At 56.1% G+C, this 130,398-nt stretch overlaps 30 protein-coding genes across 30 annotated transcripts; 13 read left to right on the top strand and 17 right to left on the bottom strand.

The window, feature by feature from the left end:
* Positions 1-110: 110 nt before the first annotated feature.
* On the top strand, positions 111-3,638 carry C8A04DRAFT_28941 (ankyrin repeat-containing domain protein; the record flags this gene model as incomplete). Its single annotated transcript, XM_062780835.1, has 3 exons — positions 111-190; positions 359-2,558; positions 3,495-3,638. The coding sequence occupies 3 exons, from the start codon at positions 111-113 to the stop codon at positions 3,636-3,638; spliced, it is 2,424 nt and encodes an 807-aa protein (XP_062636675.1).
* A 505-nt stretch (positions 3,639-4,143) lies between these two features.
* C8A04DRAFT_12467 (enoyl-CoA hydratase) lies at positions 4,144-5,341 on the bottom strand (the record flags this gene model as incomplete). The annotated part of the gene is made up of 6 exons (XM_062777351.1): positions 4,144-4,277; positions 4,340-4,517; positions 4,594-4,710; positions 4,793-4,822; positions 4,894-5,024; positions 5,137-5,341. The coding sequence occupies 6 exons, from the start codon at positions 5,339-5,341 to the stop codon at positions 4,144-4,146; spliced, it is 795 nt and encodes a 264-aa protein (XP_062636676.1).
* Positions 5,342-7,172: 1,831 nt separating this feature from the next.
* On the top strand, positions 7,173-10,682 carry C8A04DRAFT_37504 (uncharacterized protein; the record flags this gene model as incomplete). Its single annotated transcript, XM_062783895.1, has 7 exons — positions 7,173-7,824; positions 7,906-8,040; positions 8,117-8,199; positions 8,266-8,369; positions 8,422-8,706; positions 8,790-8,880; positions 8,955-10,682. The coding sequence occupies 7 exons, from the start codon at positions 7,173-7,175 to the stop codon at positions 10,680-10,682; spliced, it is 3,078 nt and encodes a 1,025-aa protein (XP_062636677.1).
* An 831-nt stretch (positions 10,683-11,513) lies between these two features.
* C8A04DRAFT_28944 (uncharacterized protein) lies at positions 11,514-12,728 on the top strand (the record flags this gene model as incomplete). The annotated part of the gene is made up of 2 exons (XM_062780836.1): positions 11,514-12,190; positions 12,266-12,728. 2 exons carry the CDS (start codon positions 11,514-11,516, stop codon positions 12,726-12,728), a joined length of 1,140 nt encoding a protein of 379 aa, XP_062636678.1.
* Positions 12,729-14,909: 2,181 nt separating this feature from the next.
* C8A04DRAFT_28945 (uncharacterized protein) lies at positions 14,910-18,580 on the top strand (the record flags this gene model as incomplete). The annotated part of the gene is made up of 6 exons (XM_062780837.1): positions 14,910-15,398; positions 15,495-16,596; positions 16,695-17,023; positions 17,336-17,502; positions 17,591-18,258; positions 18,279-18,580. 6 exons carry the CDS (start codon positions 14,910-14,912, stop codon positions 18,578-18,580), a joined length of 3,057 nt encoding a protein of 1,018 aa, XP_062636679.1.
* Positions 18,581-19,035: 455 nt separating this feature from the next.
* Positions 19,036-20,412, bottom strand: C8A04DRAFT_37505 (putative xylanase 7; the record flags this gene model as incomplete). The annotated part of the gene is made up of 1 exon (XM_062783896.1): positions 19,036-20,412. One exon carries the CDS (start codon positions 20,410-20,412, stop codon positions 19,036-19,038), a length of 1,377 nt encoding a protein of 458 aa, XP_062636680.1.
* Positions 20,413-22,872: 2,460 nt separating this feature from the next.
* On the bottom strand, positions 22,873-24,036 carry C8A04DRAFT_12463 (uncharacterized protein; the record flags this gene model as incomplete). The annotated part of the gene is made up of 2 exons (XM_062777349.1): positions 22,873-23,720; positions 23,793-24,036. The coding sequence occupies 2 exons, from the start codon at positions 24,034-24,036 to the stop codon at positions 22,873-22,875; spliced, it is 1,092 nt and encodes a 363-aa protein (XP_062636681.1).
* Positions 24,037-27,330: 3,294 nt separating this feature from the next.
* On the top strand, positions 27,331-30,008 carry C8A04DRAFT_28948 (sulfate transporter family-domain-containing protein; the record flags this gene model as incomplete). Its single annotated transcript, XM_062780838.1, has 5 exons — positions 27,331-27,580; positions 27,655-27,800; positions 27,862-28,408; positions 28,478-29,331; positions 29,394-30,008. 5 exons carry the CDS (start codon positions 27,331-27,333, stop codon positions 30,006-30,008), a joined length of 2,412 nt encoding a protein of 803 aa, XP_062636682.1.
* A 1,070-nt stretch (positions 30,009-31,078) lies between these two features.
* On the bottom strand, positions 31,079-34,438 carry C8A04DRAFT_12432 (uncharacterized protein; the record flags this gene model as incomplete). The annotated part of the gene is made up of 2 exons (XM_062777339.1): positions 31,079-31,592; positions 31,755-34,438. The coding sequence occupies 2 exons, from the start codon at positions 34,436-34,438 to the stop codon at positions 31,079-31,081; spliced, it is 3,198 nt and encodes a 1,065-aa protein (XP_062636683.1).
* A 1,047-nt stretch (positions 34,439-35,485) lies between these two features.
* On the top strand, positions 35,486-36,296 carry C8A04DRAFT_12462 (uncharacterized protein; the record flags this gene model as incomplete). The annotated part of the gene is made up of 3 exons (XM_062777348.1): positions 35,486-35,555; positions 35,626-36,011; positions 36,093-36,296. The coding sequence occupies 3 exons, from the start codon at positions 35,486-35,488 to the stop codon at positions 36,294-36,296; spliced, it is 660 nt and encodes a 219-aa protein (XP_062636684.1).
* Positions 36,297-36,751: 455 nt separating this feature from the next.
* Positions 36,752-37,598, bottom strand: C8A04DRAFT_28951 (uncharacterized protein; the record flags this gene model as incomplete). Its single annotated transcript, XM_062780839.1, has 3 exons — positions 36,752-37,043; positions 37,127-37,371; positions 37,437-37,598. The coding sequence occupies 3 exons, from the start codon at positions 37,596-37,598 to the stop codon at positions 36,752-36,754; spliced, it is 699 nt and encodes a 232-aa protein (XP_062636685.1).
* A 2,592-nt stretch (positions 37,599-40,190) lies between these two features.
* C8A04DRAFT_12447 (uncharacterized protein) lies at positions 40,191-41,676 on the bottom strand (the record flags this gene model as incomplete). The annotated part of the gene is made up of 2 exons (XM_062777344.1): positions 40,191-41,377; positions 41,436-41,676. The coding sequence occupies 2 exons, from the start codon at positions 41,674-41,676 to the stop codon at positions 40,191-40,193; spliced, it is 1,428 nt and encodes a 475-aa protein (XP_062636686.1).
* Positions 41,677-43,806: 2,130 nt separating this feature from the next.
* Positions 43,807-49,534, bottom strand: C8A04DRAFT_37510 (uncharacterized protein; the record flags this gene model as incomplete). The annotated part of the gene is made up of 3 exons (XM_062783897.1): positions 43,807-43,917; positions 43,989-48,940; positions 49,009-49,534. 3 exons carry the CDS (start codon positions 49,532-49,534, stop codon positions 43,807-43,809), a joined length of 5,589 nt encoding a protein of 1,862 aa, XP_062636687.1.
* A 2,403-nt stretch (positions 49,535-51,937) lies between these two features.
* Positions 51,938-58,362, top strand: C8A04DRAFT_37512 (acyl transferase domain-containing protein; the record flags this gene model as incomplete). The annotated part of the gene is made up of 2 exons (XM_062783898.1): positions 51,938-57,146; positions 57,266-58,362. 2 exons carry the CDS (start codon positions 51,938-51,940, stop codon positions 58,360-58,362), a joined length of 6,306 nt encoding a protein of 2,101 aa, XP_062636688.1.
* A 2,312-nt stretch (positions 58,363-60,674) lies between these two features.
* On the bottom strand, positions 60,675-62,281 carry C8A04DRAFT_37513 (uncharacterized protein; the record flags this gene model as incomplete). Its single annotated transcript, XM_062783899.1, has 2 exons — positions 60,675-60,915; positions 61,014-62,281. 2 exons carry the CDS (start codon positions 62,279-62,281, stop codon positions 60,675-60,677), a joined length of 1,509 nt encoding a protein of 502 aa, XP_062636689.1.
* A 7,741-nt stretch (positions 62,282-70,022) lies between these two features.
* On the bottom strand, positions 70,023-73,857 carry C8A04DRAFT_28956 (myosin tail region-interacting protein MTI1; the record flags this gene model as incomplete). Its single annotated transcript, XM_062780840.1, has 3 exons — positions 70,023-71,929; positions 71,989-72,063; positions 72,159-73,857. The coding sequence occupies 3 exons, from the start codon at positions 73,855-73,857 to the stop codon at positions 70,023-70,025; spliced, it is 3,681 nt and encodes a 1,226-aa protein (XP_062636690.1).
* A 1,038-nt stretch (positions 73,858-74,895) lies between these two features.
* On the top strand, positions 74,896-76,074 carry C8A04DRAFT_28957 (uncharacterized protein; the record flags this gene model as incomplete). Its single annotated transcript, XM_062780841.1, has 1 exon — positions 74,896-76,074. One exon carries the CDS (start codon positions 74,896-74,898, stop codon positions 76,072-76,074), a length of 1,179 nt encoding a protein of 392 aa, XP_062636691.1.
* Positions 76,075-76,756: 682 nt separating this feature from the next.
* Positions 76,757-77,369, bottom strand: C8A04DRAFT_37516 (uncharacterized protein; the record flags this gene model as incomplete). The annotated part of the gene is made up of 3 exons (XM_062783900.1): positions 76,757-76,855; positions 76,953-77,144; positions 77,223-77,369. 3 exons carry the CDS (start codon positions 77,367-77,369, stop codon positions 76,757-76,759), a joined length of 438 nt encoding a protein of 145 aa, XP_062636692.1.
* A 464-nt stretch (positions 77,370-77,833) lies between these two features.
* C8A04DRAFT_37517 (mitochondrial ribosomal protein MRP51) lies at positions 77,834-79,249 on the bottom strand (the record flags this gene model as incomplete). Its single annotated transcript, XM_062783901.1, has 1 exon — positions 77,834-79,249. The coding sequence occupies one exon, from the start codon at positions 79,247-79,249 to the stop codon at positions 77,834-77,836; it is 1,416 nt and encodes a 471-aa protein (XP_062636693.1).
* Positions 79,250-79,850: 601 nt separating this feature from the next.
* On the bottom strand, positions 79,851-82,982 carry C8A04DRAFT_37518 (queuine tRNA-ribosyltransferase; the record flags this gene model as incomplete). The annotated part of the gene is made up of 7 exons (XM_062783902.1): positions 79,851-80,769; positions 80,850-81,100; positions 81,177-81,288; positions 81,833-82,088; positions 82,153-82,250; positions 82,309-82,555; positions 82,634-82,982. 7 exons carry the CDS (start codon positions 82,980-82,982, stop codon positions 79,851-79,853), a joined length of 2,232 nt encoding a protein of 743 aa, XP_062636694.1.
* A 715-nt stretch (positions 82,983-83,697) lies between these two features.
* C8A04DRAFT_37519 (uncharacterized protein) lies at positions 83,698-84,587 on the bottom strand (the record flags this gene model as incomplete). The annotated part of the gene is made up of 3 exons (XM_062783903.1): positions 83,698-83,998; positions 84,121-84,436; positions 84,491-84,587. 3 exons carry the CDS (start codon positions 84,585-84,587, stop codon positions 83,698-83,700), a joined length of 714 nt encoding a protein of 237 aa, XP_062636695.1.
* Positions 84,588-85,628: 1,041 nt separating this feature from the next.
* Positions 85,629-89,237, top strand: C8A04DRAFT_12431 (uncharacterized protein; the record flags this gene model as incomplete). Its single annotated transcript, XM_062777338.1, has 1 exon — positions 85,629-89,237. The coding sequence occupies one exon, from the start codon at positions 85,629-85,631 to the stop codon at positions 89,235-89,237; it is 3,609 nt and encodes a 1,202-aa protein (XP_062636696.1).
* Positions 89,238-90,518: 1,281 nt separating this feature from the next.
* On the bottom strand, positions 90,519-92,205 carry C8A04DRAFT_28962 (Alpha/Beta hydrolase protein; the record flags this gene model as incomplete). Its single annotated transcript, XM_062780842.1, has 2 exons — positions 90,519-91,865; positions 91,939-92,205. 2 exons carry the CDS (start codon positions 92,203-92,205, stop codon positions 90,519-90,521), a joined length of 1,614 nt encoding a protein of 537 aa, XP_062636697.1.
* A 783-nt stretch (positions 92,206-92,988) lies between these two features.
* Positions 92,989-94,314, top strand: C8A04DRAFT_37522 (Spo7-like protein-domain-containing protein; the record flags this gene model as incomplete). Its single annotated transcript, XM_062783904.1, has 1 exon — positions 92,989-94,314. The coding sequence occupies one exon, from the start codon at positions 92,989-92,991 to the stop codon at positions 94,312-94,314; it is 1,326 nt and encodes a 441-aa protein (XP_062636698.1).
* An 827-nt stretch (positions 94,315-95,141) lies between these two features.
* On the top strand, positions 95,142-96,317 carry C8A04DRAFT_12436 (protein-tyrosine phosphatase-like protein; the record flags this gene model as incomplete). Its single annotated transcript, XM_062777341.1, has 2 exons — positions 95,142-96,026; positions 96,084-96,317. 2 exons carry the CDS (start codon positions 95,142-95,144, stop codon positions 96,315-96,317), a joined length of 1,119 nt encoding a protein of 372 aa, XP_062636699.1.
* Positions 96,318-97,861: 1,544 nt separating this feature from the next.
* On the top strand, positions 97,862-99,673 carry C8A04DRAFT_12449 (S-adenosyl-L-methionine-dependent methyltransferase; the record flags this gene model as incomplete). The annotated part of the gene is made up of 8 exons (XM_062777346.1): positions 97,862-97,984; positions 98,138-98,163; positions 98,347-98,441; positions 98,573-98,722; positions 98,794-98,831; positions 98,904-99,079; positions 99,138-99,557; positions 99,643-99,673. 8 exons carry the CDS (start codon positions 97,862-97,864, stop codon positions 99,671-99,673), a joined length of 1,059 nt encoding a protein of 352 aa, XP_062636700.1.
* Positions 99,674-100,183: 510 nt separating this feature from the next.
* Positions 100,184-101,936, bottom strand: C8A04DRAFT_28966 (Alpha/Beta hydrolase protein; the record flags this gene model as incomplete). Its single annotated transcript, XM_062780843.1, has 3 exons — positions 100,184-101,282; positions 101,345-101,735; positions 101,891-101,936. 3 exons carry the CDS (start codon positions 101,934-101,936, stop codon positions 100,184-100,186), a joined length of 1,536 nt encoding a protein of 511 aa, XP_062636701.1.
* Positions 101,937-102,931: 995 nt separating this feature from the next.
* C8A04DRAFT_12471 (transcription factor/nuclear export subunit protein 2-domain-containing protein) lies at positions 102,932-110,896 on the top strand (the record flags this gene model as incomplete). Its single annotated transcript, XM_062777352.1, is given in 4 exon segments — positions 102,932-109,832; positions 109,926-110,324; positions 110,344-110,357; positions 110,546-110,896. 4 exon segments carry the CDS (start codon positions 102,932-102,934, stop codon positions 110,894-110,896), a joined length of 7,665 nt encoding a protein of 2,554 aa, XP_062636702.1.
* A 4,636-nt stretch (positions 110,897-115,532) lies between these two features.
* C8A04DRAFT_37527 (uncharacterized protein) lies at positions 115,533-116,972 on the bottom strand (the record flags this gene model as incomplete). Its single annotated transcript, XM_062783905.1, has 3 exons — positions 115,533-116,060; positions 116,470-116,771; positions 116,828-116,972. The coding sequence occupies 3 exons, from the start codon at positions 116,970-116,972 to the stop codon at positions 115,533-115,535; spliced, it is 975 nt and encodes a 324-aa protein (XP_062636703.1).
* Positions 116,973-120,940: 3,968 nt separating this feature from the next.
* Positions 120,941-128,073, bottom strand: C8A04DRAFT_12483 (uncharacterized protein; the record flags this gene model as incomplete). Its single annotated transcript, XM_062777355.1, has 4 exons — positions 120,941-121,096; positions 121,409-122,043; positions 122,104-125,371; positions 126,220-128,073. The coding sequence occupies 4 exons, from the start codon at positions 128,071-128,073 to the stop codon at positions 120,941-120,943; spliced, it is 5,913 nt and encodes a 1,970-aa protein (XP_062636704.1).
* Between the last annotated feature and the right edge of the window lie 2,325 nt (positions 128,074-130,398).

Consider the following 130,398-nt stretch of genomic DNA (forward strand, 5'->3'; position numbering starts at 1 on the left):
ATCTTATTATGCGGTCGGCTCCCGGACCGGTCGGGTGGGTGACCCCCTGACTTATCAGTTTCAAAGTGTACGCCGCCCAAAACTGGATACATCACTATGACATGGCCAATATGTCAGACAAGAACCAGCTCGCCCTCGGAAAAGTCTTCGAGGATGAATCCGCAATCAAGTTCTGGCTCACCTTTGTTGCGTACCTCGCTCTCCCCCCATCGCACCGACCTAAAAATATAATAGAGGAGGAACCCTTCCAAGTTTCCAGTTCAGAGTGGCGAGACTTTCTGGAGATCAGGGACCTGGATGATCTGAGGACCCTCTTTTTACTCGCCCGTCGTCCATAGCCTCTAACTGTTGCTGGAAGGCTGCTTCTTGACGCAGCCGAAACCTCCCGACAAGAAATTCTTGGAGCGATGTCCACGGAAACATTGCCTGACGGCTCCGTTCTCAGGTCTTTGGCCGCCAGCCAGGGTGCCTTTCACGCCGAAATGAGGGAAAAGTTCGGCCTAGTAGAAGGAGAAGAATTCTTTATGATTCGTCTACCGGCCCTGGTTTTGGGCAACCCCACGGAGCGTGACAAGTTCGCTGCGGAACTCTCATCACCATCATCAGCCGTTTGGGAATTCTATCGCCAGTTCGCCGACGTCATGAGCGTTGCCCTCGAGTATGACGACAAAGCCATCATTGACAAGGCGTTAGAGCTTAGTGGCTGGGATGCCATAAGCGGCGGGGACGAGACCTTAACCACCGTGGGCCTCCACAGCTGGTCCACGCTGCATGCTGCAGCGGAACACGGTAGTCTGGAGGTTATCGAAAAAATCCTTGAGTCCATACACGAAGACGAGATCAGTAATCTTGCTCTGAGCCCTCGAAGCCCCGTGTTCATCGCTGCCTCGCACGGGTTCCACCTAGTCGTTAAGCAGCTCTTATCCGTTGGCATTCCTGTGGACGGCGTCGATGAATATTCTGGCAGGACCGCACTACATATTGCCAGTTCGCTTGGATGCCAGAGGACAGTGGATATACTATTGCGAGAAGGGGCAGACGTCACTTCCGTTCACAAATATGGCGACTTCCCGCTGCATCTTGCCATACGACATGGACACACCCACATTGCCGAACAACTCTTGGGCAGGTTCCCGGCTGTGCCGCAACGAACTCCATCTTTGAGTCATGAGGGCTCTGTTGCAAGTCCGGCGGATGATGATGATGTTGACAATTTTGACACCATTTACAACATGGACAGCATGGACAACATGAGCATGGACGACAACATGGGCATGGGTGACGACAAGATACCCAACATGGACATAGTGTACCAAGTGGTCCATAATTACGGTAACACAAAGGGCGTGTCAATCCTAATGGAGGCCGCTACCGGCAATCTGCCTGAACTCTGCTCCATGGCGCTTAGTCGGGGCGTGTACCCCAATTTCACCGACGCCAACGGCAGGATCGCCCTTCATCGTGCTGCCAAGGTCGGATCCGTTGCCATGGTCAAAGACCTGTTGTCAAAGAACTCCATAAGAAGTCCGGGGACACGGATTGACAAGTGTATCCCCATCCACTACGCGTGTTATCGCGGGTTTACAGAGGTGGTGGGCCTGCTCGCCGGCGTTTCGGATCTCTCTGCAAAGGACATAAGGGGCCACACGCCACTCGCTGCGGCTGCTGCCGCGGGCCATTTGGACGTCGTGCGACTGCTGTATGGACACTACAACGACGATTTTGACACGGTTCGAGCACTGATTGCTGCGGCTAAGCAAGGCCAGCTCCATGTCATGGAGTACCTGCTCGATTCTGGTTGTCCGGTAGACGGAGCAGGCAAGGACGGATCTCGCGGACTTCCCGGAAACCGCCTCATTCCCCTTCTCAACCTAGACCCGAGCAAGAACTCGCGGGCGATGCAGCTCCTGCTTGCGCGAGGTGCTGACCCGGATCTGGTAGAAGAAACGTGTAAGACGGCACTTCGCACGGCAGCGTCGACTGGAGCCTACGAGGCCGTCAAATTACTCCTCGATCGTGGAGCGAAGCCTGATGTCGAAACGTGCGAAACGCCTCTCTGTGAAGCCATCGACCTGGGTCGCCCGAATATCGTGCGTCTTCTATTACGTCGGAACGCCAGGATGAGACGCCCGATTTGGCGTGATCCATATCGGACCTTGCTCGACTTTGCCATGGGCGAGTCGACTCGTGATGTAGTCGCCGTCCTCCTCGACTTCTATGCAAAGGGCAAGCATGAAGACAGATTAACTCCTAGTAAGGCCTTGAAGGACGCCATGAAAATATCTCGCATGGACTTCGTCGAGCTCATCTTCAACCACTGGCTTTTCGTACCAGAGGCGACAACGGAAGCTTCCAAGGCCGAGGCCATTCAAGCATTGGTTACGTATGAAAACGTGGGACCCCTGCGGCTTCTTGTTCAACATCCAGCCATGAAGAAGGCCATCAACACAGATGCCTTGGGCGAGTCCAAACTCGGTACTCCGCTGCACGCAGCCATGCTTGCGGGCCAACAGCATGCCGTAGATATCCTCATGGAAGCCGGCGCAGACCCAAACATTGTATGCGGCAAATTCGGTACCATTTTGTGCGCGGCATGCGCGTCGGGGAGCACTGATATGATGAAGAAAGCTCTTGAACTTGCGTCACCCGAAAGTTTCGAAACCGCAGAGGAAAATGCCACACCATTCTAATGGGTCATGCGTGGATGTTTCAAAAGTTTGGCCTCCGAGGCAATCATTACCTCTTTGAAACTTTTATAGGCGGGCCGAACGCGGGCGATAGACAGGTCAGTGATGTACAGCTGTCCCTCATCCCTGCATGATGCCATGGACTCCAGAATACCTCTGGAAGCCATCGACTGGCTGCTTGAGAGGTCGCCTGACCGAGTATTGACCAGGATCCACTTTACCAGCTACACTGGTCGGGTACCCCTTAGCACCGCTGTCCTTCGATCAAGAGACTGGGAGTTCATTGAAGCAATCCAGGAAAGAACCAGGCAGGAGATGATGGGGCGGTCCGAGCCCCCCACCAGCACCTGGCCACGCGGGATCTTCACTTTACCGGACGTACAGGGCCTCAACCTGCTACACTACGCAGTATTATTGCACTCCACGGCCACATGTGTTCGCCTCCTGGATCGCCTCAGGGAGGCAGAAGTTCGGATGGACATCTCTGCATTGGGCCTGCCGTGGTAAAAACGACGGAATTGTTCAGCTGCTGGTGGATAGCGGCGCCAAGACGACGGCGAGGTCTCATAATCGATGGACGCCCCGCCATGTTGTGTTACTCTGCGGGCGTGAGCTCTAGAGTTGCTTCTCCCAGTTTCCTGATACTGGCGATGATGATCGCGTTCTTCCGGGAAAAACAACTTTTCGAGATCACACATTTTGCGAGTCGTGTTTGATGGTACGTTTCATTCATGCCAAAGTTCCTTCCCATCCTTTGCTCTAGTTAGTCGAGTGCATAGAGCAAAAATGACTAACAAAAGCATCCAGCACCTCGATTGGAAGTACTACCATTGCCAAAGCGGCCCCATCGATTTCGATCTCTGTTTCAAGTGCTATCAACATGAGCACGACATTTACTTCAGCAACTACGAGTACGAGGAGCGTCAAGCTCGTGACTTTCGGGTTTATTAAGGTCCTCGCTTGGGGGGCGATGGATCAAGGGTAACAAGGGGAACCCTGAGCAGAGGACAAGTCGAAGGCTTAGATGTGACCAACGATGCCGCTCAGGGGCAGGGCTGGTCAGCTTTATGCACGGGTGACAGCCTCTGAGGCTGAGCCCAAATGCTGCATTATCTCTGATTAGTGTTTGATGGACAGCCATCAAATAAGTCTCCCTGACGTCCCAAATCACCCTTGCCGCCCGATACATGGCGCCCCATAATGTGATTTTCTCTGATGAGAAGAAAACCACTTTAATCCCTTTACACAGTACTGCGTCGGCACCCAGGCGTCGGCAGTCAAGGCATTTTCGTGATATCAAGCGGGCACTGCAGATATTCCATTGATAGTACTTCGGCAAATTATTTTTCCGCTCCGTCTTGCTAGTTTAGCTCAGGGGTTAATTATGGCAAGCTCGCAGCGCTACCCCTGTTTGTGACCTTCCTAATTTGAGAGTTCCGAACGCTTTAACTTCCTGTCAGGCTCCGCTGCTATCCCAGTCCGGTGAACGCTTCTCGAGGAAAGCCGAAACGCCCTCCCTCTTATGAGCTGTCCCGAAGGCGGAGTAGTAAAGACTCCGCTCAAACTCGTCATCCCGGCCCAACTTGTCGCCTGAGAATGGAGCCGGGTGGTGAGTATTTGATCTGAACGCTCTCGTGAAATAGCTGACTTACTGCGACATACAGCCTCCTTGGCGAGTTGCACGGCGGAAGAGCTGAGACTGGCCAGCTGTTGGGCGGCCTTGATGGCCCTGTCGAGCACCGACCCAGGGGGGGAGAGTTCGGTGACCAAACCGTTGCTCAGCGCTTCCTGTCCGGTTATCGTTGCTCCGAAAAGTATCATTTTCATCGCCTATTGGGACGAGTCAGTGGACGATTGAGATGGAAACCCCGGTAGTATTTCTTGCTTCCTGTTTCCTCTGACTTACCTGATACTTGCCCACAGCATTCGTCAGTCTTTGGGTGCCTCCAGCTCCCGGGATAAGTCCAATCCTCACTTCCGGTAGGCCAAACTTGGTAATCTCGGACGCGAATATTAGGTCACACTGAGTTTTAGTGACCGTTAGAATCGAGGTTCACCATTGCCGCAATCGCAAGCGTTCTATTAGCGCGCTAGGTGCTTCTCACCATAAGCGCGACTTCGAATCCCCCGCCAAGCTGCACATCAATGCTACCGAGTCAGCCAAGAACGCGTGCCTCGCTTGCTCGAGTGGCCTGTTTCGCCTTACCGCCATCCCCTCAACGGCTGCGATGACCGGCTTCCGGACGGCCGCCATTCCGTTGCAGAGATCTTCCAGATACCTGCATCCTCTTGCACTTTCGAAGTCGAGGCGTGAAATCTCGTTGATATCGGCACCGGCTGGAACGTGCGTGGGCACACCGAGCCCATCATTGTCAACTACCTGCACCTTGGCGAGCTTGGCTAGGTAGGTAGGCGGATCACGCCGGGGCGTCCCCAACCTTGAACCTACCAGAAAAGAAGTGTGGCCCGCCAGTCAGAATGACGGCTTTAATGGCGTGATCTGCCGACACTGTGGCCAGTTCGCTGAGAAACTCATCGATGAGGGACTGAGAAAGCGCGTTACGCTTCTCAGGTCGGTTGAAGGCAAGGACGGCGACCCCGGGATGGGGTGTGCTTCGCTGCACAAGGGTCGACCTAGGGGGCTGCTCTGACATTGTCGTACTCTGGTCGTAGCGAGCAAGGTGGCTTTTTTCCCGCGCCGTGGTCGAGCTGGCGCTTCGCTCCTCGTGTTTGGCGCATGGATTTCTGCGAGAACTGGGTCGGGGACGGACGGAGGGGGAGCAGGAGATGCGTAAGGGATTATAAATCTTTGAAAACAAGGACGGATAGGGCTCCTTCACTTCAGGGGTCAGCAATGTGCGGAATGTTCCATCAATGGCGTGCCATTCTATTCTCCGACGCAACATCGATGAACCGTGCACCAGTCGCCAAGAACAGGACCTTAGGATTGCTGGGCGGTTGATCTGGTTTCGATGTAACGGTAGCTGCAAGCACTCGCCCCGATCTCTGCTAATCACTCGATTAGGTCCAACGGCCGAAAGCGGAAACGACTTCGCTTGCCATAGCTCCCTACCACTTGTATCTTCCTCTAGGCCCAAGAGACAGCTGGATTGGGGCCAAGTCGGGCGACTGTGATGTCAAGAGACCCGGATTCCTCCGTTGAAACAAGCGACCCGTCGGTCCGACTGGACCGACTCGGAGTGTTGACTGCTTTCGGGTCGACGGAGGCAGGTTGCCTTTTGGCCGCTTGGAGCCCCATCTCGCTACGTGCACTACGTTGTCCTCGTCCATACAGACAGATAGATTTCCAAGTACACTAGCCGCCGTTTGTGGAAGGATCGCATTCATGATGCAGCTGTTCCGCGGAGGTCGCCAGAGCTGGACCGGCCGACCGAGTCCTGGACAGGTCCTTCTTTCTTTTCCCGTCGCTGTCATGTTCTTCGGTCGAAAAGGTCAAAAACGCCGCATCTTATGTATTTGGGGAGCAGTTCGCGTTACTAGCGGTAGCGATCATTACTAGTAATAAACCAGAACTCAAGACATCCTAGGACTTTGCATGTGCAAGGTTACATATACGTGGCACTACAGGCCCTTTTGTATACAAGGCTGCGTATCCTAATGGGCGAAATGTATGAACTGCTGACAGTAATGTGGGCTGTGAGCCCTGCACCGGCCTTGTGAGCGGGGACTTAGTTCAGGTATGGATTTAATATCATACGCCCACCTTCTCCATTCCAGTCCCACTCCGATGTGGAAACACGTCGCATGCATCTGCATGGAGCATGTGGAGGAGATCGCCGGTGGAAACCCCCTTTTTAATCCACCTTCTGCCGTGTCCAGATCTGTAGCGCTATAGCTTGTGGGGGCTAAACTATTTGCAGCCCCATCCTGTCGATTTGAAGTTGGCCAGAAACAGATATGCTAAACAAGGAGGAGGCTAACCTGAGATAATTCCAAACCACTGCGGTTTTGATCTGCTACGTAGCCGTAACCGAGGGTGTCACTAGAATCCGTGCGTGTTACATGTACCGAAAAGTTGGCTTTGAGAGATGCTCCCCCTCGTAGTAGTACCAACCATTTCCGTCGTTTCCCCGATGCACACTGGGCAGCGCTGTCTGGGCGGCGGCCGGGCCGGCGCCTAGAGAGGCCGCTGGGGCTACCGGCTTCTCCTTTGGGGATTCGGGGGGGAGGACATGATCAAAGAGATTGAACGTGTCTCTTATTGGACGACGGCGGCAAAGCTGGCCTATATATTTGATTTCTCCTCCCGTCCGACAAGTAAGCACAACATCGATCAGCCCTAGCCAGAGGCTTATTTCCAAGTATTTGGAATATTCTGCCTTGAAACCGGCCTATTCGTTGACAGAGCGTTTCATCGTGGCTGTAACCTCATACACTATACTCAATATTAAGCTGTTCGCTGCAACCCCTTATTTGTCATTCAAACCAGAGGTACCTCCGGGTATGCACCCAGCCGTCCACAGCATGAGCCCGCCGCACATCCACCACCCATTCGCCTCGGCGGAGACCAGAGCCAATGAAGCCAATGAACTATCTGGGCCGGACGGCCCGTTGTGCTTCAGCTTCGGGACGAGACTCGCCGCGCCATTCGGAACGGTGACAGAAGCCTTCTACCACCACGCAAGAAAGCACCCGGAGGCTATCGCCGCGAAGGATCTCTCCGCAGGGTCCGCAGGATCTGCGAGGGAGATCGACTACGCATCGCTCGCCCGCAGGAGCCGCCGCTTGGCCGCCCAGCTGCAAGAACTGGGGGTCCAACCGGGCGACCGCATCCCGCTAGTCGTCAAGCGGAGCATCGAGATGCTGGTCGGGCTTATGGCCATCCTTTCCTGTGGCGCCCAGTACGTGCCCCTCGATGCGGGGGTTGTGCCGGACTCGGCTCTCCGCTTTGTGCTGCAGCAGAGTCAGCGGACCCAAGGCCGGGGCCGGGGGCCGGTTGCGCTTTGTCTCACCTCGACTCAATACCGGCTTCTCAAGGTCAGCGAGGACTGCAAGACGGTTGTCATTCCTGCCCTGGACGACAGGGATACAGATGGTGAAGTGCTTGAGAAGGACGATGCCGACTTTCAAGACATGGCGACCCCTGACGGGGGTTGCTATGTTATCTACACGTCCGGTTCGTTTCCACTCAATGACCCCAATCACCTCCCAAGACGGTTAAACTACTACTAGGTAGGTGGTCTAATTGGACACTTAGGTACTACCGGAACTCCAAAAGGTGTCGACGTCATTCACCGGAATGTGACCAACATCGTCTGCCTTGCTCCTGGGCAGCTGGGCATCAAGCCTAAAATGCGCGTCGGACAGGTTTTGAACATTGGCTTCGACATGGGTTAGTACCTACCACCTTACTTGTCCACCAGCGGGCCACCACCACACGGGCAGCTAGCTAATGTCGTGGTAATTAGCGGCGTGGGAAATGCTGGGTGCCCTTTGCAATGGCGGCACGTTGGTCATAAGGGGCTCTGACTGGCTCACAACACTCCGTGAAGTATGTGTTACTGAAGCAGAAGCATTTGCTGTCGCGAGAACCGAACTTGCTAACGATGCCCTGTAGATCGATGTGTTGATCTGCACGCCGAGCATTCTATCACAATACAACCCAGTGTCCCTTCCAAACCTCAAAGTCGTGGCAACGGCTGGAGAACCAAGCAGCCAAAGGTCAGCAGAGCCCCCCGCCACAATATGGGTTGGACTAACTTGATTATCCTAGGCTGGCGGATCTTTGGGCGGCCCATGGTATTTACTACAACTGTTGTGGCCCGACCGAAACGACGATTGTGAACACTATGCATGAGCATATCCAGGGGGTTCCTCTGTCGGTCGGCGCCCCGACTCCGAACAACTCTGTTTATATTCTCGATGAGAATCTTGAGCCCGTTGCGCTTGGCGAAGTCGGCGTCATGTGGGCAGGTGGTTTGGGCGTGTCCAAGGGCTATGTCGGGATGCCGGAGAAGACAAGCGAGAGGTACCTGCCGGACAAGTTTACCAACGACGGGTGAGTAATTAATTATGGATGTGCTGCTGGATTTAACTTGGACGATAATGGGGAGTACTGATTACTGATAATACCTCAAGGAGCATGATGTACAATACCGGCGACCTGGGCCGATGGAATCCTAACGGAGCTATTGACATCCTCGGAAGAGCGGATGATCAGATCAAGATCAAGGTATGGATTCATATGCTGGTTTAGCACAGTTGTAGTAGATGTACCCAAGATTCGCTTTCGCTAACTTCACAAAGGGCTTCCGAGTTGAACTGGATGGTGTATCTGCCTCGCTTGGATCTGCCCCCGGAGTAAAACGCGCGGTTGCCCTACTAATAGGGCGAGAAATCCATGGCTTCGTTACCCCGAGGACCTGCGACCTTGACGCGTTGGTACAGCATATGGCCCAACAACAGCCGTACTACGCAGCGCCCACTCAGTTCCACCTCTTGGATGAACTCCCTCACACGGCGAACGGAAAGGTGGACAGGAAAGCCCTCCGAGAGCATGCGGCCGCCAAACAGCCCAGCCCATCCTCCTCAAATAACAACCTCGCCGAAACGAGGTCCGCGACGGGGCCAGAGTCGTCGTCTGGGTCTACCCACTCAAGCGAGAAGCACTCAAACGAAAAGCCCGACTTGTCTCGGCCTCTGCCGGACAAGACGTGGCCAAAGCCCATCCGCAACCTGGTGTACCGCGTGTTCATCGTTTACCGGTTCCTTTTCTCAGTAGTAGGCATCGCCAACGCGGCCGCGCTAATCACCGTGCTCGTCACCGACGCCCCCAAAGAGTGGCTCGCAACCATCACAGCCATCAACCTCGCCGTTGCCGTGCTCATCCGCCAGGACTTAGTCATCAACGCCCTGTACACCATCTGCTGCTCCGTGCCCAAGTCCTGGCCCCTACTCATCCGAGCTAGCTGCGCCAAGATCTACCACCTCGGCGGCGTGCACTCGGGCGCTGCCTTCTGCGCCGGCGCCTGGCTGCTCGCATCCAACCTAACCAACGCGGCTTGCTCGGTAATGATCTCTTGCTCCCCGGGCTCCCCCGGGGCACCGAAACAGCAGTCCACCGCCTCGACGGTCCTCTCCTGGATCCTCACGGCACTCTTCTGCGTCATGTTCACACTCGCATGGCCCCCCCTCCGCAAGCGCCGCCACAACCTCTTCGAGCGCACCCACCGCTTCGTCGGCTGGACCATGCTGGGTCTATTCTGGGCGCAGACGGTCGTGTTGGCCAACGACACCAAACCCGCGGGCACCACCCTCGGCGATGCCTGCCTGCGCTCGGCACCGCTGTGGTTACTGACCGCCGCGACATGCAGCATCGCCCTGCCCTGGCTGTTCCTCCGCAAGGTCCCCGTCGACGCCGAGGTGCTCTCGGACCACGCCGTGCGCCTGCACTTTGACTATACTGTCCCCGTCAACGGCTCCTTCACCCGCATCTCCACGCGGCCGCTTCTCGAGTGGCACTCGTTCGCGACAGTCCCAGCCCCCGAGGCCGTCGCCGGCCGGCCCGCGGGTTACTCGCTGGTGGTGTCTAACGGGGGCGACTGGACGGGGGCGTTGATCCGCAGTCCGCCAACGGCGTTGTGGGTGCGCGGCCTACCGGCATGCGGCGTGATGCGCATCGCGACGCTGTTCCGCCGGGTCGTCGTCGTGGCCACGGGATCGGGCATAGGCCCCTGCCTCGGCCACCTGCAGGCGCCGAGCTGCCCAACCCAGCTGATCTGGTCCACACCCAATCCGGAGAAGACGTTTGGCCAGGGTATGATTGATGCGATTAGGGCCAAGATCCCTGATGCTGTTATTCATGATACCCGCCGTCTGGGCAGGCCAGACCTGGTTGCGATGGCTTATAATTTGGCCACTTCGTTTGGTGCCGAGGCGGTTATTATTATTGCGAATGAGAAGATTACTAAGAAGGTGGTGTATGGTCTTGAGACGAGAGGAATGTATGCGTATGGCGCCATTTGGGACAGCTGAGCAGCCTGAGCTTGCTTTTACGCTCGGTACTGGGTGGAAACTTTTGCCCAAGGTATAAAGGGTTCCCTGTCAGCTCAATAGGGCCCGAAACTGGTGGCTATGAGAACGAGAACCGCGCCTCTTGAACAACAACCAAGGCTAGACGCTGTCGTAAAAATGTGAAACTGGGCATACCTTAGCAATCAACTTTCTTTTCCTGGTTCCAAAGGTGCTGAGAGCAATCACCACACTCCTGCCGCCAAGAACCCCGCGGAGTTGCCCAGGGACGCTGGCTCCTGGCTCAAAGACTTGCTTCTTCGCGGCTGAATGTCGCCGTAGTTGGACGCTCTTTGGCTCCCGCTTCAGCTGAAAAGTGTCCCCCAGATATCTCCCCAATACATGGGCCGGATAGGCGATAAGCTCCTTGTAGATCCCCTCGGTGGCGGTCGTACAGATATGTAATGTCACTTTGACAGTCGTGATGGTTGGTCGGTTCAGGTACCAACCCCTCTTTGACTTGATGCAGCTAGGCGGTGACAGCTCTCGTCCATTGGAGGGGGTTGCTCTCCGGGCTCGCAAATCTTGCACAATGAACTCCTCCCTACAGCATTCAGAGCCTTGTGGTCAAGTTTTTAGGGGTCTCCAGCCCGCCCACTTCAACGGCAAGGCTCTTCGTTCCAAGCAACTCCCTCATCCTCCATCAACAACACGGACAGCTTCATTCCATCTCTACAGCCGCTACTTGATAGCGAAGAACTCTTTGGCAGTTGACATTAGTGACTCAACCACAACACAAACCCCCTTCACTCCCAACCTTGAACAATCCTTGGCTAGGGTAATTAGGTGTGCATCATGACGCAGCCCTCCAACAGTACCCTCCCAACCACGGAAGATACCATGGACCCAACAACCGACTTTTTCGCCGAATACAATCTCGGCCAAGCTCTCGTGCCCGCGGACGATGGCATGTTCCAGACCGTGTGCAACAACCTCCGCGACCCCTTCACCAACCTTCCCGAGGCCCATCGCATCTACCTCACCGGCTACGACCGCGCCACCGACATCACCGCCGTCCGTGGCCGCCTCGTCCACGTGACCCACGGCACCCTCGTGCCCACCTCCAACTCCCCCACCAACCCCAGCCGCCCGGCCACCCTCATCGTTTTCGAGTGGCTGCTCATCCCCGGCCGTCTCGGCCGCCGGTTTAAGGAAGTCAACATCGACGTGACCTTCTCCGCTGAGGGCAAGCGGCAGGGGGCGTATACACTCCGGGATATTGAACGGTTCACCCCGTCTGTGGAGAAGGTGGCGCCGAGCGTGCCGTTGAAGACGAGGGTGAGGGCGCGGGGCGTGACAGAGGAGGTTTCTATTAAGGGAAAGTTGATGGTGGGATATCCGCCGATTGTGCAAGCGGGGCCGGAGGTGTCGAAGAGGACGAGGGTGGATATGACGAAGCTGGATTTCACGTTTGCGGCCGGGTATCCGACTTTTGTGAAGAAGAGCGGGGGCGAGCCGAATTCTGTGCATTGGTGAGTGGTTCTTTTTTTCTTTTTGGCTTACATTGTATTCATTAGTGTTTTTTCTTCTGCTGACGGTGTTGACAGGACCCTGCGGGAGAATGCCTCGGAGGAGAGCGGACTACCGAGCCTTGTACGCACTGCTGTATTGGTGAAAAGGAGAGAGCGCGACAACCTGGGCCAGTTCAAGGCAGATATCACTGCCAATATCAAGGCTTCGCGAGTAGGTGATCGAGTTAAGTCCTTCCGGAAACTGGTAGGTTTGGCCCCCAAGGACGACCCGCTGTTTTTCGATCCGAGGGTCTCTGCAAAGTCGGAAAACGGCGCGGCTGTGTTGGATGGGAGCCAGGATGTGACAGGCAAGACAAGTCCAGTGAAGGACAAGCGCCATCTGGCCGCCAAGAACCTTGACGACTTCCTTGTGTTTCACGAAGACCTCCAGGAACAACCCGCCGGAGATCAAAGTGTGGCTCAGGCTGGGATTGAAGCTGCTGATTCATGGGGTCAAGCCACGGGTCTTTCTGACAGTGGGGTGCAGATTAGCATTTAAGGTCTAGTGGTGGAAAAGAGGAAGCCATCCATGAAAATCCACATGAACAGAGTCATTATAAAGGAAGGATAACGGTGAGCCAAGTCTGATTTATCGTTTCGTGGCTGTCGAAATGGGCGAAGAAGCTGGCTAGCCTTGTAATTATATTTAGAGGAAAACATCAGGTGAGAAAAGGTACGATGCGTTGCAACAAAACTTCATCGCCACTACTAAGTCCCGGAACCAAAATGTCCCTCTGGCGTTGTGCAGTCTCAACTGTTGGGATGTCCATTCCTTAAGTATTACCCGAACGGGCAGCGCTGCCGACAACGCAGGTTTTCTATTGGACCAACGGGGCAGACCCCAACTTGCCAACCCCCACTTCCCATGTTCGCTCCCCATCGTGCCCATGTAAAGCTTGCCCCGGGAATACGAAAATGTTCCATTTGAAGGTGACCCCCCCTTTTGTTCTCGTTTCTTATTCTTGCTCCCCACACTGTGTAGGTTTTCCTCTTTGTATGTTGCAGAAAAGGGGATGGCCAAGAGGGAAAGCGGGTAAGGTTGTATGTAGTGTGGGTGGGGTTGTGCTGTACTTGTCACGCTTGTAACAGTGTGGTTCATATACGCAACTCCTGGTTCGACTGGACAGTTCGAACCACCCTCCTGTTTTGGGGTGCTACGTAGTGGTCAGTTGCGCCCACTCCCGTGACAGTCCTCTCGTGTCTGTCCAGGTTAACAGACATGTTTTCTGAGGGTTAGGGTTGTTGCACCACAAGTACTTGCTGTTTTTTAATGAACATCGATAAGATAATATTATCGAGATTATTTCATTGATTCGGACCTTGATTGCACTTGGTGGTATGGGAACGGTGGGTACAGCTGCGTAATTGTTTAATTGAAGGAAAATCGAAAAAAACAAAACCCACAAAAAAGCTCACCGTCCTGACCTCTCCCCACCCGTCGATGGAGGACATAGTAGCCGGCTACGAAAAACCCCCGTCGAAGTTTTTACAGTGGGAATCAAACCTAAGCCTCGTCAGACGTAAGGAGTGGTTGTCAGCACCTCGCCAAATACACCATCCAGCGTCCTGGAAGTGGTGATTCGTTGTGGTATGACGGAAGGCACTTGCGCGAGGGGGGGTTATAAAGGGCCGGCGACTGGGAGGGCAGGTAGGCGGGCAGGAATTAATTAGTGGGGCAGGGAATAATGAGACAGGATAGATGTCGTCGAGGGCTTGAGGCATGCTGTTTGGGGGCACCGGATCAATGAAGAAGAATCTCACTAACTACTGTTGATCTATCCTCTTAATTATCGGTTGTGTTCAGTTTGATGTCGCAAGATGCGATCCTCGTCCCGCTCAACACGGCCCAACAGGGACACCAGTTCCTCGGTGCGACACTTCATCTCGTTGGAGTCGTCGTCCTTGGTGGCGCGGCTGATTACCTACTTTTGTTTCTCCTCATTCAGCTTGGCAGGTACATTGGAGCGATGCTACCCAGATAGGTGAGCTGTACTAAATATATATTTTACGTTTCGTGTCAGTGAGGTTAAATATGGACAAACTGGCTGACAGGAGAATGGATGTCTTTGTCTTTAGGGAATCGCTTAGCGCTTTCTGCTTAGCAACCTTAAGACAACTGTCCGCCGCTACAGCGCAAGAAGACTTTTCTATACCATGATAGCTTTTCTTCAGACCGACCAAACAGTTCGACAGGGCGACGTCCCAGCCTTTTCATTTGGGGCTTCCCCGACATGATGCATTTTCAAGATGGTTGTCATCCGACGGTGGCACAACATGAGTCTCAAATACCTACCTACCCTGCCAAGTCTGCCCACACTTGCATCTCCTCAAACACTGGGCCCGTTGCGGCCCGAAACGGCCTGAACGATGTGCATCAGACCAATCGGCTGAGGGTACCCAAGACATGATCCGTCCAATTGCCCTGCAGATATGCAGCTAGGAGCGTCGGGCACCTACTGTCAGCCGCGGGATAATGCTCAGGTGCGGCCGGTCTCAAGCAGCCCGTCATGTGTGACTATCCCTGGGCGGGAAAGGGCTGGACGCTGGATGAGATACCTGCCCCAGACTCTTTGCTTCTCGACTCTTTAAGGACTGAAGATTCACAAAGAACACCACGTTTTCGAGAGATCGTGTACCAGTAGTTACCGGCTAGCTCACTGTCTTGGACTCCTAAGCCACAATGTTGGACGCCGAAACAGAGCCTGGTCTCTGGCCCATGGCGTTGCTACCACGAACAAACTCTTTCGACTTCGAAACTGAGCCTCTAACCTCACCCACAAGAGCGTATAATTACGGGGATGATGCCGATGTCCATTATGATACAATCTCCGACACGCCGGCTTACACTTACGCCACTGTGGCCGAGGACGAGGATGGGCCGGAACACGTCGAATATCGCGAGCCTGTAATGATCAGTCCCCCACCAGATCAGAAAGCGGAGATCGATAGACTGCGGGCGGATTTGATCGACAGAGTCTCTGATAATGAGGAGCAGCTTCCCTGGAAAGGCCCCGAATGGCAAGAGGAACATTGCAAACGAGGAAGCAGGGCCTTTGCCGCCTACCAACAAGCGATGGCTAATCTTCTCGAGATCGAGAGGAATTTCTTCTTGGGGTCAACAACCCATGAGCCAGATAAATCGGCTCGGAGCATGAACTTCTTTCAGCACGTTCTGCATCGCTTGAGCCATTTCTGCCCTCTTAACGCACGGCTTCAAAAAGCCAAGTTTGTCCTTTGGCTCATTGCGGAGCTCGACGAGTCCTAGCTGGAGCCCCAATACGGCCCGAAGCAGCTCCTCCACGCCGCAGTCGATGGCGATTTGGAGATGAGAAAAACAGGGGTAACAGATGATGGGACCTCCTCTCTCACGGCCTACGTATGCAGCCTGATGTCGGAGCAGCTCGCAGCTAGAAAGATCGCAGAATGCAATGATGACAACGAGAACATCTTGCACCTGGCCATCCGACATGACCTAGCGGGTGTCGAAGATCTCATCCGACGAGCTGACAAACGTGCCCTCGGCCAGCAACGCAAATTAAGGACGCACGCAGGAGGAGGCGATCCGAGTATAGGTGATGGTAACATGCCTCTCCACGATGCCCTCAACTTCCAGAAACTGTTCCTCCTTCCAGGGCCGGTTTGTAAAGGGACCTTGACCGTACCTTCTCTCTCCACGAGCAGGAGTGATGGTCCGCTGGCCAACAACGTGAAAGGGCCAAATTCGACTCATGCAAGACAACCCGGGGTCATGCTCGCCTCATCAGGTTCCACCTCTACGTCCCATGTCATGAATCAAAGAAAAGCACGCGAGCACCCAGTCCCCTACACAAGTCTTGGACCCCGCAGCATGTTGTCAGGGCCGGCTACGGTGCAGCGGGGCAGGGTTTTGGCATTCACGGGCTGCCGAACCTGCCTCTCCGCGGCGCAGAAGCGCGATGCCACACTGGAAAAACGACAAATTGTCATCAAGTTTCTCCTTGACGGTGACAAAGACGTCTTATCCAAACACAATACATCTGGCCTCTCGCCCTACCTGAGCTTCTTTGCGGAGTGGAAACGGTTCAACGATGCCAATCTATTAAAGGAAGAAGAGAAGAAGGAGAGGCAGGAACCCGCATTAGAGCGTGCAGAACCTGGTCCGGAAACCCACAGAGATGACATCCCCGAGCCCACTGACTCCGGAGGTCGCCAAGTGAAGATTTCTAAAAACAGAGCCCATTTGGAAAATGAACTTGAGCCTTCAGATATCGGGGCGCACAAAGTTCTCTCGTATCTCAAGGAGCTGTCCTTCACCCTTGGTGACCAACAGCGAGCACTGGCTTGTCTTTTTCGTGACCAAAACGCCAAGGGTTCTTCTCCAATCCCTGGTATGTCAGCCTTTTTTAAGGGGTGAATCATCATACAAAGTGACGGACTTGAGACAGTTGTTTTCGCTCAGTATCAACCTGACTCGGCATATATCAAGGGGAACAGGGCCGTCGGCGAACCCTCACTCTCGACGGGGCACAACGCGTGACATGCACTACTTCCGAAGATTTCGATTTCCTTCTATTTGAGCCACTGATGGCATCTGTCGTACTAAGCCTTGACTATACTGCCGATCAGCTCGAAGCTCTTCCCACCGACGAAGAAGAAAGACGTGAGATCTGGGGAGGTAACGAAGAAGGACTCAAGATGGTGTTTTCGTGGCTCAAGCGCAAAGCAGTGAAGAGCATCGTTAGCCTCACTGTCAAGGAAAATCCACGCCACTATTGCTCTGACCATACCGTCAAGGAATGCCTTGAGGGCCTTGAGGTGAGGTATCTGGACTGGAATCGTCCCAATCTCTGTGCCAACTCAGACTACCTCCCACATGACCTCGTTGAAGTCTCTCTCCGCTGGACCGGACTAGACTCGGTTCTGTGGAGCTGGTCCGACACCCAAGGACTTCTTACGTTGAGAAAGTTACAGCCCCTTTCCTCACTCAACCCGCAGCTCACATGCTCTAACGAAGCCCCCGTGTTTTTCAGCTCCAAAAGCTCCAATTGTGCGTTGAAGTTGTAACTACGTAGGACAACCCCTGCTTTTCGTGATGCCGTGTCTGATCTGACCACAGATCAACTATAGAGCAGCGAGCCCGTGGATCAGCTGAAGGCGAAGGTTCAGGCCTTCAAAGAGAGACTAAAGACACGTAGCGAATCCCTCAAACGACAAATCGAGGTGGTTGAAAAACTCGACGATCGACGGACGAAGGGCCGCCAAGACGAGGGTGACGTAGCCTCCCAGGAGAGCCAGTAAGTTGCAACCAAATCAGTCTCGATGTTCTCCGTGATGGAGCGTGTCCAGTATTCCGTGTAGCTGACGTACAATTTGTTCTTTTAGATTGAACCCTTGGCTCCAAATTACGGAGAGGTTCTCAACCAGATTTTACACCAAGTTTAGGAACGTTCTCCCTCGCGGGATCGCAAGGGTCGCCCTTTTGGACGATGGTGTTGACCCGGCATACGACAGAAACAGAAGCCTCGGCCTAAACCTCCATCACACAGGTTGGCCAACAGAGGATCAGAGCGCTGAGAATTTTTACTCTTCGACCAACCAACATGGCAGCAAAATGGCGCTGCTCATCCGCAAGGTTTGCCCGTTCGTCACGATACACATTGCCAAGCCGGACGCCCAACTACCGGGAAGCAAGGTCCGGCACCGCACGTTCAGCCTCGAGCATGCCATCAAGGCTATCCACTGGGCTAGATCACAAAAGGTGGATATCATCTGCATGAGCTGGAACCTCCGCGAAGTTAGTGGCAAGTACGGCAACCTCCCGGGCATCCGAAATTTGGAGGCCGCCCTCACCGCAGCAGCCAACGACAACATCGTGATGTTTGGAGCGGCCTGCGATGAGAAGCGGAGCGCGTCCTCCGACAAGTGGTTTCCCTGCGACCACCCTTCCGTGTTCAGCATCGGAGCTACTGACCGCGACTTTGACCCCAAGAAATACGTCGACATGAACAAGAAAGTGGACTTCCTCTTCCCCGGCGAGGATATTCTTGAGGGTCCGAGGGGCAGGACGCAGATGTCGGCAACTCCGGTGCTACGGCCCTGGCGTCGGGACTCGCTGCTCTCACGCTGGCCTGCGTCTCGACCGGGTGTCCGGATCGCCTCGTGCCGCGGGAGAATCGGTACATGTGGATGGCCAACACCATGAAGAAGATCTTCCAGAGCTATGTCAATCAGAGGAAGGTTCGCGTGGAGGAGGTGCTTAAGTTTGAGGACAATGACCCCGCTTACCTGACCACGCTCAGGGAAAAGATTGTGGCGGACAACAGAGGTTTGCTGAACTTGGTTCCAGTTGGGGCTATAAATGCCCGGTTTTAAGTACCTACGGTAAGGGACGTTAAGGATTGAGGTAAGTCATTTTCAGTGATAGGTGTCGATCTAATTAAGTGTATTTAGTCAGTAGTTACAATTTTGGATATTGATTTCTTGGATTTTTCAACTACACAACCTTCAAAACCAGCAACCCTTACCACTAACTAATTAGTTGATGCACTTAATTACTACATATTAGCAAGCCCACACCGCAGCGCTTTAAACATCAATATGCACGAGCGTCCTGCCACTAAAGGAGTGTCGAATAATGTTACCGTACACATTTATTAATTACCATCTCACAGCGTACCGCGTCCGAGTAATCTTTTCAGCTTCATTTCTATTATCGGGTCTTCCATCCTGTATTTACATTCCAAAGCAACCGTCAGGTTAATCGTGTAATATTAACTACAGCCTGGACACCCGAACCCCAAACTCTCGTGCCTTGTCTCTCACAGTCCTCACGCAGCCGTGAACTGCCACCAGTTAACATTGAACAGCTCACTGGTGCCGCTCCCCGTGTAAACAAAGTAAAGATCATGCGTCCCCGTGGCCCCGGTAACCGAGCATTTCACATCAGTCCAAGTCTGCCACCCTCCCGTGCCAGCAACGTCGGCGGTCCCAATAAGCGTGCCCGTCTTGCTATCCAAACGCAGCTCAATATGCCCACCCTGGTTCGCCGACGCCACGCGCGCTGTGAAAGACGCCGCGCCCCCGCTACCGAAGTCCACCCCCTTCACTTTCACATAGTCGCCGTTATGGATGTAAGCCAAGTTCAGCCCGCCCTCACTACACACCTCCGTCTCAACCCCAGACTCCCACGCAATCGTCTCAGCCTCCTGCTTCGCGTAGGGATCGAGCGTGCCTACTTGCGGCGGGCCCTCGGTCGACATGTGCAATTCCGGGATCGTGCCGTCATCGCCGTACTCGAACAACTCCACGGCCACAGACCTGGCGTACCCGCCACCGCCGGGCAACGCGCCGTTGTGGTAGAAGAAATACGACGAATTTTTGTAGTCGATGATACCCGGGTGGTTGGTGAAGCTGCTTCCTTCAGTCGGCATGATCACCCCGCGGTACTTCCACGGTCCCGTCGGGCCGGAGCTCGTTGAGTAACCGATGTGCTCCGAGCAGCAGCTCGCCGCGAAGACCATGTAGTACAGCCCGTTGCGTTTGTAGAACCATGGCCCTTCCTCGAAGGTGGTCGGCCGGTTTGCGTCGCCTGAGCGGCTGCCGAAGCCGTCCGTGGTGAGTTGGACGTTGACGATGCTGCCGCTATACGAGATCATGTCCTCGTTCAGCTTTACGTAGCTCAAGCCCGGGTTGCCCCAGTACAGGTACGCCTGGCCGTCGTCGTCGATGAAGACGGTCGGGTCGATCTCGTTGTTCTCGGCCAGCGGGCCGCCGATGGCGTCCTTGAAGGGCCCCGTCGGGCTGTCGCCCACGGCCACACCGATGGCCATCCCGCCGTTGCGGCGGTGGACAGGGACGTACCAGTAGAACTTGTCGTTACGGTTGATGAGTTGGCCCGCCCAGGCTTGGTTGTCGGCCCAGCTGAAGGTCTCCAGGCTCAGGGGCGAGCCGTGGTGCTGCCAGTTGGCCATGTCGGTTGTTGAGAAGATCTGCCAGTTGCGCATGTCGAAGTAGGTTGCCCCGTCTTCGTCGTGGCCCGTGTAGAGGTAGAGGCGGTCATCGTAGACGAAAGGGGCTGGGTCTGCCGTGTAGATGGTTTGGACAATGGGGTTGTCGGCCTTCACTACGCTCCCCAACAAAAGCGGAAGCGCCAGCGATGCTGCGGTAGCGCCCCGAAGGACACCCTTCGCGTTCATGCCTCTCATGTTGTTTGCCCAGTGCTCTCCGGTCAAATGGCAGGCTAAGTTTCCTCTGCGTTGCACATAACGCTGTATCCCGAATTACCGGAGGCCAAGCTGTCGTTCTTATATCCCATGATAATGTCGTGGTTTAACCCCGGACCCTGTCAATTGTTTGGCTCTGATGTTCCTAAAAGAGTAATTAACGGAGGGAGTTATGCGAGCTCCTCCACAGCGCACACAACTCAACTTAACATCTCGGCCTAATAATGGGAACATGATTGACGGGAATTCTCTAAGTTGTTTACTTTGAGGAGACATCAATTGCCTCGGCCGCTAAGAAAAAACAATTAGAATATCCGCCACTCCCAAGGCTTGATCGCTCGCTCAGAGCAACGCCTGGTGCGTTTGAACCGGGTCGCTGGGTTGGACCGCTTGGAGCGGCCCAATCAGGTCCGTGGTGCGAAAGACGGAGGAAGCCCATTCGGCTTTTGTAACTTGGATGATCGGAATATCTGCAGCGGGGGAAGCGCGCCAATGGAAACGCCCAAATTGCTCGAACACCTTCAAGTGCTCACACAAAAACCATCCGATGCCTCTGGGGAAAATATCATGGGGTAAACACGTGCTATACCCGATCCAGGGGGGTCACGGACGCCGTTTGAAGATGCAGGGTCCGCAGGCTCAAGATTAGGATAAAAATAACATCGACAAACAAAGCGCAAGTGCGCTATGTCCGGGAAGAAGATATCATTCGTGCCTGCAATCTGGGAATTCTTGCCTGAGAGACGGTCTAATTGTCATTGATCGGTTGAGTTCCAATCGCTCAACGAGTCAACACACACAACTTCATGATTATTTAATGATTAATGATCATGCATCTTTGGATCTGAGACACAGCTTTTGGCGTTGTTGGGGGAAAAGACCCCACCTCAACGGAGTCCTCCAGCCCCCACCAGCCACGCTGTGGCTTAAACCGTGCACGTACCATCAGCGAAGAGATCCGGAGATAACGTGTGGCGCATTGCCCCAATTGGTTGCATCCGCCTGAAAAAAAGGTCCGCATTCCAAGAAATCAAAAGCCCTGCACGTCATTCCCAGGGGGGAAAAACTTTGGCTTTACCTTCGTTGGTTTGGAAACGGGTTGATGCCGATGTCCAGCCCAGGTTGCACCATGCCGACCATCTTGACGAAAAACCAGCGCGCCGAGCCGATGGGGCTCCATCTCCCGTGACCCGTGAGATGAACGCCCAGTTCCCCCATCATGCATTCCAGAAGAAAATTGGAAAAGCGGGAGCTGCCGTTGGGGTCCGGGGTGGATGGATTTTAGTGTCGGGCACGGTTCCCGGGAGGGCCAACCCCGGGAAGTGAGACGAGACTGGCTCGGGAGGGGACGGGGGACGACGGGGCTGTTAGGGCCGGTGTTAACAAACCGTTTGTTGGTTCCCATCCCTTATTAAGAATCGCCTCAGCAACCAGAGACCCCCATCCACGTTCTCGTCCGGGGCATTGCTCCTTGGGTGGTCAATGTCCAGGGCGAAATACGAAGTACACGTGTGGATTGAAGGGCACGGCCAAGGTCAGAGTTAAGCAAGATCATGGGCAAAATAGGCTCGGTCAGGAAGTAGGTAATTAATTACAGGACAAGGCTTGGTTGCGATACCCGTTTCGCTCGGGTTTCCAGTCGTGTTCTGTTCTGTCCCGACTGGGCATCCGTCCCGTTTCAATCCCTTCCGAGCTGCGGTGAGACAAAGCCCTAGGGATCTCAAGCCACCCGATTCGTCTATTTTCAGGAATTACACTACCTACTTGATGGAATACAGTCATCAAGTCCCTATACTACGCAGTATCTAATTACTTACCTACTCTGTAAGTGTAGGATCGGCATCCCCGAGAGCCGGGAGAGCATGCTTTGCGTGGGACAACACGGGACCGAAAAAGGCGGGGACTCGGGACGTGAGAAAGGGCTGAGAGGGGAACAGGAAGGAGACAGGTGCGTGGGGGGAGGGGGGCCAAAAGGGGGTCAAAAAAACGGGTGAGACGGTGAGGGGTTTTTCCTTGTTCTTGATTTAATTTACTGGGCATGTGCATGAACATGTGCGATCAAGGGGAAACAAGAGAGGGAGAGAGAGGAAGACGGTGAGGGGTTCGGGAAAACGGATGTCTCGGTGATCAAGGTGTACGAAAGGGTCTGAGTTGTTGACTGTTGAACGAGGGTAAATTTCGTATGGGTTGTGGTTGTTCGACTGTGAGGTGAGTGGTGCTCCGGTCTTGTCGTTGGCGAGGTTGATTGGCTCAATGGCCGGGGTCGGGAATGAATTGATAGTTTGGTGACATTCCCGTCGGCGTCGTTGATGTCTCGTAGTATCGGTATGTGAAAGACAAAAAGCGAAGGAAAAAAGTCTATGTATTTCAATGGTTAGATGCCTTTTACTTTGATACGGTTAGTAATAAATTAAATGTAAATGTTGTCCTTGTCGATGACCCTCAACCCGCTGTTTCATCCATGGCCGGAAGACTCAATGATGACCCGGCCGGCTGTTTCCCTGCCGCGACTTGACACCGGCACGTTTCCAGTTGCTTCTCTGCTTCGCGTAACCGCTTCGCCAGGTCCTTGTTCCTCTCCTTCAGGTCCCTGATAAACCCAACAGCCATTTCCACAATGTCGAGTTTGCTACTCGGCACACCGGGCCGAACGATATAATCGGCGTCCTTTTGCGCTTGTGAACTAGATTCGTCGTCGGGTGCGAGGCCGGATGGGAGAAGTTTCTGAATCTCTCGTATTGCTATCGTGAGGCGGTTGCGTCGAGTCTTTTCGGATAGCTTGTGCGCGATTCGTTTCGAGTCCACCTTAGCCGACGAGGAACCGTCCCGGTACGCTACTTCAATCTCCGCCCCTGTGGTGCCCGTCGCTGCTGCTGCTGCCGCTGCTGCTGTTGCGGGATCGTGAGTAGCCGTCGGGAAGAACGCGGCTGCACTGTCAGGATCAAGCCAGTCTGTGCTGTAATCAAAGTCCGGGATGTAGGGTCTCTCAACGCGCACTGCGGGATGGTGTCCGGGTATCGGTGATGGTGCCTTTAGTGGCTTCGACACGCGGTGACTACTTGTTCGTCGGGGGCGTTGGGAGCTTAACGTTGACATCGTAAGAGAAAAGTCGCTCTGTATCGAATCGGAATCATCGTCAAGGCTCATTTCCGTGTGGGAATGCGGCCAGGAGGACAATCCATCCTGGTGCTGGTTTCGAAAGGAGGACCATTCTGGCTGTAGTAAAGGTGTCGTCGCTTGCTGATAGGGTGCTGGAACAAGATTTGGGTCTGGCAACGGCCCGTGGGGCCCTTGAGAAGGTATCTTTAGGTCTTGATTAGCGGTCAGGGCTCAAGAGAGAATATCAGCGTCTGGCCCGAGACATACCTGAGTGTCAAGAGGAAGAGTTTGGTTTGGGCCAGGCCAATCCCGTGCATATACAGTCGGAAGACTCGGTTCAAAAGCTAGTCGATGATTAGGGGTCCCAGCATGAAACCGACGGGGCCCCGCTGCCGGTGATGGGCCAGGGACCACTTTGTCATCGTCGAGGTGCCTCTCCGGAAAAGATCCCTCAGCGTCCAAATCAGGGCTGTAGCCCTGGGGGGCAGCAGCTGGAGTAGATTGCATTCTTGCTCGTCAGATTCTGATATCGGGACCAATTGCACTACCAACTATTCCGTTGTTGCATCAATCAGAACGCTGGGTTACAGTGGTTGCTGATTGACGCAAGAAAAGTGCATGCTTGCGTTCTTTCGGATTCCCTGCTGATTTTGTTGTGCCGTGACGGTGACGAAGACTCGAGAAAACCCAGCCGAGCGCAACCATTACAACCGTGGGCCGAGAGGCCATCATAAACGCATCCGGATTCATGTATGGGGCCTCACAGGCCGGCCATGCAAGGCCAATGGCCCTCGGCCCGTCTTGATCCCGTGTATGGTACCCCCAATTTTTGCGGAGGCCTGACGACTGAGACATGCAAAACGAAGCACTGGGCCGCCATGAATCGCGAACAAGATGTGGAAAGAGAAAAATCGCCACGTAAACAGCATGTAACGCCAGCGAGAGGCTCTCCCGCGATAGGTTCGCCAAGCTAGGTGCCATTTCCTGTCAAAGAAGAGACAAGACGGCCGGCCTGCATTGCGTAAGAAGGCGTGATGGCGCCACTAGCTAGTACGGTGAAACCTGGTCACGAGTCTGATATCCTAGCCCGGATAACTGTTCCGGGCGGCATTCTGCATCGCCAATAAGTTTATTCATGATATGTCAGGTCTCAACGGGCTTTTCCCTTGACCAGCAGTTTGGTTCACCGCTGTCTTTGGTGATCATGAATGTCGAGGAAGATGCGGGGCGCAGGAGTTGGGGAAAACCCAGGGGAAGAGGGAACGGGTAATATTCGAGAGACTTGCCTTCCAGGTTACCCTGAATGTGGAGCTGCGACCGCTGACCTATCCAGTAGGGAACCGGCTGGATGGTTTCCTCTTTCTTCTGCAACCTCCATTTCTTAGTCGCAAACCTACCACTGTACATGTTCGACAACAGATTGCTGGACGCAACGGAGAGGCCGCGGCTGACATAGCTGGAGGGGCAATACAAAAAGACGATGAGCCTATGAGGGGAGCAAATTGGCTTGAAAATCCCTTCGTGCCCTCCGCCACAAAGGCAGGTCGGGTTCGGCCGAGGGACAACCATTTCCTTCGTGGGCAGGCCAGCCGCTGCTACTTGACGGTATGTCCCGTCGAGCCTCAAACGCCGCCCCCAGCTCGGGCGGAACTCTCATGAGTCCAGGGACGCGACAAAGGAAGCTTCACGAAACCCTCATTCCTTCTCGAAGCCTGGGCTGAAACTTCCACGGGATGTCCGAATCTTCAAATCGCCACAGCCGTCAGCTCACCCGTCGACCTCCCGCCTGCAAAAAAAAAAAAAAAAAAAAACCGCGACCCGCGCGCGTTTCGGGATCGACGATACCACAGCCCTGAAATCGCACCAGGCTCCCGGGTCTGATGCCGGATCCCGTCTTCCCCAAGAACGTGCCAGTCCGTCATCTCGATTCCATCCCGTAATGAACAGGGGATCGCTTTCTTGAGCGTCCGCGTCGGAACCACGTTGCTGGGCCTCGGGCAGACCGAGAAAAGCGTGGAGCATTGAAGCAAGCACGCAGATGCGGGCGACGGGTGTGGCCGGGGCAAGTCGCGTGCTAGCTGCAAGGTTTTTGGGGGACACTGGTGGGTGAGCCCACCGTGTCAGTGGACGACCATGGACTGTTGGGCGTCGAGAGGGACTGTGGTTGAATTGCGCAAGAGAATCCCTGGAATGTCGTCATGCGTAATGGTGGGCAGCTTCTCCCCTTTTGTCTTCTTTAGCCCGACAACAGAATGCGCGCGGCCCCCACGCTCTAACCGAAAGCTGCAGAGAGACCCAGCGCTTGAGATGATGATGGGCTCGTGGAGTGAACGCAGGAAAGCCACAGCAAGCACAAATGTTGAGGAGAGCAAAGGCCAAGTCGGAAGGAAGGAGTTGAGGAATTGGCTGAGAAGCTCTGAAAATGGTGTGATTTGAGCTGGTTGTGTTGCGCAGCCAATCAGGGCTCAAGCACAGCCGAAGAGGGGACCCGTCCACGGACGCGCTTGCCGGAACCAGCCAGCTCTCTCCCAGCACCACCGCTGCCCAACACCTGCATCTCCATTGCTCTTCCCACGCGATCGAGGCTCGAATGGAGGCATGGAAAGAGCAAACGGCGGCCGGGGACAGTAGGTGGCTGCGCACCATTGTGCGCCCCCGAAGGCTGCACGTTCTTGCTTCGAGATTCAGCTCCGAGTCTCGATGTCTCAAGTCGGTCTCACTCACGCAGCCCAGGCTCCCGGGGGCAGTCAGTTTGACTCGAACAAGCTTCCCCAAGCCGTCCAAGATTCATGGAGAAATCTTGGTCCTTCTCGGCGCCGACGACATGGCCAGCCGCAGCCGGAGCCTCGAAGCTTAGTTTGAGCTGGGCTAAGTTGTTCAACCTCGATATCAACGACACCGGTGACTTTTCAAGATCTGAGCTCCCTCGTTTGAGTGTAGTGCCCGTATGATGTTGGAGGCTCGCGCAATATCACACACCAAGTATTTCATATTATTCGATGTCTTCAACCCAGAATAGGGCACTAGCTCCGCAACCTTCCATGGATGCTACCTACAATCTGCAAGCCGCACTTTGACAACCCCAAGTCCCGGGCAAGAAGACACACAGGTCCCGCAAAGGTTCCACAAAGGCATGCTCCCCCAGGCGGCAGTTTGGCGGAGCTGGCGAACCGCATCGGCCCCACGTTTTTAAAACAGAACTGTCTTGCTATCCTTGTCCGGGGTTGAACCCCCAATGGCCATCGCCCGCGTTGCGAGGTCAGTGAGGCTCGCTCTCACGTTCTTTCTCTGTGCTCCCAGGGTCTGTGAGGGGATCTCGGCGTCCCACGCGAGGTCGAAGGGGACAAGCCCCCGGTCCCGGGTTTCGCCCCATGCTCGCCGTTTCTCAGATGCGGAGAACAAACGAAGCCATCTTTTGTCCTCCCCCATTTCCAGTGTGTCATCGTTCGCCCGTCTCGTCAAGGGAGATCAGCGACTGTGTCGCCATCCCGCGGAGGTGGTTGTCATGCACACAACGCCGCCGAACGCGTGCTCGAACTATCAGATCCAGAACCCTGTTTGCCACCCCTGATTTCTTTTCTTGCACACCCTCCAACCCGCCGCAGCGGCTCGCACGAGATGCCCAGCTGAAGCCAGGGGAACTAGTGTAAACACGCGCATTTGGGGGTCACCCGATTGAGGAGGTATTTTCTTGGCTTTCATATTCATATAAGACACGGCCCGCGTGCGTGATCGAGTCTCCTGGTGCTGCAACCCTCCCCAAGCTTGACGCGTCCCCACACCCGACACAGCGGATCGACCATGGCTGCGAGTACTGAGACCACCGACAGGGTCAAGAGATTCTTCGGGATCGAGCCTGACCAGACCGTAGACGACTCGGTCTTTGCTGGCGACGGTTCCTACGTCGAAGAAGAACCCACCGTGAAGGAAGCGCTGCTATGGCTTATCCCTACAGGGCCGGGTATCGTTCGGTACCTTCATGAGCTGTTCCCTTTTCTTGGGTGGATCTTCCACTACAACCTAACATGGCTCTTGGGTGATTTTATTGCTGGTAAGCTCATCCTGGGACAACTACGCCATTATTTTGGGCTGTTTGCTTTGAACATGGCTGACCAGTGTAATTAGGCCTCACCGTTGGCTTCGTTGTCGTGCCGCAGGGCATGGCCTACGCCCAGCTTGCCAAGCTTAGTCCGGAATTCGGCCTGTACACCTCCTTCGTTGGATTCCTTTTCTATTGGGCTTTTGCAACATCCAAGGATATCACTATTGGTGTAAGACTTTCCCCCCATTTCCTTATTCACATGTCCTCGTGCTAAGTGTCCATGAATACAGGCTGTCGCTGTCATGTCCACCATTGTTGGGAACATCATCAGCAATGTCCGATCTACCCATCCGGACCTTGCTCCCGAGACCATTGCGCGCAGTCTGGCCCTCATCTCCGGCATTGTGCTCGTTTTCCTCGGCCTGATCCGCGCTGGATTCATTGTGGAGTTTATCCCTCTGGTAGCGATCGGTTCGTTCATGACCGGCTCGGCCCTCAGCATTGCCTCCGGGCAGGTCCCCGGCCTCCTAGGTCTCTCCGGGGTCGTCACGCGCGATTCAACCTACCTGGTCATTATCAACACGCTCAAGGCCCTTCCGACCGCGAAGCTCGATGCCGCTATGGGTCTGACAGCCTTGTTTGCGCTGTACTTCATTCGCTGGTTCTGCAATTTCATGGCCAGGAAGAACCCGAGACGCCAAAAGATGTGGTTCTTCATCTCCACGCTTCGCATGGCCTTCATCGTTATCATCTACATTCTGGTCAGCTGGCTTGTCAATCGCCACGTTTCGGACTACAAGATGGCCAAGTTCAAGATTCTGGGTCCTGTCCCGAGTGGTAAGTGTTAACTCGCGCTCCCTTGACATTCAACGGCTTCTACGGCATACTCACACTGGTCACTATTAGGTTTCCAACACGTTGGTGCTCCACAGCTGGACATTGAGGTGCTGCAGGTCCTCGGCCCGGATATCCCCACTACGATCCTGGTCCTATTGATCGAGCACATCGCCATCTCCAAGTCTTTTGGTCGCGTCAACAACTATATCATCAACCCCTCGCAAGAGCTGGTTGCCATTGGCTTCAGCAACATCTTTGGGCCGTTCCTTGGCGGGTACCCGGCTACCGGCTCCTTTTCGCGAACGGCCATTAAGTCCAAGGCCGGTGTGCGGACACCCCTCGCCGGTATCTTCACTGCGATTGTTGTTCTCCTGGCTCTGTACGCCTTGACCTCGGTCTTCTTTTACATCCCCTCCGCGTCCCTTTGCGCCATCATCATCCACGCCGTCGGTGATCTCATCTCCCCGCCTCGCGAGGTGTACCAGTACTGGAGAACCTCACCCCTTGAGTTTGTCATCTTCTTCGCCGGTGTTTTCGTATCCGTGTTCACTAGCATCGAGAACGGCATCTACGTAACCATCGGTCTGTCGGGCGGTCTGCTCCTCTTCCGCGTCGCCAAGAGCCCCGGCCGCTTCCTCGGCCGCGTCAGCATCACCTCGGCCACCCGCGACAACCTTCGAGGCCACTCTTACGTGCCCCTGGACACTCTCGGTGGCAAGTCTCACGACGCCTTCCTCGATATCCGCCGCAACGACCTGTCCAACCCCGAGATTTCCCTCTTGTCTCCTTACCCAGGTGTTTTCATCTACCGCTTTGGTGAAGGCCTCAACTACATCAATTCGGCTCGTCACATCGACACCCTCACGATCTTCATTTTCAAGCACACGCGCCGCACCCAACTGAACAAGTTCAACAAGATCGGTGTAAGTTTTTCTTGGGAAGTACAATCAATCGTAGACATGTCTCTAATCCGTTGATTCAACAGGACCGCCCCTGGAACGACCCCGGCCCGCGCCGCGGCCAAACCTACGACTCCGAAGAAATCGCCTCGCGCCCGACCCTCCGCGCCGTGATCCTCGACTTCACCGCCGTCAATGCCCTCGACGTGACCGCCGCCCAGGCCCTGATCGACCTGCGCAACCAATTCAACCGTTACACCGACCCGGACATCGTCGAATGGCACTTCGCCGGCGTCAGCAACCGCTGGACGCGTCGCGCGCTCGTCGCCTCGGGTTTCGGCGCTGACCGCAAAGAAGTCATCATCTCCAGCCCCAGCAACACCGACGCGGAGAAGGGCGGGCTCTCGAGCGCCGCCGAGTCGGAGCCGCTTTTGGGCGCTGCCGAGGCGTCGGTCCCGACTGCTGCCAGCAGCACCAGTGATTCGAAGGGCAACACGGTGCAGACCAAGACGAAGGATGTGGACATCGAAACGGTTGGGGGAGAGTTCTCACCGGTGCGGTCTACCGCGACGGGCGGGAAGAGGCTGGTGCCGGTGTACGGTGTCAACCGGCCTTATTTCCATGTCGATGTCGAGACGGCGGTCACGAGCGTGGTGCGGCATTTGGAAGGGCGGGGGGCCGACTCCAGCGGGAGGGAATAAGAAGGCGCAGTCCCATTTGGTTTGCTTCCTGGATAAGTCGTGGGTGGTTACTTGCTAGTAATGAGGTTGGGTATAGATCTGTGTTTGTTTTTCTGCTGGAATTTGTTGGAGGTTTTCAATGTTTTACTCCTTGCCGGGTAGTTTGAGCAATCAACACTTGCTGGTTAGGTGGGCGGTTTAGCACGCGATGAGATACCACGTAAACGAATGGAAAATGAATTAGCAGGCATTTTGCTGTCCTTTCCAGCTTGTGATTCAGATCGTACTCTAGGTAGAACGGTCTTGGTGGTATATTACTCGTAACGCTCTCCTTACCTAGGTGACCAAACACGGCACCCAAGCAACAACCACGCCACAAGCCACTTGGCTATAAACTCAAATCCGACGTCTGTCAACCCCCCACGCAACGGCTCAATAAACCGGGTACCGCTCCCCCTTCGAATGCCAGACCGGGGTGGCGTCGTCCCTGTCAGTCCGGAACAACCGGAATTAGAATAACTCGTGTTTATAGTAACCTTAGGGAAAACCCGCAGGGTCCGGCCCGTTGTGACCCCACATATGCCGACAATCGGTCCGTGCACCCGGATTCTGCAGCCGCGTTGTTCGGTGGTCCGGCCCGGGACCGGCCCGGGACTGAGCCCCACTTTCTCGGGTTGTACATACAACCGGATGTAATTCCTGGAACTGTGCATGTTGCTACGCCAACCAGCAAACAAACACACACGCCTGTAAATCCCAACGTTTGCCACTAACCAGAGAAAGAGAAGGTCGGGGGGTAGGAAATGCTGAGAGATAACAGAAAAGAAAGAAATTTAACGGCCGAGGTAATAACCAGGAAGTTAAAATGATGGACGACATAGTTACAAATATACATCTGCCATTAGTTCATTTCATCATCCTTGATGCAAGTACCTAGGTAGCTTTCCATAGTTAAAAGCCAACATCAAATCCACCCAGCAACACACGCACGACCCAGCTCTCATGCAAAATGCAAAAAGCCAAAGCGAAAACCAGACGATGCATACATCTATTTTCTTACTCTTTATTCCCCACCCTTACTGAAAAACCCCCTAAAACCCCCTCAAAAACTCCTCCAAAGACAACGGTTTCCTCACCGCATTATTCATCCCTTCATTATACGTCACCCACACCATACCTCCAGCACCAGCTGTGTCCATCCCTCCCTTCCTCTGTTTCTTACTGCCCGGCCTCACGACCCCATTCCCATCCATCTCCCCCAACGGTCTCTCAACAATCGGGCGACCGAAGAAATCCCGTTTCACACTATCACCCCCAATACCACCCAGCGGTGTATTTTCCTTATTCTCATCCCCGCTCCGCATCCCGTGCAATAATCCCCCCTTCTGCTGCTGCTGTTGTTGTTTCGTCTGTAGTTGCTGGTGAGATACGTCAACACTGCCCCCACCAACCCGCAACCGGGCCATCCGTGCGGCATTCTCCCTTTGCGCAATAGTCTTGTGCAGTTCCTGATCGAGAACCTGCCGCACGGCGTAGCGCGTGGGCGCTTGAGAGGCGAGGAGGTAGGCAGAGGCTGTTTCGAAGGTTGCGAGGGTGTCTAGGTCGCTGTTGTGGGGACGGTGTTAGTATCAATAGTATCTTAGGTAGTATCGTGGGTAGTATCATGGTATCATGGATAGGATCACCCGGGGGGTAAACAAGAAAAGGGGGAGTTGGAGTAAAAAGGAAAAAGGGGGGAAGAGGGGTAAAAAGACGAAAAAAACGTACGGCTCCATGCGATAAACCCACTGCGTCCTCTGCGCCGGACCAGCAGCAACATCCTGCTCAATCTTCCCCTTATGCAACACAATCCCAACCTCAGCCAAAACCTCCGCCGCCCGGCGCACCATAGCCTTCTCCCGCTCCCTACGCACCGACGCCACAGCGCCTCCACCTCCCGTCTTGTCACCGATGCCGCTACCGCCCACCATGACGGGTTTCACATCCGGCGAGACGAGCCGCACGAGATACGGCAGGAAATCGGTTGCGATGTGTTCCGGGCTGCGGAAGGCACGGGTTAGCGTGGGTGGGAGCTGCGCGTGGATGCCCTGGAGCGCGGCGCGGTTGACTTTTTCGGCTTCGCGGGCGGCGTAATCGGCGCGGGGACCGGAGAAGGGTAAGGGAGCTTCCCCGGCGGCGCTGGGATCTTCCGTTTCGGCCCCCCATTTACCGCCGTAACCGGAAGCGCCTTGGGGCTGGGAATGGTGTCGCCGCGGAGAAGCAAAGAGGTGATGACAAGCGAGGATGGGTTGGCTGGCGTAGGGCGCGAGCTCCCATTCCTGGCTGGAGAATAAGCGGGTGGAGCAGGTGTCGTGGAAGTGCATCCACTCGTAGGCGGTGTCGGGTTTGGTGAGGAAGGAGTCGTCGTTGAAGTCGCGGTTGGGGTACTCGAGGAAGATCTCGGTCATGATGCGGTCGATTTCGCCCGAGGTGTCGATCATCTCGCGTAGACGGGTCATGGCGTATTTCTTTTGTTGTTCGGCGAAACCGAGCTGGGCTTGTGGCTGTTCGTGGAGGGTGTTTTTGTTGATTGTTGTTGTCGTTTGGGATGATGAGACCGAGGCTTGCTTGGGGAAGCCGGCGCCTTCTTGGAAAATACGGGAGACGATCTCTTTAGAACCGCCGCGGCCGAGCCCGCGCGCACCGCCGCCGCCATGGGCGAGGTCCCGAATGATGTGTCTGTCGAGCCATTGGCGGGTGAGCGTGGGGTTGGTAGTCCCTTCGGCGGGTGCCGCTGCTCTCAATCGACCGGCCACCCACTCCCCCACGACCATAACCCCGCGCAAGTCGCCCTCAGCGTTGCTCTCCGCCCCTCGCTTCGCGTCGATACCGCTCGACATGCCCCACGCAGCCTCACACAGCTTCCGCGCTGCGTCTTTCTCACAGGGGATCCCCTCCTTCTCAAAGATCGACTTGAGCCGGGTGACGACCGCTTCCACCGTAGGTTTCCCAACATGAATCACCTCAGCCAACCCAGACTGCCGCAGCGGCCGCAGCGAAGGGTGGTATACATCATTGCAGATGAGCACCAGCGGCCTCATCTGCCGGAAATCATCCCCCTTCTTCTTTCTCCGCCCAGCACCAGCCGACCCCCCTGCTCCCCCGCCACCACCCACACTATTCTTCTGATCCAACATCACCAAGTCAATCAACGCCTTGACAAACCCACCCTCACCCGACCCCCCAGACCCACCCACCACCCCATCCACCTCATCCACGACCACACAAACCGGCCGAGCGACCTTCTGCTGCTTCCCGGGCTCCGGTTTCTTGTGCTCCACCGTCTTAACACTCTCCGTCCCCAAACTCGTACGAATCCGCCCCTTCACCACATCCTTGCTGCGCTCGTCGCTCGCATTGATCTCCATGACCTCATAGCCGGCCTGGCGCGCGCAGACATGGGCCAGCGTGGTCTTGCCCAGCCCGGGCGGGCCGTGTAGCATGAGGATCTTGCGGTGTGGTTTCTCGTCTTCGGGTTGGTGTTGTTGCGATTGGCCCCCTTGTTGGCTTTGTTGACTCTGGGCGTGGAGTCGTCGGATGGCGGATTTGGTCTTGCTAGCCGCGTGCGGGAACACGATGGGGTCCCAGCGCTTGAGCCAGCGTAGGACTTGCCGGTTGGTTAGGTCGTCGCCGCAGAGGTCCATGAAGTTGCGTGCGCGGTATTTTTCCGTCCAGAGCATGGCGCGCTTGGATTTCTTGGTGCCTGCCGCGGGGTGTGTCTCGATGGAACGGACCGGCTGGTCGGGGTTGGCGGGGGGTGTGGTGTGCGCCGTTTCCGTAGATTGGAGTTTCTTGCGCCCGCTGGCGATCTCCTTGTTCGCCCCGTCGATCAGCTCGTGGATGGCGATTCCGTAGTAGCTCTTGTGCGCCCGGCCCTCTTTTGTCTTTGACCGTGCCGCTACCATGGTAGCGTAGGACACGGAAGCGGTCGGTTTGCGCTCCCGGACCGGAAGGATCTGACCAGCGCATGTGGTGAGCTGGTAGGAAGCCTGTCGAGGGTCTCGGCTAGTGAACGCGGCCAGAGTGGGCAGCCCTTGGTTTCCAAAGAGGCGCTCGTAACGCTCTGCTTCTTCTGCCGAGGGCTCCTGGGTCTGGCTCGCTGGTGGCGTCGAGACGAGGTCCTGAGTACCTCGCAGCGCATTGTTCAACCCCTCCTCTACGCCGATGGCTCCCGCTTCGACTTCCACTTGCGCATCTTGGGTTTGTGTGTCGTGCTGGAGCATCCGCCGTTTTGGCGAGGGGGGTGCGGCGGCTCCGTCATTATCAGAATCGCTGTCTGAGTCGTCGTCGGCAAGAAAACCGGCCAGTACGCGTGGTTTTGCCGGTTTTGGCGCGTCGGTCGGTCGTGGCCGCTTGTTGGTAGCGGGGGAGGAACTCGGAGGGAACGCGATTGGGGACGATGGAGCGAGCATTGCGGGAATATCGTGTGTTTGTATTCCCCGTCACTTGTTATGGCAGTGTCCAGGCCGAAAAATTACAAGTCGTGTTGACGTTGTGGTTGTGGTTGTGGTTGTGGGGAGCAATTCCAGGATGTTGACGTGGGAGGAAGACGCGCTCAAGTGGGCCAAGAGCGCGTCTCAATTAACACCCGTGTCGCGTTACTCATTACAGGGTTAGGGTTACACGTGCACCACCCATCAACACATCTCCCTCGCTTCAATATTCGATATGCGTGTTACATTACCTTGGCATAAACGTAGCACCATAAACTACCTTTAAAATTAATGACATGGGAGGATCAACGGAGATCAGACAATGACCATGTCCATGATGAGATTGAGAAAGACGATTGCAAAACACAAGCATCTCGGTCAGGATTCACCGGAACCCCACCTCCCTCGGCCCTTGCTTACACTCTCCTCGGGAGCGATAGTTATGTGGTTTTACGAGACGGGCAAACAAGCCGTCAAAACTTTTCCCCTTTTGGCTCCTTCAGGATCCGGACTCCCCCAACGAGATGCAGTCCAGGCGAGCTAGTATGGGTACCAGATTCTGACCCTTTTGACTATGACCGACGGTAGGGATGACGTCGAGCTTACGTCCCGAGGTCCGATACGAACGCTTTCTTTTTTGTCGGCCTCTTCGAGCCCGAATTGCCGAAATCCTTCTATGGCATCAACTTGCATCCAACGAACGACCTTGGTCAGCTCCGCCCTAACTAGTACACCGGCACAAACCCGGATCTCACCCGATCCCTCGGGCCCGACCAACACCACAGGCCCCCGAATGATACCCGGCCCCGCAGCGCGCACCCATTTGGGGATATCCCGCCAACACCGAAGCAAACGGTCTGCAGAGGGTTAAATGGTGGTTTATCTGTCCTCGAAACTGGGCATGATTGTTAGAATTATCTTAACTCGCGGGGAGTCTTGAGTAGCTGTGGTCTCTCAGTTGTCTTGGGAAGAAACTTATCAACACCATAACCCTGAAAATCCACAACCACCAACCCCAACACCACAATGACCATCTCCGAAGTCCTCACCACCATCGCCCAATGGGCCGGCATCGCCATGCCCACCATCTACGCCGGTACTTCCACCCTCCTCACTCCCTCACTCAATTTCCACCCACGCCCACTCTCCAACTAACCACCACCCAGGCATAACCTTCCAATACTCCCTCACCATGTCCCTCCTCTCCTCAACCGCCTCCTCCCCCAACTCCCCCCTCCTCGCCCGCCAATGGCTCGCCCTCTACCAACAAGGTCCCCGCTGGGTACCACCTCTTGTGCAGACAGGCCTGCTGGCGAATCTGTATTTGGCTTTTTTCGTTTCGCCTAATACTCCCCAATCATCGGCAGTAGTAGAAACGACATGGTTAGAGGTGTTAGGGGTGTCAGCAGCAACGGTGGTACGGGTGTTATACCTCGCGGCGGGTGTGCTGACGATTTCCATTTTGCCGTTTACGTTATTGCATTTGGAGCCTGGGATTAACGGGGCGTGTAAGTGGAAGGTGGCTGCTTTGTTGGGCGATGCTACTGCCGCCGTGGACGACAACGATGACAATGTTGATGGAGCCGGAAGCGGAGAAAAGGCGAACGAAGACCTCCCCAACAACAAAAAACAGAAACATCAACCCTTCACCCCCGAACTCAGCGGCGTCGGTCGTGGCGTGCGCCGACACACAGCCAGTGAGGCGTCGAAACGGTGGGCGGAAAGTCGAGATATGGTTGAGTTGGTGGAGGAATGGGCGAGGCGGAATCATCTGCGGTGGGTTGTTGGGGTGGTCGCGGGGGCGGTGAGTTTTGCGGGGTTGGTTTTACGGGGGTGATGGGTGCGATGTAGTGAGTTGGGCAGATAGAGTAGGTTGTGGATGGTTGGATAGAGGTGGGTGGTCGTTGGATATATCAGTCGGAACATGAGTGTACATACCGCAGGTTTGGATATGCACCTCGCGTAGGTAAACGAGAACTAAGATTGTTAACTTCAGTCATTTGTATTTAAGGTATCTGGGTATCCATTGCAGTCCAAATTAGGCATAACATGACGTTTAAACACGCCGAGGTATGGTATCAAAGGAAAGTGAGAAAAGGAGAAAATGCAATGCCAACCCATCCCCCTTAACCCTTCATCTCGTCATGTCAGGAAGGATTAACCACCAAGTCAAAGCGACTCGTCGTAGCCGTTCCGCCGACCCCTAGCTGCCATCCAAAAGCCACTCTCTCACTCACACACCATGCGCTGTGCACCAGCACTCCCCACAGACACAACCACTACCCTACCCATTTACTGAGGAGGATACTGCTGCACCGGCTGCTGCTGATACGGCTGCTGCTGATACTGCTGCTGCTCAACTGGGTACCCCGGCTGCGGCTGCTGGTACTGCTGGTCCGGGTACGGCTGCTGGGGTTGCTGATACTGCTGCTGGGGAGGCACCTGCTGGAACTGTTGCTGCTGTTGGGGGACGGGGCCACCCTCAGGCTTGATCTGGCCGAGCTCGGCCTGGCCGGAGCCGGAGCCGGCGTCGTCGGAGACTGAGGCGCGGATGAAGAAGAAGAGGTGGACGATGTTGAGGATCCTGGGAAGTGAGGAAGACAAAAAGTTAGTTTAACTTGCCGGCCGAAGCACAACACAGCAAGAAGGAATCCATTAGGCACTCACCAAGCAACAGCACCCAACGCCGCCGCGCCCGCAAGCGCGCCGCCAACATTGCTGTAATACGAGTAGATCGAGCCCGTGCCGTACGCCATCCAGACGGCCGCCGAGCTCGCCGACCACGCCCAGGCGGACAGCCAGAAGATGATGCTGAGAATGTAGCCGATGAGGGCGCCGATGCGGAAGAAGTACTGCGGCGCCCAGAGCTCGAGCGCGCCCGCTGTGCCGTAGATGAGCCAGCTCCAGATGGCCTTTTAACGTAAGTTAGTTTCTGACTTCAGTAGCACCACACGGCGAGAGGACGGTAATTACGCACAATGAAAATGTCGAAGCCACCAGCGCCGACGGGGAAGAGGGACAGCGAATACGCCGCCAAAGCGAGGACGATGAGTGAGAGAACGAGGATGGCAATCTTGATGTACAAAAGCCAGAGAGGTTGCGGCGGGACGCCGGTGGCGACCAGTCCTTGAGCGCCCATATTGATGTTTACTCCGCGCTTTGCGAAACGGTTCGGTCTATGTGATATTGTATTCGGGAGCCCGATCGACGGCGACAATGGACGAAGGAATTGTACGGACAGCGACGTTGGCGAGAAATTAGTTAAGGCACAAACACAACCATCACAACCCCCGGCGCACCGAACGCGGGGAGAGCAGCCAGCTTTTATTCACACCTGATCAACAACCTGGGCGTTCCATCTTGCGCCGAGAGCTTAGCTCGTGGCGTGCGTTGTCGAAACGGACCCAGCCCTGGTTCGCATGGCGGCATGGACATGGGACATGGGACATGGGCTGCGCTGCGCTGCCATGTCACGGCATTCAGTCACACCCGTGGAGCTTGAGCTCCGAGCCGGGGCATGGAAGCAAGGGTTAGAACTTTATTTTTTTCTCTTCGTTCCACAGCGGCCGCTTCGTTGCTCTGGATGTAAAAGGTCCACGAAGGTCGCGACCCTTACGTGGCGGAGCCGCGAATGAAACGGAACGTTTAATGTAAAGAGAAGGGAGCAAGCGAACGTAACCACGGAAAGGGACCGCTCCCGAACGGCTGAAAAGTAGAACAGGTTGAGAGGTGCGTTTCCCATCCCGTGAGAGCACGCCAAGTTCATGCCCCTCAGTCTCTCAGAGGAGGAGTCAATGGGGCTGAGAAGAAAAATGGATCACGGCGTGACGAAGATTGAAGAAAGGGCGTAACAAAACGTCGGCCGCCCGCGTTTAGAACCCTGAGAAGAGCCTGTAACGATCCAGCTTGTCAGTCCAGGCCCCACGCACGTCAGAACGCCATGAAACCTTTTGAAGAGATGAGCGCTTCGCTAGCCTCGCTCGGTTTGGCGAGGTTTGGCGAGCGACCGCCTGATTGGCGTTTTCCAGGCGCTGCCATTGGTTCAAGACAGGCCTCCCCCCGCCCATGACAAAAGAGAAAAAGAGGAAAAGAACGCCTACACAAGGCTTTCCGCGCTTTTCTTCAACAAGGACAAGCGCCCAAAGCACGAGCCGAAGGAAACCCGCCCCGAAAACGGACCGCGCGCTTGGCGCATGATGAACCCAGCTCCCGTCGAACTTACGGGTGAGACGACGGCGAGAACTCGACTTGTGTCGCAGAACTACTTGACCGCATGAAGAAAAACCAAGCTAAAAGTTCCCTTCTATTTCCACCATTTCTAAAGATACAACACCTTGAGACATTCATCAAGCCGAAGGAAGAGAAAAGCAGATCGCAAATTCGGGATGTCCGACCGACGGGCGTCCTTGTCGATCCCAGCTTTTTATATCCTCTTCTGCCAGCCCCGCTTGCCGACAGCATCCCTGATGTTCCACCCCACGGGTTGCAGCAGGGCAACCAAAAAAGGATTTTGTCCACAAACGGCGCAGCCGCGGAGTGCCGAAGAAAAAGAACAACAAACGGAGCGTAAAGACGGCGACGGCGGAACTTCGCATCAATTCAAGCTTTGGCACCGCCTCCAACTCTCCATGGATATTCCCATGTGACTTGGGCATTTGCCTGGGACTTTAGAAGAGTGAACCCAAACAAACCGCAGCGTTTTCCAGACAAATCACCACGCATCGCGACCAATAGTTATCCGTCAACGTTTTCCGTCGGGGCTTGCTGCGCCCCGATGCGGCTGATCCGATAGCGGGCGTTCGGGTGGCCGCCCAACGTCAACGGTCAATCCCAACCAAACCAACCTGGGAAATCTAAGCGGGTGAACCACAAAAATCGATGCGGCTTCCATTCTTGGGGAGGAAGAGAAAAGGTCACGATGCGCAGCACGCACGGCGGCCGAGGCCTCCAGGAGTGACGAGGGCTTCGATTCTTTTCTCTGAGAAGAGTTTCCAGAGATCTTCAGTCGGGGGTTGACAACTCGACGGTTCCCCGCGTTGGACACGGCCTTGGCATGTCCAACAAGCTGGAATCCCAAAGCCAGCTTACAATAGGTCCCAAAAAGGCAAATCATCGACTTGTCCGAGACCGAATTGTCTCTTTTCTCAGTTTCGTCCGGAGTCTGTTTTTCTCTAGGTGTCTCAGCCCAACAATGGGATTTACTGGATGTGCTGAGATGCATCACAAAACGGATGAGCTAACTGGCTGGAAATGATCACTAAACTTAGACAATGTCCTGATGATGAAAGTACGGATACTGTGTATGGGTTTGAAGAGAATCCGGTAGGGACGCTTAAACATATCACCGGTCTCACGGTCATGTGCAGAGCGATGGACAGAGCATATGGTAAGCACCTAAAATAGTCGACACACCCAGGCTGTACTAACGGCTGGGTGATGCCTATGAGAAACCCGAGATGAACCTGACATTGACAAGTAGACAATCACTCAGACCGACTAATAGAATACGCCGACATGGCTACTGGCCCCGTAGAGTGTTGATCATGAGTGCCACTCCCGACTAACTGCTCTTCCCATCGTCATCTACAACTTCCCCGCCGCCGCGAACGGTGTTACGTTAAGTCCAACATCTCGGTTGACAAAAAAACGACAGATCAAAACACGCTTTAAGCAAAGTTGCAGAAACGACGATGAATATACATAAATACATGGCCCACCAATCTACATCTCACTACCTCCGCTCATGCACCAACCGCCCCTTAACCCAGACCTTCTTTGTGTTCCGGTCGTCCCCGTTATACACCCACTTCGCCACTTGATTCGGCCAGCTCTCCCACCCGAAAACATCCACATCCCCGCCGTCACCGTCGCCGTTTATTACCTCGCCATCCTCTCCAACTATGTTCAGCCCAATTAACTGGACATCCCAGTCCATCCCGACCTCAAAAGCGCCCACCTTGTCCGCCAACCCGACCACCTCCGCTCCACCGCGTGTTGCGAGATACAGCACTTCATCAACAGACAAAGCGGCCCCGTCCTCCCTTTTCCCGTCAACGGTACCACTCAGTACGACCTGCCGACTGACCAGGGCGGCCTGTCGCGCTGCCTCCAACACGCTTGGGCTATACCCACCACTCATATCGGTGCCGAGGCCGCAGGCGATGCCGCGGTCGAGAAATTGACGACGGACGGGAGCGGCGCCAGATGTTAGCGCGCTGTTGCTGCAAGGACAGTGGCTGATTTTAGCCTTGCGCCGCGCGACGAGCTCGGCCTCGCTGTCTGTTAGATGCACGGCGTGCCCTAGGATGGTGCGTTCAGTGAGTAACCCGCATGCGTCATAGACCGCTGCATAGGTGTCGTCCGCGGCTCCGGTGACGGAGGGCGGGAAGAGTTCGCCGACGAAAGCTATTTCCGCCGTGTTCTCTGATATGTGCGTTTGGATTGGTAGGCCCGTCTCCTTCGCCAGCGCGCCAAGTTGGCGCATCAGGTCCACCGAGCAGGCAGGTGCAAAGCGTGGAGTAATGATGGGCCGGACGAGGGCCATTGAGGGATCGATGGATCGGATATGTTCAATATTAGCGCGGGTGTCGGCGATGGCTGATTCAACAGACGCGTCTCGGTATTTATCGGGCGAGTTCTGATTCATGCAGATACGGCCGACCAGAGCCCGCTGCCCGGCAGTATGGCACAGATCAGCGAGAAGGTTCGTTGAAGGCACGTCGATCGTGGCATAATAGGCGGCACATGTGGTCCCGTGGGAGAGGGTCTTGCGAATGACCCGGGTGTAGACCTGGCGGGCCTTGGTGGAGTCTGCGAGTGAAGCTTCGAGAGGGAAGGTGTACTTTTTGAGCCAGTCGAGGAGGGTCGACTCGCCAAAGATGCCGACATTGGGATATTGTGAAGCATGAATATGGGTGTCTGCGATATCAGTGACCAATCCCAAAAGGGAAATGCATATCCGCCAGCAAGTACTCACCAATAAACCCAGGAAAGAAGAACTGCCCGTCCGCGGCCCTCACAACCTCAACCTCATCTTCTCTCCACCCCAATCGCGGAAGTACCGTTTCTCTGGCCCGGCCCTCACTGCAGTCTTTTTCAACCGCAACAATCTTTCCGGAGCTGTCGACCGCCACCGCCGCATTATGCAAGCTTTCGATCTCCTTGAGCTTCTTGCTGTGCACGAACGAGCCAAGGAACAGCTTATTAGGGGCTGCCATGGCGAGTCGCTCTCGGGGAACAAGCATGTTGAAATGTTGAAATGTTATGCAGGTGCTCGAATATGGTAAATGGGTGATGCCAGAAACGCTGCAAAAGGAAAGTGCGCTCCGCCAATATATAAACTCAGAATCGGCAAGAACTCCCGGTTGGGTGATTGATCCAGGCTCTCAATTCGCCCCACGTGGCTCCGAAACAAAACAAAGGTGTTCTTGCCCGACTCAAGATAAGGCAGGCGGCAACCGACCACGTCTCTCTGATTTCGTTGTCAGCAAGAATCATCAACTCCCTTGAAGCTTTCCTCAATGGGTGACTTAATGTGTGGCTTGACTCACCAAAATACAATTGCTAATTGTGATTTTCTCAACAAATTTGACAAATATTCGAGTGAGGATTGGAACAGTCAGGTACAACTCGAGTTGTTTGGAAACAGACTCCGGCAAGCACGAGTCGTCAGCGAAGTCAACCAACCCTTGCCTACTTCGCTTTCCAGTCTCACCAGGATGAAACCAACAACACAAACAAAATCCAGATTCGACGGGAATAGCAACAGTGGCAGCAGCAAAAGAACTTCGCAAGCAACGAATTGAGTGACAAAGGAAGCAAAAGAAGCCCAAACCTCCGAACAAACCTTCCATCCCCAATCCCAAAACACGCCCTTCCACCCCCCTTATATTCAATGCCCCTTCCCGAACCCGAACCCACGGTGTGCCCGCCCCCCTTGCCAAGTCCCCCGAGCTGACCGACCGAGGTGGAAGGTCCGGCACGGCAGACGGCACCTTCCCCCACCAGCCTCCCAACCAATCCCCGACGGGTCAGCCCACTAAAAGCGGGTCCTTATTGGCTCCGACAAGCCCCGCAAAACAGAAAAGAATCCCGGAGGGCGGCGTTCGGCCAGCGCCGATGGCCGGCCGGCGCCGTGTGAGCGATAGGGGATGGGACCTCCAGAGGCTATCTACATTCCTTAAAACTAGGTAGTTATTGCATAGTTTTGTAATCGCAATTCTATCAGCGAACAAGTATTTGACCCCCCGACCTCCTCTTCCATCAAGTCATCATTATGTTTGTCAATCCGCATTCGCATCTAAAAGACTCGAGAAGATAACTCAAAGTTGTTGGGGATTGAAACATCACCCCAATATCGCTCCCGGACAACTCGCGTCAACGTACCTATAGGTTGCCCGGTAAATTGATAGCCGCACGAAGGGTGGTGAAATAGATTCAAAGCGTAGCCTTGCCTTGCAATAAATTCCATGCCCAAGCACACACATGCATGGGAACTCCACCTTTAACACAATCACCGCACGCCTCGTTATCACAATATCAAAGCCAAGTTTGGTGTGACTCTTGTCGCGAACTGATCTCTATCTGTGTCATTGCCACCGATGATTCCATTCCCCGTCTCATTGACGGTGTTTGTGCTGGAAAAAGCTTTCTTAAATTCTGAACTCCTAATGACGTGGGAAACCACGCAACAAGACAGACATCAGACGTCCACACACCACAAGCCAACAGCACAAGCCCGTTACCTCACGCATCACACAATGCACCAAACCAAATTCTCCGGGTGTATCAAAAGAAACAGCCCGAGTGAACCATATCTCCCCTCGTCTTGTGTTCTACGTCGCGCACAAGTGACCGGAATACCAGCTTTCCCACTGCCATTGCCCCACCATAGTTAACAGAACTCCTCATTTCGTCACACGTCCCGACGACTCGGGTCAGGGGCCTAATCTAGGGGGTCCGGTCCCGTCGACAAGATCGGATGAGATCGGAGGAGACAGTGTGTAGGACAAGACCAAGGCAGGGCGAAATCAGTCGTGGAACCAGACAAGTGAGAAACAGTAGATTGTAAAATTGAAACGGTAGTTAACGCAAACAACAAGTCTATTATTAGTTGTGGCCGCCCGACCCATGTTTGAACGCCACCCGTAACTCTCAAGTCTAGTGAGCCGTAAGGTATACCATGCAAAAAAGCCCCCCAGCATCGCGGCATCACAGCATCACAGTATTGCAAACATCCCAATAACAAAACATCATCATAACCCCTCAGTCTAGTCGAGGCGAACCCCTAAAACGCGAAAACCTCTTCCTAACGCTAAGACAAAACTCTAAACGAAAAGCTCGCGACCTCACAAACGCGCCGTGGCAATGGCAGCAGCGTGGTTCTCCGTATATGAGATCGAGACGCTAACATTCTTGACGCCGGCCTTCTCTGCGGCTTGTTGGGCAGCACCGTGCAACTATAAAAGATTAAAGTCAGTTCAGCTCAGCAGTCACATACACCACGATCTAGAACACATGTATCACGTACCTTGACGGTCGGCGCCCCGTTGGTATCCGTCAGGATTTCAATGTCCCTCAGCGCCGCACCTGCACCCTTGCTCGCCGTCCCTAGGGCCTTGAACACAGCTTCCTTCGCACTCCATCGTCCGGCGAAGGCCTTCTGCGGCGTCCGGCCCGTGGTCGAGTCCAGGCAGTACTCAACCTCGGCCGGTGTGAAGTTGCGGTCAATGAACGTGTCATTGTCTGCATTGATGGTCGAAATATCCTCGACATCGAGCCCGACCCGTGTGTTGCCGGTTTCACCCTGGCTTGCCGCGAGGCTGAGCACCGACTCGAGGGTTGCCCGTTCCTCCGATTTCTTCTGAGGTTTGTTGGACAGCTTCACAAATTCTTGAGGAAAGCTAAGTTGCCCACTCTTGTCCACCGTGACGCGGGCTTCCGGATTCAGGAGCACCGAATGGAGTTGGTCATCGCTATATGGCGCCTTGTCCTTGGCAACAAACAAGGTGTTGTTGATCATACCGTTATGGAAGAAGCGATACGCCTTCTTCTGGCGGGCCTCAACCTTGACGCGGTAGTCCCGGAAGGTCTCTTCATCAAGAGTGGCGAAGAGGTACTTGGGGTGCACGCCGATCGCCTGGGCGCCCTTCTGGCCGAAGCCAAAGGAGGTGACGGAGAAGGCCTTCACGCCATCGGTCTGGATGCTGCGGCTGGGGTACACAATGTAGTCGTAGCCTTCCATCGCCTCGTCGACATTGTCGGCATTGCGGTTGCCGGGGACGAGACCCGTGTTCAGCACCTGCAGGCACCCGTTCATCATCCACGCCCCGGCAGCACCCTTTGGATGACCAGTGAGGTACTTCTGGAAGATGCCTAGGACGGCGTTGCCCTTCTTGCGCCCCAGATGCGAGAGCTGCTTGCAGATGACCGACGACTCGTTCTTGTCGTTTGCCTTGGTCGACGTGCCGTGGAACGACGCAACACCGAGGTCGTCGATGGTGAGGCCCCAGGTGGCCAGCGCGCCACGCAGGGGAGCGATGCTTGGATCCTCCTTCCAGAAGTTGTTCCCCAAACTCCGGAGAACCTCCTTGGCCTGCCGCTCGGCCTCTTGATCGAAGTGGTTGGCGCGGTCTGCGACATACGCCGCCACCTCGGCTTCCGACCGGCCCTCAGCCTTGAGCGCGTTAGCCTCGACCGCAAGGTACTCGAGGTTCGCCTCCTTGTTTTCCTGAATTTGGCGGCTCCGGCGCTGGATCTGGCGACGGCGGTAGTCGATGTCAAGGAGCGGCGAGGGGAACTTCCCAGGATTCTCCCGCGCCGTCGTGAGGATGCCCTGGCCCGGAGCCGGGACCGAGCGGCCAATCTTGTCCGAGGCCGTCGTGGTTAGGGCAAGGATACCGTAGATCGGGACACCCATCTCCAGCGCGAGCTTGGCCGTCATGATAACCTGAACACCGCAGCCCTGCGACTCCATAAAGCCGTTCCGGGTTGTGGTGGTGGGCCGCGACATCTCCTTGGGCGTGCGCCCGTGGGCAAATTCGTCCACGGCGTTGCTGGTGGCCTTCATGTTGGCGAACTCGTACGAGCCCTCTTCGCCAAAGTCGTCAAATCCACCAACCAGGCAGATGCGGGCCTTACCCTCCATGATGGTTTCGTACCCTATGTCAACCGACTCAACAGCCGTAGCGCAGGCGCCAACGGGCGTCTTGATCGGACCCGAGGATGAAAGCAGAAGCATATTAACCCATGCAGCCATGGTGTTAATGAATGACTCCTGCAAGATGTCATTCTGCAATGGCTTGTCCAGGAAACGATCCCGGTGCATCCCGCGCAGAGCCGCGGCACCACCCATGCCGGAACCGATACAGTTGCCGACCTCCGACACGTGGACGTACTTGTAAAACTCGTACGGATCCGTGACACCGGCCGAGAGGAGCGCTTCAACAGTGGAAACCAGGACGAACAGCGCGACGGGGTCGACCTGGGAGATGATATCGTCGGGCACACCATACCGCTTGGCATCCCAACCGGTCGGGATTTGACCGGCAACGAGGCGGTCGAACCGCAGGGCTTTGGGAATCCACAACGAGGCACCCTTCTTCAAGCGCACGGTGAACTCGCCGGTCTCTGGGATCTCAAAGATGTCCACCTTGTCGCCGTGCTCACGCTTGAACTCCTCGGCGGTGTCCTTGGAAGCCTGGAAGGGGTCCAGGTCTTCTTGAATGACGACCTCGTGGAGCAGCTGCTTCTTGTTCGGGTCGTAACCATCAAAGAGCTCAGGTTCGATCAGGCGGATGCCCGAGTGCTCCAGGATGTACTTCTCGTACTTCAGCTTCACGTCTTTGTCGTCAACGGGCTCGCCCGTCTTGGCATCGACCCAGCCCGAATACGGCTGGCCCTTGATCGGCCCGTTGTGGTTCTTAATCAGGCCCATGACCCAGGCCATTTCGATACAGCCCTCGATCGAGAACTCGCCGTGGGCTTCCATCTCCCAACGAGTCCTGGAATTGCCCCAGGGGCCAACTTCGGCGAAACCAGTGACGACGACAACCTTTTCAAGATCGACCATGCCCTTAAGCTTCTCGTTGAGTGGCGCGACCTCCGCCTCCCAGTCCGGCAGCGGGGGGAAGTCGAACTTGATGTTGGCGCGTGGCTCGACAATCTTCTTCCTGTAAAGGGCCGCGGAATCTTCGCCGTTGACAATCTTGTTCTCCGCGGCGGTTTCCTTGCTGACCGCGCGGCGGACTTCACTGGTCTCGGTCAGCGTCTTGCGTTCCCGAGTCATGGTCTCATTCAAGTTCGGAATGAATTGAAGTCCGCCGTTCAGGTCTGCAAAGACGGGTTCGTGTTGACACAGATCGACGATGGTCGGAGACATGAGACCAAGCAGGTTGAACGCCATCTCCTGCTGCGAGAAGGTGCGGACCCCGAACCGCTCGACAGCCTCGGCCACGATGTTGTTGCCGGACATCAGCCCCGTGCCACGGGTCCAGCCAATGATGGCACCGCAAATTGTGAGGTAGTTGGCCCAATCTTCGGATACCCAGCGGTTGAAGAGGGTCTCGAGACCCAGCTTCGACTCCGAGTACAGACCGTCGCTGCCAAAAGTGCCGTGGTTGGGCGACAACGGGAGAATGACCTGCGCGGGGCGAGTCTCATATCCACGGGCAGCCTTCTGGGCCTTGACGTTGCCAAGGAGCCGGATAAGGTTGGTGAGCATGATGCGATGCGCAAGCTCCGATTTGGAGTCAACGCCATCGATCTGGCGGCCCTGCTCTGAAATGGCCGCGAAGGGGACAACGTAGTCCAAATCCCAGCCGAGACCGGCCTTGGTGTCATAGATGTACTCAACCAGCGCGTTGATATCTTGCACACTCCCTTGGTTGCACGGCACGACAACAAGTTGGGAGCCGCGAGATCCGAAGCGAGCATACATTGACTGGTAGTACTCGGTGACCGCGCGAGAGAAGCGGCTGGTGGTGACGATGACCTTGGCGCCACCACTGATGAGACCCTGGAGAACCTCGGCACCAATCGAGCCGGCACCCGCACCCGTCATGAGCACATACTTGCCGCTGAACGTAACACCCTCCTTGGCAGCCCCCTCAAGACACTCGAGGTACACCTTGGTGAGCTTCTTGTCGAAATCCCAGCCCTGCTGGGTCTTCTTGCGTAAGTGGAGGAACGGAATGGTCTCAACCTTCCCCTTGGGCTTGCCCTTCTTGGACAGGCCGTTCACTCTCCCGTTGTCCTTGGGGATGATCTGGCTCTCGTTCATCGCCAGGGAGCGGATGACGTCGCTGTACAGGCTCTTGATCTCATGCTGTGACCCCTTGGAGAACTTGTACTGCTGCTTGATCATTTTGTACAGTTTGGAGAGATCGTTCTGGACCTTGGTCCGATTACCGTACTCCGAGATCTTGCCGCCCTCGGTCATCTGCTGCACGTAGTGCTCTAATTTCCGGCAGCTCGCGCGAGGAACCTCCTCGTAGCTCATGCCACCTTCGGCATCGATTGACGTCTTTGGTCCTGTGGGAACGGCGACATCCTTGTAAACGGGAGCGGCATCGAGCGCGTCTTTGCAATTCTCGATGAGCTGAGCCCCGAGCTCTTTGGCCAGCTTGTAGGTCTCTCCGCGCTCCGTCGGGCAGTTGTCTATGTGATACTGCATGAACTGGAGCAGGGTCGGGTTTGACCGGTTCATGAGACGGATGCATTGACTGACCGTCTCCCGGTCCACAGCTTGTAACCGGCCAAAAATGATGTCGAAATACATACTCAGGGCATCCTGGCGCGCCCAGTTCCAGGACGAGTCGTAGACGCGAGCTTTGAGGGCGCTGAACGCGGGCTCGATGCCGGTGGCGTAGAAATCGCCGTGCTCGGCCATCCAGAGGTCAAGCTGGGACTGGAGCACTTTGGAGGACTCTTGGGAGGCCTGCAGTGCCCGATCGCCGGCGCGGATATCCACCTTGAGGTACCGGGCGATGAGTTCCAGCTGCTGTTTGTATAACGACTTTTGTTCGCTTGTCAAAGCCTCGATGGCGGCCGGGTCCATCATCATACCGCCTCCCCCGCCAGCAGCAGGGCCCGCCGACGAGGCAGTAGAGAGGCTGATTCCAGCGCTTGTGGCGTACTTCTGCGCGGTGTCGTCCAGGTACGCCTTCGCGTCCGCCTCGGAGCCCAGACGAGCAGCTGGCTCCATGGTGATCGCGAGCAGCAACACACCGTCTTGCCGACCACTGCCCAGACCCCACTTTGACTCGAGATACTTGCGGGCTGTGGTGATGTTAAAACCACCGGGCATTTTCGAGGAGATGAGGCGGGCTATGAGGCCCTGGGTGGTTTTGCCGAGGTTCCCGTCGAAAGTTGCTTGCATCGCTGCACCCAACTCGTCGAGAGGTGTGTCCTCGGGCTTCTCGGGGGTCGAGCCAAACTCCTTGCCTAGGTCTCCGAGGATTTCGTTTTGAAGGGTGGATTTTCCTGAGCACATAATATAGTCAGCACAACCATCTAATGGACTTGTCCCCAACGACGCAGCGCGCACTTACCACCAACCAAGTCCTTGATCGCTTTGCTCAGAGGGATTTCCGAAACCGGCTTTTTGAGCTTCTGGGCGACCAAAGCCCGGACGATATCTAGGGCCTGGACAGGCGCGTCCGCAATCTGAGCGGCAGGGCCTGCGCTCGGGGGCGGGGCCGCGGCCGCAATTGGAGTCGAAGCGGCCGCGGCCGCAGCCGGAACAACTCTGGCGGAACTCGTCTCGTCCGCGGCGGGCTCGGGTTCCTCTTCGATTGGGTCGACGTCGTAGTAAATCTCTTTGGCGTCTTTGTTGTAACATAAAATCTGTCGTTGCATTGACTTCGCGGCGTCAAACGCTTCATATTTGCGGGCGAGCGTCCGCCGAGCCATCACACCGAGTGTGTCTGCAGGACCAACCTCCACGATCCTCTCAGCCATTTGTTCGGCCAAGAAAACATCTTGAGTCTCGATCCACCTCACGGGCGAGGCGAACTGGTACGCAAGTAGCTCCACGAGGAGCGTGTGTGCGAGCTCCTGCTCGACTTCGGGACGCATCTTGAGGAATCGGCTTGTAAATTAAAGGGTTTTAACACGGGAGGGGGTTACGTCGAGGAGGAGAAGACGTCGACGGTGGGCAAGAATAAATGGGTATCTTCGAATAAATGGCGATTAGTCGGGTTACCGAAAAAAAGTGGGAGGAGTGGAAGGGAAAACTGGACGAAAGTTGGGATGAGATGAAGGAAGCGCACCACTGGGTTTAGAAACGAAGATCAGGGCGGCGGGGGACGCCACTGGAGGAGGGCCCGATATTATAACTTAACCAGGATTCCCGAGGTAGAGGCTTCTTTCTGCAAGGAGAGCGGAGAACGATCCTCAGGAAACTCGCAAAGAAATCCGTAATCTTTGACGTCGACAATTGCAATGGTCTCGACTCCCGTCCCAGCGCTCATGAGTAGCCTGGGCGTCACTGCGAAAATCTGGAAAGCGCCGCGTCGAAAGTATGCAACTGTTGAATGAATTTTGGGTAACACCCCCCTGTCGCGTCAGGACAATCTGCAGGTGCTTCTCAACCAAACTTCAAACTAGGCTCAAATAGGACTAGCCTCCCGTCCGCCGGGCTGTGACCCCACGGCTTGGGGGGGCTTGGGATCTCCAAACTCGCGATACACAGAACACACCACAACCAACGCCCACAGAAACTAGGGGCATTCCACCCCTTCGATTTCTTCCATTCCAACGCTTTTCGTAGTGCAAACGACCGGCTTCGATTAGTGATTCTCCGCCACCGCCGAGCAATTCCGACCATTCCGCCGCTGTTATCCACGGAAATATTCTCTGCGCCGAACATCCCAGACGAGTTTCTCGGCCCACAAGTCCCCGCAATGCCCGCTAACGTACCCAAGTTGGATCAGACCACTCCGGAGCTGGGCATCGACCTCGTTGGGTTGTCAGGTTTGCTGGACATGCATGTGTGGACGATATGACAGCTCGTTGACGTGAGGGAGGGAGGTCTTGCAAGTCATTGCTATGCAAAAACTCGGCCTTGTGCTCAAAAGTGGAACGGCGCCGAGAAAGGAGAGCGGGACCTGAAAACACGGACAGTGACAAACTTGGTCGGTCGCGATGAGGTGAGGCAGAAACAACTGTCTAACTCAAGTCGGGTAGATCGGATGTAGTATGTCTGTGCTGGTTCTTTTGTTCCTTATCGGATTACAAGTCATAGGGCCCGAACTCTGACCTGTGGTGTGCCATCTATGTACGGAATCATGACATCTGGAGATGCAGTATCAGAACACGTCGGTAGTCAGGCAGTGGAGGTTACCGCGGATCGAAGTTCAGGCCACCACCGTAGCATTTTGGCCGGGCCACACTCAACGGTCCACGTGTAGCGACCGAAAGGTACACCCAAAAAAGATCTGTGGGACCGGTAGATTCCTGATGGCCTCCATCGGCAACCTGAGAGCCTGATGGTATGTAGCCGGGCAGCCGGGCTTCTTTCAACCTTGCCGCTTCGTTGCTCCGTAAGCCCGAGATACGGAGAGATCCATTGGGGTTGAGATGGATAGATTGTGTGCGGCGATGCCCTCATTACAGGGAAAAAAAGGAAGTACATGTAACTCTCGGTCCACTGCTTTTTTTGGTGGGGTCTGTGTGAGGAGGCCGTTTTTGGAGGGGTGGGGCATTTGTTGTGGGTCCATCTGAAGGCGGGGACAACCGGTACAACACAAAAGGTGCCAGATCGGTTTTGAGCAAAGTCACTTGGAGTCTGAGGCCCACGCTGGGATGCCCCGCCTGCATGGCTCTCGAGCAGGGGTTCTGGCTGTGCGCGCCACGCCAGACGCGGGAGTCGCCCTTCCCCAACAAAGATCCAAAAAATTTGGCGAGCCCGAGGGGGAACCGTCACCGACAAGATTACGCTTGGATTCGTAGCGACCTAGCGCTTTGTGTTGAGGTGAACCACACTCGACCTTTAAAAGCGGACGCCCCTGGCCTCCCCATCCTCCCCTTCCAAACCAGGATCTTAAGTTTTTCTCGTCCAATCAACAACCCCCCAGCAGGAGCCACCGCCCCATCTCTCCTCTTGACACCCCCCTCTTCATCCTTTCTCAACCTCTGTTCCTGAAATCGCGGGATCTGCCCAAAAGACCACAAAGTTGGTCGTAAACCCCCTTCGGGCAAACTCTCCTCCCAATCCTTCCCGGTCCTTCCCAATTCTATTCGATTGCTAGACACCTTCCCGCCGGTGCTTTGCCTCGGCTGGTCATCTTTTCGCAGACACTTTTTGTAATCTTCTGCTTGCTCTCTCTCCGTTGCGTTCGGTAGGTTTTCTCTTCGCCCCAAACTTGCAATTAGTCTTCTGTCGTTTTCCGCGGTCGAGGATCAAAAACTCAACTAACATTCGAAGAAGAAGCGCAAGACTTTCAAGATACCCCTCACCACCACCCTACCATATACATAATGCACCAGACCAACGGCAACGGGACAGGCCCCCAGACCGGCGCCGTCACCCCCCGCTCCTCCGCCTCACTGCGTCAGCTGGCGGTCTCCCACGGGTCCCTTGAAACCTCCTTCTCAATACCAACGGGCCTCCATTTCCACGCGACCCGCCTGAAGGATAGCTTCATCGCCAGTCTCCCCGCCCCGACGGATGAGTTGGCCCAAGATGACGAGCCCTCGTCGGTTCCGGAGCTGGCCGCCCGGTACATGGGACATGTTGCACGAGAGGTTTCCGCTGGGGAAGACGATGCGCAAGGCTCGGCCGAGGAAGTTCTCAAGCTTCTTTTGAATGAATTCGAGAGGACGTTCCTCAGCGGGAATGATATCCACGCCCTGGTGGCGTCCCTCCCGGGCATCGATGCCAAGAAAATCGAAGTCATTCGCAGTTACTACGCCGCGAGGGCAGCGTCAAACCGTGCGATCAAGACTCACGAATCGGCTTTGTTTCGTGCAGCTGAGGATGGCGAAGCCAAGATCTACAACATCTTTGGCGGCCAAGGGAACATCGAAGAGTACTTCGAGGAGCTTCGGGAGCTCTATTCAACATATCCTGCCTTCATTGGCGATCTGGTCTCGTCTTCGGCCGAGTTATTGCGGACACTTTCTAGCCACCCGAATGCAGAGAAGATGTATTCAAAGGGACTGGACGTTCTCGGCTGGCTTCATCACCCGGAGCTAACCCCGGACGTTGACTACTTGGTCTCGGCGCCTGTGAGCTTCCCCCTCATCGGGCTTGTGCAACTGGCGCACTACCAGGTCACCTCCAAGGTGCTTGGGTTGCACCCTGGCGTGCTGCGCGAGCGGATTAGTGGGACTACCGGGCATTCGCAAGGCGTCGTCCTTGCAGCCATCACAGCGGCTGCAGACTCATGGGAGTCCTTTGAGGAGTATTCCAAGTCCGGCCTCACGATCCTGTTTTGGATCGGTGCCCGCAGCCAACAGACGTTCCCGATAACGTCCCTCAGCCCGTCCATGCTCCAGGATTCGATCAGCCACGGAGAAGGTGCCCCGACACCCATGCTAAGCATTCGTGACCTGCCCCAGGCCGATGTGCAAAAGCACATCGACCAAACGAATCAGTATCTTCCGGAGGAGCAACACATTTCTATCTCCCTCATCAACAGCCCGCGAAACTTGGTTGTTGCTGGTCCCCCACGCTCGCTGTGCGGTCTGAACGCCCAGCTTCGTCGAGTCAAGGCCGCAACCGGTCTAGACCAAAACCGCGTCCCTCATACGCAGAGGAAGGTTCGGTTCGTCAACCGCTTCCTACCGATCACCGCCCCGTTCCACAGCAAGTACCTTGCCAAAGCGACTGCGCTGATTGCGGACGACCTCAAGGATGTCGAGATCGACGTCAAGCGCCTCGGTATCCCCGTGTACAACACCAACACCGGCAAGGACATGCGGGATGAGGTCACCGGCAATATCGTACCTGCTTTGGTCCGCATGATCACCAATGATCCAGTTAACTGGGAGAGGGCCACCGTGTTCCCCGGGGCCACCCACGTTCTCGACTTTGGTCCGGGAGGCATCTCAGGTCTCGGTGTTCTAACGAGCCGGAACAAGGATGGTACGGGCGTCCGTGTCATTCTAGCTGGCACGGTGAGTGGCACGGTGACCGAGGTTGGCTACAAATCCGAACTCTTCGACCGCGACGAAGAGCATGCCATCAAGTATGCTGTCGACTGGGTCAAGGAGTACGGCCCGAAGCTCGTAAAGACGTCCAGCGGCAAGACCTACGTGGACACAAAAATGAGCAGACTCCTCGGCCTGCCCCCACTGATGGTCGCCGGCATGACCCCCTCCACGGTGCCTTGGGATTTTGTGGCTGCCACCATGAACGCCGGGTACCAGATCGAGCTAGCCGGCGGTGGCTATTACAATGCTAAGACGATGACCGCGGCCATCTCCAAAATCGAAAAGGCAATCCCCCCAGGCCGTGGTATCAGCGTCAATCTGATCTACGTCAACCCCCGCGCGATGGGCTGGCAGATCCCCTTGCTCGCCCGCCTGCGCGGGGAGGGTGTGCCCATCGAAGGACTGACCATCGGCGCCGGCGTCCCGTCCATAGAGGTTGCGCAAGAGTATATCGAGACGTTGGGCCTCAAGCACATCTCGTTCAAGCCCGGCTCGAGCGAGGCCATCCAGGCCGTCATCAACATTGCCAAGGCTAACCCGACGTTCCCTGTCATCCTGCAGTGGACGGGTGGCCGTGGAGGCGGTCATCACTCATTCGAGGATTTCCATGCGCCCATTCTAGCCATGTATGGGCGCATTCGCCGCCACGAGAACATCGTCCTTGTTGCCGGCAGTGGTTTTGGCGGTGCCGATGATACGTATCCGTACCTCACCGGCGCGTGGTCCACCAAGTACGGTTACCCCCCCATGCCGTACGACGGTTGCCTGTTTGGCAGCCGCATGATGGTTGCCAAGGAAGCCCACACCAGCAGGGATGCAAAGCAAGCCATTGTCAACGCTCCTGGTCTTGACGACGAGGACTGGGAGAAGACATACACTGGACCAGCGGGCGGTGTCATCACGGTGCGCTCCGAGATGGGCGAGCCCATTCACAAGCTTGCCACACGCGGTGTGATCTTTTGGGCTGAGATGGACGCCAAAATCTTCAGCCTGCCCAAGGAGAAGCGGGTTCCTGCGCTGAAGCAGAAACGCGAATACATCATCAAGAAGCTGAACGCCGACTTCCAAAAGGTCTGGTTTGGGCAAAACAAGGAGGGCAAGGCCGTCGATCTCGAGGACATGACCTACGGCGAGGTTGTCCGCCGCATGGTGGAACTTCTCTATGTCAAAGACGAGGCCCGCTGGATCGACCCCTCCTTCCAAAAGCTCACGGCCGATTTCATCGGCCGAGTGGAGGAGCGGTTTACCACGGGCCCCGGCCAGGTCTCGCGCCTTCAAAGCCCCGCGGGCCTCAGCGAGCCGTATTCCGCCATCGAAAGCATTCTCTCGCAATACCCCGAGGCTGAAAATCAGCTGATCAACGCCCAGGATGTACAGCACTTCCTGCTGCTCTGCATGCGCCGCGGACAAAAGCCGGTGACATTTGTGCCGGCGCTAGACGAGAACTTTGAGTTTTTCTTCAAGAAGGACTCGCTCTGGCAGTCGGAAGACCTCGGTGCCGTGATTGACAAGGATGTGGAACGAACCTGCATTCTGCAAGGCCCCATGGCTGCGAAGCACTCGACCAAGGTCGACGAGCCGGTCAAGGACATTCTGGACGGCATCCACAACGGCCACATCGAGGGCCTCACCAAGGACCTGTACGGCGGCGACGCGTCCACGATCCCCACTGTCGAATACTTTGGTGGCAAGCTCTTTGAAACGGAGATCTCGGACGACTTCGAGGCCCTCACTGTCTCGGAAGGCACCAACAAGAACACGTACCGATTGTCCTCCGCGCCGACCGCCCAGTTGCCGCCGCTTGAGGATTGGATCTCGATCCTTGCTGGTTCGAACCAGAACTGGCGCTATGCGCTGCTCCAGTCGGATGTGATCGTCCAGGGACAACTGTACCAGACCAACCCGATCAAGCGGATCTTTGCGCCCGTTCGTGGTTTGGTCGTCGACATCCTGCATCCGAATGACCCCGCCAGAATGACGATCGTGGTCAAGGAGCAGCCGAGGCATGACCAGTATGTGGATGTCATCGAGGTCAAGCTGGTGGGCAAGAACGAGATCGTCGTCAACATGATCAAGGAGACAACGGCCCTGGGTCAGCCCGTGGTCCTGCCACTCCGCTTCGTGTACCGCCCGGAGGCCGGTTATGCCCCCATCCACGAGGTCATGGAGGACCGCAATGATCGAATCAAAGAGTTCTATTGGCGTGCGTGGTTCGGTAATGACCCGTTGGACCTGGATGCCGACGTCACCAGCCAGTTTGACGGCGGCCAAGCCACCATCACTAGCTCAGCCATTAATGACTTTGTCCATTCCGTAGGAAACCAGGGCGAAGCATTTGTGGACGGGCCGGAAAAGGTCATGTACGCGCCAATGGACTTTGCCATCGTGGTGGGCTGGAAGGCCATCACAAAGCCGATCTTCCCCCGCACCATTGATGGTGACCTGCTCAAGTTGGTCCATCTTTCGAACCAGTTCCGCATGATGCCCGGTGCCGAGCCCTTGAAGAAAGATGACGTGGTTACCACCACGGCTCAAGTCAATGCTGTGATCAACCAGGAATCCGGTAAGATGGTCGAGGTGTGCGGCACCATCACGCGCGACGGCCAGCCCGTCATGGAAGTTACCTCTCAGTTCCTGTACCGAGGCGTGTACACCGATTTCGAGAACACCTTCCAACGTAAGGTGGAGACCCCGATGGAGGTGCACCTGCAAACGACCAAGGACGTCGCGGTCCTCCGGTCCAAGGGCTGGTTCATCATGGACGACATCGCGAATCCGGAGATTGAGCTGCTCGGCCAGACTTTGATCTTTCGCCTGCAGAGCCTTGTCCGCTTCAAGGACCGGTCGGTCTTCAGCCGGGTCGAGACTCGGGGCCAGGTCCTCGTGGAGCTGCCGACCAAGGAGATCATCCAGGTGGCCAGCGTCGACTACGAGACCAACGACGCGCGCGGCAACCCGGTCATCGACTATCTTGAGCGCCACGGTTCGTCCATCGAGCAGCCGGTCTACTTTGAAAACCCCATTCCGCTGGGCGGCAAGAAACCTCTCCCGCTCCGCGCTCCGGCCTCCAACGAGAACTACGCCCGCGTGTCTGGGGACTACAACCCCATACACGTCTCGCGCGTGTTTGCCGCCTACGCCAACCTACCAGGCACCATCACGCACGGCATGTTCTCAAGCGCAGCTGTCCGCAGCCTGGTCGAGACGTGGGCGGCGGAGAACAAGAACGGGCGTGTCCGCAGTTTCCACGCGTCCCTCACGGGCATGGTTCTGCCCAACGACGAAATCAATGTCAGGCTGCAGCACGTGGGCATGGTAGCCGGCCGCAAGATCATCAAGGTGGAGGTTATCAACAAGGACACGGAGGAGAAAGTGCTACTTGGCGAGGCTGAGATTGAGCAGCCCGTGACAGCCTACGTCTTCACTGGCCAGGGTTCTCAGGAGCAAGGCATGGGGATGGACCTATACGACAGCAGCCCTGTCGCCAAGGAGGTTTGGGATCGTGCCGACAAGTACCTGATGGACACATATGGTAAGTCAACCACTTTCCTTTTCTTTTCTTGCGCACTTTTCCCGACATCCTCCCCACGCACCCGTCGCACACATCCCTCCCCGCATACATGCGTCCAAACAGTAAACTGACATAAGCAGGCTTCGCCATTACGAACATTGTCCGCAACAACCCCAAGGAACTCACTATCCACTTTGGCGGGCCCCGCGGCAAAGCCATCCGCCAGAACTACATGGCCATGACCTTCGAGACCGTGGCGACCGACGGGTCTATCAAGTCGGAGCGGATCTTCAAGGAGATCACCGACAAGACGCAGTTCTACACGTACCGCTCGCCAACGGGTCTTTTGTCCGCGACGCAGTTTACGCAACCGGCGCTGACGCTGATGGAAAAGGCAAGCTTTGAGGACATGAAGGCTAAGGGTCTGGTGCCGCGTGATAGCACTTTTGCCGGCCACTCGCTCGGCGAGTACTCTGCATTGGCCGCACTGGCCGACGTCATGCCCATCGAGTCGCTAGTATCCGTTGTGTTTTACCGTGGGTTGACCATGCAGGTTGCCGTGGAGCGCGACGCGCACGGAAGGTCAAACTACAGCATGTGCGCGGTCAATCCGGGCCGCATCAGCGACACGTTCAACGAGGAGGCCCTTCGGTTCGTCGTCAGCAATATTGCCGAGACTACCGGCTGGTTGCTCGAAATTGTCAACCTGAACGTGATCAACATGCAGTACGTCTGCGCCGGCGACCTCCGCGCACTCGACACGCTTGGCTCGGTCTGCAACTACCTGAAAATCTCTCAGATCGACATTGAGCTGCTGCGCAAGAGCGTTCAGCCCGAGGAGGTCAAGGAGAAGTTGGTTGAGATCATCAAGGGCTGCGCCGAGAAGACGCTCGCCAAGCCCAAGCCCCTGGACTTAGAACGCGGCCATGCCACCATCCCCCTCAAGGGTATCGATGTGCCCTTCCATTCGACGTTCTTGCGCTCGGGTGTCAAGCCTTTCCGTAGCTTCTTGCTCAAGAAGATTAACAAGACAACGATCGACCCCAGCAAACTGGTGGGCAAGTACATTCCCAACGTGACGGCCCGGCCGTTTGCCATCACCAAGGAATACTTCGAAGATGTGTACCGTCTCACCAACTCGCCCAAGATCGGCAATATTCTCGCCAACTGGGACTCTTACCAGGACGACAGCGGTGCGCTGGCCTCAGCCCTGGCGAACGGCGCGGGCTCGGAGTAGTGGATGCTACACGGGAAACAGCTGGGAAACGGTACGCGAACGGACAAGGTCGGCGGTTTGGTTTCTTGCATGGGGCGAACGATCCGCCCGTCTTAGTTTCATGGGATGCTGTGATTTGTTTATTTTGTGGCTGTCGCTTTGGGCGTGGTTTTTCTACCGGAGTTGGGGTTTTAACGAGTTTAATGCTAGACAATAGATCCGCGCAATGATTACTACCGTGTTTCTAGCTCTCTGTCCCTTCTACAATGCATCGTGAATCGTGCGAACCACGTTAAATTGGTGGATAGATGATGCTCCTATGCAACAACTTCGACACAGCGGTAGTTCCCCATGGGTGGTTTTCGGTTCCTGTCGACGGTAGCATGAAACGTGATGCGTGCAGGCGGAATGTGATATTCTGAGGTACCTAACAGAGAAGTAAGAGGGGGGTAAGAAAGACTGACCCCGTTGGTGGGCCACCATGACGGATTTGGTTATAGCTATCGTAGGTAGTAGGGTCGGTCATGTGAGCGTGGTATTACATACTGTATGGTGTTTAGCTAGCTTGGGTCAGAGTGGGCGGTGAGAAATTTTGTTTTTTTCTCCTACTTTTCCTTCTCCTCTCTCTCGGTGAATAATTAACTACTGTAAATGAACAATAAGCATATCCCATCCCCCCCCATTCCATCTCATCCACACGAAGGTTATCAAATCCTGGTCTGGTTTACTCTAGTCCAGCCCGATCGGTTAAGATATGGTTGGTTGAGAACGGTCTCGGGATGAACCGTGTGTGGTATTGCATTTGTAGCACAGTGGCAAGACGAGACAAGGGAATCGAAAGAACTCTTGTGTCTCTTTGGAGTGGGAGTGGGGTGTGAGACGGAGGTATGTGATGGGATGTGATGTAATGGGCTCTGGTCTGATTTGATGGGAAGGAGGTGGTACGGGACCGTACGCGGGTTGTTTTGTGTATCGTGTGATCTTACCGTGGGACAGAAGGCGGGGGGCGTTGTGATTGTGTGGTGATGGTGATGGGATGGTTGTGGGTGAGGTATGGGCAGGATGGGGTGCTGTTGTTGGGCGTTGGGTGAGAGCAGATGAGAGAGGAACACATGTCTTCTCGGTTATTGGCAAATACCAGACGGCACCATGAGTGGATGGAAGAGTGAATTGTGTTGTGATAGTAGATGATTTGTTGTTGCGGGTGATGCCACGCTTCTGATATATAAAGTACATAATAGATACATCGAGGTGTCGAAGATGATGTGTTTTGTTTATCTGTCGTAGTCTGACAAAAGAGATCATATCTGTTTGGTCTGCCGTGTCATGCCATGTCATCCATTGCTCGTCCCCCCTATTGGAGAGGAGGGAAGAGGGAAATGGGTTGACGATGAGCGTAGAGTGTGATAGAGGGAGAAACAAAAAGAAAGCTAAGCGTGCCGCCATCCCTGTGGTGTGCGCCTGCGTAACTACATTATCCAATACACGTTTCGTTTTCCCACAGCGACAAATGCGCTGGCGGGGTTTGTTCCATCATTCCATAAAAGCCATTCCACATTGCTTGCCATGCCCGTAAGAGAAAGATAAGAGCAGACCCGGCCGCCGATTAATGAGATAGGAAACGATGAATAAAAAGGAGAACCACGAAGAAAAAGGGGAAGATCAACAAACTAGGAAAATGCAATCCAACTCCCGGTGTCGTACCACCATGCGCATGCCATGCAAACCCGCCCAATGCTCCGAGAGACTGACCCAAATTAACCCAAGCCAAAGTCCAAGCTGCTCATTTTTTGTGTCGAAAAAGTTGAAAAGTGAAAATCACAACGCCGTTCCCCATGTGCCGTTAGACAGGTAACAGAGAAAGGAAATAACCCAAGGAAAAATAAAAGGCACTTTTAATACAGGGGTTCGGAAGACGGCGCGGATGAGCGCTCCGATACACGGCGAAAAAGAAAGTCCAAAAAGAAAGCCAAAAAAATGCAAAACAGACCGGAGAAGGGAATTCACAACGGCAACCATCCCCAAGCGGAAGAAACACACCGACCCCGTTAACGACGGCAGCACGGCAAAAGTGGCGTGGGCCAAGGTGGTGGTGGTGCCAGCCCTTCGGAGCGCCATCGGGTCAAGGTGTGGGTCCCCGATCGGGCAGCAACACACGTGGCGCCGATCCAGGGGCTCCGCCGGGGGGGTTGCTTCCGACATCACCCTTTGCCGGGGACCGGGGGGGGGTGTCAGCCGGCAAAGCGATGAGTGGAAAGAAAAAAATGAAAAGAAAATCAAGAAGGAAACAGAAAAGAAGAGAAAGGCTAAAATCCGCCACGGAGGATGCCTAACTATTGCGCGATGGTATTCGCGAATCGGAGCGGGCTAGACGGCGTTGTGGGGCGCGTGTGACCGTGGTTGTTGGAGTTCCGGCGGCCGAAGACATGCCGGACGATGGCCTTGGGGCTGACCGCCTCGAAGTTGACCGACTTGAAGGTCGACGGCATCGGGATTCGGTGGGCCTTCTTGGTCTGCCACCGCTCCTTGATGCAATCATCGACGAGCGCCATGAGTCCCGTGGCCATGATGACGCTTGGCAGGAAAGTTAGTATCATGACTAGTGGAAATAGGGATGGAAAAATGTGAAAGATAGGGAAAATAGGAGAAATAGAGAGAAAAATAAAACTTACTCGGCAACGTCCGTAATGGCCTCCACGACCGTCTCGTCAGCGATCCACATGAAGCATGGCGGAACCCAGCCACCGGCGTTGTCGTCAGCCTGGACCTGGGTCGGCGACCTCGTTTCCGGGACGATGTGCGCGACCGGCGCGCTCACATCCCCGTCCCGCAAGAGGTGGAACGACACCAGGCCGAGCTGCTTGTCGACGGAGCGCTTCCAGCTGTACTTGTGGCCCCACCACTCAAAGTCGTACCGCTTGTTGCCCTTACCCCCACGGCGGCTGACGTCCACGCGTGCGTAGTTGCTGAACTCCAGCTTGATGGTGTTGGTGGCGGTCGGCCGCTGCGCCTTGTTCTTGGCCAGGCGGCCGTCGAGCGACAGGCGAGACATGTTAGCTCCGTCGAGGAAAAAGTCATCCTCGTCGCCCTCGCATGTCGAGTAACCCGTGTCGGGGCGGCTAGTGGTCGTCGATGCGATGGACTTCGCGCGGCGTAAACCAGGTTTCCTTCCACCAAGTGTCCGGAGCGCGGCAGAAACGGACTTCTTCAGCGTGGGCTTCTCCTCCGTCGTCGTCATCGCCAAGGCCGTAGACTTCCCAATAGTAGTGGCAGCAGCAACACCAGCGGGCTCGGTGAACTTGCGCTTCGCACTGCAGACCTCGCGCCCCGAATCCCGCGAATACCGTCGAAGAGAGAACTCCCGCTTTGCCAAGTCGTACATGCGTAGGTGGAAAAGCTGGATGGCCGTCCTCCTCCGCCCCGTCACCACGGTGTCGATACGCAGGTTCATGTTCCCGTCCGAGGTGAACTCATCGTGGCGGATCGTCAGGCGGTTCTGCGAAGGGAAGAGCTTGGCGAAGTCTTGAGGTGTCGAGGCCCGGACGTTGTGCTCTACAACCTCACGCCTGTAGACCGGTAACGGTGGGATCGCATTGCAGGAGTCGTCCACCAGCTCCTCGGTGTCCAAGACGTCGATCTCCTCACGTGAGGCTGTCGTCGAGGCATACGTATCGACCGACGAGCGGGGGTAGAGCGAGGTAGCCGGGCTGACATCGTCACGGGAGTCGTACGTGTGTTGATACCTGGCCGCGTTGGTGGTGTAGGCACTGCTATCTGTCGAGCACGGTGAGTCCTTGAGGTCTGAAGGACATGGTGACGAGTAGATCGACGTGGGTGCCGTAGAGTGTGATGTGTATGAGTCGTTACTCCTTTGGCTGCGTGAGTCGTTGCTGGAAGCAGACTGAGTCGACGGCTTTCTCCTGGGGTATGGAGTTGCCATCCTGGGCTGTGTGGTGTGTGATGTGTGGTGATGATGGTGTGCCTGTGTCGTTGCAGGAGGATAAAGAGGGACAGGTGACAGTGTCCGGTGAATACTTTGCGGAGTATGTGTTGTGTGTGTGTGAGTGTGAAGGTGTCTTCTTGCGGCTACTGTTCCTAGAGCAGCAGTATGTATGAAGGGGCTGTTGGTTATTGTGGGGGAAGGCAGATTCCCGATCCAGGTGGGACGATGGGGTTCCTGGAGGTTTATAGAGGGTGTCGGGTTTACGGTGTTAGAACAGGGGGGTAGCGAGGGGTGACGTGGGGTGTGTGTGTGAGTGGCAGGCGAAGACAGGTGCGTGAGAGCTCCTGGGGTGTCTTGGGCGATTGGCGAGTGGGGAGACAGGGCCGGCTGGCATGGCCTGCCGAGCTCTGCGCCTTCGTTCCAGGGCTGCAGTGCAAGGTTTGTGCGTTGTCCTGAGCTCGCAGAGGTCAGGTTGGGTCGGGCATTAAACGCGGGGACTGTGTTGGCGTCTGCTGTCGTGACAAGTGCGCACCACACAAAACGGCGTGAACAAGTGGGATCGGTGCAGTGGCAGGGTGAGCAGCCAAGACGCTCGCAACTACTATCTGGGCGCCGGCGACGTTGCGACGCATGGCTGGCAATTGACAAACTGCATCGTGCAAATCTGTCCGAGGGATACGCCAAGTGGTCCATCCGCGAGCGTAGTCGCAGAAAAGAAAACAGCAGCGGGGAGGGGGTGAATCACCTGGAGGATTCGTCCACGCGGGATTCCTGTCCGAAGGGTCCATCGATTCAAGACATCCACAAGTCGAGCATCGTACCAGCGTCATCGTGGGTTCGTGATACGCCCATGAACATCAACAAGCCCACATGTCCCACGCAAAAACTGCCGTGTATCTGGCCGCTTTCTTGCTTCCCCCCGCGGGCCGTGAAGGGACGCGAAGAGGCGAGGGGGCGCAAATGCTCCCCTCTGCGCCGTCGTCAAACATCGCGAGCAGTCGAAGCGGATGGAGCGATTGCTGAAGTCAGCCATTCGGGTCGGGGTTGTCAATTGCGCGCGCTTTTTCAGTGGCCAACGCCAGGGTTGCAGAGGGATGGTCGCCCCCAAGGGCCCGAGACAAACCCGTTTTCATCCATTCGCTGAAAATTCAGTCGAGGCCGGCCTTCTGTGATTGGCCGGTTTTGAACGACGTCTCCTGATTGGGAAACCACGGACGGGTTGCTTGTGGGATGGCCCAGTCACTCCGAGTGTGTCCCACGAACCACCCACAGCGCAACCTCGAGAGCTTCCCAGGTCTCGCAGGTTGCGGGGGTACGGGAGGGCCGCCAAGGAAATCTCCAGGTCTTGTGCGACACAATGGAGTCATGAGTCCGAAAAGGGCGGAGGGTGATACTGTTCAGAGAAACAGGAGTTATCGGGGGAAGGGGGGGTGCTTGGGGGATCAGTCCAAAACTGCGGGAGACGGCCCCCCAGGCGCGACCCAGGCGAGCGCTAACGAATATTACCGTACCAATACAATTGGGGCGTACCGTACGTATCCATGCAGGGTCCAGGTTGCTCTTCATTCCTTCCCTCAGCCCAACCCCAGCCCCCAACCCCCAACCCCCAACCCCCAACCATCCAAATCTTCGCACTTTCCTACGGTCGCCTGCAAAAGTTCCCTGGCGGCAAGCGCTACCTACCTCTAAATAACCTGCCTCGGGGAATCTGCGAGTGCATGTAAACCTTAGGAGGGAATGGAAGGTACGAGATGGCCGGCCCACTAGAAAACTTTTCTGTTTGTTGTGGTGATGAGTCGGGTCTTCTGCCAAATTGGGACGCCAGTCTGGCTCGCAACTGTCCACGCGATTCTGCCATGTTTTTCTCCTGCCGGCATCGCCAAAAGGGTGTTCTGTTTCTAACACAAATACCAAAGCAATCGTACCTGTACCGCGGCACTATCGCCGCTGCCGCGACAGCCCGGATTGCTGACCTTTCGTGTTCGTCGACTGTCGTGGGCAGCCTAGTGACCATCGATTCAATTCCCCAGCATCGGTACCTTTCTCAATATCGCAGGCCACGCAGGCCCCATCCAGCTGAACCCTGGGAAAACTCTACCTTAGCCTACGAGATTTCAGGGCGCTGACTATCTCTCCTTGCAAACACCGTACGTGGCAGCGGAATCAGTGGGATTTGGAAACCAATTTCTCCAACCGCTGCGTCGCTGCCCAGATGCCCAACACGACCCACCAAGCTGCCGAGCCACAGTTCACCTTCCTCAACCTGCCAATCTCAGACGCTCAGCATTCAGTCAACGGCGCAGGAACCGCTCGCCCGAGGCTGCTTCGGCGGGGCAGAGTCGACAATTGGCTGCCCGCGGATCGTGGAGAAAGGCTGACAAGGATCGAGCTGTGTTGTCCAATCTACATCGACGCTCGAGTTTCATCGAACTCACTCGAGGGTCTGTCACCAACCCTCCAAACCCCGCTCAATGGGGATCTGAGAGCCGCCCCCAAGAAAACGCATTCGCACACACAGAGAGAGAGAGAGACGGAGGGAGAGAAACATACACTCCTCGTCGACGTTTGGGAATATGCTCGCGATTCCGGGGACTTCAGGACCGCGAGGCTCCGCTCAACCCGGCTGCGTCTGGGCTTGCCCTCACGGCACCGCGATGAAGCCGAATTGACGACGTCGGGTCGCCCGTTCAATTCGGTCCCAATGGATGCGACGCGGGAAGCCCGATATCCAAGTAATCCTTTGGATATTGGCCCAGGTTGTCGGTTTTCCACATTCAGACGAAAAACTCGTCGCAACTGCAACCATTCCTGCGCGGCCATGCAATGTTGACTTGTGTCAAGCGCTCATTCGTCAACAACATGACCACGCCCTCGAACCCAGCCCTTTGGCACGTGTCTGCCCTCTGCCGCCATTCATCTCGAACAGCTGTTCGTGTCTGCCCCAGGCCGTTATTTGGCCCTTCCATTCTAACTCGAAGGCAATTCGTCATTCAGGGTCGACGTTCACCCCAAACTGGAGATGTTCCAGGGGAGCTCGTTTGTGTCTCAAAGCTCACCTCGAGGAAGCCTTTCCACCCCCAGCTCTCCTAGACCCAGGCCATTGGTTTCGACGCCACCCGGAGTCACTATCGGGGTCAACTGACTCCCGGGCCAGAATCAGCGGATCCCGTGTCATCATTCACAGTTGTTTGGGTAACCGCCAGTCTTTCATAGGGGTGGGCCCCTTCCCGGCTGGGGACGTAATTCCCTTTGGCTCGGAACCGGGGGGGGGGGGGGGGGGGGTTCTAATGATGAGTTTGGGACGGGAGCCGGTCTCTTGCCACCACCATACAACCGTTGGTGATGCTCCTCGTCTTGCCTTTATTTGGGCTGCCGACTCCCACCTTGTGCTAGCCGCCTACCGGAAGACCCGGCTGCTTGCCGGTCGCCCCTCCGATCATACCCACTTCCCGCGAGTTTCCAAGGAGACTTTCGCGACCGAAAACCCCTCGCAGCCGACGACCGGGAGATCATATCACGGATGCAAACATCAACGGGCCATGGTTCACAATCATCGGTTCCGGGCGGACTACTAGTGAGTCAACCATGTCTCCCTCGCGGACCCCGAGGCGAAGCTGCCTAAAGCCTCCGAATGGATTCGTGACAGTTGCCTAGGCTGAATGGATTGGATCTTCGTCTGCATCCGAGCCCCCCAAAAGGTGCCACTCATCCCGTGCCGCTCTGTTCTGAGTTGTCAAGTTCTCGTCCATCAACCCGTTGTTTCTCCGACGATCAAAGTGGATCGAGCCAGAGAGCCAGGACACAACATAACGTGAGAGCTGGGGCCGATATACGGACGCTTGACTACTAGCCGCACCAGCCCTTTCCCGCTCGCCCGCGCCGCTGCCGATGGTCCCCTCTCCTGGACTGGATGCAGCGGAGGGAAAACGCATGACATCAAGCCCTTACGGTCTTTCAGCGCGGCCATTGTCTCACTCGAACGGCCCGCCTGGCCTATCTCGCGGGTCGACCGTTGAGCAGAGCAGCCGCGAATGTCTGGGGAAAACTGCACTTGGCCGACTGCATGCGCTACTTCTCCTATTGGGTCCTGACGTCCCGTCGACGGGTGGCCCTTCGAGGCCATTGGTGCCGCCCTCCGTGACTCTTCCTCTCAGTGAAGCCCATTGTTGGTTCGTTGTAAGTGACCCCCATTCTCCTCCGAGGCGGCAACATGGTCCAGATTGTAGCTCGTGTGGGTCGCATACATGCAAGACGATCAGTCAGTAACCCCACGATGGGAAATCCGGGGCAACCCAGACGCTGCGAAAGATCCATTGGGTTCGGAGGAGGAAGAGGAGGGGGCGCAGTAGTAATGTGGCTTTGAGAAGAGGGGCTATGAGATGACGAATAGCTCGATATTGTGGGTTTGGGATCATCCCACGTCTGGTGTTTCAGTGGAGTCAACACGCTTGACATAGTCGAGAGGAAGTCTCGTGAGGCAAAGAGCCGGCCAGCACTCAAGTGTTCGCCCTTGTTGCTGTGGAATGTTTTCAGTCATCGCGAGCCACCTAAAGCAGTTACCAGCCACGTTCCGACTTCCCCCATCGAGAAACAAGCACCCCATGGACTGGTCCCCGCTAAACGGCCCGAGACATGAGTAGATCTTGAAGTGGAAAGAATTCTCAGCAGCCACTGGTCAGATTTTCTTCCCTCATTGGACGTGGAGAGTACAAGTAAAGTGGAGGCGGGACGAAAGATGTGGGTGTGTGTGCGTTCATCCTCCCGCGTCGTTCCCGTGTGCGGTATTGGAGATGCAGGTCTAAGTGTACATCCTCCCCCGTTACGCCCTGCTTTTCCCAAGCTTCTACCCTATCCCATTGTGAGCATGTTACACGTGCGTGGGGTTCCCATAGAAAGAGCAGCCGTGCTGCTTCAAGTCTCGGTTTAGAACTTGTCATGATCCGCCCCTGGGGCTGAGAGACAGTATCATATCCCGCCATGCAAATCTTTCTGATCAACAAAATCCCTCGCTATGTTCCTTGATCAATATGTAAAGAAGGGGTGGGAGTTGTGGGAGTTGGACGTTACTCAGCCAACACCCAATCAACCAACCGACAACCAACCCAAGACATATGTCGGGACGGCAGACGAAGAAGGTAACACAAAGGAGGGAAACAAACCGGGTGTTGTGGTCTAGACACAGCTGCTGCTGCTGCAGAAGGCAAGACGGTCCGTCCCCTCCGTTTTGCAGCTGCTTGTCCGAGACACTGGTAGACAGATAGATGGACAGACGTGTATCCACGAATAGGCAAGGCAGAAAATACTGATTTCCTGATATCTTGCGAGAGGGTGCAAATTTTTCCATTGGTGCTGTGGCTCGTCTTTTGCGTCTGTCTTTCTCTCTCTAAGGCTGGCTTGGCTGGGAACAAGGGAAGAATGGGGACGTTGGGCTGCATGTATGCGGGAAGGGCATCCATGCAGCATGCAGCATGCCTACGTGTAGTTGGCTCGGGAATTGGCTACTGTATGTGCCTCAGGGAGGAAGTGAGTTAATCGGTAGATATGCGGGTCTGCAGAGATGTGTGTATGCGTTGTGTGTTCTATCCTATCTGGTTTACACAGGGTTTTGATAAGGAGAAATGTATAAATTGCGTGACATGGCGGGTTGTGGGATGGGGTATCTTGTTTTGGAATTTTGGACAGTGATGGTGTTATTGGCTTGGCGGACGATTGTGAGGAACATAAGGACAGAGACTTCACATCTTTTGGCGGTTTCTTTTCACTGAAACATAAATCAGGAGGTCATGATGATAGGTTTAATGTCTGAGTGTGGCTCACAACCTTCGTTGGTAAGGGGAAGCGGCTACTAACATCTTGCCCTTTACCATGGCTGTGACACAATCCACCGTTTAGGCTTGGGTTTTATCACTGTGTAAGAAATATACATTCATGGCTTCCGCGGCGTCTCAAAAATTACAAGCAGAAACCCGGTTCGTGAGCTAGAATGCGTTTCTTGATTATGATCTAAAACCCCCTAAACTTGAACCCAACAAGAAGGTAATGGTGCTGAGTGTGTGGCCTTTATCGCGTCCCGTTTCTACGCTCAACTGGTAATAAAGGATGTGAAATTAGACAATAAATAACAGTACAGCCACTAACAGTGTAAAAAATAGGGGAGTTCTCAAAACAAGATGGCTCTGCAACACGAGGTCCTAGCAAATGTAAATAGTAAAAACTTGGAACCGAGACTAATAAGTAAATAGAAAAGGAGTTCGTGTCGCCTTCATAAAACTTTGTCTTGCTGAGTACCACATTGACAACTCTCACAGCATATCCCTCAGGAAATTTCATTGCAAAGATATCCACACATGAAAAGAAACAGATTTACGTCTTCTAAAACAACGCGCCACAATAACCACTATTATATCCCATGAGATCGAGAACATAAAACCCAAACAACCCATCCAACACAGTCTACCTCACCTCAAATCCTAAACTAAAGCCAAGCAACACAACCACCACAAGGCGATGAGAAAGCTCAATAATCCATCACAAACAGCAACACACGCACAGAAACCGAGTCTATAACAGCCACGGCGACAAGAATCCCATAGCAATTAGCCCTAGCATTATGATAAGTATGTATCTACAGAGTTAATTTACAACTTAACTACCACTCTACTCACCCTCCTCAGTCGAGTGAGTTGAGTTGAGTTGAACAACCCCCGAGGTACTATTATTCTTTCCTTCGTCACCCCCATCGCACCATAAATAAATCACCAAGACACAATGACCATTTTGAACAAGCCGACTGATAGTTAGTCAGTTAGAGCACATATTGTCATGGTGGCATGGCAGTATTGACTGACTACAAGGGGGGGATATGATATGAGCAAAGGGCAAGGCAAAACACGAAGCAAGAAGAAGAGATGAGGAGGGGAGGTGAGAAAAGAAGAGAGGTGAGGAGATAGGGGGACGGGAATAGAAGGAATGGGGACGAGAGAGGCGAAGAGGGTAAAAAAGGACCGGGAAAAGAAAAAGAATCCAAGAAATCCAAGACGAAGTGAGAAACACCACTACCAATTACAAACAAATAACCAGAACGCGGCAGCATGCTCACTCACCCAGCATAGCAGGCGAGTAATGATATCACAGGACGCCATCATATCTGCCGTCAAGGTTGATATTAACAGATTACGTTAGGGCAACGGACAGGCATAGCTTAGTATAAGCAAAAACGAGACAACATATCACACAGTTCACCAACCAGGTCGTATCACAACCACAGCATGATAGAGGGAGAAGGGCATAGATAGTATAAAACCTACGTACTACGATAGAACTCGCCCGCCCGCCCGCCTACCACCCAGCTCAGACCCTGTTCAATCGACTCAATCCATTTCACTACCTACAAAACCCGACAAACTCGACACAACAGCCGACGAGTAGAAACAACAACAACAACAAGAGAGAAAAAAGAAGAAAAAAGAGAAAAGAAAAGAAACAAGTCTGACAAGACTCAACAAACCAACAAGCCAACCAGACCGAAAGAGTAGAGTCTTCAGATAGCCTCCCCAGGACCTCAGTTGCACGCTGCAACGGCTTCATCATCACCACCCTCGCTCAATCACTCATCACCACCCACGCTTGATCAAACCCCCATAGCAATCCTCACCAACACACCCACCATACCATCCCCAGACAGACCAAACCCCCCACCACGTCCTACATCCCTCATCTGCAAACCCATCAGGACCTCCTAGTTCCCATCACCTGCCCCCTTCCCACCATTCCCATTACTACTATTACTTCCACCACCACCACCACCACCCCCAGCAGACCCGGACTCCCACCCGACCCAACTCCGCGGCATAACCCTCCAAATCTTGACCTCCCCCGACCGTAAATCATCCAACTTAAACGACTCCACCTTCACCTTCTTACTCTCCCTCCCCTGTTCCCACGCCCTTACCTTCTTCTTCGTCCCATCCCACTCCGCCACGACACCCACATGATCCGGTTTCCCAACCTCCATAGAGTACTTGGCATGCATGGCGCCATGTTTACCCTGGAACTTGGCGTTGCGGATCGAGACGATATCACCCGGGCGGATCTCATCGTTTTGCGTGGTGCTCGCGTTGGCGAGGTTGCTGTAGACGAGGGCGCCGTAGGCGCGGGAGCCGACGGGGACGAGGGCGTCGGGGAAGGGGCGGAGGAGTTCGTAGATGAGGGCTTGCGGGGTGCCGTCGCCGACGACGGAGTCCTTTTTGGTGGCGGCGGCGTCGCCGATGGCGCGGCCAAAGCGTTCGTAGCTTTGTTCGAGCTGGTCTTGGCGCAGGGCGCGCGGGGGTGGTTCGTGGCGCTGGTCGAGTTGGACGTCGCCGGTGTTGTGGGGGTCGAAGCGGGCAGTGATGACGGTTTGGGAGTAGTCCTGGAAGAGGACGTAGATGTCGCGGGTTACGACGGTTTTGCCGCCTTTGTGGGGGTCGGCGGAGCTAGACTCGTCGGACTCGGAGAAGATGTCTTTGCGGCCGTGTAGCTGCGGCGGGAGGCCGTTGGGCTGGAGCCACCAGGAGGATTGGCTGGCCAGGTCGATGTCGTTAGCAACGAAGCCTGACTCCATCGAGGGGCGCGTCACGTCCATCGACCGCCGGCTGATGCTGGGACGCTGGAGGTCGGCCGACTGGCGGGTAGCACCAGCAGCAGCAGTAGCAGCAGCAGCACGCCCGGAAGACGCCGGCGGTGGGGGAGGAGGAAGAGGGGGGGATCGTGGGGTTTGTCCGTAAGGTGTCGGTTCCTGCGAGAAGAACTCCTCCTGCTTGACCTGCGGTGAGGCCGACGGCGCGGGGAACGAAGGCACAGGTGGTGGAGCACCAGCGAGTGAAGATGAGGTGTAGTTGTACGGGTCGTAATCGTCGTCGTCGTAGCGAGGTGTCTCCTTGGGCGGAGGAGGAGGGGGTGGGGCCATCCGAGGCATGTCCACCGACTTCCGGCTGTCCGGGGGCGGTTGCGACGGGATGGGGGGCGGGCCAGCCCTGGGAGGTGAAGCGACCGGAACGGGGGGAGGTGGCGCTTCCGTAGTGGGAGACCGCGGCGATACCACATCCTCGAAGCTCGACTCACGCTGGTGCGCCTTGAGGGCGTCCTTGTGAGGAACAGAGGATGCGATGTCCGTGTCGTAGTCGCCCTCATACTCGGTGACCTCCTCCTCCTCCTCTTCCTCCTCAACACTGTCTTTCCGCGGGGGAGGAAGAGGCGGCGGAGCCCTGGACTCGCTGGTCGAGACACCACGTAGTGGCGGAGCAGCCGAAGGAGGCGGAGGAGGGGGTCGTGACTGAGTAGGCGGGAGCGCCGGAGGAGAACCCGGGATAGGCGGAGGTGGCCGGCTACTGCGCTTGTTCTCTCGCGGGGAAGACGGGACGGCCTCATCCACGTACGATGTGCGGCGGTCCTGCGATATCCTCGGCGATGTGGGAATCGGCGGCGGAGCAGCTGTGGCAGGCGGAGGTGGAGGAGGCGGGGCGCGGGTGGCCGGGCCTAGATCCCCTCGTGAAGAATCAAGCTCCTCCTGGGGTCGTTCTGACAGCTCGTCGTCCGATACCGATCCTTCACTAGGCGACCGGACCGCGGCAGCTGATGCTGTTGGAGGCGGCGGTGGCGGACGTGCTTCACGAGATTAACAATAATATTCCATGGTGCATAACGCTGGGCACGATGATACTCACAATCCGCAGGAACAGGAGGCGGGGCCGGGCGCCCGCCAGGAATAGGAGGAGGTGCTCCTGGTTCCGACGACGGCACTATTGTCACTCCGAAGTCAGCACGCTGCTCAAGACTCTTCTTGGGACTTCCAGAGTGGACCAGATTAGATCAGTATATTGTGCGGTCAACTCACCTGGCGGGGCAGCCTCCTGATGCGGAGTTCTGAGGTCGCGCTCGTCCTCCTCCTCTTCCTCGTCCGCCTCTGCTTCCTGTTCATCCTGCTCTGGCTGATGTCTGGCCTCTGGGACAGGAGGTCGCATCATGCCAGGCAGGGGAACGGGAGGTGCTCGCACGGCCGGCGCAGCAACTTCCTCGGGCTGTTCCTCGACCCGCTTCTCCTGCGCAGCCTTCTTCTTCTTGGGCAGCACCGGGGCCGGAGCACCAAACAAGGGCATGGCCATGCCCGGCATACCCATGCCACCCGACATCTTGGCCATTCTTGCGCGCAACTCCTCTCTGCGACGGAGTTCCGGGTCGACGTCTTCCTCTTCCTCCTCGTCCTCCTCCTCTTCTTCGTCTTCTTCTTCCTCTATCCGATCATTGTCCTCTGGCTTGGAGACACCGGCTGCCTGTCGGGGTCTGCTGTCGCTGTCCTCCTTCTCGGTGAGGTCATCCTGGCCTTCTGTGGTCTCGCCCGCACCGGACATATCAGCTTCGTTGCCATCACGGGGCTCGGGGCCCTTGGAAGACCTCCGTCTCGGGGGGTGGGCCTGGCGCGAGGGCGCGGCTTCATCGATAGATGCCCTCGGGGCCTCCTCGGTACGCTCAACAGCAGCCTCGCTTCCTTCGACCGTGTCTTGGCTGTCGAGACGCTTCTTGGGCGGCCGCTTGGGCTTCTCCTTCTTGGACGCAGCTTCAGCGTGCCGGGCAGCCGTCTCCATCTGTTGTTTCTGCAGAAGGGCCAGACGCTCCTTCAAGCTCATGGGCTTGGGCTCATCGTCGGCCGCATCGCCCTCGGCTGTAGTGGGCCGCGGGGCGAACCCTGCCTTGGTCGCGTTCTCCTGTACTTCGGCTTCCTGCTCTTTTACTTCCGGATCTTCATCTCGGCGGTACAGCTTGGCCACGGGGGCCTGCGATGGCGGCGGAACATATGCATTTCGGCTCGGCGGGGGTGCTACAAAGGGCTTCTTGATGAACCCGGAGCCGCCGGAGCTCAGGCCGCTCGGCTTGAAGGGCGCGACAGGGGGCGCGGCAGCTCGGTTGAATGCTGCGATGCGGTCTTTGAAAGCATTACCAGTCGGCTTCTCGGACACGGGAGGTGGACCACCCGGCTTCGGGCCTGGAAGTGCGCGCTTTGCGGCCGGGGCGGGCGGTGAGCTGGCAGAAGGGGCCGCGGCCGGTTGTGGGGCAGGCGGGGCAGGAGCTTGCTTCGGCGCCGGGGGCTCTGCCACGGGTGCTGGAGCTGGAGCAGGCGGGGGTGCCGAGTAGGTCTCAGTTGGCGGACTGGCAGCCACAGGGGCCGGCTCGGGCGTCGTCTCTTCGGGCTCTGGCGTAGCCTCCCTCGGCGACTCAACAGCGGGCGCGGGCGCAGGTGCTAGTGCTGGTGCGGGGGCCGGAAGCGGAGGGGCAACAGCAGCGGGAGCCGGGCCTGGCTCGGAACCCTTCTTGGACCGCGGTCGGGTCGGTCGAGGCGGGGCAGTGGGCTCGTACTTCTCGACAAAGTTGCGGGGAAAAATACCCTCGTGCTTCGTGCCGGAATCATCGACATACTCGCCACCGTACCAGTCGTCGTCCTCCTCATCAGTCACAGTGATGATCTGGCCTACGTTGAAACCCAGATCATCCTCGTGCCCAGAGACATAGTCGTACAGGGCTTTGACCTTGAACGACATGATGACGCGGCTCACGGCCAGCAGCAAACGTAGACGGCGGGTGTCGATGCAAAGTCGGGGTTAAATTGGTCGGAAGCCTGCGCTGTATTTGTAGCGGGGTGTGCAAAGAGAGAGCTTCGGAGCTTCAGAGGCCTTAAACCACTTTCCCGGCCAGGTGTCGCCACACGGTGCACACGTTGGTTGTGGCGGCCGTGCAAAACAAAAAACAAAAAAGAAACCCCCGAAGCCGGAGTGAGTAATGTAAACAAGCGGCCACGCGATGATAGAACGGGCAAGAGTGTGTGCGGAGAGGGAAATGGGGGAAGGGGGCCCGAAATCTCAAACGCAGCAAAGCGACGGAAATCGGCTGCTGCAGTGTGAGAGAAGCAATGGACGGCCTGAGCTTGACTGAAGACAACCTGGAACTCCGGAGGGGTTGGCAACAAGCGGAGCCGGTGCAGAGTTTAACTGAATGTGAGTGGCCTACTAGTCGCCTGAATCATTTTGCGGGAGATGGAAAGAACGAGGAAGGAGCAGTCCGCAAGTCCACAACAGCAGGCAGGTGGGGTAACCTGAAGTTTGGTGGAGGTCTACGAATAGAGGAGGGGAATGCCAAGAGTCGACGTCAGCGCATGAACGGTGAACCCCATCTGGCCCTTGAACCAAACAACACAAGTCTCCTGCTTTCTTCCTGCGGTGGCTGCCCACCACCACACACCTCACCGTCTACGTGGGTCGTGTCGTAGTGTTCCAGATCTCACCAGGCAGCAATTCAGCCGGAGCCTCAGGAGGTGGCTTGGGCTGTTACTGCACTTTGCGGCACCAAGGGCATCATCTTTAGTGTTGTTTGAAAGCCGAGGCGTGTGGTGGGACCGGCTTTCAGCAGCGCTAACCAATTTCAGACACTGACACGCCGCAGAAAAAACAACGACAGGGGTCATTTCGAATCATCAACCAGGTTGTCTGAGGCAATCGCGGGGTCTCCAGGTCTTTGTCTCGCGTTCCAAACCACGAGGTTTTCACACTCCGCAAAAACATCGCCGAATCAGCATCACAAACATGGCAACATCACCAGCCACATCGCCAAAGCCGAGCCCCCGGCCACGGCCCAAGCCAAAGGGTATCTTGAAGAAATCTTCCTCGTCAACCACAGCATCACCAATAGCTGCCCCCATAGACTTTCCATCATCATTTTCTCTAACAGCACCCACACCACCCGCACCACCGCAACCCGAACCCAGTCGCCTCGAGCTCCTCGCACAACAGGAGCAGGCCGCCCGAATCCGCCTACTCGAGAAGCTCAAGGCGACTGAAATCCGCCCTGCTGTCCCTCTAGCTACGTTTGAAATCCTCTCCCAGTTCCCACGCAGCCACCCTCCCACACCACCACCACCATCAACCTCAACCTCAAATACAACAGCGACCACCCCCACCGCAACAACACCAGCAAAAACACCACCACCAATAAAATACACCGCCGCCAACCCCCACCCAATCGACGTCTCCGACCTCCTCACCCACCTCTCCACCTTCCAACCCTCCGAGTACCTCGACCTAATCGAAGAGCGCAACTGTCTCGACAAGTGCGGGTACGCGCTGTGCGCCCGCCCGCGCCGGACCCACGATGCACCCTTCAAAATCACCGCCGCGGGCGGCATCGCGCGTGCCGAGGACCTCAACAAGTGGTGCTCTGACGCCTGTGCCAAGCGCGGGTTGTACCTGAAGGTGCAGTTGGATAATCCGAGTTATGTGCGCGGGCCGGATGGGGGGATGGTGGTCAAGTTGGAGTTGAGGAAGGAGGGTGGTTCTGGGGCTGGGGCTGGTTCTACGGGAGGTGAAAAGAAGGTCACTAGCGGTGCTGCGACTGCTGTCTCTCCCCGAGGCACAGAAACAGACAGGAACCAACTCGCGCAGGCCATGGCCCAGCTCGAGATTGACAAACACAAGCGCCCTCCCAACAAGAAGACGTTACAAAAGGACCGCAAGGATGCATCCGCCCTCGCGGGTGAGAGGGGCGATTCCGCCGGCGGCCGGCTGACGGATTTCAGTCGGGTCGAGGTCACCATCAAGGAGAGTGATGTTGATGGCCCCGCCGAGGCTCCTTCTGCGCCGTCTGAGGATGCACAGGGTTTGATTGAGGGGTATAAGCCCAAGTTTGGGACGGTGGGTGATGGGAGGAACGCGGAGGAGGGCGCTGAGAGCGATGATGATGATGAGTTCTTCTCCGTCCGGTTTTGATTAAGGCCCGGATTGGGGTGGGGGTTTACCGGGTACTGTACTGTACGTAGTGTGTACAACAATCGGCGTTTTAGGGGAGTGATTTTACGCAAGGGGCGAAGATATATCCGTTGCTGTTTACAGTTCGGGCAGCATATTTGGGGATTCAATGGAAGCCTTGCACGTCGCAAAATACACATCGCCGGTCGTGACTGCTAGGAATTTACTCATCTTACCTTGATACCATCCGCTTCAACGGGTAACTTCGAAACATCACAGCACAACGACCAGTGCAGTTGCACAGTCTGCATCCCACAAGCACAGCGGCCGCGAAGGGACTTTGAAATTGGCAATCAAGCGTCATCCCCGGAATTACCCTAGGGAATCGGCGACACCTTGAATGGGGCAACAGATCTCTCTATTTGCCGAGGATCTACTCCCGTGCTCTTGTTCGTTCCTCACGACCTCCCACCACCGCCAGATAAGACGCCATGTAGCCATGCCCATGTAACGCAATGTCATAACCCACACCCATATCCCATTGTAATAGTGTATAGTGGTCGTCGTTATCGCCGTGAGAAGAAGACGCAGAAGAAGGTCGCCGTCATCGTGGTCGCGTTCAGGACGCGAGCGAAGAAGAAGCCTGCCAATGCTTTTTGTCTTTTTTTTTTCCTCTATCGTATCTCGAAGAAAACGGGCACGCTTAGTCGCGACGAGGAGGGCGGTCGCCGAACCGCCGGCCGCCACGCTCGACGACAGGGTTCTGGGTGACGGGGGTGACGTTGACGGGAATCGAATCGAACTGCAGAGAGGAGAAAGGGGTCAAAGTCAGCAACCAACCGCCAAACCTAACCTTCTGGAGATACCTGGAAGAGGGAAAAAAAAAAGGGAATACGTACGCCAAGGTGCTTGAGCAGGTCCTTGGTCTCGCCGTCGACCTCGAGCTGGCCGGCCTCGGAGAAGTCGAGGGCAGACACCTCGGGCACGTACTGATCCTTGCGCTCACGCTCCTCTTCCTGGAGCTTGAAGGAGATGCCGCGGACCGGGCCACGCTGAATGCGCTTCATCAGATGGGTGGTGTAGCCGGCAATCTGTAGATTTCGAACAAGATCTTGTTAATTCCTGCCGACTTCTCCCCTCCAAACAGTGGGATTAAAGGGTCTACGCACCTTGTTGCGCAGCCTCTTGGAGGCGATGATGGCAATCTCATCGCACACCCGCTTGTTGGTCTCGAAGTCGAGGGTCAGCTTGGGGTAGTACCGCTCAATGATGACCTTGGCGGACTTCTTGACGGTCTTGGTGCGAACGCGACCCATGTTGGCGGTATTGGGATGGTGGTTTTTGGCGGGTGGGTGTTGTTGAGCTGGGCGATTTCCGAGACGAGGAGAGGTAAGAAAGTGAGGTCGCAGGCGGCACACAGAACTTTTCTTGGGTAGGCTCGCGGTTGTGGGGGGATTAGGGCACGCCAAGACCTAGGGCGCTGTGGCTGGTTGCTGCTGTGGATGTGGCTTATGTGGCGAGTGCGAAGCACTCATCAACTCGTTACACGCATAGTATAGCAAAAAATGCATTAATCGGAATCTTTCACGTCCTCGGGGCAGAAGCAGAGGATGAAAGCGGTTGATGTACCGTCAGGGATATTTTACAATTCAGTTTATTGTTACAGGACCAGGCATCACGGTCGTATCTACACATCTTCCCAGTCTAGTCGCCCAATCTCAACACCCTCAACCGTCCCATCCAGCCTTTGAATCCATCCGTCCACGCAAAGACAAACGCGTTACTCCTGCAACCCGTAATCCCGGGCGCTCGACATCGCCTGGGGACCGGGTGCCGCGCGGTATCTCTGCCGAATCTCCTTCGACGATTCAGGTTTCCTTGTAGCCTGAGCTTCGCGAGCGCTGAGGCAGTCGGCTTCGCCCAAAAGCTCACGCGCCACAGTGGCCGCCTCGGGCGACGAGTCCTTCACCGTGATAGCAATGGTGCCGGAGGCGTCCATGGTAGCCCGGGTGGGGCATACCCAAAGCTTGACACCACCGGGCAGTTCGGGATCGATTGTGTCGTACATGCCGGGCGAGGTGCCTCGCGCGTTGCCCATGTCACCAATGGAGGTGTTGGCGATGAACCCGGCCACACCAATACTGATCCTCATACCACGGCCTTGCCGGCGTGGCCGCACAACTCTGGCCGGTGCCGCGATGTGCTCCTTTTGCGGCCCATAGACGGGGTGGTTGGCCATGTACATGCTGGTGCGGAGGTACGAGAGACCGGCGGAGGGGTGGGTGATGGGCGGGCCCGTGTCAGCGTAAGGACTCTTCGCCTCGGTGTACTTTAATGTCATGATTTTGTTGCCGCTCATGCCCGTTTCGACCAAAGTTGGTGGGTTTAGCGGGGCCAGATCGAGAAACTGGCCGACCATCTCGTAAAGCGCCTGGTTGTTGTTACGGAGTTCGCGCAGGTAGTCGACAAGCTGGTCCTCCGTTATTGCGCTGGCATCAATGGGCTCTGGCGCCGGCAATGCCTTGTCTATCGCGTACTTCGCAGCAGCCGCATGTTGCTCGTGGGCCAGCTTTTTCTTCAAAAACTGCCGGAACTCTGCCCGCTTTGGCCGGACCTCCTTCGCCAGCCACTTAATAAAGGAACCCTGAGCCATGCCAGCCAACCAAGGCCCTTCAAACCGCCAACGGTTGTCCACGGTCTCGGCGCGCTTGTCGGCGGGAATATCGGTGGTGTCGTACTGGTCCTCAAAGACAGACCTTTGGGGAAGGTCGGAGGCTTTTGTGAGGATGGGGCCCGTGGTACTGGTTTCTCTGGCCTCTCTGCCACACGCACGCCGCACCGTCATGGGCAGCCCTAGCTCTTGAAATTTCCGGAGAGTGATGCCATGGTCGGCTGCTGAGACATAATCGGTGATATGTTCGCTTGAGTCAATGGCCCTGACCCGCAGCATGGGGTTCGTTGTCTTAGTCGTCGACTTGAGCGGGAGTGGCCGTTTGAGGCCCCAGTCTCCCTGCCTCCGCGGGGCGCTTAGGGTGGTGACGACCTGGTGCGTCGGGGCCGGCAGCGTCGACGTCGTCGAATGGAAAAGACTGCCCGCTGCATGCTCGTTCTTGATTGCCGGGATCGGTTTAGGCAGAGAGAACATTCGCGAGGAGCGCAGGAGCGCGCCCCCAGGAGACACGCTCCGAGACGACATGGTGGGTGTAGATCAGCCCAGCAAGCTGGTGGGCAGTCGTCGTCGGACGTCGGCTTTCGCGATAGGAAAACGGAGCAAAATTTGGGTGCTGTCTCAATTGGCTGGCGATTGGCTGCACTGCGGGGCTGGACAGAGCAGTCAGACCCTAACCCTGAATCTTCAATTTTGAGCAACCCGAGCAGACCACCATCACCACCTTTATAACCAGCGCTCATCGCTGCTCCTTCCAACCCCCTCCCCCATATAGTTCGTAGTGCATCTGGGGAGTTCCACGACCACCTACTTGCCCGTCCCAGGTCCGATTCCCCGGGCGGGCGTTCTTAACAGTAAAATCTGTTGGTCCTCCGCCAACGATTTTCGTAAGCCCTGGGGCAGGCCCCATACGCCCCAGGGGTGAGCTTTTTTTGGCTTTTTTTGTTATGACTTTTTTGATCTCTTTAATTTTCTCTACTCGGCCAACACCGTCCCGCCAATACAGCCTTCGCCAACGTGACTTCAGGACAGAAAAGATCCACAAGTGACAATAATGGTAATGGGCGGACACCACCGAAAAATAATCTCAATTATGGCTAGAAGCCCGATGGCCCAGATACTATTACACTCATGTCCCTAATAAGTCGACCCCGACCCCCTTCAAGGCATCCACGGCCCAGAGGGGATATCCACTCTGATCTGGATACAGGTTGGCAAAAAAAGCCTTGACAAAGGCCGGGAAACGGTCTGCAATGATGGCTTCCCGTGCACTCCTCATCAAGTCCAACTGATACCACACATTGTGCAGAGTGAGTAGATGCGCCGCCACCGTCTCCTTAGCCGCATTGTGATGAACAAACGCCCTGGTAATCCCCAAGGCACCCTCTTCCCCAGCCGGCCGGCAGCATGGGCATCCGCAACCTTCCTCAATAGGCCCAAAGTCAGCCGCATACAACTCCCGCTTCATGTTCAACACGCCATGCTTGGTGATGGCATTGCCGAACCGTGCCGTCCGTGTCGGCCAGACACAGTCAAACATGTCAGCGCCCAGCGCGACGCTGACAACCAGGTCCTCCGGATACCCAATACCCATCACGTAGCGCGGCTTCAACTCGGGCAGCATCTCGGTGCAGGCAGACACCACCTTGCAAAAGTCATCCTTCGCCTCGCCACCACTCAACCCGCCGATCGCGATCCCCGGCGTATCCCGCTGTAGCATCGCCGTACAACACTCGCGGCGCATGTCCAGGTCCAGCCCGCCCTGGATAATACAAAACAGGTTCTGCGTGTCCGGTTTCTTATGTGCTGCAATACACCGGTCCAGCCAGCGCACGCTGCGTTCCATGGCCTCGCGCATGCGCGCCTTGTCGGGCGAGGTGGTCACCAGCACGTCATCGAGCTGCATCATGATGTCGGAGCCGATCGAGTTCTGCAGACTCATGGAGTGCTCGGGCGTCAGCAGCATCGGGCTGCCGTCGTGTGGAGAGAGGAACCGCACACCCTCTTCGGTGATGTTGGCGAGCTTCAGGAGGGAGACCATTTGGAAACTGCGCTAGGAGTGGTGGTTAGTCAGTCAGGGACCCTGGAAAGGAGTGACGGACAACAGGGTGTTGAAAAACAGCCGTACCCCCCACTATCTGTCAGGATATTGCGATTCCATCCTTGGAGTTTGTGAGCACCCCCTACGGCGTCGAGGACGTTTTGACCGGGTTTAAGGCCAAGATGGTAGGTGTTGTTGAGACATAGCCAGCATCCTGTCGCTTCGAGTTGCTCGGGAGTCAGGCCTTTCAGCGATGCTTGGGTCGCTACCGGCATAAATATTGGCAACTTGACGTTGCCGTGGGGCAAGGTGAGGTTGGATGCGCGGGCGCGTGTTACCTGAGGGCCGCCTATAATTAGTGTCCGGTCAATTTCTCCCGCGCTGCGAGATCCAAAAAAAAGCCCAGGGACGCACCGAACACCTGGCAACAAGCTCAAAAGTGAGCGCAGGCGATGTAAATGTCCTGTTAGAAGCCATCATCAACCGTCTTGTCGCCCACATTTCATGTTGCGCACAATTTCGGTGCCTTTTTGTCCCAGCTCGATCATGTTATCAACAGCGGCAGGAGCGGCTCTCGTGCCAATGGCTGAATTTCTGCAGCCGGCCGACAAACGATCGTGGGCGTTTGGCTTTGTGCTCCACCCATCGCAAAGCGCCCCACATCGGGCTGGTCTGGACTTTCGGACCCTGCCTCGAGCCTGCAGGCCGTTGACAGTTGGGCCGCCCTCACTTGACTCCCTTGGATAACGCTCAGTCCTATCAAATGGCGCCCTACGGAGTACACGCTGCCTCAGATCCTTTTAGTAGAAGCTCTTGGTTAGAGAGAAAAATCTACTTCAAATTATGAGGGTATCCCCTGGTTTCTTTTGAAAGATCCATATCCAACTTGAGTATCGAACGAGTTATGCCGAACGAGGAACTAGACCAAAATCCCATTAAACAAACGAAATCCTCAAATACACCGCATGCGATTCATTAACCCATAAGTATTACCTCGGGGCAACTCTCAATTAACCCGTACCTAAATCAAGAAAAAGAAAGAAAGAAAAAGGGTTGCCAAGTTCGCAAACCAAGCAAAAAGGCCAGGGACCATGGCGCCCGGCGTCCCAAGGCCCCTGGACGAAGATGTGCTTCCACCTGCCGCGTCACTAGGGACCGGGACCAGACCCGGAGTACCCGTTGTCCCTGGCGAAGAGGTCTCCGAGGGAAGCCCAAACTCCGGCCCAGTACGAGTCCCGGCCGAGGTGAAGATGAGAGGCCCGCTGCTGCTGGCCGCAGAGCCGCCGGTCTGCACGGCGTCGCAGAATGTAGCGAGCCGAGTGACGACTAGACGTTGCGGTTAGTACGCACGACCAAACGACTTCCGAGGATGGAGGACGAAATCGCTTACCGGTGTAATCTCCCGGGAGGAAAGAGGATTTGGCGTAAGGGATACAAGAGCTGGCGTAATCCTCGAACGCCGTGTCAAACTTGCCAGACTTTGCCGGGCTGAAGAAGCGGATTAGTTTCCCGAGGGCAGATAATTTCGGAAGGTGAACAGTCATACCAAAAGCACGATGCAACGTCGGTAGCTTTCGCCGTGTTGAAGCCCAGGTCATCAGAGCACGACGAGTAAATAGACAGCAACTTTGAGCACGGGGCAGGCAGGTCGGTGGGAAGCGGAATGGTATCCTCGGTGCCCTGGGTGGTGCGCGTAAAGCCGCGCGTAGCAGAACCGCGCGTAGTACCAATACCACCAGTCTGGGTTGCGCAGGTCGCGCTAAGTCCACAAATGCTGTAAAGGACGGTCATGGCTGTATCATGTTAGTCGGTGTCTGCCTTCAGCTCACAATACCGGGTCTTGGTTCCCGTCTCAACAGATCTAAACATACCCGAAAAGGCACTGGTCGCGGAAACCTCATTGATCGCGTATGATGCGCAGCTCGAGTAGAGTATGCTGACGTTGGATGAGTCCTCGCAACACAGACACCTATTCCCTTCCGCCGCCGGAGCAGTACTATCGAGAGCGCCAGAGTCGTAGCAGTCCTGGACGATCTGGTCGGCGTGCACACACGCCTCGTACCCGGGGTCGTCGCCACGCCCAGCAGCCTCCAACACCCCGGCGGCGGCACCCACCGAGGCGCGGACCTCATCGACGCGGACCAGAACTTCCACAAACCCTTCCAGGAGAGCCGAGGCGCCGTGCGCGAGGGCGAGCGCAGCAATGAGTCGTCGGGCCATTTTTTTGCCTATCGTTGTCGTTTTCGCGGAGTGGGCAACCGGGATCTTGAAAAAGTGGAATGGGCGAGGGGACCGAAGGGTTCATATTAAAGCCATGGCCAAGCGGAATTGGGCAGAATAAATTACGCGAATCCTCTTCAGGCAGGGCTGAAGAAGGGCGAAAGTGAGAATCCGGTTAGTCGCGAGCAGGGGACTGGCGATCAACCTCGTGTCTGGCCCCCAACGCTCCATCCATTTAAACGTTACGTTAACTAGTTATTATTTAAACGGCCGATGTTCCCCCAAGGAGAAACGGCTGAACGTTATTTGCCTTCCAGCAGCCGGCCTCCGCATTTGCGGTTCAGCTCAATGCTGCAGATGACCTCCCTTTTATTGACCTCGCGGTGGAATCCTTCGCCGGGATTGCTTGGCAGCTTGGCAGCCTCCTGAACGACAAATTAAATCGACTCGCAACCTGAGCCACAATGAGTACAGTACTGCGTAGTTGGAGGGGAAATTATCAACGAAGAGGTACGAGTCGACCAAAGGCCGCCGAAATTTTAAAAACGGTTTACATGTGTAGAACCATACATAGCAATAGTAATAAGGACTGATAAGCGACTGATTTTCTCGCTATTCCACCAAACTTCATGTGTTTTGCTGGTATTTTGGGCCCCCTACAACTGCCCCCTTACCGACAAAACAAACCCAAACGGCGGGCTCGACTTCGAAGTGGCTAACTTGCCATCTCCCAGGCCCACATTCCAAAATCTTGCAGGTCCTCAATGTTAATTACAACATCCCTATCCTCTAGGCTTGGATCGCGAAGAAAAAGAAGCCGAAATTCTAGTACCAATGGCCCCCCAGCAACATCATAGGACACTGGATCCGTCGTCTCATCGCGGGTGATGGTGATGGTTTGCCGTTTCACCGGCTCGAGAACGTCATTCTGCTGTAAGATAGCAGCATGGCGTCTCCGTGTGATCGGTCCTTGTAGGTGCGGAATCTGCTCTTCCCATCGCTCTATCAAAGCACAACTTTGCCGGTGGTCAAATTTCGCTAAGAGGACGATTTTGACGTCGTGGTTTGATGCCGGAAACCACCACTGCATGTCTTTACGAAGCTGGTCTATTGTTGCGGTGACTCCAGACAAGATGACCAGTTCGGCCACTCGCCTCTTCCTCGACGTTCTGGAGATGGACCGCCGGTAGAATCGCCTTCCCCGATGGGTGCTCTGGGAGAGCCTTGATAATGAAACGTCGTGGCACCTAATGACACCCAACTTTTACACCAATCATTCAGGACGATAGGCTTACGAAATAGCTGATAAAGCTCCGCATGAAGGGTCTCGTGGAGCCCGGTTGTAACCGTAATGAATAAGACCTGGGCATCAACATTGTAGCGGCGAACACGGAACTTGCGGCGTCGCTTCTCTCGCTCACGCTGAATTTTGGTAAAATCTTTTAGAGAGATGTCTGAATAATTAATATAATACACACCCAGGCAGGAATAAGAGGAGAATACCATACTTATAACAATCAGGAGATCTTGGTCAGTGGCATTAATGTCGTCGAAGAGCTCTTCCACATTCGTAAATCGTACGACCGGGGCATCGTTAACTTGCATTGATTCGATCACAGGAGGTGTAGTAAACATTGATGGAAACACCGCCGTAGGCACCCATGGTGTAGCCATGACGAAGTGTTTCTGTTTGACCTCCGATTCCTATTCCTGATTAGCCCGAGTTTCTTTCCTCAAAAAAGGGAAAGGAAAGAAAACAAAGAAAGAGAAAACGGGAGGAAAAGAAGAAAAACAAAAACAAAAAACAGAGCGGGAAAGAAAAAATGGAAAAAAGGAAGGGAAAAAGAACAAGAAGAAAACAAAAGAAAAGGAAAGGAAAGGAAGAAAAGAACAGGCACGTTATACCAAATCCCTCCATCAGGCCCCAGCTTCTAAGTGCAGAGTAGTTATTACAGAAGGGTCTTCATTCGTTGTAACGGCGGACAGAAATCATGAATGCTTGAAACAGGCCGTATGATGCTTTGATTTTGATGGAGCATACCGTTTATCGGCGTCAGTGATGACAAGCTAATATACTAAATATGTTCTTATAACAAAAACCAAACGAAGAAGAGTGCAATCAGGCAGCGGTTTTAGCTGGGCCAGCCGATGGAATGTCTGGTGCTTTCTGAAGTACATCGATGTGAGTCACGTGAGTTGGCCACTCATTCCTGATGACGTCCCCACAGACGCGTCTGTGCGCGTGTTTGTTTGAATTTGCCAGTTGCCCACAGCAGCCACCTGCAGCTGCGGGCGCATGCACTCATCTCAAGCTTTCAAATGTCAGAGGCCTTGCATTCAATTGCCGATGCATCTTGGATCGTCTTGCACCAACCAGCGTCCGATTTTCATCAACAACAACGATACTTGGCCCGTAAGATCAATACCTGTTTCCCTGCGATTTTTTGGCCTTCCGCTGCCCGTTTCATGTTGTTTTAGTGGCGGGAAAGCACAGGAACACCCTTTGTTGGCCATTGATGATGTAGGAACCCCTTTAACTAACAATTTTAGCGTCGCAGCTGCCTGCGATTAGGGAGGGACCTTTTGCAACTCCAGGTCCCTTTCCCCCCTTCCACTACCGCACAAATACGAAATATGTCGACCCCAATGGACGACGAGTTCAGACGACAGAACGAGGGCCAAGGCGATGGGAACTTGGCCCAGTCCCTCCAGCGCCTGTCTATCGCAACCTCCTCGCCCACCAGAACACCCCGCTCTGCACGTCCCACCGGATCGGCCCCCCTCAGACAAGTCGCCGACCAGTCGCCCACTGCTAGACGACCCGAGAGTGCGATGCGCAGTCCGCTCCGGAGCACTTCCGCTTCGGTCATTTCGTCTTCGTCTCGTTCCAACACCCCGACTCTACTGCGCAAGGCGTCTATGAACTCGCTACATTCCGGCAACGGGGTTACACCATCCCGACGAAGCAGCACGGCCAATATTCTCTCCTCCAGCAGCGCCAACAGGGCAAGATCCGGCCGATCGCCTCTCCGAAGCTTGTCCCCCGAGATCCCAGAGAAGCCCATCCCGACGCCCCATTCCGTCGCCAGCGACCATTTCAAGGCTGAGCTCAACATCCACCATGGCCCCGAGCCTACCCGCCGCGCCGAGACCGTCGTCGTTCTTCAAGATGCCTGTTACGGGCACCGGTTCTCGCGCCCTCGCTCGTCGCGCAACCACCTCAGCACCATCGTTGAGCGCCCCGAGCGAATCAAGGCTTGCGTCTTGGGTGTGTCGGCGGCGTACGTGAGACTGGGCGAACGACATGAGGACGGCGCATTCCCCCTTCTGCCAGAATCAGATGCTGCATCGCTGCCTTCGATTCCCTTTCGTATTCAGAGATCGAACCGGCGCCTGTCCCTGAGTTCACCTGCGGTTACCAACGTGCACGGGACCAAGTGGATGGAGGAGCTCAAGATCATGTGCAACACGGCCGAGGGGAAGTTGGCCGCGGGCGGGAAAGAGCTTCAGCGACCGGATATGGACCGAGGGCCGAATACAGGAGCCCCGCAGAAGTTCCACGAGGGCGACCTATACCTCTGTGACGAGTCATTGGCAGCAATGGAGGGGGCGCTTGGTGGTGTTTGCGATGCGGTTGATGCCGTTTTCACGCCCCAAGGCCCCCAGAGGGCGTTTGTGGCGATTCGCCCACCGGGACACCACTGTTCTGCTTCGCACCCTTCTGGGTTCTGCTGGATCAACAATGTCCATGTGGGTATCATGCACGGCGTGCTCAGCCACGGCTTAACGCACGCCGCGATCATCGATTTTGACCTCCACCACGGCGACGGCTCGCAGGCCATCACCTGGGAGCACAACGCGCGAGGGGTCGGCCTGGCTAAGAACGCAGCTTGGTGGAAGAAGACGTCGATCGGCTACTTTAGCCTGCACGATATCAACTCTTACCCATGCGAGATGGGCGATGCAGACAAGGTTAGGAACGCGAGTATTTGCATCGACAACGCGCATGGTCAGAGCATCTGGAACGTCCACCTGGATTCCTGGAAAACAGAGGCCGACTTCTGGGCTCTGTATGAGTCCAAGTACGGTGTCCTGCTCGAGAAAACGCGCGCTTACCTGAGGAGTCACACGGAGCGTCTGAGGGCGTCCGGTCTGAACTCGAAGGCCGCCATTTTCTTGTCGGCCGGCTTTGATGCAAGCGAGTATGAGAGCCAGGGCATGCAGCGCCACAGCGTCAACGTGCCCACCGAATTCTATGCCCGCTTTACCCGCGATGTGGTCCGCATTGCCGCAGAAGAAGGAACCAGCGTGGAAGGTCGCATTATCAGTGTTCTCGAGGGAGGCTACAGCGACCGGGCGCTATGTTCCGGTGTGTTTAGCCATCTCTGCGGTCTCGCTGGGGATGGGCCGAGCAACAAGGATCAAGAGTTCAACGGCCCCGCGTCGGAGGGTATCCAGCAACGTGCCCGGAAGGACTCGTCTGCAAGCGAACGTGGTGCTCGACGGTATGAATCGTCATGGTGGTCTGCTGCGGAGCTGGATGAGCTCGAGGCCACTCTAACTGCGCCCGTGCCGATCCCGAAACCCGTTCGGACTTCCCCCCCTCCCACCTACTCCTCTCCGACGCAGGCCTCGCAGGCGAGGTCCATCAACCCGAAGCGGAGTTTGTCCGGACTGTCGCAGGCCGCGGGTAACGGAGTGCCTAGAATCTCATTCCAGCCCCCGCCGCCTCCCGACGTACCGTGGACCATCGCAACAACCGAATTAAGCAAGATTCTCATCCCAAGCACCCGACAGACAAACAGTTGCACAGCGGAAGAGCTCAATGCTGAAGCTACCCGGATGAGGCGTGAGCGGGCCATCCTCGCAGGTTCCATGATGCCTCCTGCTATTGCCCCACCTGCAGAGGACCGGCCGCCGACAAGGAAGGGCCTGAGAGAGCGCAAGCCGAAACCGGCTCCCGTGGAAGATGACCTGGAGCGGAAGAACAGACGGAAAACCGTGGCAAACCCGACTGATCTTGCCCTGGAAGCTGGTTCGCGCGGGACTACTCCCATTTCGGGGAAACAATCGCGAGCTTCAAGACGCCTTAGCGCGGCGTCGACGGTTGTGTCCTCGGAAGGGTCAGAGGCCGTGCCACCACTTCCTCAGGGTATTCCCACTCGCCCCGGTTCGAAGCCTGATTCTGACGTGGCTGGATCCGACGGCGGGACTCTCAATGTGAAGAAGACACGGGCTCCAGCGAGAAAAGAGCCAGTTCCTCGCGCGCCCAGGGCGAAGAAGACTGCTGGGACAGCCAAGACCGCGGTGCCACCCAGTTCCTCGGCCGTTACAAGTCCCCAGCCAGTGGAGAAGACTGGGGACGGGGTCGACGAACTAACTGGTGGGATGAAGAAGATCAAAATTACACTCGTCACGAAGGCGCAAAGGGAAGCACGCGAAAGGGAACGGCACTTACGAGAGCAACTTGGCCAGGCGGACACGATCTCAGTTCCCACGCCGCAGGGAGAGGGGGCGTCTCATACCGAGGCCACTCTGTCGCTGGACACGACAACGGCTTCTAATCCACCTGCCGAAGATGCCCAGCACCTCCCCACTCCCAGCCTGTCTCCCACACCACAACCTCCAGCAACCCAAGTCCACGCTCCCATCAACCCCTCTACGCCCGTGGTCGAAGAGGCGCCGTCTTTCATCTCGCCACCACATACCGACCCTCGTCAAACCACTCTTCCAACAAGCTCGCCCCCGCTACCTCATCAACCGCCCCCCTCCTCCACATTAGGACCTAACATCACGGACATGAGCAGCCCCGTCTCCGAGACACCATCATCCCAAATACCACAAAGCGACGTATCCGGGGATAACTTCATCCCTTACCAACCCGAGGGTCCCCCTCCCCTTTCCAACGCCACAAACGCCCGGCAGCAGCAACATCAGCATCAGCAACAGCAATATCAAAACCACGCTGGCCAGCCGCCGCAACCCAAACAGTTCCAGTGGTTACCCCCCAACTCATTTACCACACCAGTCCCGTCACCAGCCAGGAGTAAGGGTGATCTGCCTGTGTTTAGTAGCACTGGCGTGATTCCGTTTGCGCCGCGACTGGCGGGGGGGCAGGTGCAGGTACAGGGACAAGGACAACAGACTCCTGGGCAGTGGCAGCAGACGAATGGGCAGTGGCAGCAAGTTCGTGGACCGGGACAGGGACAACAGACTCATGGACTAGAACAGGGGCAGGAGAAGAATGAGCATTAGATGCGAAGATACAGCGCTGGGTCTGGAGTTTTTTTTTTTTTGAGCTTGGGCGGAGGAAGAGGTTGTCAGGGTATGTGAGGTGTTATTGTCAGCGTTGTTTTTGACGGAAAGCAGTGAAGTGAAGATAAGGGGTGGGAAGTCGACCAAGGACTGTCATGTCATGTCATAACATGAAAGACCGGAGGATCTTTGGTTGGTGAGAAGTGACTATGGATAATGGGATAAGGATAAGGAGAACGACTTGTTTGTTGATAGAGGGAGGGAGATTCTGTGCTTCCTTCTCTTCTTCCCTCGGGGGCGTACCCAATAATTACACATCCTTGTAATGGTTGCAGTTAAGGTTTATGTACGTTATGTACAGTTTTTAGTTTCCGGTTGTTGGTTTTCTTCTTTCTCTGCTGGTTTTGTGTTTATTCTGGGTTGTGGGGTTTTATTTTTATTTTTACTGGTCTGTCAGGGTAACAGGTTGTTGTGATACCCTTTATTTTCTAGTTAGTCTTGTGTTTTTGTTTTTATGTTTTCTCACCATTGTAGGTCACCTTCGGAAATTATTTTCGGAAAATAAAAACTTTTTTATGGACTCTGCTTTGAGGGTGTATGCTGCGTCTCGTTTGAGAAAGCCAAACATGCCAAAAATGACCGGTTGTCTAAACGCTGTTGTAACCAAGGGACGGTTAAGAACGAGTAGCTATTGAGGTTAGGCGTTCATGGAGGAAAGTTTGAAGAAATAAATATCATCAAGTAGTAACTATCTTGTTGGGTCTGTTAAGGTAGCCGGGTAGTCTAGAATCCACACTCGAGAAACCATTTAGCAAGATCAGAACAGAGGGAAGTGCATTACACCTTTGTGATTTTAAGGAGTTGAAAAATTACAACCATCGAGCTTCTCTCTCGCCATGGTCTATATATATATGTGGTATAATGCCCGATGAGATGTTAAAAACACCCTCGCCCACCTTCTTCTCTCCTTATGCATGCCGTCCATCCCGTTTCGCCTGTAAAGCCACACCCGCCCCTTTTCATCCCATTCGACCTTCTCGCTTTCCAATACACGCTCCTCACGCCCCTCACACCGTCTAAACAAATGGACTGGCTCAATGACATGTCCCCAAAGAAACGCCGGCCATAAAATATCGTACCATGCCATGCGTCCATTTCCCACCACGCATCCCAAATATCATCGTCGCTGCAACTCCTCTGCAGCTCTAATCAACGCAACGCAACGCCCTTCCCGTCCATCCATAGTTACCCCTGAGGTGGGGGGGGGGGGAGGGGGGTCGGCTATTGCCCCTCCTTCAACCGCCGCTCCCTCGTCTCCGCCATCTCCTTAACAATAACCTTATTAAAATCATCCGGATTGTCCAAATACAAATGATGCCCCGCATTCCGCACCACCACCACCTTGGCACTCCCATTCTCCCTTTTCCTCTCCTCCGCCGTCCCCTCCCTCAACGCCTGCGCCACACGCTGCTTGATCTTTTCCTCAGCCGCATACCCCCCCGCAACATCCATCCAATCATTCTCGCCATACAAAAACACGATGGGGAGACCCGTCTCCCGCTGGGCGGGCGCGCCGTCGGCGGTCGCTGGGCGCACCACCTGCCGGCCGACGTCTTGGATGCGGTTGATCACGGGGCTGCGGGCGTAGGCGCCGGGAGCGAGGAGGTAAGGAAGGACGTACTCGCCGCTGCCCTTTTGGCGGAAGAGGGCGTAGGAGTAGGTGTGGAGGGCTTCTTTTTCGTCGGGGGGCAGGTGGTTGAAGCGGCGGGAGGTCCAGCCGGAGACGAAGCGCGGGCCGAGCGGGCCGGCGAGGCGGACGATGCTGAAGGGGGAGACGTTGGCGTCCCAGAGCCAGCTGAGCCAGCCCGGGATGGGACGTCTTGGGGGCGTGGCGGGGGTTTTGCTGCTGCTGTTGGTGCTGGTGGTGGTGGATTTGCGGGTGAACGCGGTGTTGCCCGCGGGCTCGCCTTCGACGATGCTTTCTTGGTCTTGGATAAATTCGTTGGCTAGCGTCGATTCTCCGGGCTCGGGCATGGCGGCGTTCACGGCCCAAGGGTCTTCGGGGATACCGACGGGCGAGGCGAGGATCAGCTTGTTGAGCCGCCCGGGGTATTTGAGAGCGTAGGATACGGCCAAGTAACCGCCGAGGGAGTGGCCGAGCAGCGTGAATTTTTCGATCTGGCGGGCCTTGCGCCACTCCTCCAGGGCATCGATGAACCAGCTCTCGGCTTCAGCAATCTTCTCCTTGGGCTCCTTGGCGTGGATCCTGAAGTTCGGCCGCGCCGAGTTGCCCATCCCCAACATGTCCAAGGCGTATAACTTCCAGCCTGGCGCGCGGCTAAGCGGCTCGAAGTTCTTGTAGAAGAACCCCAGGCCAGCGCCGTAGCCGTGGAGCATTACTAGAGTGTCGTCGGCTGTTTCGCCTACACGCTCGATCGATAGCTCGTTCAGAGCGCGGTTTTTCCCGGAGAGTTCCACCATGGACGAGCGCCATACCCGCTGGCCAAAGGGGTCGCTCTTGGCGAGGTCTTGTAATTGCGAGGCGACAGTCTCGCCGGTGGCTTCGCGGAGGAATGGGACATAGGAGAGGACGGTTCGCTCGGCCTGGCGGGAAGATACACTGGTCCACTGGAGAGTAGAATGTGTTGTTAACAAGGTGTCACGGGTGTAGAACCGGGAACTTCAACAAAGGCAGACTTACCCATTGTTGCGCGGCCTCCTTATAGCCCAATGGAAAATAAGCCCCCGTCACGCGTTGCTGGCGCGAGGACGAGTTGTCCGACTGCGGTTGTGACATCTTGGCCTGGTGCGAGACAAGCAAAATTGGCTGGCGAGGGTCTTGCTGCGGGGCGAATGTGGACGGCGCGGCGTCTGTCGAGTAGGCCGTTGTGTGCGCAGGGGGGCCGAGCGGGGCGAATTTCAGTCGCTTGGGAAGTAAGAATGTCGTCGAGGTCGTCGTCTTGAGCATGTTGAAAGAGAGGAAGCCACAGGAGCGCGCGTTGGGACGGCGCCCCTTATCAGAAAAATGGCGTGGTGCATTTGGTTTGGTTGGATTTGTCCGACAGCGCTCGGCGAGATCTCTAAAACGGCCCATCGGATTTTGCATCTCTCCGTGGCCCGCTCCCGGGGGCGCCTGCGTGGACCAGGGCCCAGGGGCTGCAAGTGCTGATGACGTTGTGCTCGGGTCTTGTTGGGGTCTTCTCCACAGCAGGGACTTGCACAAATCAGGGGGCCTGTTCGCCCGCAACCTTAAGCCAAAAACTCGTCCCATCTCCACCGAACCGCCCGGAACCACTCAACTGTCGAACACCCAGCAGCGGCGATAACCTAAATCCGAGTCGACGTATCCCGGCAGCTCGGCATCCCGGGCCCAGAACTCAGCACTGCACCGACCGCACCTATCCCGAACAGCGCCGCGCAATTGCCTCCGTTGCATGCGATTAACCCCGGCGAAAAGCTGACGCAGCTGTGGTCTCTGTCCACTCAGCGGTCGGCAGAGAATCGAAGCTGTGCTTCCCAGGACATACAGTACAGTTCCCCCGGCCGACCGAATTTGAACAACCCGACGACGCTGGCGCAACTCGATCGATTGAATATTGGAAAACGTTGAGGAGGTCGGGCAGAGCTTTCAAAGGCTCAGGCCGGAAGGGGTTGTGGCGTTTCGGGTAGCTGCCCGGGCCGTTGTTCGAATCCCGAGGCTCGCTCACCTCAACCCCTCGCTGTCCAGTCGAGGAAGCAGAATACAAACACAATGGCGGCGGATCCCCTCGATTCCATCGTCAAAGGCGCCCCGGTGTCCGTCCCCGGCCAGGACCCGGCCAAAGGCGCCGGCGGCACCACACCGATCGCCTCGGCCGATTCACCGCCAACACCAGGCAAACCCGGCGACCCGCTCTCGCACACCCCGAGTTCCCCATCCATGATCTACCTCAACCTGCTCATCCTCGAAGCCTCGCTACGCGCCCAGTACCTCGAGCTGCGTGCCCGCCGTCGCCACCACACCTTCTTCCTGTCTCTACTCACGCTATGGACTGCCTTCTTCGGGTACGCCCTCTTCTTCGCCCCGCGCGAGGACGGCCGCGGCATCGGTGGGAGCGTGTACTGGGTTGTGGAAACCACGGAGCACATGTGTTTTCTAGGCGGTGTCATCACGGCACTGCTGGTGTGGGCCACGGGCATCTGGGAGCGCGGCGTGCGCTGGCCGCGCCGCTGGTTTGCCGTGTCGAACCGCGGCCTGCGCGGGTTCAACTGCAAGCTGGTTGTCATGAAACGGCCGTGGTGGAAGGAGGCGCTTAGCACCGCCGGCTGGTTTCTCACGTACGGACTGTTCTCCAACAACGGGAGCTCCTATCGATGGGTTGAACCGAGCGTGCTGCGCGAGGTCGACCGCGAAATGAACTTGTCGCGGGATACCCACCCGACGGTGCACGTCACGAATTGGGATGAGGAAAAAGGTGGGCATGAGGAAGATCTAGCGCCTGGGGGGGATTACGTCAAGCTGCTGCTGCTGGCGAAGCCTTTTTCGCCGACGTTTAGGGAAAACTGGGAGGTATACCGGGCCGAGTACTGGGAAAGGGAAAATGAACGACGCAGACTGCTGCGTGCCCGGACTAAGGAACATGACCGGCGCGTGGGCCGACAGAACCGCGGCTGGTTCTGGTGGCTGCCCGGGCGGAGGAGGAGGGGGACCACAGCACCCGTCACGGAGAAACACGCAGCGGCAAACAATGAGAAGGCGCATCACCCGCGTCACGCGGCCGTGGTGAGCGAGCACAGGCGGACCCGGAGCGGCAGCGCGAGTACACGTAGGGGCAGCGTCTCGAGCGTGCACGGGTCGCGGCCGCCGACGCCAAAGCTAGAAGCAGGGGAGCATTTCGGCGTCTCGCGGAAGGCGAGTACGTCCTCAGACGCTTCGGATAAGAAACGAAAGAAGTTGGCTGTGGCTGGTGTCGGTGCTGGGGTTGGAGCTGCCAAGGGCCGGCCGCGCGTTGAGTCGAGGTCGGTTACGCCGGAATCGCCGTCGCCGTTGAGCAGGGAGAGCACGCCGAAGACGTCTGGGGCCGCCGCGACTCCTTAAGACGGTGTTGTGTGGCTCGTTGTGTGGGAGGCGTTGGCTGTGTTGTGTGTTAGGTATATGTATATGTAAGGCTAGCGCTTGCGATACGCTAATAATATTGACGAACACCGTCACTAAGGGAAATACCCATGTCACTCCATCCCCTTTGCAGGGACTCAACAGTTGCAAACAAAGAACCTGCCGTTGTCCTTTGCTCTCTGTTCCTTCGAGGGGTTGATCACCATCAACGCTCAAATCAGGGTTAGGGTCAGGTTTGAGAAGCATTGGGAATTGCTTAAGTGGCGCCCCACCTTCCCCAGGCAGACAACGCGCTTCGGGGAGTCGCGACCTCGTCTCATTCATCATTTCCGTTTTGAGTCGAGATTTTTGTTCCAATTGTCTTCAAAAGCTACAGAAAAAGAGCAAAGAAAGCCCAGGAGTGCTTTTTAATTTATTTCGAGTTCCCTTGTTCATTTTTCATTGAGTACTTGGGCCCTATATCCTGGCGCATCGCCTCTCCTATTTTTCCGTGCGAGGTGATCACACATTCCGTCACTCACTTAATCCACACGCCCTTGCGGGTTCTCTCAAGCCAACTGTCGTGGGCCGGGGCCAAAAAAAAAAAGAAAAGCGATTAACAGACCCAACAGCCCACAAACAATTGGTATTATTACATACACCCACGGCGATCCGAGGCGGCTATTTATCCGTGCTCGACCTCGGCGGGTTCCCTCGCGCCTCGTGAGAAAGGTCCATCGCGCATCGACATCACACGCCTCATTTCTTAAAGCCCCATAAAACTGGGCCGCCGCCGCTGGTTGACAATCACGACCTCATCATAACCCACCATGGACAGCAACCACCTCCACCCCTCGTACCACGCCGCCGTCCCCACGGGCCCCTACAGCGCGCGCGCCCCCTCACCACCGTACATCCACGTCCCGCCGCCCACCGACCTTCCCAACCGCCCACTCACCCCCGACGTCCAGGCCGACCCATCCAACAGCGGCTCCAGAGGCCGCGATGAGCCGCTCATGACCATCCACCCGTCCCCTTTCGCGCCACACATCACCGGCCTGTCCCCCGCCGATGTCCTCGCCATCACCGACGACGGTGCGCCACAATCCGCGCGCGATACCTCCAGCCAGTGGGTGTACGAGGGCCGCCGGCGTGCCCAGTCGGTATTGAGTTATCTGTACCTGGGCCCCTCTAGCGCGGTGCGCGATCGGGAGTTCTTGGTTAGGGAGGGGATTACGATGGTGTTGTGTGCGCGTGATGCGCGGTTTGCGGCGGCGGCTGCGGCTGCGGCGCATGGGGGCATGTTAGTGATGGGTGTGACGCGGGCGGTGGAAGGGTTGGGGATTGCGGTGGACGGGATTGATGTGGCTGATGGGAGGGAGCTGGTCGCGGCGTTTGCGGTCGCTGCGGGGAAGGTGAATGCGCACTTGTTGGCGGTAAGTCGGGCGCGGCAACTACACCAGCAGCAACAACAGCAGCAAAATGGGACGACAGAGCCGGCAAGCCACCGCCGAGGTAGAGTGCTGGTGGTGTGCGAGACGGGCAACGATCGATCTGCAGCGGTGGTCGCGGCATATCTGATGACCATGTATGGGCTCGACACGGTGCAGGCCGTGCAGTTCATGCAGCTGAAACGGTTCTGCGTCGCGCTGGGTGACGAGTTCAAGTTTCAACTGCAGGCCTACGGGGATATCCTCCAGGCGAAGGGCGATGTAGTTGCTCAGCAAGCGACATTGCAACAAGGGCAACAACAGAGTCTACTCCAGCAACAGGGGCAAACACATGGGCAGCACCCAGGACAGCAAGCACAGCAAGCACAGAAAGCACAGCAAGCACAACAACAACAGCTGTGGCAGCAGATGCCACAGGGCGGAGGAGGTGGGAAACGGAGACTCGAGCAAACAATGGACGAGGAAGTGGATGGCGGACAAAATCCGATGGAGGTCGAGATGGATGCCGAGAGGTATGCCGGCCGGGGGTTTGCACCGTTTGTGGATCGGGATTAATCATTAGTCGTTGGCTCGTTGCTGAGAGGGATGCATGGAGAGGCAGTTAACGTTATTTGGAGGTGTGCCAAGAGAACAGCACCCCAACCCCCTTGTGTTTTGGAGTTCTTTCTCTTCTTTGACTCAGGGTTGCAGGGCAGAGATCCCAGGGCGTAAGGCGTTGGAGCTGCCGTTGATATTGACTTATTACATACCTGTATTTCCTCAACACATTTTAGTGTATTCAAACACTCTTTCGTTTCCCCGCAGCGCTACTGATAATGTTGGTCACGAGAAGACATGATGTGGAAAAACCTCGAGGACAATGACTCGGGGACCTTTTGCTCTTTGCGTCTTGTTGCATTTGCCAAGCGCCTTTTTTGTTCAACCCTCAGGGCCTCAGCGTGGCCTTTGACCAGGGGTTGTGGCCACCATGAAAACAAGGTGGCCTCCTCAAACTAGCATGTCAGCAGCAGCAGGAACTCAACCCTTTCCCATGCAGAAAATACTCACCATCGAGTGTACTATCGCTATCTAGAAATGAAATCCTCCACCGCTTCTAACTCCATCCCTGCCTTCCAGATCCCCACGGCTCGGGTTCCCACTGCCGTGTCGCCGGGCTCAGGCTCGGGCCGTCTTAACCGGTTCTCGTTAGTCTCGTTAGTGTGTATCCGTAGCGTAGCTAGTGAATGTCTTGTCCCTCGTGGAGTGTAATCCACACCGACAACCGGGCTGCCGCCGGCCACCCGGGGAATTTAGGGAATTTATGCCCACAACGGGATATCTTTTTCTCGAAACTCTGCACCCCCGGTCGCCCGGCCAGCCGGCTGCCGTGGCATCCGGGTGTGTGATCGAGTGTCATTCGGACGTGGAGGGAGTGGTTCCCCGGGCGGTATGCAGTAGGTAACTACAGTACCCTAAAAGAGGGTCGCACAAACGGACGGACGGGCGGACGGGTGGGATAGTTACGGCTCGGTGGACAATGTCTTTCGGGCAGGCAAAAGAGAGAGAGAAGAGAGGGAAACAGAGAGGGAGGGAGGGGTGGAGCTTCGGTGTTGGTTTTCCACTTGATGGGATGTAACCTCCGCTTGCCTTGCTTGCCTTGCTGCAGGGTTTCTTTGACGTGTTAAACGTGGTGGGTTGAAGCGGGGAGTGGGGGGGAAGGACAGCGGGCAGCGGGCAGGCAAGGCAACTCACCCTCGCTGCGGCCCGGGGGTTTGTGGTTTGTTGGAGAAAGGGTTCGGGGTCCCAGTGCCCGGGCGGGCAGGCAAGCAAAAAACGATTCGGTCGAAAAAAGAGCAAACGTTCACAGGGCAGGGCAGGGAAGCACAAGCCAAAAATATGAGAGAGGAAGACCCCCGCTCATTTTCTCTCAACGGCTGATGCTTTCCACTCCTTACACACCTAACTACCCACGAGTGCCCATGTGGAATTGTTGCAACCGAGAGTGGTGCGGCTGACAGAAATTCGAAGAATACGCATGAGAGTTTTGATGTGATATTTATTATCTGGTTTTTTGTTTTATTTTTATTCTTTTTTAATTTTATTCTTGACTCCGCTGAGGGATGGCGGCTGTCGCGGGTTCGGCCGCGGCTGGATCGCGGTTAGAGACAGCAGCGCCTGTTGACAGCTCCAGCAAGAGAGGGTGGACCGAGCACGAGACGGAAACGATTGAAGTGGATGAAGATGTATGCATCCATTGTCCCCCGTTATGATTTATTTTATCATTTTTTATGTATTGTATGAAGATGAACTTCATGCAGTACATTTCCCCCAGTTTCCTATTTCCCTTCCTTCCGCTAGCAGGGGATCCTAACCAACCCTCGATTCACGTGTTTTAGCTGGCCAGCGAACTCGACGATGAAAGGTGAGTGGTGTCTTTGACCCCGTTTCTCCCTTTTTTTCTCACTGTGATTCCCACTGGGTTACCTGCGAGGCGGGGACCCACGTGCCGCGGCGGATTGCTGTCGGAAACGGAGTTTAACTATTATTTTATTATTATTGTTATTTCTTATATCAAAGTCGGAAACTAACAAGCCGTCGTTAGCAGTGGAGACGCAAGTAGCTATGCGACATCGTTGGCGTCGAGTGTGGTCGATTACCCGTTTGAACACGGGCGGCGATATCATGCGTATCGCGCAGGGAGTATGTTTTGCCTTCTATCCCCAAGACCTTTAGGCTTGTTTTTATTTTATTTTATTTATTCTCTATTTTTATTATTCCTTTTCAACCTCGAGTTGACCCCCATGGTGGGACCACGGCTGACCAACCGACAGGATACTCGCGGCCAAACGACGAGCTGGAAATGTACCGGCTGCAACTCATGCACAATGCCGTGACAACACTCATACACGGACTCTATGTGGCGCCTGTCGACAAGAACAAGACCCGTCGAATCCTTGACATCGGGACAGGCAGTGGTATCTGTAAGTGGCCATTGCTCCCCACAGCATGGTCTCCTGGGACGATGGACATACATACTTACACACCATAACAGGGGCAGTATCCATCGCCGATGATTTCCCCGACGCCAAGGTTCGACGCCACTCCTAGTCTATTTTGTTCCCCTAGGCGTCTCGTTGTCTCTAACCCTTGCCGTCCCTTCAGATTATCGGCAACGACCTATCAGCCACCCAAGCAGAGTTTGTCCCGCCCAACGTCCGTTTCGAAGTCGACGACGTCGAAGACCCGTGGGTGTACCCGGCCAAGTTCGACTGGATTTTCTGCCGGTACATGGCTGCCTCCATCTACGACTGGCCAAAGCTCATGGGCCAGATCCTTGAGTGCGTGCTGTCCCTACTATGCTTGTCTCATCTACTGCAGCAACTAACACCCCCAAAGAAACCTCAACCCCGGTGGCTACGCCGAATTCCAAGACTTCAACCTAACCTACTACTCCGAAGACGGCTCCCTGACCCCCACCCACGCCCTGCGCGAATGGATCGAAACCCTCACCGGCGCCGCCGACTCTCTCGGGCGGGACTCCAACCCGGGCTCAAAACTCGAAGGCTGGGCGCGGGCGGCCGGGTTTAAGGATGTCACGCATCGCCGGTATCGCATGCCCATCGGCACGTGGGCGCGCGATAGGACGCTGAAGGAGGCGGGCGCGTGGAATATGTTGCAGGTGCTGAATGGGTTGGAGGGGCTGTCGATGAGGTTGTATACGGCGGTGTTGGGGTGGACGGAGGAGGAGGTGTGGGTTTTGTTGGAGAGGGTCAAGAGGGATTTGGCGGATCCGGGGGTGCATGCTTTGTTTGAGTTGTGAGTTCTTTTTTTTTTGGACTCCTTTTTCCTGTCTCGTTTTGATCGTTATTCTTCCGCGCCCCTCGAAACTAACATTAAACAGACACGTTGTCTACGGACAAAAGCCAGAGTAGGCCGACCGGGTTATTGCAAAGGAGTTTGACGGAGTCATTCATTACTCGGTAACGGAACGGAAACAAATGGTTAAAGCAGAGTCTATTTTTTGGTCCACAAGCGCCTGTTAGATAATTCCGTTTTCCTTCCATTTTTCATCAACCAGCGTCGTTTTTCGAGGTATCCAAATACTGTCTGAGTTGAACAGACTGAGAAACGCCGTTTCCCCTGAGAGTGTCGAGCGTAACGTCGAATTAACGCCCCAAGCCTGGACCGAGGTGCTGCGATGAGATACCGTGGGCTGCATAAAGGTTACAGTTAACCCCCACGCCGCCACATCCAACGTGCTGCTTCATCACGCAAGAGGAACGGCTGGCGCGGTGAGGGCAGCATATGCACCTGCCCCTGATATGGTTCACGCACTTTTTGTCTCTCAATATCCTGCGAAGCATAGGCACTGCTTCTCACAAGCACGGGCCGCATGAGGACAAAATAGATTGAGTCTCAAGCTTAGAACCAAAGCCCGCTCGCTACCACGCCGTGATATCCTCAACCTCAGCCTCTCCAAACGTGCTGCTCTTAGTCAGCTCACCCACCGAGCTGGCCACCACCGCCCCATCGGTATCCTTGCTCATAATATCCGGGAGCACCTCCCTCAAAAAATCCAGAATATAATGATTAACCTGCTCAAACTGCAGCAGAAACGCATCATGGCCCTCAGGGCTATCAATCCTCTCAAGCCGGGCGCCGCGGATGTGCTGCGCCAGTTCCTCCTGCTCGGCAAAAGTGAATAACCCGTCGCTCTCGATCCCCAGCACCAGGGTCGGCTGCTCGATCAGGGCCAGGGCCTCGGCGATGGTGTCGGTGCGGCCTCGGCTCACGTCGTGGGTGTCGAGCTTGCGCGTCATGGCGATGTAGCAGTTGCTGTCGAAGCGCTTGACGAATTTGCCGCCTTGGTAGCGCAGGTAGGATTGCGCGGAGAAGTAGGTTGAGTTGTTGGCGGGGATCACTTCACCGCCTACGAGGCTGCTGCCGTTCTTGTCGCTGCCACTGTTGCCACTGTTGCCACCATCAGCAACAGCAGAAGCAGCTCCGTTCTTGGGCCCGTGGAACTGCGGGTCGGCCGAGGCCTGGTCTTCAGGGCTCTTGTATTGCGGGACCTGGTCCCCTTCGCTGTTCTTGCGCGACGGGCTTCGCTTCCACCTGTGCCCGTCGTTATGAATGTGGAAATGTGCCTCGGACGCCGTCGACGGAGTCGGCTGCTCGCGGATGGTCTGTCGACGAGACGGGTCGGGGATGTTGCGGCCGAAGCGGGCTTCGAAGGAGTTGCGGCTGCGGTAGGTCAGGAGCGCCGCCATCCGGGCTGCGCCGAGACCGGTCACCGGCGGGTCGGAGAAGGGGTAGTAGCCGTCTTCGTACTTGGGGTCGGCGTAGATCGATTGCCGTTGGGCTTCGCCCCAGCTGATGCCCCAGGCGCTGTGCCGGCTGGAGGTGGCGATGGGTACGATACATCGGACGTAGTCTTTACCGAAGTAGGCCCATTCTAGAACGAACATGCCGCCTAGCGACCCGCCGATGACCGCTGCTACTTGTTTTACGCCGAGTTCGTCGAGGAGGAGTTTGTGGAGTCTATTGTTTTGGACGAAGACGTGAGCAAACTGTTTGTTTCGTGGGGATGCAGTCACACGCACCTGACATCATCCCGGATGGTCGTCAACGGAAACTCGGGTCCATATCGATCCTTTGACGGGACCCCATCTTTGGCGGTAACCGGACTCGCAGTACCATACGGACTGCCCAAGCTGTTCATGCACACAACGAAGAAGCGCGAGATGTCGAACGCCCGGCCGGGCCCGCCGAGCAGCGGCCCCCACCAGTCGCCGACGTCGGCGCTACCGGTGAGGGCGTGGCAGATGACCATGACATTGTCGCCTTCGGGGGAGAGGGTGCCGCGGGTGGTGTAGGCGACGGGCACTTGGGTGAGTGTGACGCCGGATTCGAGAGTGAAGGACGGGATCACGGCGATCTCTTGGTGTGGGATGAGCTCCGCGAACGGATTCTCGGGCTGCGAGCGGATTCTTTCTTGGAAGTATTCAGTCACCACTCTTCTTTTGTATTATGAGGGGGGTCTCTGTCTTGGGTTGAGGATCTAGGGATGACGCAGGATACGGAGCGTATAGCACACGAAGAAAAGAGGAAGCCGGAAGCAAACAGAACAACGACGCATCGTAACTCACCATACGGGGCCGGCCGTTGGCCGTCGTGCGCGGCATCCGCAGTCATGGTGCAGGACACTGGAAAGGAAAAATAGGAGATGGTTTATAAAGGGGAGGAAGGGAGAAAAAGAAGGAATTGAAAGATGACGGAAGAGGGGCACTGTCAAGATCCTCGGTATTAAGAAGTGAACTGGAACCAGTTAGTCACTAATTAGTACATATTATTTTAGCTGTATCCGTAGAGTCATGGTCAGCCATAGGGAGTATCAGTCACCACGGCATTGGAACCGCTGACGGATTGCGCCATTCTAGGTCAACCCACTTGCCGGCTATCGGCCGTTGCAAGACTTTTTGTCATGGTGGAGGTGGGCCAGATGTGAGTGGGGCTGCATCGTCTGCCACTTGCGCCGGCCGATCCCGCTGCATTTCCCTGCAAGAGGTCCCTGGGACTTCATTGGCCCGCAGGCCCGAGCTTATCTGCTGAGTCACTGCTACCGCCGCCCCCAAAATCTCTTGGCAGCCTTGCTGGATCAGGCTGGCCCGGGCTCCGTTTGCCTGCACCTGCAGTCCTGCTCTGCTCAGCGCAACCACGCCAAAGCTGGCGATTTGGCGATTTGACGCGAAGCTGTTCTTGCTTCTAACCTCAAGCCAGCCATCGCCAACTGGCAACCCACACCGACTTCCATCTCATGTCGGTGCGCGGAAAGGCAATTTCTATTCAACACCCATCTCAATAGGTATTCAGGTTTCCGATCTTCCTATTGTTTACGCGGTCAACCCCTGCACCACCTTTCCTCGTCTTTTTTTTCCATTGCAGGTTCGCTGCGCCGTTGGCCACAAAGAAAAACCAACATCACCTGCGCACCGAAAACTTTCCCTCACGATCTGCGATTTAGTTTCCTTCCATTTTCTTCCGCACCGACAACCGAATTAACGCTTGCTTCGGTGCATTAGGATATTTCAGATCCCGGCGCTCGATTGATTGACTTCGACGTCGAACCATCGGCTCACGCCGCATTCCCGATCAATGAGCTGCCTTGCGCGCTCTTCTCTCGTTTAACAATGCCTCCGAAGCGGAAGAGAAACGATCGCGGCCCCAGCGATGCCAACTCCTCGCGGCCATCGCCACATCGCCCGTCGGACACGACATTGGGCCAGCACGATCGAAGCTTCGATGGAGGCCGTAACAACCGCGGCGGACGGAACCCGCGAAGAGGCGAACGCCGCGATTCTTCCCAGTCCCAGGGCCCGAATACGTCGTTTAATAGCCACGATCCGCGATCGCCTACGCTTCCCCGACCGCACAGCTCTTCATCGGCTTCGGCCGCGCCCCCCGTTCTCGCAGCCGCGGCTACTTTGGCCCCTCCGCCAGTTCCGCAAACACCAATCGCCCCGCCCTCACCGATTCAGCCTTTCTACGACTACAGCGTTGTCACCGAAGACCGAGTGAACAGATGGGCAAAGGGCGCGCGACAGGAAGTCATTGACCATGGCGTTCAATCGCGAAATGACGAAGATTTGACCGAGGTTGCCGTGATTTTCCAGGAACTCCTCCATTCTGTTACGGACGGCCGACTTCAAGGTTCAGATGCTGGCACAGTTGTTCATGATATTCTAGGCCCCGAACTGTCAGAGGAGGACCGCAATGCGGCTGCCTTTGACCCCCATACTCTCTTCCTTGACACGGTCTCGACATTCCTAGACGTCGAGTCGGGCCCCCTCCGGCCGCAGCTGCGCGACTTCATGATCGCGACTAAGATCTCGCCAGCCCTGATGCGCATCGTTTTAGATCCGCCAATTCTTCAGCATCTCGACTTGATTCGCGACACCTTTGTGCGCATGGGTATCCGACAGTCCACCAACCTGCTGTACCGGCAGGCGAGCTACAACCTCCTGCGCGAAGAATCCGAGGGTTTTGCGAAGCTCGTGACCGAGCTCTTCACCATCAGCGGTTCCGAACCCCCCTCCTCCGACACCGTGCAGACAGCGTTCAACAAGGTTATGGGCCTTATTGGGACCTTCGACCTGCACCCCGGTCGTGTACTGGACGTGATTCTGGACGTTTTCGCTGCTGTTCTGATCAAGCAGTTCCGATTCTTCATCAAGTTCCTCCGCGTCAGCTCGTGGTGGCCCCGCAGCCAGTTGGCTCTTCCCACCAACACGTACATCGGCGGCTTGCCCGTCTGGGCCTTACCCGACCATATCGGCTGGTCCGCCACCGAAGATGAAGAGTCGCTTATTGCACAGCAAAGGCTGCAACGGGACATTGCGTTTTGGGAGCGAGCTCGCAAAGTCAAGCTCGATGCGTATTTCGAACTGGGCGGCAGGCAGCTGTCCGCGGCCGACGAAGAGCGGCTTGCCAAGGTCCCGGCGGAGGGTGACGCGGGGACGAGCATTGAGCAAGAGTGGATTCGCATCACGAAGACGCTCCCGCCCCCGGGCAATCGCGATGCTGCTCAGATGCTGGGATTCAAGTTGCGCTTTTACACCTCGGAAGCGAGAGATCCCGAGGACAAGCTCCCGGCTAATTTACTTTACCTCGTGTCTCTGCTCATCAAGGTTGGCTTCATCTCCTTGACGGATTTGTGGAATCACGTATGGCCACTCGATGCGGACATGGAAGCGGTCAAGACGCAGAGGATGAAGGAGCTGGAAGAGAAGGAGAGGGCAAGCCGACCCGGTGGCCAGCTCAACGCCCTCATGATGGCCGGCGCTCTCCCCGACGACATGCCCCCACCGGTCAACCCCGCATCGCGCCGTGATGCCGCGGCTGCCAAAGCAGAAGCCAACAAGACCCCGGATCCGGCGGAAGCGGCAGAAGCACGTGTTCCCGACGACCAAAAGGTGCTCTTGCTCAAGTGCCTTCTCACCATCGGCGCGATTCCCGAATCCCTCTTCATCATCGGCCGCCACGACTGGATTCTTCGAGCGTACCCCGACCTCGTCACGCTCCTTCACCGCATTCTACACCACTCGATCGACGCCGTATACCAGCAAAGCCGACCAGTCAGTTCGCGCCCGACCGAGTGCCCGCCCAAGCCCCAGCCAGATCCCGACCAGTCAGGGGTCGCTAAGGGACACCTGAAGCTCAAGACACCACCCGTCAAGCGAGCACTGCGGTGGCCCAACCCAGACCAGGCAGATTCCGGCGACGGCCCGGCGTACCGGTTCTACTGGGACGAATGGGCCGACAACATTCCCATCTGCCAGACGGTAGAGGATCTCTTCACGCTCTCCGACACGCTGCTGAACATTGTCGGGGTCAACATCGGATCGGACCCGGCGCTGGTCACCAAGCTCTGCCGCATCGGCAGCAAGAGTCTCGACGACGACCGATCGGACGCCAATTCAGAGCGCTGGCTGGCGTTTCTCAAGCGCGTGCTGGTACCGTCGCTGAGCTTGGGCCAGACCAACGCCTCGGCGGTCGACAGTGTCTGGGGGCTGCTCAAGCGGTATCCTGTCCGGGAACGGTACAAGGTGTACGCGGAGTGGTACGAGGGCGCGACATCGCGTCTCGAGCCGGTGCAAAAGGCGTTTGCGAAGACACGGCTCGAAACCCTTGGCAAGATGAAGCGGCTTTCGCATAGCAACATTTTGCAGATGGCCAAGGATCTCGCCAAGATCGCGTACGACTCGCCCGGGATCGTGTGCAAAGTGGCGCTGCAGCAGATCGAATCGTATGATAACCTGATCGAGGCGTTTGTCGAATGCGCCAAGTACTTTACGGCGTTGGGCTACGACGTGCTTGTCTGGTCTGTTCTTAGCTCTCTGGCGGGCCAGGAAAGGAGCCGCACGCAAGAGACGTCGGTGCTGCTTACCAGTAAATGGCTCCAGGCGCTCTCGCGGTTTTCTGGGAAGGTCTTCCAGCGGTATTCCAACATGGACCCGTTGCCGATTCTGCGCTACGTCAACCACCAACTGTTGCGGGGCAACTCGACCGACCTGCTGATCCTGGAAGAACTCACCGAGTCGATGGGGGGTATCGTCTCGAGTTTCGATTTCACCGACGCCCAGCTGCGTGGGATGACAGGCGGGGAGCTGCTCCGCCGGCAAACCCTGCATAACCTGGGCGACAAGCGGGAGGCTTCGGGCCGCAGCGCGCAGCGGCTGATGAAGGCGCTATCACAGTCGAACCTGGCCGGCCAGCTGCTGATCAACATTGCGCAGTACCGGCAGAACGCCATCTACAACATTGCCGACAACAACGCCGTCATCAAGTTCCTGTCGGCGCTGGTGGACGGGTCGCACAAGGTGTTTTCTCGGTACCTGGACTTACTGCTCAGCAACCTGGACGCTGAGACTTTTGACCGTCTGGTGCCGGATGTGGCTCAGCTTATGCGGGATTATGGTCTGGACGCGCAGTTTGCGTTTATGATCCGGCGGAATTCGATCCGTTGGGCTACCAAATCCCTTGCTGCGTCGGCTAAGGCCACCACTACTACTACCACTGCGACAGATGTCGATGGCGATGTTAGCATGGAACCTGCTGCCGCTGCGGATAATGAGACACCGGCACAGGGTGATGTCGACATGACCGACGCTGCTACTGCTGATGGCACTGCAGTGGCCAAAAGTCCGAGCAGCCGCATGCCGGAGTCGCTTTCCGATGCGCTCGCGCCACTGATTGAAGAGATCCCCCAGGTTCTGCCTCATTACTCATGGGAGTTTATCTCGCCGGCGTGCTACGTATTTTTCTGGTCGTTGCAGCTAGGCAACTTGGTCTGGCCCCAGGAAAGCTACGACGCCGAGAACACACGACTACGATCTCAGATCGCGGAGCTGATGGTAACCGACCGGTCTGACACACCCCGATCGACGGCGGCCAAGAAACGAAAACGCGAGGAGATCATGGACCGGCAGCAGCGCCTAGTGCAGGAGACCAAAGACGGCATCGAGCGGTTCCAGAAGACGCGGATCCATATCGGTCGGCAAACCACGGGCTGGTTCCCCGCGGGGATTTCCAAGGCAGACGCCACGTCCGACGCGCTACTGGAAGAGTGCATCCTCCCACGACTACAGGTGTCACCCGTCGACGCAGACTACTGCTTCCGGCTGATCAAATTCCTCCACGAATCCCCCAAGTCCAATTTCCAACTCATGTCGCTGTACGGCCGGCTGTTCCAGCACAACCGGCTGCGGGCGCTGGTATTCAGCTGCACGGTGCGCGAGGCCGAGCACCTAGCGCGGTTCCTCAAGTTCATCTTGGGCGACTTGTCCCGGTGGCACGGCAGTAAGACGGTGTATGAGAAGGAGGCGCTGGGACAGCGGGAGCTGCAGGGGACGAAGACGAGGGAGTACCTCGGGTTTGCGACGAAGTTTGATGGGGAGGGGAAACCGACCGAGTTTGTGGATCATGATGCGTTTAAGGACTTGTTGTTTCGGTGGCATAAGGAGTTGAACACGGCGCTGAGGTCGTGTTTGAATGGGACGGAGTGGATGCATATTCGCAATGCGATTAGCATTCTGAAGGGGGTCATTGAGTACTTCCCGGCGATTAATTTTATGGCAGATAAGTTTTTGGAGCAGTTGAATCTTATCAAGGACCGGGAGTCGGCCGGCGGTGGTAATGGGAAGGGGGATGCGAACGCGACGGCTGAGGGTGCAAGGGTGGATTTGTCGGTTACGGCGCAGACGACGTACTCGGAGTTGGCGAGACGGAAGTCGAAATGGGTTATGGTTCAAGCGTTTCGGCCTGGCGGTGTAAGTGATGCTTCTGGAACGGTCCCAATAACTGCAACAAGAAAGGAAGAAGGGGGGAGTGCTAACCAGAGACAGAAGAACGACGGCCGAGAGGAACGAGGATCCGCGATACCGGCCAACTCGGGCCTTCGAGGCTCGGCAGCACCGTTCAAGCCTGGTGACGGACGACGACCGCAGACGTCGGAAGTGGAAGACGGGGAAGTGGACGACGAGACTAGGAGCAGCAAGCGAGCGGCCGAAGCCAACGGGGTCAACAACGCGCCGTCGAGACCCGGCCCAGCAGCGACCAACTCGGGACGACCGACCACGCCCAAGCCCCCGCCAGGAGGACCACACGCCGGCCGGCAAGAGCCACAGCGGTTCTCGACTCTCCCGCCCGGCGGTCCTGGACTTCCCAGCCGACCGGACCTCCCCAACAGACCGGATCCGTCAGGCCCCCGGTTCAACCAGCCTCGGCACGACAGGAGAGATCTCCCCTCGCGAGAAGCGCGCGACTACCGAGATGGTCGAGATGTGCGAGACCAGGCACCTCCCCGTGATCCTCGCGAAGCACAGGGGCCTGCGCATGCCGGTCCTCTTCGAGACGGCAGAGACTACAGGACACCAGACCAGGCACGAGGCCGCGATCTACCACCGCCAGCTGCTGATCGGCGTGCGCCCGATCTGGGAAGAGACACTGGGCGTGACGCGGGCCGATCGGCTGGCGACCGTGGCCGTGCAGAGCCTCATCCGCGTCGACACGAGCCTGGTGCGCCCTCTGACAGAGAGAACAACCGCCCGGATAGCCGGCCGCCGCCGCGTGAGCGGGGCCCAGGTGCTCATGGGTCCGGTCGGTCTGATTCAAGAGCTGGACGGGGAGAGCCTGGTGTGTCCACGCCCCAGTCAGCGCAAACCCCGACGTCGGGTCAAATTCCCCCGATCAACCCCGAGCGCGCGCGGATCATCGAGGGCGATCGGCCCAAGGATGTCAGCAACCTCAACCCCGCCAGGGCGGCGCTCATGAATGACACGCGCGAGCCGCCAGCACGTCCTCCGCCTCTGCCTAGAGATGCACCCCGAGAGCGACCTCCGCGGACCGAGTCGCCGAGACGGTCGGATCTTGGGCCGGTGAACAGTTCTGCTGCTGGGGACACGGGCCGGGATGAACGTCGTGGTGGTCGACATCATCGGTTTTCGCCTCGGCCTGAGACGCCGCGGGAGCCGCGAGAGTCAGCACACAACGAGGCTGCGGGTCCGCCGTCGCGATCAGACCGGAATGCGGAGCGAGAGGAGCGCAACAAGCCCGGTGGTCCACGCGAATCGTTCGGTGGTGGCCCGCCGTCTCGTCCTGAGCCTGACCACGGGAGATTCAACCAGCAGGATCCCAACTACGGCCGGCTCAACCCGATCCAATCCATCGACACGCCGGCCGGTGCGCCCTCGGGCCCTCGCGGCCGCGGCAGCAGGAATGCCAACCGGAACGCTCCAGCTAACGGCGGGCCTCCCGGACGCCCTGACAATCGGTTCCCGGCGCTCGAACCCCCTCGACCGCCGACCCCTGATGAACGACATCCGCCTACTGGGCCATCCGCTTCGCGCTCTCGCCGGGGTCCGTATGATGCCGGGAATGTCAACTCACCGACCACGCCGGTATCCGGTCCGGGATCGGGCCCGGGGCCTTCTCCTGCGGGGGGTGTGCATCCGGATAGAATGCGCCACATCAACACCGGCCCGCAGTCCACCCCGCCCGGTCCACCGTCAGGGCCGTCAGGCGTTCACCCCGATCGACTAACCCATATCTCATCCGTCCCACCCGGCGGACCCAGCCAACACGGCGGCCATGGTCCACACGGTGGTCAACACAATCAACACGGCCGTCCCCCACTGCACACCCCCGACCGCCCCTCGCTCTCCACAACCAGCTCCGGAACCCGTCCATCCGCCCCCTCCGGTCCCAGCGCCGACTTCTCCTCCACCCCTACCGGCCCCGCAGCCGCCTCCAACGACCGCATGCGCTCCGGCGGCCGTCAACTCCGCGGCATCCAAAACATGCTCGACAAAGCCTCAGCTGATGCCGCGCGCGGCGGGTCTGGGCCAGCCGGCGGCGGCGGCGGTGGTGGTGGTGGTGGTGGTGGTGGGCCCGGCGGTATGCTGCGTACCTCGCGGTCGAGGCTGAATCTGGCGAATTCGGATGCGCAGGTGTTGGTGGGTGGGTCGCCTGTTACCACGCCGGTGTTTGAACGCGCGCCGGAGGGGTTTAGGGATTCGTCTACTACGCGGGAACGTGACAGGGACCGAGACCGCGATAGGGACAGGGATAGAGATCGAGAGCGAGAACGGGAACGTGAACGTGATCGCACGCCGCGTGGTCCGGGAGGACAGGGGCAGGGACAGGGACAGGGACAGGGAGAAGCGATTGCCGTCGTGGCGGATACGCGTGAAACCAGCGGTGGTGGTAATAATATCCGTGGTGGTGGACCGGGAAATGTTAATGGAGGTGGAGGAAGTGGAGGAGGTGGTGAATACCCTTCCAGCCGAACAGAGCACGACCGCCCGCGACGCGACCATCACCGATCAGACCGCAGCTCGAGACAGTCGGGACGGAGTAGTCGGGATCGGACGCCTGAGCGGGAGCGGGAGCGAGACCGGGATCGTGACCGGGATCGTGACAGAGAGAGAGGCAGGGATAGGGATAGGGAGAGAGACAGAGATCGGAGGTCGGGGAATAACAGTAATACCCCCGGCAGTGGTGGAGGCGGAGGTGGAGGAGGAAGCGGTCCTCGCGGAGAAGAAAGAGAATCCTCCTCCCGTCGTTCAGCACGGGATTTACCCCCCAACACTACCTCCAACAACCCCAACACCAATACCCATACCCCCGCTGGCCCTGGTGGTGGTGGTTCGGGGGGAAACAGAGGAGGAGATATCGGCCCACCTTCTCTCCCTCCCCCTCCTCTACCTTCCCACGCCTCTCACGCCCATCAACAGCATCAGCATCAGCGTGAATCCAGTTCGCACCGCGGTCATCATCGTGGAAATGATGGCATGTCTGGTCCGCGCGGCGGTGGTGGCGGTGGGCCTGGGTCTGGGTCGGGGAATGATAATAAGGAGTTTGGAAGGCGGGGGTCGTCTAGAGGTGGGGGACAACATCATACACAAGGACGGGATTCAAGATCTTCTAGAGGTGGGGGCGGTCCCGGGGGAGATGGGAGTGGTGGGCCAGGGGATGGAAGTGCTGGTGGAGGGGGGGAAGATCATAATAGGGCGAGGAAAAGGAGGAGTGAGGGGGTTGTGGATGGGGGGAGTGCGGGGGGTGGGGGGGGACATCAGGATAAGAGGCAGCGGCGGTAGTGAGGTTGTTTGTCTTTGGTCTGATGTTCTGTTGATGTCTGGTGGTGTCTGGTGGTTCTCGGTATCCTGGTGGGTGAGGAAGGAGAACGGGGATTATTGTGAGTTGTGGGGAGGAAGGAAAACGCGGGATTATTGTGAGGTGTGAGGAGGAAGGAAAACGGGGGTTAATTGGTTTTGTTTTTGAGGGAGAAGATTGTGTTATCATCGTCATCAGCATGGGATTGTCATGAACTGGAAACAGTGGACTGAAGAAGAAAGGGAGAAAGCAAGGGGAAACAAATCAGGAAAAAGGAAGGAAAAAGGTTAACTATACGAGATTGCGAGACGGATGAACAGACAGACGGACAGGACAGTCAGACGGACGGTCGGTCGGATATCGAAATTCGGTTATCGAAACTCGGTCGGAATACCTACGAAGTACCTATCACGGAATTACCTTACCTTACCTACCTTACCTTGTCTTTACCAAAGTTGTCACGCTTTTTTATTGCCTTTTACCACGTTTTTTACGTTTTTTTTTTTGCCTGTTTTAGGATGGATGGATGGATGGATGGATGGATGGATAGGAAAGGGAAGGAGGGGGAGTCATCCAACAAAGGAAGCATATCAGCATATCAGCATATCGCCACTCGACAAGACAAGAAAAGAAGAAAATGAGAGACAAAGTTGTTCAGTTTTTCCATACCTACTCGAGTGCGAGAACGCAAGCACGCAAGCACGCGGGCATACACGCAGTCCTACGCTCGCGGTCATACGGACGCGATTATAACGCCTTGTTCCGTTGGGGGTTGGGTTGGCTAAAACCTGCCTACCTGCCTGACTGGCTGTTATTGCCTTTACCTATTACCTACTGTTTGTTCACCCCCCCGACCTACCGACCTACCTGTCTGCCTACCGTCCTACTTCTCACCTACCGCCTATCAACCTATCGACCCATAACCTTTTGCCTACCGACCTACCTTCCGCTTACTTCGAACCTACCTGTCTCTATACCTACTCCCTTGGACCTACTTCCCCCTTCCCAAAATTACCTACCTTATCTCTCTCTCTCTGTGAATCCAGCTCGAGCCCGAGCCCAAATCGATCGGTTGATCTAAAGCGCGAACTTAACCCAATGGAATCGAAAGCTTGCGGTCAAAGAAGGGACTGAGTCGGTCGAGGGGCTCTTGACTCTTAACTCCTGTTTGGCATGGGTTGGGAGGCTAGTCAACTCAAGTATGCGCAACCGCGAGAGACTACCGAGAAAGAGCAAGCGAGCGAAGAAGAGTGACGATAGACGGAACGGACGGATCTATCTGGGCATGTTTGAATCTGAGCCTTCGGGTTTCGGGTTCGAATGAAGGAATGAACCTATCGTCAGCCAACAGACCTCTCATCTCATCTCGTCATCTTATACCCATCCATTCGGGTCTTTCATTTCCTCCGGAGGGGCGAGCGAGCGAGGCAGTGATAACCGAACGAACAACTACGATCGGATTGTCAGATTCGGGACATGGGCCTGACATGTAAAGCACGACCGTCAGTCAGTTCGTTATGGTAGGGAGGAGGTCTCTCTCTGATCGGGCCGTCTGGGCTGGGTTGTGCTGCGAGGTCGGGGTAGCTGTGTAGTGATGTGTGTACATCTATTTTCTCTAGTTTTCTTTGTATTTTTGTTTCTTTCTCCTTCTTCCATGTGGATGTGTATGATGATGTGTAAGAGTACCATTTGGAGGATTTCACCACTGTCTTTGAGGGGGTGGTCAGGGAATGGAAGCGGGAATGGAAAAGGGCGCCGATACAGGCATTGAGGAGCATGGATGGCGAATGGCGAACGGCGTTTGGGCATGGTCAATGGAAAATTGAAGCCTGTGAAAGCGATGAGTATAATATTGAACTTGCTGGGTGTATGGCCTTGGCTCATTTGACGTTCCGAATTTTATCATTGTTTCACTCACGGTATGCTTGAGAGCCTACTTGTTCCTTTCATGATATGTAGGTCGTGTCTTGACAGGCAACAGCTGAGGCTAATGGTTACGGATACTTCCATACCTGTTCCCGTAATCTCGTTGAGTCTATGTAGCTGGGATGGTGTTCAGCAACGTCCCGGTGAGTTACCGAGACCAAGGGTAAAAGAATTTTGGAACGGATATCCATTTGTGATACGCCCATGCGAAGGTGGTAGCGGTAATCGGAATGGCATGCTCAAGTAGGCCCAGAAGCAATGGTTCCAAAGATAAGCCAGCTCCCGCGACACGCCACCGCGTCTCGTATCACCTATCACCAACAACGGAACCGTTTCTGCATCCGTCCGGCGTGATACAGAGATAGGTAAACAAACCAGACACGCTTCGTGCGCCGAATCAGACGGCGAGCCTTTGTTACACACATAAGAACGCCGTTTGTCACTGCTGGTGGCATCCCAATAGAAACCACGCAGTTCACCAGTAAACGACAGCTTAACAACACGCGCGGTTAACAGTCATCCGAGAAACACCTTCGGCTACGGGCTTCCAACGTCTCAGTTGGGCGGTTTACCACACGCGAGGTCCCGTTGGCTTGTCCTCCTGTCACACCAGACACCGGGAATGTGCCTGCATTCTACTGGTTATCTCTTGGTTGCCCCTTTTCACAGCTTCCGTTGTGCGACACCAACCACGGCACGCCCCGCCCATCCGATCTAACGCTAGTGTAAGGGAACGCGTTCTTGTGTTCCCCGGTCACTCGGCCAACCTGGGGATCTTAGATGAATTGATGGGCGGGTTTTGTCGAGCTTGCAAGCTCGGTTTCTGCGGATTGTTGAAGCGTTAATCAACCTCGAAGCTTAGACATCAGTTAACTATTTCTGTGTATGTAAACTGTTTACACTGTACCAAGGAAAAAAACTTTAAACCCCGTATGTGTAAGATGACGCAACAAACGCCAATCTTCATCAAACGCGCCGAGACCCTAGCAATCTTTTGTTTCAAAGAAAGACTTTTTTGTGAGTTTGCCACTCGGCGAAAACTTGCTGCCGATTTTGAGAAACTTGGAACCTCGGCTGGCAGGCTAGATCAAAGAAAGTTTTTGAGAGGAACCGAGCGGAGAAGCTCAGTTGTGGAATTGGCACTGTCAGTGGAACACCCAACTTAGCCGGATACGAATCAAGCAACCCCTATTTTCACAGTGCGGTACGTTGCAAAAGATAATACAGTAGTTATCTGTAGATAATTATAAACGTTGAGTCTCTCAAATTCCATGATGAAGTACAACGAGCGCAACACCAACAGAGTTCTAATTACCATAATTCACAAACAATCCCCTCCCACAGCGCATCTAACAATCGCAACCAACACAATCCCACCCGCTGCGGCTCAGCCCAAACAACCAACTATCCCATCTGATCTCAATAGCACTCAAAACGGCAGTTACTCATCCCCAAATCCCACAGCTTCCTCCTCATCCCCTCTCAAATCTCATCTCCTCATTACAGACTCGCCGACATTGTACCCCCCTCCTGTTTCCCTCGTAGACAGAAAAGATACCCCAGAGACCCATCATTCACTAGGTACATGCCCTTCTTCCCATACCCTTATTCTCATCTTCCACCTCCCAACATCACCTTACATACATGGCCCCTCCACAACACCGCCGCACCTCCGCCGTTACATAGTTGCAGGACAAACCCTCCCCGCCTCGCCTCAATTCATCCATCTCCCAACTCCCAATTCCCATAACTCCACTTCCTTCAACACGAATTCCCACCTCAACTCACTTCCAACAAACTCAGATAAAACACGGCACAGACATAACAAAACCTCGGATTATATACCCGGATGGATGAATGAATGGGCCAAGTCAAACCAGACGGAAACAATCCGATAATGCAACTTCGCCTCTTGACAATACCGGGGTTGAGAAAAAGGAAACCAAAAAGGAACAAACGAACCCGAAACATGAAACAAACAAACAAAACCCGAAAAAAAAAAGAACAACAGAAAGAATAGAATATTCCGCAAACGGGTAACACCCCCCCTGTAACTACCAATCCCGGCGGGCCGTCAGCATCGTGGCGTTACGCATGCGTATTCGTCATCATCTGGAATTATTGTTTCGCATCAAGACAAGAGGACGTAATCGCATCCGTGAAAAGAGAGGTTGGGACTTGGCATGTCAACAAATTTCTCTTCGTTGTATTTTGACTGTTTTCCCCTTGGCTCTGGAGGGTTACGCCATCCGTTACTTCGTATGGTACATCCACCACTCATCCGTAATACATCCCGGCGGTTGGTTTTCATCCTGCCGCACCGCCGGATTCTCCTCCATAGTTGACCCCTCTGCCAAACGCAATTTACAATTGAAATAGCAAGCGTATGTAAAAGCACCACAACCACCCAAACAAGACGGCCAGCGTGAAGCTGTCTTGTCAGACCACCACCCATTCCCCCCTCCGATCCAACCCAAAATCTGTCTGCCGTGTATGTCCTCCATGCCCCGAACGCCGTGGTATCTCGAAATGCAGTGCCGAAGCAAAAACCCAATGTTGCATGATGCCCAAATAAATGTATGTCATATGATTGTACGGGGAAGGAGTGTCCGTGTATCATCGTGAGAAACCTAATCCTGTATCGTTTTTTTTTCTTCCCGGAAGTTTTGAGGGGGTTAAAGTCAAACCGCCCGTTCAAACGTCGGGATCTGGATTCATGGCCCTCAAGACTCTACCCGGCTGATGCACCCGCCTGGAATAATCCTGGTTATCCTGCAACGAGTTGAAGCTTTCGCGGCTCCTGTTGTGGTCGCTGGGGTACATCCCCGTGGTGAATGGGTCGAGGCGTGGGTCGACGGGCATGAGGTGGCTGCGGCGTTTGTCGGAGGGTCCGCCGGTTGTACTACCACCGTATCGGCTCTCGCTCATTTCGGCCGAGCCAGGCGTTGCGATCCGGCCGGGGGAGGCACCGCGGCCAGGTGATCCAAGACCGGCGGGGTCGGCGTCGTCGCGGTCTCGTCTGCGCTTCACAAACAAGAACCAGATCAATGCGGCTATGATCGCTATTGCGCCTAGAACACCGATCACAACACCGGCGATGGCACCTCCTGTAAGGCCACTGTCCTTATTCTCGACGTTGTTGTTGTCTCCAGGAGCGGTCGGCTCGGACGGGGCGGTGATGGTCCTGATGCTTCCGCCCACCGTAATAGTCGTTACGTCGGACTGAGGAGGTTTGGTAGTTTGCTGTGAATCACGGAGTTAGCATACGCACTCATATCGAATGTAAGGAACCATCAAGCAATCGTGACCGGCCCGCGGGGAAACACAACGCATACAGTAGTGGTGGACAAGGTTGAAGACACAGCGGTAGACGTCGTCGACGTCGAGGAGACCCCGGACGACGACGACGATGTTGGGGGATGGGCCGTGCTGCTCTGCACCCTCGTCTCAGCTTCACTTATCACAACGGCTGAGGCGGATCCACGTGGCTACGCTCTAACGGGCCAGAATACCCTGGGAAGCCACATCGAGGGCGAGGGGGAGGAGAGGCACACATGGGCACGGCACACACAACGCAGGACTCCCGGCGGGCACGCGCACGTCAGCTCGAGGGGTGAGGGGGATGGCTTACATCTGGTGGTGATCCGGTCGTGGAAGAACTGGACTTGCCGCCCCCGTCCCCGCCGCCGGCGGGTGCTGTCCCCTGAGGGGTGTTCCCGGCAGCCTCAATGTAGCCAAATAGGTCGGTTCCGCCGCAGAAATCGGTTGGGTAACCGGGGCACGGAAACTCGCAGTTCCCAATCGGCTTCTGGTCGGCCTTGTTGGGGATCAAGTTAGAGCACCAACAATACTTGTTCTGGATAATACCAAAAGCAAAGTTATGGGAAGTGCAGTTGTCATAGCAGCGACCCTCGCTTTGCCAGGTGTAGAAGACTAAAGAGGCAGAATGGTCAGCACCGGGGTTGGTAGCAGGAGGCAAAGATACTCACAGGGAGTCATATCGGCATCGGCGGTGTTGGCGGACGAGCAGTATGATACGGGTATCGAAGGTCCATCTGCTGCCCAAACCATGCTATACAGCAGGGCCCCAACGCTGAGGCTGACCCATGCCAGGGCAGCTTGTCGTGATGCCATGGTGGATTTCGATTTAGTTGGTGATATCTCGCGTGTTTTTTGATGTTGCCTGTTGGCAGTCGTCGTCGTCGTCGTCGTCGTCGTAGGTGCAAGACTGTCTCAACCGGAGCGGTGCCGTTTGATATTGAGCCTAGATGTGTTCTACTACACGACCAAGTTGTACGGTCCAGCCCATGAAAATCCCTATCCGTCGGTGGTGCTTCAAACGTCCATAGCTATCGAAAGTCCGAGGAGGCAAACCGGCAAAACGACGGCCGAGCGTGAATCGAAAGAGGTCTCCGGATAGTCCGGTCTGGAGAAATTGGGCCCGAGTCGTCCGCCACCTTTCTCAAAAGCCGGGGCGTGTGCAGGTCCGACCGAATTGGCGACAAAGGGTTGAAGGAGGACGAGCAACCCAACAACAAAGGTGTTGTGTCGTGGTGGGCAGGCAAAAGGTGAAGGAGAGGGTGCAAAGTTGGTTTGCGGGACAGAGGCGCCAAGGGAAGAAGAGGTTGACCCAGAGAAGCCCACTTTCGGCGGAGCAGCATGCCCCCCCTGCAAGCTCAGCACAGTGCACCTGGTACCAACACGAAAGAGTGGAGACAAACAGGGAGCGGCGGGTTCTTTCCAGGATGTTGATGGTGGGAAGCGGAAGCTCCGATCCACCTCAGCCAGATGAGCCGAATCAAGTCAACTGATGAGCGGGAAACGGGCAGGAAGTGAAAGTGGGCAGCAGCAAGTCTCACAATCGCCGAGCACACCTCTCCCCCTTCGGCAGGCACCGCATCTCCGCCACTGGGACCAAGTCAGCGGGTTCTGGCGATCCTTGTTCAGGTCCCGAGATTTTTTTGTGGTTTTTTTTCCCTCGCATGTCACGATGTCTCAAACAAAAAACAAAGATTGGTCTGAACCTTGCGTTCCCGTTGGTTTCTCCGCGTTCGGTTGCAGTTGCAGGTGACCTGGTCAAGGCCACCGTCCGGCGTAATCAACACTGTGTCCGAAGGGACGAAAACAGGACAACACCGGGAGCAGGAGCAGCCGGGGGGGAATTGAAGGGGAGCATGGGAAGTGGGAACCGCGATTTTCTGAAGCGAAGCGGGTTGGCAACCTGGTCGCAGCGCCCGAATCGACGGCGTCACACCCCACACATGAGAGCACACCGAGCGGCCACTGGCACTTTCCCATCTCCGAATGGAGAAATGGCAGAATCTGCGACGGCAAAAAAGACGCCGCCCTGCAGCTTTTTGTTTCCTCCTTCCTCGCACAAGCGAACAGCTGCATGTTTCCTTGAATTTGCCTCCTTCCATGCTTCGGTTCCATCTTTCCCGTTGCTCTTGACAATTGCTCGCTGGCACTGTGCCGATCTATCGCAAGCTGTTCGGGGTTGGCGGGCTGGCGTGTTCGGCACATCTCCGGCCACCAGAGACCAGGAATGGGAATGCGGCTTGGGGGAGTTCCATCCTTCATCGTATTCCCTCACTGCCATCAGTGTTTGAGCTGTCTTGGCATCCTTTCTCAACCACGGCAAAACAATTACTGATTGTGTTGAACGCCTCACGAGACCTAGCTCGTATCACTTATTGAGTCTTTTACTCTTGATTTCTTGAAACGCACACGGGACCCGACGCTCGATAACGGGCAGTTCAGTTGGTGGAGGTCGTGTGGTCTCGTATTCTCCCATACCCCGCCGAGAAGACGCAAGCAAGCAACGCAGATGCACATGCACGTCTTTTCTGGAATTTTGAGGAGGGACGCAGGCTGCAGCGGCGAAGGCCAAAAACTGCCGGATTCCGGGAGCGTGGAAGCGATAACAACGACGCTTTTCGGTCTTGCGGGTTGTTCGTGCGAGTTACTACATAGGTACTATGTGCTGTGTAGTTACTCCTCCAGTTACTCCTCCCATTGATGTCCTGCCTTGCTTTTTGCCGCTCAGGTAACAACACTGGAATGGTTATCGGCTCCTCCCAGCCACCGAGATTCAAACCCGCATTTCGTCTTACTACACTTACTACGTATGGTAGGTAGCCTCGCCTTTCAATCGGGAAGTAGTGGGGAGGCGGGGGAAGACACAGTAGAGGCTCAACGCAGGCCGATACGACGACAAGATCTGGACTTGTGGTTTGTTGGCTGTCGTTGATTCTCGCCTATCGATGCGCCCACCTGCCCACTAGAACGCTCTGCTGCTTCTGCATGAACGGTTGCTTCCCAGCGCGAGACCGGTTTCGCGGACATGCGTGGTCTCCGCACCACCCTCTCACGACGCTGCTGTACGTGATGCTGCCGATGCAGGTTGAACACGAACGGCCAATGTCTCGCGCCGGGGAAACATTCTGCGCCCGGGCTCGGGGACGGCAGATGTTGTCCGCTCCGAGCTCACCGCTGTCGCTGCGGCGTGCCTGGGTCATTTGGCACCTCATCAATTGGTAGTCCTCGAGGAGGGTACTGCAAGTTGACAAAAGGTTCTTGAGGGCCAAGCCCGCGAAATCACCGGGTCGACGCGGACCAGATGTCGCCCGCCAACATCACCTTGTGGCTCGTGTAGAGGGACTGAAAGCACGTTGAGTCGGCGTCTGGAATTCAACCACCTGGGGTTGTTCGCAATCTCGACAACTTAGCACTCACTTCCCACACAACGGGCTCCCCATTCTTCGTGCCTAACGAACCGACGGTTGCCCACCAAGCCGTCCAGCGTCTCTTATCGCTCAGCCAGTCAGCCACCCCGCCTCGGTCACACACACACACACACACATACACACCTGCGGTGCTTCCCGCAAGCCCGGAATCCCGGTTTGTTAGCGATCGACAGCAGCGGCGCGCGGCAGGTTTCAGCTGGTTTCTGTGGGGGCGGCTCAAAGTTGATTTAATGTTGACGTTCGTTACGTTAGTGTCTGCGTCTTCACTTCAGGCCTGCCTGCAGTTAACTAATGGGCGTTTGCGGGGGACGAATGGTTTTCGTTCAGTTGAAGTCGGCATTTTGTTGTCAATGTGAGTTAGCGAGACTTGCGAGAGCAGCAGAATGTGGGGGTCAGAAACATTTGACATGGCCGCTGTGGTCTAATGCAGGGGGGGGCATGTTGAGGATCCACTTTCTCGGTGAAGGTCGAAGCGGGCCATTGAGAACTTGTTGTGGATGCAGTCACTAAAGATTTGGAGTGTGGACGGAAGAGGTTGAAGAGTGAGCGAAAAGGAAAGCTAACAAAGATCGGGCCGGTTCCTGGCGCTTGGGCGCGCCGATCTTGAGGTGCAGTAAGCCGTGGCGTTTTCCGTTCAGGAACGGGAGAACAGCTCGCGGCCGGGGGATTCGATCGGACGAACAATGATGATCGGCCGTTTTGGTGTGGCTAACGTTGACTACTCGGACACTACTGTAGGTGGTCACGAATTGAGTCACCATTGAGTTGCCGATTGGAAAGGAAAGAAACAGCCGAGTGTGGAAGTTGAGATCGAGTGTGAGTGGGCAAGATGAGCGAGCGAGGTGTTGGTTGATGCAGGAACAGAACAATGTCTTGGTTAACTTCTGGTACTCCGTAGCGGGTATATTGACCTTAAGCGATGGACTACCTATGTTTACTCCGTACAGCCGCTTTCCCAGTAAGATGTCAAATCAACCCTGAAAAATCCCGTGCCGTCAATATATCTCGAAAGTACAATGTAGGCCACTCGGCTCAACGAGTGTTTCCTATCCTGTACAACATACCACCGTCCCTATATCCGAACCCTCATCCTGCCATCCATATATCGTGATCCATGCCACATCAGTGCAGTATAGCACCTCCGAAACATCCCAGTCTTCCCACTTGCCTTGTCCCTCGCATATAAATCCCAATAAACCCCAAATACACCCGAATAAAAAAAAAGAATAGGAAACCAAAAACAACCCCTTATATCATACCATATCTTACCCGTCCTGATACCCCTTCAGTCCTCAATCCTTAATCCTCTTCCACCCACCCCCCTCACTCCTCACTCCACTCCTTATCACATTCCGTTTAGGACCTCTCCGGGCTCCTCTCCGGACTTCCCCCATGACTTCTACTAGGCGAGCTCGGCGACCCAGGACTCCTCTCAGGGCTCCTCGACTCAAAACTCTCCACCATCCTCAGCACGCGAGATTTCGGTCGGTCGGGCCGCTCGAGTTGCTCAATCTTGTCGGCGCGGCCGAGGCGTTCGAGGTGTTGCAGTTGGAGTTGGCGGGTTGTGCGGTCTTGTTTCGGATTCTGTTCCCTTTGAGCTTTGGCCTTCGGTGTGCTAGGTGTGTTTTCTGGGGGAGTGGGTTTGGGAGAGGGTTTAGGAGAGGGTTTTAAAGGGCGGAGTTGTGGTGAGGGGGTTCGGGGGGGGGGGGTGGGGGGGGGGGGGGGGGGGGGGGGGGGTGGGGGGAGTATTGGGGGGTGTTCGATGAGGTCCTGTTGTTGGGTGGGCTCTTGTTGTGCTTGTTGTTGGTCTTCTTGTGGTTGGACGAGGTGTTTTTGTTGGATTGGATTTTGGTGGGTCGGATCTTGGTGTTGTGGTTGTTGACCCTGGACTGGCTCATCTGGTTGACCTGCTGACGTTGAGCCAACATCAAGAGACGGGATGAGAGGCTCCTGCGTCTCCTCCTTCGTCTCTTCCTGTCCTTCTTGCTGCGACTGGACCTCCTCCGGATCAACAATCAACACACTCTCCTCCCGTTCCACCTCAGCATTCACCACCCTCAGCGGCTCCCTCGGCACAGTAAACATGATCTGCACCGTCCGCTGCTCCGCCGCCCTCTCCAAATCCCGATCCCACTCCTCCTCGTCCCCGTCTTCATCCACCTCCAACCAAGCCCCTCTACCCTGCCGTCTCCTCTGTTGTTGTCCCAGGACCCCATCATACTCCGGACTACCAGCACCATCCCCTGGGTAAAGCGAGGATAGTAAACCCTCGCGTGTCGGGCTCTCACCGCGGTTGTCGTTACCAGAGGAGGAACTGACAGAGTCAGGAACACCGCTCCCGCTAAAGACCCGCTTGAGACTGCCGAGCCAGCTGCGGCGACGGGGCCGGGATTTGTGATTGGGCAGGGAGACGAAGTCGAAGTCGTTGTCGTCGTCGTCGCCGTCAAGGGGTGAGACGGCTCTGTCGGTGTAGGCGTAGCTATGTCCGTGGTCGTGGGTAGCGGGGTTGGGAATGGGACTGGAACCGAGTAATAGCCCCGGGCCTTCGTCGCGTAGTGCGGCGAACTTGGATCGGGCTGGGCTGGCTGTGGGTGTACCGCCGCCCGTTGTTGTGTTGACAACGCCTGTACCAGTGGCAGAAACTGTTGTGGTTGTCGTAGCAGACACGGTAGTCGTCGTGGCCAGGGTACTCCGCAGCCGGGATAACAGCACCCGGTCTTCTGCTCCCGTATTCCCACTCCCATTCCCGTTCCCACTTCCACTTCCACTACCACTGCCATTCCCACCCTCGATCCCCCGGACAAAACTCAACGCGCTCCGCTCCGAGAGACTGCTCACCGTCCGACCATCATCGGTATGCGCCACCGACGACGGGGCAGAAGGGAATTGGTGAGACGACTGGGCGGATTTGTTGGATAGTCCACGGCGTAAGGGGGAAGAGAGACGGGTTACGACTGCGGCGGCTGCTGTTGCTACTGTTGTTGCCGTGGTCATTGTCGGGGTGTGCGAAGGCTGTTGTGGGGATTGAGATTGGGGTTGAGATGTACCCGAGTTGGACCTCCTCCGAGCCGGACGAGGCAGATTGAGCACCGGCACGGCCGGGTTAGACGAGGCGTCGACGTCGGAGACCCAGTGTTGCACGTCTGGGTGCTGTTCCTGGCCGCCTCTATCGTCTTGTCCCGGTGCTGTGCCTGCATGTGACGGAAACTGTTGACCAGTCGGGGTATGCAGCACCGGCGTCAAGAACGGGTCTTCAATCTCCATCTCTTCCCTTTCCGGACTCAGCGGATACCCTTTCTGGGTGGTATCATCCTCATCATCGTCACCCTCATCGGCCTCATAAATCGGCTCGATCCGACCTGGTCCCCGCGCAGCAGCAGCAGGCAACGGCGTAAAATCATACGACGACGTCGGCTGATGCAACCCCTTAGCACCCTTCGGTCGAGCGTGACTAAACGTCGACGCAGACGGCGGCGGGGGGATATACAACGACGACGGGCGAGTCCCGGGCGACTGTGGTGACCCCGGAGGAGCACCGCGAAGCGTCTCATACCCTCCGAGGGACCTCCGGCCCTGGGAATACGGGTCGTCACCACTGCCCGTGTACCATTCCCGTGCAGCCGTGGCTGTCCACGGGAAGAAAGGGCTGTGGTCCGGTTGTTCGGCCATTTCGTCGTGCTGGGATGGTGACTCGTTGAAACCCTGGGACAGACCTCTGAGCGTGGCATCGCGCGCAGCTCGGCGTTGGCGTCGACGGCGGATGCAGCGGAGGGTGAAGAAGCTGAGGATGGCGAGGAGGAGGGCGCCTACGCCGAGACCGACGCCGAGGGCGATTTGTTTGGTGTTTGAGATGGTGTTGTTGTCTGAATCACCATTCCCGTTGGAACCAGACCCCGATGACCCTGAGCCGTCTCCTCCAGTTTCTCCCCCGTGGCTTGTTCCTTGGCCGGTGCCACTCCCAGTACCAGTCCCAGTCCCGCTTCCCGCTGGCGGAGCGACATACACATCCGCCCAACTCCCACTAGTAATATTATAAAACATCCCCCCTCCAGTCTCCCTCTTCTGTACTCCCTGGCCGCTAATCCCAAACCCCCCATAAACCATCATCACATTCCCCGGCAAAACCACCGCTCCATGCCCATACACCCCTTTCCCCCCCGCCGTGTCAGTATCAATATTCTCCGGCACATCAGGCACCTCCCAAACCCAATCCCCCAACCCAACCCCCATGCGCACAACCGCCAACTGCGGCCGTGCCGGGCGCGAAACATCACCCACCCACCCGCCGTAGACGACTAGGCGCGTGCCGTCTTCGCTGAGGACTGCTGTGTGGCCTGATCGGGGGTCGATTGTTGTTATGCTGGTTGTGTCTCGTTTTTGGGGTCGGGATCGGGATCGGGATCGGGAGGTTGTGGACTGACGCGCGAGGTCGCTTTGTGGTTGTCCCGAGTCGGAGTTGGAGTTGGAATCTGAGTTGGAGTTGGGAGACGGCGGAGCAATACCGATGAAATTCCACGTTTCCTCCGGCAAAGACCAGACGGCGGCCATGCTCATGTTGACGGAGCCTGTGGGGGTGTGCCCGCCGAGGAGGACGTGGTTTGTTTGTTGGGTTACTATTCCGTTCCCTTGGGCGTTATCGTCGTCACCATCGCCAGACGTCAGGTTGGTAATCGACGGCGTCAACTCCGTCAACGTAAACCCGGCTTCGGCGACGGGTAGTTGCTGGCCTTTGGGCGCGGCATACCCCATGGTATACGACGATGGTCCTTTGCTGGCGCTAGTACCAGTACCAGCCGGGTCGAAACGCAGCATGCGGTTGGAATACGTCCCATCTCCTCCTCCTGAGGAAGAATCAGACGGACACATCCCCCCGTACAAATAAAACCTCGGTTCCGACAGCGTCGGTCTCAACTGCGGCGAGAAATCGACCACGCCTCCCAGCGCGTAGGGCCCGCTCTGTGCATTGTCCCATGCCGCGGCGGGTGTTACGCTGTGTTGGGTCCATGTCCCCTGTCCCTGAGCATCTGCATTGTCGGCTGGGGTGTAAGTCCAGAGAGTAGATGCCGACGACGAGGTAGGTCCGCACTGCCCCGCGAGCACAGCAATCGTGCCGTTGCGGAGGAGGGTCGGGGCAAAGGTTGCGCAACCGCCATCGGTGGTATCACTCGAAGAAGGGAGGAATGGGAGGGAGGAGGAGAGGGTTGTTGGTTGGAGGGAGGACGACCGGAGACTGCTGATGTTGAGGGCGAGGAACTCGACGGCGTTTTGGTTGTCGTTGGGCTGGGTGAAGATGTATGCTGTTCCGGCTCCTGCGCTGTGGTCGGAGGGGAGGAGGATTGTTGTTGGGGTGTAGGGTAGTGGTGGACTCGCGGCTGAGGCGTGGGTTGTGAGAAGAGTGAGGGCTGTGAGGGCGAGTGCTTTGGTGCTGGATAGTGATCGAGGTCGATAGCTAGGTGCTGAGGTCCGGAAGGCCGATGACGATGACCTCCTCCCTGGCCGAGAGGCCGACCCGGCGGAGAGCAGCATAGGCATCGCGAGTTGACTCGTGGTCACCGTGTAGCCAGCCGTATGTGGGACTATCCTCGCCGGGGCCTGTCTGATTCTCGTATCGAGCAACAGAACAGAACAGGTCGGACAAACCCCGCGGTGCCACGACCCCTGCCCTGGCAATGACAAAAATGAGGGGGATAAACTGTCAAGCAAAAACACAATTTGAGAAAGTAAAGCAATAGGCAAACTCGTTAAAAGATCAATGCATCGTGGTAACAAAACGCAATGCGAGATGATCTGGCAATTGATAGTAGGAATTGACAACGGGAATTGATCAACCGAGAAAGCAGCAAAATCCGGCTAAGAACAGGGAAGACCAAGGTGAATGGCGTACTATGGTAAGTTAAGGTGAAGTGGGTAGGTGGGATGTCCCCATGGACGAATTTGGAGGGGTTGGTCAGGGGTCACGGGGAATGTCAACAAACCCAGCCTCCCTGTCTCTCTCTCACACCCACCCGCAAAATCCTCCACTCAAAGACAGAGCGCTCTCGCCCACACCGGACTGACGCGGCTGCGCATTATCTTGGTAGGGGGTGAGTTTGAGAGCTGTTATTGGCTGGCGATGGCTCGGCAATCTTGCACGCCCGATTTGTCGGTTGATTGTGGTGTGGGTGTGAGTAGGGGGGGTTGCTATGGCAACGATGCGGGGATACCACAACAAATGAACCAAGTTTGCAACCGAGTTTCCAGAGCACAGAAAAATAAAAGTGCGGCCGGGGAAATTCCGGCAAAATTGGATTGCTCAGATGTGTAACGTTAGAAGTTAACGAAACTAAAGTTACGAATAGATGAGAAGATAAGAGCTCAAAAGGGGGCCGGAAACACAGCAGCTGTCTCGTCCAAGATACGGCAGACTTACACCCCTCTCATCTGACGTATACTGTCGTCCAAAAGGAAATACAAAAAAATGCAACACACTTATTGAGAAACCACGCACAAAAATAGAATCTATCCAGAACATTTATCCAAAACACTCAACCCATCAAACAAAACCAAACTAGTAGTTAACTAACAACACACCCAATCAATACACCCCATACCTAGTACATACACTACACTCTCCTTCAGCCCTGGCCCCCCACAACCCCCCTCAAAACCTCCACCTCCCTCCTCAACTCAAGCACCTCCCTCTCCGCTCGTGCAGCCCGTTCCCTCTGCTCCTGCAACCTCTCCACCAGTCCCCCTTTCCCCTTTTCTCCCCCTTTTTCACCCCCATTCCCACTGTCGTCCCCATTAATGTTAGAATCAACCCCCTCAGCAAAAGCAAACATCAACCCATCCCTCCCCCTTCTTACCCCCTCCATCTCAGCCCTTAACACCCCCATACCCTCTGCCGCTCTGTCCAGCTCGTCTAACAAATACCTGTTAGCCAGGTCGGCGCGACGGGCGTGTAGCGTTTGGGAGGTGTAGCGTTTTTCTAGGTCGGTAGCGCGGTGGGTGGGGATTTTAGGGGGGTTTGGGAGGGTTATGACTGTTGGGTTTGTGGCGGTTGGGTTGGGGTTTGATGAAGAGGAGGAGAGGTGGGTGCGGGTGTAGGAGACGCTGGGGTGGTGGGAGTAGGCGGGGAGGAGGAAGAGGGTGGTTTTATTAGGTTTTGCGGGATGGGTTTGCTGGAGGTTGTTGGGGTTGGAAGGGTTAGAAGGAGAGGTCGTGAGGCGGTAGTACCGGGTTGTGAGGTCGATGGAGACGATACCGCGGGCGTGGCCTTGCGCGGTCGTTGTATTCCCCCCATGAGCTGGCCCCTGAGATGACCCCTGAGACGGCCCCTCCCACAAGGCATCCCCAATAACCCCATTCTCCCTCCACACTCCCTCCTTAGCCTGCACCTCCGCCTGCTTGCGATCCAACAGCTCATGCACCAAATCAAACGCCTCGTCTCCCGCATTCACCAACACCCACCGGTCCTGCGGGTACGCAATCTCCCGCCCACTACTATTACCACTCAAACCAGCCTCAGCCTGCAACTTCACCTGCACCGGCACCGCCGCCTCGCCCGCCAGCGCATCTAGCGCATCCGCATACGCCCGCTCCAACTCGTGCATGCGCGCCACCAGCGACTGCGTGAAATGCAGCCACTGGCCCAGCAGGCTGTTGCGCGCGTTAGCAAGCTCGTTGTTGCGCGCCACAGCCGCGGCGTGCATGGCGTCGGCGTCGGGCGTGCGGTGGCGGGTGTGGTGGATGGCGTTGTTGAGGTGTTTGTTCAAGGGGTTGGCGGTGTCCGCCTCGGAATGGGGCCCGCCTGGGGGGTACGGCAGGATGGACATGAGGCCGCCGGTGGAGCTGAATTCGTGGTCGAGGCGTTCGAGGCAGGCGTTGGCGTGCATGATGAGGTTGTGGTGCGAGGCGTAGGGGCGGAGTTTTTCTTTTTCTTTCTTGTCTTCCCAGTCTCGGGCTGAGCCTGGAGCGACAGTGGTGGTCTCGGCGAATGGGCAGTGGTATGTTGTCTGGCCGAGCACTTCGTTGCGGCTGCGGACTTCGTTGACGAGTGCACCCAGCGTCTTGTGGTGGTCCGGGTCGTCGTTGGTGTAGGGCACGCTGAGATCCGTGAGAAAGTCAAACGCGTCGTTGAGCTGGTACTCCAACGACGTCTGCGGGTCGTTCGTCTTTTTAGTCTTCTTCTTCTCCCCCGACAACCCGCCCACGCCGATCTGCCCCGAGTGCACCGTCGGGTTCAGCAGGTGGATGAGCGCGCAGAGCGACTGGGCATGTTGCTTGAGGGCCAGCAGCGTCGGCGGCACGCCGCAGGTCGAGAGATACCCGCAGTTGACATGTCGCAGCAGGCCCTGGCTGACCTCGGTGTCGTGGATGCGTGACCACTGCGAGAAGTACGGCAGCGAGTAGTCGGTGCCTTTGATGTATCCACGTTGCTCCGCGTGGTCGTCGTCCTCGTGGTCGGCGAGGTGCGTCGGCGTCGACGCGCTGGGGATCAGACTGGTCATGGTGTAAGTAGAGATGAATCACTACCACAAGTGTTGTATTACTCGAAGACGATACAGACAGTACAGACAGAATGTTGTTCGTGTTGGGGGACCCCATTCATAGTTGAAGACGTCCACCATCACGGCATACCGGTCAAACGTCTGCGCCACTAGACATCTGCAAAGCCATGTTTACCGGCTTTGTCCTTCAAGTTGAACAAAGAAAGTGTGTCGTCTAACAAACGGAAACGGCAGTCTACATGGAATCATAGTCGTTTTCCGGCGGCATCCCTCGCAAGGGATCTGTCAGTCAATTATGAAGTATCGTTCTCGCTGTTTTCGTTTTCCTTGACACTCCCTTGGATGAGAAGCTCGAAAGATGACATTTTCGCACAAATTTACCGGTTGCGCCCGATGGGTTGACACCCATCATGCAAACAAGTCCTTTCAGTGGGTTTGGTTGTCATAATGGGGAGACTGATTTCCGCTTCCATTTACACGGTGTTGTGGCTATCGCTGAGGGGAATCGGGTCTCCTGAATTCGAGCCTCTGCTACTTAGTCTGAAAGTGTCAGCTGACTCATCCAGATTGTTTTCCCTATCTCCGTTCTCTCTCCCTCTCTAATTTTCTCTCTTGTTCTTTCTATAACGATATCAATCGAACATTCACGTTCGGGTCGAAAACTCGGTCGCTGATCCCGGGAAGATGCTCGTCCGCAAATCGCATTAAACAAACGTAAACTCCACGTATGGGCGATCCCATAAACTTTACTCCGTGCTGGCGTGCCGGCATCTCCTTTCATCAGACGAGAAGCTTGCGCTGGCGCTGCCGGCGCGCAACGCCGAAAATGGCCTGATGGCGACGCGACTGTCCTACCCTGATCCCAGCTACTGCTTTCCCGATTTGCGCTGCAAGCAAGGAGTCGGGGTTGATGTGTGGCTTGAGCTCCACTGCAAGCCGCGCAAACGGGAGGAAATCCCGCGTTTATCAGTGGTTGTTTTTCAGCCGGGCCTGGACTTGGAGCAACAAAACCTTCCCCATCGGTCCTGCAGCAGCCGTTCCATGTGACTGGTACGGATTGGCAATTTGTCGCACGGTGAAGGCGCAGATCGAAGGGTTTTGGCTCGCCAAGCTCGCTCAGCTTCCCGCCACCTTTTCTAGGGTTATTGACTATCCTGTGTGCTTGTGTGACGTGGTGACACAAGCGTGGATTTTGACAAGAAAGAGGCGTGAGACATGCGGGGGGAGCGAGCAAGTCACCAGGTGTCGGGCGCACAGATGATGCCAGATGGCCAGGCCTCGGCGGCGGTGCGATCGCCGATGAGAATGGGAGGGCGGGTGGTGGATCGGCCGTCCGGTCGGTCCATGTCTTCCCGTCACAGTGCCGCGCAACTTTTTTGTTATTAACAACAAACGTTGACCTTGCTGGGAACACTGCGAAGCGTTGTCTCGGGCCTCTGCGGGGTGTTGCTCAAGACGGCTAGGTGCGGTGGTTGACCTGAGACATGCACTCCAAGCTTCAGCCAGTGTTGAGGGGCGCAATTCCCAGCCTCTTTCTCGTTGAAAACACCGGAGCAAATTCCGTCTCTTCCAACTTCTCGACAGAGCGCAAACGTGCATCGCTGATGGCAAAGGCTCCAAAGCAATCGATTGGCGGATTGCAGAATTTTTCAAGAAACGGGAGTGCAACCGCGGGAAAGTGCCAAGGAAAAAAGCCGATGGCAGCAGGGGAGCGCCTTCTGAGATTCCCAGGGTTGCATCGTGCGCGATTGCCGTGATCCTGGTTCAGCTGCTCAAATTTCCCTGGCAGGTCTGGCCCCGCTCCAGCTTTCAGCCATTGGCAATGCGTTGCGTCATAGGCTCGAGGGAAAGCTCGAGCATCGAGAAAGCATCGGCCATCGCATGGGACAAGAGTCGGCGCTTGAGGCAAAACAATGATGTGGTCCAAGCAATTGGGATTTACTACACTACATTGGTGTATGTACTGTGCGACTGGCAGACCTGTCGAAGCCGGGAACTGGGCGGCCGTCCAAACTGAAAAATAAAACGTCTGATAAGAGAACTTTCTCGTTCGATCGGACATTCCCGTCGCACCTGCCGTTGTCCCACGCGGTGTGTTAGGGCTCAATCGATTGAGGAATCAAACTTTTTAAACATTCCAGAGCTTAATTCCACTGCAGTACGTGGATTCCCGGGCCTGTCCAACTCCCGCTTGTATCGACCGTATCAGTTGAACGTGAGTGTGTGCGCCCTCTTTGCTTGTGTGTTCCCGACCGAAAACCTACCCCCGTCCAAGACCGAGCCAGGGGTTGCTTGGCTGCGGTCCGCTCTTGAACGTCCACTCAC

This window comes from Dichotomopilus funicola, assembly GCF_033296635.1.
Source record: "Dichotomopilus funicola strain CBS 141.50 unplaced genomic scaffold C8A04scaffold_34, whole genome shotgun sequence".
Taxonomy (NCBI): domain Eukaryota; kingdom Fungi; phylum Ascomycota; class Sordariomycetes; order Sordariales; family Chaetomiaceae; genus Dichotomopilus; species Dichotomopilus funicola.